This window comes from Salvelinus fontinalis, chromosome 28 (assembly GCF_029448725.1).
Source record: "Salvelinus fontinalis isolate EN_2023a chromosome 28, ASM2944872v1, whole genome shotgun sequence".
Classification (NCBI taxonomy): domain Eukaryota; kingdom Metazoa; phylum Chordata; class Actinopteri; order Salmoniformes; family Salmonidae; genus Salvelinus; species Salvelinus fontinalis.
This window is the reverse complement of record NC_074692.1, coordinates 31,073,678-31,200,053: the sequence shown is the minus strand read 5'-3', so window position 1 is coordinate 31,200,053 and position 126,376 is coordinate 31,073,678. Positions and strand designations below refer to the sequence as shown.

At 43.0% G+C, this 126,376-nt stretch overlaps 3 protein-coding genes and 1 pseudogene across 6 annotated transcripts; 2 read left to right on the top strand and 2 right to left on the bottom strand.

The window, feature by feature from the left end:
* Positions 1-58,914: 58,914 nt before the first annotated feature.
* On the bottom strand, positions 58,915-77,632 carry LOC129826589 (17-beta-hydroxysteroid dehydrogenase type 3-like). Of its 2 annotated transcripts, XM_055887493.1 has the most exons (11): positions 77,400-77,631; positions 62,187-62,233; positions 61,532-61,607; positions 61,292-61,399; positions 60,764-60,831; positions 60,574-60,618; positions 60,267-60,301; positions 60,003-60,084; positions 59,799-59,864; positions 59,305-59,454; positions 58,915-59,199 (listed from the first exon to the last, which is right to left on the bottom strand). In XM_055887493.1, the coding sequence occupies exons 1-11, from the start codon at positions 77,548-77,550 to the stop codon at positions 59,104-59,106; spliced, it is 924 nt and encodes a 307-aa protein (XP_055743468.1). In that variant the 5' UTR covers positions 77,551-77,631; the 3' UTR covers positions 58,915-59,103. The 2 variants fall into 2 exon arrangements, with proteins under 2 accessions (XP_055743468.1, XP_055743469.1); XM_055887494.1 differs by lacking the exons at positions 59,799-59,864; positions 60,003-60,084; positions 60,267-60,301 and having other exon boundaries at positions 77,400-77,632.
* A 4,985-nt stretch (positions 77,633-82,617) lies between these two features.
* Positions 82,618-84,023, bottom strand: LOC129826588 (39S ribosomal protein L41, mitochondrial-like). Of its 3 annotated transcripts, none has more exons than XM_055887490.1 (2): positions 83,917-84,023; positions 82,618-83,244 (listed from the first exon to the last, which is right to left on the bottom strand). In XM_055887490.1, the coding sequence occupies exon 2, from the start codon at positions 83,204-83,206 to the stop codon at positions 82,799-82,801; it is 408 nt and encodes a 135-aa protein (XP_055743465.1). In that variant the 5' UTR covers positions 83,207-83,244; positions 83,917-84,023; the 3' UTR covers positions 82,618-82,798. The 3 variants fall into 3 exon arrangements, with proteins under 3 accessions (XP_055743465.1, XP_055743466.1, XP_055743467.1); XM_055887491.1 differs by lacking the exon at positions 83,917-84,023 and adding an exon at positions 83,532-83,910; XM_055887492.1 differs by lacking the exon at positions 83,917-84,023 and adding an exon at positions 83,589-83,910.
* Positions 84,024-84,155: 132 nt separating this feature from the next.
* LOC129825770 (patatin-like phospholipase domain-containing protein 7) lies at positions 84,156-108,708 on the top strand (annotated as a pseudogene).
* Positions 108,709-110,771: 2,063 nt separating this feature from the next.
* LOC129826587 (coiled-coil domain-containing protein 183-like) lies at positions 110,772-125,992 on the top strand. Its single transcript, XM_055887489.1, has 12 exons — positions 110,772-111,163; positions 115,500-115,618; positions 117,282-117,449; positions 120,098-120,202; positions 120,706-120,828; positions 122,359-122,413; positions 122,673-122,773; positions 123,517-123,677; positions 123,823-123,982; positions 124,996-125,121; positions 125,445-125,532; positions 125,717-125,992. Exons 1-12 carry the CDS (start codon positions 111,064-111,066, stop codon positions 125,845-125,847), a joined length of 1,437 nt encoding a protein of 478 aa, XP_055743464.1. The 5' UTR covers positions 110,772-111,063; the 3' UTR covers positions 125,848-125,992.
* Positions 125,993-126,376: the final 384 nt, after the last annotated feature.

Below are 126,376 nucleotides of genomic sequence, written 5' to 3'. Positions count from 1 at the left end.
TTGGGACGTGCAGTCATGCAGCTCTTTGTTCCCTTGTTAAAACTCATGCTGGGCTTTAGGAGGGATTGGGGGCGTCGGGGGGTCCGGACCAGCAGCCAGATACAGTTGAAGTCGGAAGTTTACATACACTTTGGTTGGAGTCATTAAAACTTGTTATTCAACCACTCCACACATTTCTTGTTAACAAACTATAGTTTTGGCAAGTCGCTTAGGACATCTACTTTGTGTATGACACAAGTAATTTTTCCAACAATTGTTTACAGACAGATTATTTCACTTATAATTCACTGTATCACAATTCCAGTGGGTCAGAAGTTTACAAACACCAAATTGACTATGCATTTAAACAGCTTGGAAAATTCTAGAAAATGATGTCATGGCTTTAGAAGCTTCTGATAGGCTAATTGACATAATTTGAGTCAATTGGAGGTGTACCTGTTGATGTATTTCAAGGCCTACCTTCAAACTCAGTGCCTCTTTGCTTGACATCATGGGAAAACCAAAAGAAATCAGCCAAGACCTCAGAAAAATAATTGTAGACCTCCACAAGTCTGGTTCATCCAAATGCCTGAAGGTACCACGTTCATCTGTACAAACAATGGTACGCAAGTATAAACACCATGGAACCACTCAGCCGTCATACCGTTCAGGAAGGAGACACGTTCTGTCTCCTAGAGATGAACGTACTTTGGTGCGAGAAGTGCAAATCAATCCCAGAACAACAGCAAAGGACCTTGTGAAGATGCTGGAGGAAACAAGTACAAAACGATCTATATCCACAACGAGTCCTATATCGACATAACCTGAAAGGCCGCTCAGCAAGGAAGAAGCCACTGCTCCAAATCCGCCATAAAAAGCCAGACTACGGTTTGCAACTGCACATGGGGACAAAGATCGTACTTTTTGGAGAAATGTCTGATGAAACAAAAATAGAACTGTTTGACCATAATGACCATCGTTATGTTTGGAGGAGAAGGGGGGAGGCTTGAAAGCCGAAGAACACCATCCCAACCGTGAAGCACGGGGGTGGCATGATCACATTGTGGGGGGTGCTTTGCTGCAGGAGGGACTGGTGCACTTCACAAAATAGATGGCATCATGAGGTAGGAAAATTATGTGGATATATTGAAGCAACGTCTCAAGACATCAGTCAGGAAGTTAAAGCTTGGTCGCAAATGGGTCTTCCAAATGGACAATGACCCCAAGCATACTTCCAAAGTTGTGGCAAAATGGCTTAAGGACAACAAAGTCAAGGTATTGGAGTGGCCATCACAAAGCCCTGACCTCAATCCTATAGAAAATTTGTGGGCAGAACTGCAAAAGCATGTGTGAGCAAGGAGGCCTACAAACCTGATTCAGTTACACCAGCTCTGTCAGGAGGAATGGACCAAAATTCCCCCAACTTATTGTGGGAAGCTTGTGGAAGGCTACCCGAAACGTTTGACCCAAGTTAAACAATTTGAAGCGCAATGCTACCAAATACTAATTGAGTGTATGTAAACTTCTGACCCACTGGGAATGTGATGAAATAAATAAAAGCTGAAATAAATCATTCTCTCTACTCTTATTCTGATATTTCACATTCTTAAAATAAAGTGGTGTTCCTAACTGACCTAAGACAGGGAATTTTTACTAGGATTAAATGTCAGGAATTGTGAAAAACTAAGTTTAAATGTATTTGGCTAAGGTGTATGTAAACTTCCGACTTCAACTGTATTTAATTCCAATACCAAGCACTGTGCCTATACATGCCTGATGGGTTGGAAGGATGAGGATGTGGGGGGAACTGCCCAGGAGAAGAGAGAGGGAGATTTTTTTGCTTTTGTTTGCTGCAGTCTTATGCCTTTGTTGTTGGCCAGTGAATCAGCTGTTTCATGAGGCCCATGAAGGCTTTGATAGAGAGAGACTTGATCAGGGGGTAAATCTCTCTCTCTCACACACACACGCACCCACGCAAACACACACACACGCAAACACACACACACACACACAACACACACGCAAACACAAACACACACAGTCTGTTCCACTTTCTGGTTGACCTGCTTATTGCGGCTCGGGTGGAGACACAAAAGACTCCTCTATGCTGAAGCAATGTAATGAGTGGAGGGTTGGTAGAAGATACGTTGGCTCTGTAATGAGTGGATGGTTGGTAGAAGATACATTGGCAATGTAATGAGTGGACGGTTGGTAGAAGATACGTTGGCAATGTAATGAGGATTGGTAGAAGATACGTTGGCAATGTAATGAGGATTGGTAGAAGATACGTTGGCAATGTAATGAGGATTGGTAGAAGATACGTTGGCAATGTAATGAGGATTGGTAGAAGATACGTTGGCAATGTAATGAGTGGACGGTTGGTAGAAGATACGTTGGCAATGTAATGAGTGGACGGTTGGAAGAAGATACGTTGGCAATGTAATGAGGATTGGTAGAAGATACGTTGGCAATGTAATGAGTGGATGGTTGGTAGAAGATACGTTGGCAATGTAATGAGTGGACGATTGGTAGAAGATACGTTGGCAATGTAATGAGTGGATGATTGGTAGAAGATACTTTGGCTCTGTAATGAGTGGACGATTGGTAGAAGATACGTTGGCAATGTAATGAGTGGACGGTTGGTAGAAGATACGTTGGCAATGTAATGAGTGGACGGTTGGTAGAAGATACGTTGGCAATGTAATGAGTGGACGATTGGTAGAAGATACGTTGATAATGTAATGAGTGGACGGTTGGTAGAAGATACGTTGGCAATGTAATGAGGATTGGTAGAAGATACGTTGGCAATGTAATGAGTGGACGGTTGGTAGAAGATACGTTGGCAATGTAATGAGTGGATGGTTGGTAGAAGATACGTTGGCAATGTAATGAGGATTGGTAGAAGATACGTTGGCAATGCAATGAGTGGATGGTTGGTAGAAGATACGTTGGCAATGTAATGAGTGGACGATTGGTAGAAGATACGTTGGCAATGTAATGAGTGGATGATTGGTAGAAGATACGTTGGCTCTGTAATGAGTGGACGATTGGTAGAAGATACGTTGGCAATGTAATGAGTGGATGATTGGTAGAAGATACTTTGGCTCTGTAATGAGTGGACGATTGGTAGAAGATACATTGGCAATGTAATGAGTGGACGGTTGGTAGAAGATACGTTGGCAATGTAATGAGTGGACGGTTGGTAGAAGATACGTTGGCAATGTAATGAGTGGACGATTGGTAGAAGATACGTTGATAATGTAATGAGTGGACGGTTGGTAGAAGATACGTTGGCAATGTAATGAGGATTGGTAGAAGATACGTTGGCAATGTAATGAGTGGACGGTTGGTAGAAGATACGTTGGCAATGTAATGAGTGGACGATTGGTAGAAGATACGTTGGCAATGTAATGAGTGGATGATTGGTAGAAGATACTTTGGCTCTGTAATGAGTGGACGATTGGTAGAAGATACGTTGGCAATGTAATGAGTGGATGATTGGTAGAAGATACTTTGGCTCTGTAATGAGTGGACGATTGGTAGAAGATACGTTGGCAATGTAATGAGTGGACGGTTGGTAGAAGATACGTTGGCAATGTAATGAGTGGACGGTTGGTAGAAGATACGTTGGCAATGTAATGAGTGGACGATTGGTAGAAGATACGTTGATAATGTAATGAGTGGACGGTTGGTAGAAGATACGTTGGCAATGTAATGAGTGGACGATTGGTAGAAGATACGTTGGCAATGTAATGAGTGGATGGTTGGTAGAAGATACGTTGGCAGTGTAATGAGTGGACGGTTGGTAGAAGATACGTTGATTCATTGATATGGCTGTCTAGCCCCCAATCTGATTCTCAGACACGGTCAATGCTGATAGTTACGACGAGGAGGAGGATGATTGTAGTGATGATGAGGATAAGGCCTGCAGCCTATAAAACACTGAGAGCTCTGTTACTTTTAGAGAATGTTTACTGGGAGATGTTCCGAATGTTCCTTTCAAGTGTGCGTGGTTGGTTGTCGAAATTATTGCCTCCGAAAGATAGTGAGAGAAAGAGAGAGAAAGTGAGTGAGTGAGAAAGAGAGGGCGAGAGAGAGAAACTGGTTTGAATTCAAGCAGCTTGGAATCAATTCAAGTATTGTCCAACTTAATTAAGAATCATGGCAGCACCGTATTTGTCTCCAGCTTCACTGAATAGAAGCTATTTACAGTAGCAATTATTGGATTTGTTTATACTGAATATAAAGATATTCAAGACAAGATTATAGTTACCATTGAGTGACTATCAATCTCCTAATTAAGGTGAATAGAGTGTAGTTGAAAGGAACCCTGGATTATTTTGGATATCAAGAAGAGGAATGACTGTGGGTTGTTGGTATGAATTCGTCCCAATCTCAACCCCTCAAGCCCTGATGCAGCTTATGGGTTTTTCTGGGTCTGTACTTTCCCAGGTTAATAATTAAGATGTGAAATAGCTTGCAAAGTCATCCATTCACAGGTCAATTTCTGTGATATCAGTTAATCAGAAAATACAATATCAGAAGAGAAAGTTGTCTCACACATGTTGTATCCCAGAAAGCTATACCAGCCAACCATCTACAGGATATGCCAGAACAGATCCATGGAATCTTTCACACACGTTATTATGGTTCAGTTGTTAAACATCTACGGCTGCTTTCATACAATTACAATATGATGTTAGGGCTACTGCAGCTAAGTAAGGTGATGAAAGAAGAGGAGATGGGGAGAGAGAGAGAGAGGTAGACACATTCAACAAGTAGACACATTCTCACACCATTAATTACTTACAAATCTAATGAAGAGGGAATAGCAAAGGGGAAATAAAAAACATCCTCATTTTCCATTTCTGCAATCAATGGTTATGAATCTGAAACTGCCATGTTTGGCATGGCTGTAATTGGTTTTGGCCCATGTTGGGCCCAGTGATTCATGGGAGGAACACAGATAGGGTGTTTCATAAACCTCTGAGAAGTACAAATCTCCCATTCAGGTCTTAGACTCTCCTGCATCTGATTATAACCTACAACAGACGTCCGGATAATGTCCGCTCCCAACATGATGTTGAATCCAGTCCTGTTGTTGATGTAATTAAACCCTTATACTTAGGGACAGATCAACATTTACTGAGGTGTGGTCCAACTCAAGGTGTCATAAAAATAAATGCACCCCCCACAATAAAAATATTTTCACATGACACACCCCTTGTTCTGTAAAATAAATTGAATACCCTCCCCCCTCATATAATAAACTCAAAATAATGTTTACGACAAAAAAGACAACTGTTGCGACCCTGCATTTATAAACATGGATATCGACTTTGCCACTTCAGCATGCTTTTGTGGCACAGTCGATGCCACGCAGGGCTAGGGGCCAGAAGGTTTCGGATTCACCAACCACCACAGAGGAGCTCACTCTCCCTGCCTGTTTCATTACTTCACGATCAGAGCCGGCTGCAGACAATGACCAGCTAGTGGGAAATCCTATTCTCAACATTTTGATGCCATATTTATAATTATTTACAATATATGTAACAGATTTTCAGGTTTCTGTAACAATGCACCACACAACCAATAAACAAAGCATACCAACTTCAGACACTTCAATGTCATGGTTTGCGTTTTTAAACCCACAGTAAATAGACTATGTCAATCTCTACAAATACATCCCTCCCTATCAAGGCAAAAGGCGAGACCCAAATGCAGACACAGGAGGCATATGGTTGGAGTCTTACAATGTTTATTAATCCAAAGGGTAGGCAAGAGAATGGTCGTGGACAGGAAAAAAGGTCAAAACTAGATCAGAGTCAGGAGGTACAGTGGCAGACAGGCTTGTGGTCAAGGCAGGCAGAATGGTCAGGCAGGCGAGTACCAAGTCCAGAAACAGGCAAGGATCAAAACAAGGAGGACTAGAAAAAGGAGAATGCAAAAAGCACTAGAATGGGAAAACCACTGGTTGACTTGGAAACATACAAGATGAACTGGCACAGAGAGACAGGAAACACAGGGATAAATACACTGGGGGAAATAAGCGACACCTGGAGGGGGTGGAGACAATCACAAGGACAGGCTTGTAGGCTTACCCAGTATCGAAGGCTTTGCTTGAAAATCTCAGAATATCAACTTTTTCGTGTTTTGTAACAGATATCTCTTTCCATTAATTAAATTCACCGCTGCAGAGTTTGGATTTGATTGATTTACTGATTGATTAATTTTATTTGTCAGACTTTTAAAAGTGACCGGGATTTCACAATAAAATCAGGGATTCCATTGTGATCCCTATTTTTTACATAAATACATATACATTTACATAGATACAGACACATTACAAAGGTAGAGACAAAAAAATACTCAACCTCCAGAAAAGTACGAGGATGAGTACATTTCTTACGAGCTTGTTTAGCTGGTAGCTTATTCATTTAGATGTTTGGGGCTGCTGGTAAAGCATAAAATGCATGCACAATCAAAGTGGCACTGGACTAGTCCACTTCTTTCGAGTGTCTATAGCTAGCTTTCCATCCAATTGGCAACAGACTTTCATGCGAATAATCTAAAATCTTCATTAAAATAATATGCCATTTCAAGTTTATTTTAGGAAAAATTGGGACTGGACAATTTTTTTAGATTTAAAGATTTTAACACGGAAATCCATATGCATTCAGATTGTCACGTTCCTGACCGGTGTTCTGTTATTTTGTATGTGTTTGATGGTCAGGGCGTGAGTTTGGGTGGGCAGTCTATGTTATGTCACGGCTCCTCCTCTGCAGTGCAGGGGGCGGTTCCTCCTGCAGGCAGAGGAGGGTCGTTAGTGATTGGAGCCACCTGGGCTCAGGGTATAAAACTGCTTACTAATCACCTCTTTCTGTCTCTCTCTCTGCTCCTCCAGGTATGCTCATGATTTGTTTGTTCCTTTGTAGTTTTGCATAGTTTTCACTCAGTCATGTTTACACACACATATTCACGCATCAATGCACTTTACATACAGCTTACATCATGATGCTTCCACACCTCATTCCTTTTTCTTAGTTTAAGTTAATAGTTTGTTTATAATAAAGAACACTTAAATTGGCCTATACCTGTTGTTCGTGTCCCCTCATTTTTGTCACAGGCTATGAGCCGGCTTGTGACAAGTGGGGGCTCATCCGGGATTTTTTTTGTTTGAGGGGATATTTTGGTTGTGCCAATTTTGTTTAAGAGAGCGTTGAGAGCCATGTGTTCTTTTGGTTCAGTTAGCTTGGTAGTTAACCTGTTGGGGATGGGGGCGCTGTTTAGACTATTTGTGCTAATTGGGTAATTTTTGAAACGGCTTCCCACAAAATCCTTGATCGTACAATATGCATATTATTATTATTATTATTGGATAGAAAACAGTCTATAGTTTCTATAGGAGTTGAAATTTTGTCTCTAAGTGGAACAGAGCCCATTCTACAGCAATTTCCCTGACATGGAGTCAGATTTGAGAAATGTTGGCCACTCTTCTGAAGTCATTTAAAAGGGCACTGTAGTTGCTATGACTATACGGACACTTCTTACGTCTTCCCCTGGATGCCTTTACGTGATGACGATTCCAACGGGGTCGATTGCTCATTCACAGGCCCTACAAATGAAAAAACCCTGAAGCTAGTCATTCTTTGGGAGCTGCGTCATGAGCCTAGAGGACACCGGCGCGCACCTGTTCCAAGCGTTAGTTTAGCCTGTTATATTTCTCCGGTCATCTTTTCACTCGTTTTAGGAGTTAAAAACATCATAAGGTAGTTAATTTAAGGCGTTTTATAGCAATTTATATCCGTTTAGTGCGATTTTGGGACATTTATTTTTGCAACGATGTGAAAAGTTGGGCACGCTTTTCAGTTCATCCCGAACGCAGTTGACATTTCCACATGGCAAGAGGACAGCTTTCCACCAAAAGACGATTTCTCCCAAGAAAGGATCCTTTGCCCAAGATACTGATGGAAGAACAGCTCAAGGTAGGACATTTTTATTATGATAAATCGTGTTTCTGTCGAAACATTTTAGTGGCTTAGGACGCCATGTTTTTTGACGTAGCTTCGCTTGGCGCAAACTGTATTGAAAAGTAAGGTTAAATTAAAAAATGTAATAACGCAATTGTATTAAGAATTAAATTGTCTATCAATCCCTGTCCACCCTATATTTTTTAGTCACGTTTATGAGTATTTATGTATAAGAGTAGATCACTGTCTAAGTGGCGCAAGGACATTTTCTGACCAGCTGAGCTACATTTCACATTGTCTAACCATGATTTTGGTGGCTAAATATAAACATTTTCGATCAAACTCTATATGGATTGTGTAATATGATGTTACAGGAGTGTCATCTGAAGAATTCTGAGAAGGTTAGTGAAAAAATTAATATATTTTTGGCGATGTTGACGTTATCGCCCACTTTGGCTAGAATCAATGCTGGGCTGCTATGTGCTATGTGCTATGCTAATATAACGATTTATTGTGTTTTCGCTGTAAGACACTTAGAAAATCTGAAATATTGTCTGTATTCACAGGATCTGTGTCTTTCGATTCGTGTATGCTGTGTATTTTTACGAAATGTTTGATGATTAGTAGTTAGGTAAACACGTTGCTCATTGTAATTATTCTAGTCCATTTGTGATGGTGGGTGCAATTGTAAACTATGCCATCTACCTGAAATATGCACTTTTTTCTAACAAAACCTATCCCATACCATAAATATGTTATCAGACTGTCATCTAATGAGTTTTTTTGTTGGTTAGGGGCTATAAATATCTTAGTTTAGCCGAATTGGTGATGGCTACTGGTGTTGGTGGACAAATAAAAGATGGTGGATTATGCTAATGTGTTTTTAGGTAATAGATGTACATCTTTACATATTGTGTCTTCCCTGTAAAACATTTTAAAAATCGGAAATGTTGACTGGATTCACAAGATCTGTGTCTTTCATTAGCTGTATTGGACTTTAATGTGTGAAAGTTAAATATTTTAAAAAATATTTTTTTTGAATTTCGCGGCACTGGTTTTTCAGTGGGGGGGGGGGGGGGGGGGTGTGCCGCTAGCGCCACGCTGATCCTAGACAGGTTAAGCAATTTCACTGGGTTTTTCTGGGTTTTGTTCAGGTGGGAGTCCTCTCCTGTTCAGGCATATCAGCGAGTGTCAATAAGAGGCTTGTGGTGTTTTCGTTTTAGGTGGCAGTGAACGTGGGTAGAGCATCCTTTTCCCTTTTCCCCTACATCGGCTCGGGAGCACCTCCGTGGTTATGGGAGGGCTGCCAGTTTCTGGTTGTCTTTTCCACTCCACTGGTTTTGTGTGCATAAAACCCCACCACATGTGACTGCACGAAGACCAGGGCCAGTTAGTTAGTAGTTTTTGCAGGATAGTGGGGTGTGGCTCCTGTCCTTGAACCCAGACTGACTGCAGGTGAGTTGTGTTTTTTTGAGCATTTGTAATAGTTGTATTGGTTGAGGAAAATGTCTTCAATTTTGAGTAGTTTTGTTCAAGCTCCTTCAGAGGTAGCCTTAGAGTTGTGTACTAAGGAGCAGTTAATTGAAATTGCTGAACATTATCAGATTGAGATTGTTGATAAAAAAATTAAAGAGACTGTTAAAACTAGCTTAAAGCAGGGTCTTAGGGAAATGGGTGTTTTTGGTGGTCAGTCTGCTAGTAGTGAGGGTGCAAGTTCAGTCTAGCCCTTATTAACTTTTGAGCAGCAGAGGGAACTGTTGCAAATGCAATTAGAGAGAGCGATTGAGAAATGCTAATAGACCGGAAAGACTACCACAGTTTGATGTTTCACAGAATCTTCGTTTGTTGCCTAAATTTGATGAGTCAGATCCAGACACATACTTTACTTTATTTGAGCGTATTGCGGAAGCTAGAGCTTGGTCAGATTTGGACATGACTATGTTGTTGCAATGTGTACTTACAGGTAAAGCACATGAGGCTTTTGCAGCACTGAGTGTAGCTGACAGTAAAGTTTATGCTAAAGTTAAATCAGCAGTTCTGAAGGTCTACGAGCTTGTGCCAGAGGCATATCGTCAACGTTTTCGTTACAGGAAAAAGTTAGATTCACAAACCTATTCTGAGTTTGTTTGTGATTTGACTTCTGCATTTAATCGTTGGTGTACAGCTTCTGAAGTTAGTACTTTTGAGGGTCTGTCTAATTAGATTGTGTTAGAACAGTTCAAAAATTCTGTGTCTGACCAGGTTGCTACATACATGAATGAATGTAAGGATAAGTCTCCAAGTGATGCAGCCATCCTTGCAGATGAGTACAGGCTAACACATAAAAGCCATTTTGAGTCAAACGGTGACATGTACCATGAAAATAACTTTACTCCTAGGAATAGTAGGTCACCTTTTTGGGGGGCTTCTTTCCAAAGGCCTCGGCAGAAGTTTGGGTCTGGAGGACTTAAAGCACCGGTTAATGCTAATACTTGTCGCTACTGTTTAGTTGAAGGACATTGGAAGAAAGATTGTCCTCGGCTTCATTCAAAACAGTCAGGTCAAGTTAAACCTGCTATGATGGCAGCTCCTGTTACAGCCTCTGACCACCAGGGTGAGCTGTTTCAGCCACTAGTTGAGTTTGATTCTCAGTCTTCCCGCTGGGATTTTTCAGCCTTTATTTCAGATGGTGTAGTGTCCCTGGTAGATGGCAACCAGAATGTTAAAATCAAGATCCTAAGAGACACTGGAGCTTTAGATTCTTTTATCCTGGAATCTGTTTTGCCATTCTCTAAAGAGTCTGATCCTGGCCGTTGTGTAATGGTATGTGGTATGGGTTTAGTTCATTCTCTTGTCCTTTACATGAAGTTACCATAAAATGTGGTCTAGTGGAGGGTGATGTAGATGTTGGGGTTAGACCCCAGTTGCCAGTAGAGGGAGTACACATGATTTTGGGGAATGACTTGGCAGGTAGTAAGGTGTGGGCAGATGGCAAATTAAACATCTGTAAGAAGCAACCTTCAGTGTCCCCTGCAAGGGAATCTCCGGATCAGAACTGTGTGTCTCCTGAGGTATTTCCAGTTTGTGCGGTTACCCGCGCAGCCTCTCGTAAGGAGATTGAGAGTAAGCCAGAAAGTCTTGAGTTGCCAGTCAAACTCCAGACAGAACAGTTGACTAGTTCTAGAGATTCATTGATGGCTGAGCAAAAAGCCGATACTACTTTGGCTGATCTGTTTGATGAAGTGGTTCCTGATTCAGTGGTGAGGAATGGTGCTCAGTGTTATTTTCTTCTTGATGGGCTGTTGGTCAGGAAATGGGTTCCACACTATGATCAGGATCTAGGAGAACCAGTCTTTCAAATAGTTGTACCAACTACCTTGCGAAAGTGTTGCAAACTTCACATGGTGATGTGGCAGGTCATATGGGTGTTCGTAAAACTTATGATCGCATACTTCGTTATTTTTTCTGGCCACATTTAAAGCGGGATGTAGCTCAGTTTATTAAAACTTGTCATATGTGTCAGCGCACAAGTAAGCCAAACCAGGTCTTACAAGACACTCCATCACAAACCCACTTAATTGAGCATGATATAGACATCGGAGATGCTAAGCCTATCAAACAGATTTCATCGTGTATCTGAGGAGAAGAGACTGCAATTGGAAACAGATGCAGTATATGTTGGACAATGGTATTGATCTGGCAAAATGTGAGTTTGCCAAAGCTACAGTCACATACCTAGGCAAGGTTGTTGGTCAGGGATGTGTCTGTCCTGTGGAAGCCAAGGTTCAGGCTGTGAAGCAGTTCCCACAGCCCTCCACAAAGAAAGAACTGATGTGCTTCCTGGGAATGGCGGGGTCCTACCGTGCTTTTTGTAACTACTTTTCGGTAGTAGTGTCCCCCCTGACCAATCTGAAGGCCAAGGCTGAGTTTATCTGGTCCACCCAGTGTCAAGAGGCATTTGATGCAGTTAAGACTCTTTTGTGTTTGGCACCTGTGTTGGCAGCACCAAATTTTGGGAAACCTTTCAAATTGCAGGTAGACGCCAGTCAAATCGGTACTGAGGCTGTGCTTCTCCAGGAGAATGACGACAAGGTTGAGTGTCCAGTCAGTTTCTTCTCCCGAAAATTTAATAAGTATCAGAAAAACTATTCTGTAATTGAAAAGGAGGCTTTAGGTCTCATTTGGGCTTTACAGCACTTTGAGGTCTATGTTGGTTCTGGTTTGACCCCTTTAACTGTGTTCACTGACCACAACCCACTTGTTTTTCTGAGGTCCCTGCAAAATCCCAATCAGCGCCTAATGCGTTGGGCTTTGTACTTGCAACCATTCAACCTTGATATTAGGCACATTAGTGGTAAGGATAATATCATTGCTGATGCTCTGTCCCGTGCTCCTTTAACCTAGCTTGTATCTTTTCTCTGCTGACCCCTACGGGCTGTCTGCGCCTCTTTCCTCTTAAATTGCTCCTCAGGTACCAAGGCTGCTGAGTTTGAGGGGCGGACAATCAGCTGGGGGACACGGGGCTACTGCTAGGAGCCGGGATTGGTATTTTTGTTGTTTATTTGGTTTTTGGGGAAATTTGAATTCTTTTGAATATGTTGGAGGAAGTTGGGTTGAGGGTGGGACCCTCATTTTAAGGAGGGGGGTGTCACGGCTCCTCCTCTGCAGTGCAGGGGGCGGTTCCTCCTGCAGGCAGAGGAGGGTCGTTAGTGATTGGAGCCACCTGGGCTCAGGGTATAAAACTGCTTACTAATCACCTCTTTCTGTCTCTCTCTGCTCCTCCAGGTATGCTCATGATTTGTTTGTTCCTTTGTAGTTTTGCATAGTTTTCACTCAGTCATGTTTACACACACATATTCACGCATCAATGCACTTTACATACAGCTTACATCATGATGCTTCCACACCTCATTCCTTTTTCTTAGTTTAAGTTAATAGTTTGTTTATAATAAAGAACACTTTTAAATTGGCCTATACCTGTTGTTCGTGTCCCCTCATTTTTGTCACAGGCTATAAGCCGGCTTGTGACAGTTATGTGTTTCTATGTTTGTTTAAGGGTGACCTGATATGGCTCTCAATTAGAGGCAGGTGGTTTTCATTTCCTCTGATTGAGAGCCATATTAAGGTAGGTGTTTTCACATTGATTGTTGTGGGTGGTTGTCTCCTGTGTCTGTGTTTGTCGCGCCACACGGGACTGTCTCGGTTTGTTTGTACGTTCGTTTTTTTGTGTAGTCTGTTTTTCCTGTTCGTGCGTTCTTTGTTACATGTAAGTTCTTACGTTCAGGTCAGTCTACATTTGTTTTGTTATTTTGTTTAGTATCAAGTATAGTTCGTTTTTTGTCTTGTTTATAATAAATATAATGTCATTTCACAACGCTGCGTTTTGGTCGAATCCCTGCTCCTCCTCTTCGGATGAAGAGGAGGAATTCCGTTACACAGATCCAACCTGCCACAGCCATCGAAATCAATAAACAAGGGATTTTGGCCAAAGGACCCACAATTATGTGTCCTTATAAACAACTATAAAAAATTACAAAAACACTATTCCTTGTGTAGCATATGTAAAGCTTTATTTAGTTTTAAATTGGTTTTTAGGCTACTTTCCTAAAATTATAATTTTCCACCTCACGTTTCAGGTGTCAGATTTGAGTCAATGTATCAGGGTATTGCATGAGCAGCACTACAGTTAGGCGTCCACTGTATGATATGAATATTTTAATAAATTATTTCACACAATTGGGTTGAGGTCAGGTGGTTGTGGAGACCAGGTAATCTGATGCAGCACTCCATCACTCTCCTTCTTGGTCAAATAGCTGTTATACACCTTGGAGGTGTATTTTGGGTCATTGTCCTGTTGAAACGCAAATGATAGTCCCACTAAGCGCAAACCAGATGGGATGGCTTATCACGGTGGGAACCACACATCCTGATATCATCCGTTCACCTACTCTGCATCTCACAAAGACCCAAGGCAGTTGGAACCAAATCTCAAACTCATCATACCAAAGGACAGATTTCCACCGGTCTAATGTTCATTGCTTGTGTTTCTTGGCCCAAGCAAGTCTCTTATTATTGGTGTCCTTTAGTAGTGGTTTCTTTGCAGAAATTCAACCATGAAGGCCTGATTCACGCAGTCTCCTCTGAACAGTTGATATGCCAAGAGTGTGCAAAGCTGTCATCAAGGCAAAGGGTGGCTACTTTGTAGAATCTCAAATAGAAAATACATTTAATTTGTTAATTTTTGGGGGGTTAATACATGATTCCATATGTGTTTCATAGTTTTGGTGTCTTCACTATTCTACAATGTAGAAAATAGTAAAAAATAAAGAAACTCTGGGATGAGTAGGTGTGTCAACTTTTGACTGGTTCTGTATATATATATAAAGAATCTCCCTTTTCAGACTGGCAGTACATTCTAGTCTGAAAATGTCCGTATGTAGACGGAGAGTAATAAGTGTTACTTTATAAACACACCAGAAGCCAGAGAGTGGGTGGGTGAGAGAAAATACAGTTTTAAAAAAAACTGTTTGGTAAAAATGAAGAAATGTCTCTCCTTGGGTGGGTTATGGTCTGATTACCCAGAGTGAAATAACTTGTCTATCTGTTGCTAGGCAGAGCAGTCTTGTACATGTTGTAGATATAAGGTAACACTGTGGAAACTGTCGGTTGGATTGTAGTTCTAAGGTACAGCAGCCCTTTATACACTGAGTATAAGAAACATTAAGAACTCCTTCCTAATATTGAATTGTCACATTTTTCCTCAGAACAGCCTCAATTCATCAGGGCATGACTCTACAAGATCCCGAAAGCATTCCAAAGGGATGCTGGCCCATGTTGACTCCAATGCTTCATACAGTTTTGTCAAGTTGGCTGGATGTCCTTTGGGTGGTGGACCATTCTTGATTCACATGGGAAACTGATGAGTATGAAAAACTCAGCAGCGTTGCAGTTCTTGACACAAACCGATGCGCCTGGCACCTATTACAGTACCCCATTGAAAGGAACTTACGTAAATATTTTGTGTTGTCCATTCACCCTCTGATTTAACAAGTGACATAAATGAGGGATCATAGATTTGACCTGGATACACCTGGTCAGTAATGGAAAGAGGTGGTCATAATGGTTTGTACACTCAGTGTGTCTTTGTAATGTGTGTTATTGTAAGCCTGTGATGTTTCCTTTTGGGGATCAGGGTTTTTATTGCTTTAGTGCAACTTTCACAAGAATGTGGTACATTTTCACAACTCTTAGTACAAAACTCTAGCAGATCATCAAAAAGGCAGATGTTTCAAAACTCTTAGGCACATTTTCAATTGACTAAATACCCGAGGAAAAAACATGAGCACGTGCACACCCAGATAAAATAATTTTTGGAGAGGTGCTGACTAACGGCGAATAAACTACAAAAATAAAGTGAGTCTCACATTTTATATATAAACTCCCAGTAATGTATTGGGGCAATCACCACCGTTTCAGCATCACTGTGCATTCCTCAGGGTCAATTGACTGAATACACCACAAAGAAATCAGTCACTTTTTAACCAAATTTAAATTTGAATGAATAGATGAATTTCAAATTCATCTAGAAATAAACTCACCAAAAAAAGAAATATCCTCTCACTGTCATCTGTGTTTATTTTCAGCAAACTTAACATGTGTAAATATTTGTATGAACATAACAAGATTCAACAACTGAGACTGACATGTGACTAACAGAAATGGAATAATGTGTCCCTGAACAAAGGGGGGGGGGGGTCAAAATCAAAAAGTAACAGTCAGTATCTGGTGTGGCCAACAGCTGCATTAAATACAGCAGTGCATCTCCTCCTCGTGGACTGCACCAGATTTGCCAGTTCTTGCAGTGAGATGTTACCACACTCTTCCACCAAGGCACCTGCAAGTTCCCAGACATTTCTGGGGGGAATGGCCCTAGCCCTCACCCTCCAATCTAACAGGTCCCAGACGTACTCAATGGGTTTGAGATCCGGGCTCTTCGCTGGCCATAGCTGAACGCTGACATTCCTGTCTTGCAGGAAATCACGCAAAGAACGAGCAGTATGGCTGGTGGCATTGTCATATTGGAGGGTCATGTCAGGATGAGCCTGCAGGAAGGGTACAACATGAGGGAGGAGGATGTCTTCCCTGTAACAAACAACGTTGAGATTACCTGCAATGACAACAAGCTCAGTCCGATGATGCTGTGACACACCACCCCAGACACACCGCCCTGGACCCTCCACCTCCAAATCGATCCCGTTCCAGAATACAGGCCTCGGTGTAACGCTCATTCCTTCGACGATAAACGCAAATCCGACCTTCACCCCTGGTGAGACAAAACGGTGACTCGTCAGTGAAGAGCACATTTTGCCAGTCCTGTCTGGTCCAGCGACAGTGGGTTTGTGCCCATAGGCGACGTTGTTGCCGATGATGTCTGGTGAGGACCTGCCTTACAACAGACCTACAATCCCTCAGTCCAGCCTTTCTCAGCCTATTGTGAGCAGTCTGAGCACTGATGGAGGGATTGTGTGTTCCTGGTGTAACTCGGGCAGCTGTTGTTGCCGTCCTGTACCTGTCCCGCAGGTGTGATGTTCGGATGTACCGATCCTGTGCAGGTGTTGTTACATGAGGTCTGCCACTATGAGGACAATCAGCTGTCCGTCTTGTCTCCCTGTAGCGGTGTCTTAGGAGTCTCACAGTACGGACATTGCAATTTATTGCCCTGGCCACATATGCAGTCATCATGCCTCCTTGCAGCATGAATAATGCACGTTCACGCAGATGAGCAGGGACCCTGGGCATCTTTTGGTGTTTTTCAGAGTCAGTAGAAAGGCCTCTTTAGTGTCCTAAGTTTTCATAACTCTGACCTTAATTGCCTACCGTCTGTAAGCTGTTAATGTCTTAACGACCGTTCCACAGGTGCATGTTCATTAATTGTTCATTGAACAAGCATGGGAAACAGTGTTTAAACCCTTTACAATGAAGATATTTGTTGTTATCTTTGAAAGACAGGGTTCTGAAAAAGGGATTTTTTTTTTTTATGCTGTGTTTACATGTTTCACATTGCAACACATGTTCATATACTGTATAGTAATTGCCTTTCACAATGCAATGTTCACTTTCCTTTTGATACGATTGTCTTCTCTGTAAAGATGTGCGCTGAGAGTCAGGAAGCATGTTCAGGGAGTGAGTTTTAATAAATAAACAACATAAAACAAAATAAGAAGCAAGAACAAGGCACAGACATGACACAGGAACAGAAATAATAACGTCTGGGGAGGGACCCAAAGGGAGTGACATATATAAGGAAGGTAATCAGGGAAGTGATGGATTCCAGGTGAGTCTGATGACGCGCAGGTGCGCATAACGATGGGGACAGGTGTGTGCCATAACGAGCAGCCTGGTGACCTAGAAGCCGAAAGGGAGCACACGTGACGTTCTCATTGTAAAATACAAGTGCCTTTTGAACAGAGTATGGTAGTAGGTGCACCGGTTTGAGTGGGTCAAGAACTGCAATGCTGCAGGGTTTTTCCACACACAACAGTTTCCTGTGTGGGAAGCATTGGGGACAACATGGGCCAGTATTCCTGTGGAATGCTTTCAACACATAGAGTTGAGGCTGTTCTGATGGCAACATTTTGTTTTACCTTTATTTAACTTGGCAAGTCAGTTAAGAACAAATTCTTATTTACAATGACTGCTTACCATGGAACGGTGGGTTAACTGCCTTGTTTAGGGGCAGAACTACAGATTTGTACCTTGTCAGGTTGGGGATTCGATCCAGCAACCTTTTGGTTACTGGCCCAACGCTCTAACCACTAGGTTATCCTTTTGGTTACCTGCCACCCCACAAAAGGGGCTGCAACTCAATATTGTTCCTGATGTTTTGTACGCTCAGTTTGATATATTTCCACACTATGAGGCTGGAATAATACTATGAAATTGTGAAAATTATGATAATGCACTATTAGTGTTAGAGCTGTTAGAAATATCACCTGCAATTTCAGCTTGTTTGGCTGGATGGGATTTTTGGACCAGTTGGTGACAAGTTAATAGACCAATCACAAAAAATATATATATATTCCCTCCTCTCTGCCAATAACAGCTAGTTTCCCATTAGGCTCCTCCAATTAGGCCCATCTCTCAGAGCAGACATTCCTAGCAAAATTCTTGCTGGAGAAATTGCATTTAGCGAAAAAGCTATTTTTGCCAATTTTTCTACATTTTAATTGAAAACAATGGCAATTATTTGATGTTGAGATAAAAACAGCTGCATTGTACCTTGAAAATGTACTGCTATCTATTCCATTCCATTGAATTTAGTTCAATTCAACATATTGTAGTGTAGTCTAATCTGTTGCTATGCAGATCCTCTATACGCTACTTCACTTTCTCTAAAAGAAGCAGCGCAGTGCAGCACCCCAAATTAGGCCTGTCCGCCATGGTAAACTGCCATACAAAAATGTAACTTTTTGTTCCTGTTTTCTCAACACTGGGAATTAATAGGGCAGCCGCCGCAGATGTTCCCATAAAGAAAGTCCAAACACTGATGTCAAACGGTTTACATACTCCGCTAGATCTCACACACACTTGTTCTCTTGCTGAACCGCGCAAGGCAGTTCCCTGGCCTCTTTTATGATGAAACATGACGGCTGGCCTGGACACATATCACTGTGGTGGTGTTATTGAGTAACCGTTGGGAGAAAAATGGGCTGTATTTTTGGTTACCAAGGAAAAGTTCTCACTTTTGTTTCCTTTTTTATGTATACTGAACAAAAATATAAACGCAACATGAAACATATGTATTTTTTTTACTGAGTTACAGTTCATATAAGGAAATCAGCCAATTATGTAAATTCATTAGGACCTAATGAATTGGGCAGGGGAGCAGCCATGGGAGGGCCTGGGAGGGCATAGGCCCGCCTATTGGGGAGCCAGGCCCAGTCAATCAGAATGAGGTCTTCCCCACAAAAGGGCTTTATTACAGACAGAAGTACTCCTCAGTTTCATCAGCTGTCAGGGTGGCTGGTCTCAGACAATCCCCCAGGTGAAGAACACCGGATGTGGAGGTCCTGGGCTGGTGTGGTTGCACGTGGTCTGCGGTTGTGATGCTGGCCAAATTATCTAAAATGACAACCCAACGTTGAACATAAAATTCTCTAGCAACAGCTCTGGTGGACATTCCTGCAGTCAGCATGCCAATTACATGCTCCCTCAAAACTTGAGACATCTGTGTCATTGTGTTTTGTGACAAAACTGCACATTTTAGAGTGGCCTTTTATTGTCCCCAGCACAAAGTGCACCTGTGTAATGATCATGCTGTTGAATCAGCTTCTTGATATGCCACACCTGTCAGGTGGATATATAGGAGAAATGCTCCCTAACAGGGATGTAAACACCTTTGTGGCCAAAGTTTGTGTATGTGTACTGTAGATGTGTAAGAGTTACAAGATATGTGGGTGTTAGTGTGTCAGTAGGAAAATGGCTGTGGTAGTTAGTGGTGAGGTCATACACCAGGCTTTAGATGGTGTCACAGTTGGAGAGGTCTGGTTCAAAGAAAACCAAAGCAGATTGCTGTCTTACTGACTTTGTCCATAGACTGCTTACACGCTAAGGAAACTATTCCTTTATGATATAATTTATCCAATGCCCCTTACAGTCATGAGTGCATACATTTTAGGTATGGATGGTCGCAGAAATCAAACCCACTATCCTGGTTTACAAGCATCATTCTCTAACAACTGAGCTACAAAGGACACTTTAAGCATATACTTGTGATAACACATCACCAAAAGGAGGTGTTCTCAATGTGTTGTGTTAACCCTCTAGCTGCTGGACGTGCTGGAGTCCTGTATGGCCGAGGGGATGGAGTCCTGTATGGCCGAGGGGATGGAGTCCTGTATGGCCGAGGGGCTGGAGTCCTGTATGGCAGAGGGGCTGGAGTCCTGTATGGCCGAGGGGCTGGAGTCCTGTATGGCCGAGGGGCTGGAGTCCTGTATGGCCAAGGGGCTGGAGTCCTGTATGGCAGAGGGGCTGGAGTCCTGTATGGCAGAGGGGCTGGAGTCCTGTATGGCAGAGGGGCTGGAGTCCTGTATGGCAGAGGGTCTGGAGTCCTGTATGGCCGAGGGTCTGGAGTCCTGTAGGGCCGAGGGGCTGGAGTCCTGTAGGGCCGAGGGGCTGGAGTCCTGTAGGGCCGAGGGGCTGGAGTCCTGTATGGCCGAGGGGCTGGAGTCCTGTATGGCCGAGGGGCTGGAGTCCTGTATGGCCGAGGGGCTGGAGTCCTGTATGGCCGAGGGGCTGGAGTCCTGTATGGCAGAGGGGCTGGAGTCCTGTATGGCAGAGGGGCTGGAGTCCTGTATGGCCGAGGGGCTGGAGTCCTGTATGGTGTAGGGGCTGGAGTCCTGTATGGCCGAGGGGCTGGAGTCCTGTATGGCCGAGGGGCTGGAGTCCTGTATGGCCGAGGGGCTGGAGTCCTGTATGGCCGAGGGGCTGGAGTCCTGTATGGCCGAGGGGCTGGTGTCCTGTATGGCCGAGGGGCTGGAGTCCTGTATGGCCGAGGGGCTGGAGTCCTGTATGGCCGAGGGGCTGGAGCTCAGAAGACTGGACGGCAGTACCAAGTCCAGAGAGAGGCTGAAGATTGTTAAAGAGTTCAACAGCTGCCCTGATATTAATCTCTGCCTGGAGTCCACCATGTCAGTCCCACTCCCACCGCACCTCATAGCTCTGCTTAACAGAGCAACGCAATATGATTGTGTAGATGGCTACATCCCAAATAGCACCCTATTCCCTACATAGTGCACGGCCCTGGTCAAAAGTATTGCACTATATAGGGAATAGATTGCCATTTTGGACGTAGCCTGTATGTGTTTGAAATGAATGGACCACTGACTGTAGGTTCCTCTTTCTGTTTCTCCCCCATGGCAGGGGTTTTGGGCCTGAACATTGTGGGGGCCAATGTTATGATGCTGTTTGACCCAACCTGAAACCCTACCAATGACCTGCAGGCTATTGACAGGTACTGTATGCTGCAATATCCATACTAATATGCTATGTACTCACATAGAATGACATAGCAATATAACCTTATTCTATCTTTGTATACTCAATGTAAGTGTTAACAACAGTGAACTCTGTGCTGGTGTGTGACCCATAGAAAATAGTGCTATGGGGACATTCAAAATGGCCACCGTTTACCCATTATGGCATAATTGACCTTAACGGGGTCGCCCGTTCTGTTCAGTCTATTTCCATGGTGTGATCTCTCTTCAGAGTGTATCGTATAGGCCAGTGCAGGGACGTGACAGTGTGTGTGTGTGTGTATTCCTCTCAGCAGAAGGGCCGAGTGGAGGTGGGAGTAATGACGGCCTGCACACACACAGAGGAAGAGGAGGAGAGGAAGAGGGAGAGCGTGAGTAAATGCCTTTCTCAGGGAACCGTGACAGGTGCACATGTCTTTCTCATCCGTCCCTCCCTCTCCTTTCCCAGGCGGCCTTCTCATCCCTCCATTCCCACGTGAAAGAGAGGATACCTCAGACGTGGGTCTTCCTGTCTCTCCTTCACCAGCCCCCTCTCTTTTTCGCTCTCTCTCTGATACAGTGTCCAACAGATGGGCATAATTATCCCTCTATAATGGCAGGACCAGACCACACTGAAGGCTATCTGTTCTGTAGTATTTATTTACCAAGTAGTTTTGCCTCTATCCACTGTGACATTTCCCAGCTAAGACCCAACACAAATGTTCTTTTTTATAAGGCTGGGTATTTACTGGGGCCATTTAGACTTTAACAGCCATACACAATACACCAGGGTGCAGTAACAGACACACACTTACACATACTACGGAAGAGTCATCTGGTTGGCAAAAATCATAAGATTATCATCGCTGTAGGTGGTCGCACTCATTAAGGCCCTCACATAACTTCCATGCTCTAAAAGCTACAATGTATCCTTTGTTTTATATTCATGACATCATGACTCACAATATATATGTATGATTCATTGTGGCAAGCATCTTTGCATTACCAAGCACAGCTAAATGCTTTATGAATTACCAGCACTGTTCTGTAGCTTGGTGATGGAGGGAAGGAGGCGAGACCATAGTCCTGTTGCACTGTCAGAAGAAAGTGATGACATAGAGAGAGAAAGACCAAATATAAAACAAGGAATAAGGAGGAAGAGAAGGGTGTAGGAAGACAGTGACGAAGATTCACCCCCCTCTAAAGGAGGCCGACGCTCTAACACTAAAACTGCAGTTCCCAGAAGGCACCAGGTGGTGTTTGATTCGGATGAGTCTGATGATATTGACATCAAATCAAATGATATTGACGCCAAATGCGCTGTGAAATGCTTACTTACAAGACCTTAATCAACAATGCATTTTGAAGAAAATAGAGTTGAGAAAAGATTTAAAGGAAGGAGGGAGACCGGGAGAATTCTTAGTAAGAGACAGGCCAGTAACCGACCAGTAGACCAGAGCAGAGGATCCAGACAAATAGAGGACAGAGCGACTTTCACCTCCTCCAGCCAAAAGAGTTCTATTGCAGCCCCACAGAAACATAATTATGGCCCAGCAACACAGACAGACAGACATGCAGCGGTGACGTTTACCACCAGATCACACACCTCCAAGAGCATCCACCATCCCACCCGACACACCACCGTTATCATCGGAGAGACCCCCGGAACCATCTGCAGGTGAGGGGAGGGCAGATATTCCTGCTAGGGCTGGGCAGAGAGCCAAATCTAACCACCACTATAGTGTGGAGTGCCCTCAACTGGTACAAAAGGGTTCTCAGTGTGTATGATATGTGTGTGAGATCACCTGTGAGCTAACCCTCCCACCCATTTGCCTAACTTTAGCAAGTTGTGTTCAGGCTCTACGGTATTACCTTTCCCCTCCACAGCTCTCCTGACACACCCCAAAATTATTGCCTGAGGACATCCAAACACACACACACACACCCCGAATTAAGTCCGCTGTTAAATTATTTAAATCCGTGTGCACAGCATTTTAACGAATGTTGCTTTATTCATTGTTTTTCCTATGAAAGTTACAGATGGTAGCAACACCACGTAGTAAGTAATACCACCAGTGGCTGAGAAGTATTTCTGTCCCAGCTAGATGCACCTCATGCAGTATCAAGGACACATACTTAAGGCAACATTTTCCTATTTCTAGTTGTTTCTAATGTTATTTTGCAACTTTCCTGCACTCTGGGCCAAATCCTGTGTGTGTGCGCGTGTAGGTAGCAGCTGGAGGAGATGGCGTGTGTGTTTAGCATTGGTTCAGTGAAACCGTTTCCTGAAGAGGTTCTGAGGAGTACCACTGGCCAGACTGGCTCAGCTATGACAGTACTACACAGACCAGAGACTGGCTCAGCTATGACAGTACTACACAGACCAGAGACTGGCTCAGCTATGACAGTACTACACAGACCAGACACTGGCTCAGCTATGACAGTACTACACAGACCAGACACTGGCTCAGCTATGACAGTACTACACAGACCAGACACTGGCTCAGCTATGACAGTACTACACAGACCAGACACTGGCTCAGCTATGACAGTACTACACAGACCAGAGACAGGTTCAGCTATGACAGTACTACACAGACCAGAGACAGGTTCAGCTATGACAGTACTACACAGACCAGAGACAGGCTCAGCTATGACAGTACTACACAGACCAGAGACAGGCTCAGCTATGACAGTACTACACAGACCAATGACTGGCTCAGCTATGACAGTACTACACAGACCAGAGACTGGCTCAGCTATGACAGTACTACACAGACAAGGGCTCTGAGCTGCCATCCATCATCAAACACAATTTCCCAGAACCACACACAGCCCAGCCCAAACCTGACAGGACAGCCTTAAAACTTTCCTCCTCCTTTATAGCCAAACACAGACCCAGCTCAAAGGAACTCACCAGAGCGCTGTTTTAGAACCCCAGACATAGCCTAAAACCCCACATAGGTCCATTCCAGAACCCCAGAGGGATGTTCCCTCTCATGAGACAGAGGAGCAGAATGCCAAAGAAGAAGTAAAATAAAAAGAAGAAAAATAGTGTGATAGTGGAATGTGCAGAGCTGCTCAGTGCTTCAGCTCTGACCTGGCAAACAGTAAACAACAGTGCCAGTCGTCCTCTGGGACCTGGATTCTCTGGAGCTCAACTGGACCAGACATAGACCTGGTTCCTCCTCCTCTTCTTCAGCTCTCATCCATCACCATCGCTCCCAGGCTAAGCTCACAGCCAGCCCTCAGGGAGGGGGTCCTCCTCACAGAGCTACTAGAGACACCTCAGGGGCGGAATGGGACCAGAAATCAGCACTGGCATTTCTAACATAACAGCCCTTTTTTTTATTTATTTTTTTTACTTGCGGCCTCTATTATTAACCAGATAATGATAATTTTGCACAAAAAAATCCAAGTTAGACAGGCCCACTGGGCTAAAAATGGACCATCCCATTTGCCAAAAATTCCAGATGGCCAGTCCACCCCTGATATCCAGCACCAGCAACAAGTGTTGGAGGTTTGCAGTAAGTCAATTTCTGAGTCCAACAACATAGATAAAACACAAATGTTAAGATCTTAAAAAAATTAAATAACAGTAATGGCATTATGTAACAAAGCAAAATATTTATTTCAAAACAGATAGTAGTAGAAGTAGTAAAAGAGGATACCTTTCAGACCATGCTGAAAAGGCTATTACAACAAGAACACCTTTTCTTCTTACAAATGTTCAACTATTCTCTGTGTTTGGAATGTCTTTACAACCTCAAGGAAAGTATTTCCCGAAGTTTCCCAATCTGAACCCCCTTATTCCTCTTGTGATGCAGCAGTGAACTGGTGGCGTTGTGGAGAGGACAATGTAGTACAGACTAAAAAGTTGTGGGTTCAAATGGGGTCACAAAGTACAATGTTTATTCTGTCACAGTGCATGGACCAAGTACATCAAATCAATGTTTATTCTGTCACAGTGCATGGACCAAGTCAATCAAATCAATGTTTATTCTGTCACAGTGCATGGACCAAGTCAATCAAATCAAAGTTTATTCTGTCACAGTGCATGGACCAAGTCAATCAAATCAAAGTTTATTCTGTCACAGTGCATGGACCAAGTCAATCAAATCAAAGTTTATTCTGTCACTGTAACGATCTGAGTGTCGGGAGGTGCGAAGTCAGACGCAGGAACAGCAGAGCTTCAATAGGTTGAGTCTTTAATACCCAACTAACAAACGAAATGTCCAACACGGACGTACTGGGTGTCATACACAACGGTCCAATGACACGCGAAACAAACCCAGTCCACAATAATCATAAACACTCCCGAAATCCCAAAAGCTACAATGAAACAATCCCGCACAAAGAAGCGTACGGGCTGGCTGACTAATAAAGCCACACTAATTAACAATTAACTAAACACAAGTGATACAAATAAACACATAAGGAGGGGGAGGAAAAAGAGTCAGTGGCAGCTAGTAGGCCGGTGACGACGACCGCCGAGCGCCACCCGAACGAGAAGGAGAGCCTGCCTCGGTTGAAGTCGTGACAGTCACAGTGCATGGACCAAGTCAATCAAATCAAAGTTTATTTGTCACGTGCGCTGAATACAATAGGTGTAGAGCTTACAGTGAAATGCTTACTTACAGGCTCTAACCAACAGTGCAAAAAAAGGTATTAGGTGAAAAATAGGTAAGTAAAGAAATAAAATAACAGTAAAAAGACAGTGAAAAATAACAGTAGCGAGGCTATATACAGTAGTGAGGCTATATACAGTAGCGAGGCCATATACAGTAGTGAGGCTATATACAGTAGCGAGGCCATATACAGTAGCGAGGCTATATACAGTAGCAAGGCTATATACAGTAGCGAGGCTATATACAGTAGCGAGGCTATATACAGTAGCGAGTATTGATGAGGCTTATGTTCATAGTCTACGAAAGTACATATGTCACAAACTGTAGGATGTAAAGAAAACTGGAGCCACTCATCATCATCGGAAACAGTTGTCTGTGTTATGATTGCTAATTAAAGAGAGTCAGAGCGGTGGCTAATTAACTGTCAATTCCAGTATAAATGCAATTTGTAAATCAATTCCAAACTTGCCTTGAAGTCACAGGTATTTGATGCCGTGGTCAGATGGGCTTCCAAAGCAACCACAGAACAGGTAATCCAAAACTCTGATAGTGTAAAAACCAAACTTATTTTCCAAACAGAAAGTATTTTCATTGGCTATATTCCATCAATGATTAAAGTCAAAGCGATCAGATTTACACTGTAAGTAAAAGGTATAGACTAGTAGCAGCTTTCTTAGTTCTAAGTCTTAGCATAGAGTGGAGGTCAAAAAACTTGAAGGTACTGCCATACCTGAGGCCTAGTGAACCCATACTGCCAAAAACCTAAAGGGATGGTTAAAAAGGGGTGTGCCCAGGAAAGGCTCCATAATGCTTTTAAATACCGATGACAACCATAATAGAAAACCAAAAGATATGAGTTCAACAACCATACTCCATAATTCGGAGTATTATTCTAAATGTAGCAAAAACAATACATTTAGCACAAATAAAGAAAATTCGAATTTGGCTCCACCATCCAGTAAATTACTCAAATGACTTTACCTGCAAGCTTAGTAAACCTCTGGCAAAATCAGCACATATTTACAGTTCATTAGCTACTGCTCAGATAGATTTTTGCTAGAAATCATAATGTTGATGTCTGTTCCAAAAAGTTCAGAGTGTCTCCAGTTATGTTTACATTCGGCAGTTTGACATATGAACTTTCATAATGTATTAAAGCATTGAAGTTCTATTCAACTTTCTTTTTACTTCCCATTTGTTGCACCCCCTATGGGAAAATATGACTCCGCTACCCTTTACACCAGGAGCAACGGGGAGATCTGCATGGCATAGATACACTGAATATAATGAGAGAGAATACTTTTTTATTTTTTCCTCATCAAGAATCGGTTGGATAATTGTTATGTTGTTTTTGCATCATGAGCAATAATGTAACAAGAACACGCCAGATCCATGACACACACATGACACACACATCTTCTTCGGTTAAGGGCACACTTACATGCAAGTATCACAATATAGGTGATATAATTTAGGGACACCTTAACTCTCAAATAGTAAATTCATATATTGGTTTTAGAACTTCACCCGGTTAATGACAGGTTAAAACAGTTGTTAGGTTTTAAATGGCAGAGCCAGCACTACTGGGCTACTCAAGCTCACAGATTTAGCAGTAGGCTAAAATACAAGAGCGGCATGGAAAGAAAATATATAAAACCAAAAGAACCGTGGCTGCAACATGTGCAAAGATGCAATGTGTGAAGGGGCTCTGCAAAGACACAGCATATTAGTCTCCAACAAGTGTGCATTTGTATGACAAGAATTAAAACATGCAAGTGAGAACATACAAATCTAAAACTAAAATACAAAATGACTTTACAAAGTCGCTGGTAGGCCAATGTGTATATCCAGTCACTCCCACATACACATCGAAAGCCATGAATGTACACACATTCAAATATTACAACATTGTGAGTCCTGCTTCGGGTTGGATACTCGCAGATCCACAAGGATAATCTGCAAGAAAATCTATTTGTGGGAGTATGCACTGTAAACCCGCGGGTCAGGTTGCGGTCCAAATAAAACATATTGCGGGACGGGTTCAATTTTAATGATAATAAGAAAATCATTGATTTACCATATACTGTATATACACAGTTGAAGTCGGAAGTTTACATACACTTAAGTTGGAGTCATTAAAACTTGTTTTTCAACCACTCCACAAATTTCTTGTTAAACAAACTATAGTTTTGGCAAGTCGGTTAGGACTTTGTGCAGGACACAAGTAATTTTTCCAACAATTGTTTACATACAGATTATTTCACTTATAATTCACTGTATCACAATTTCAGTGTGTTAGAAGTTGACTGTTGAAGTTGACTACACTAAGTTGACTGTGCCTTTAAACAGCTTGGAAAATTCCAGAAAATGATGTCATTGCTTTAGAAGCTTCTGATAGGCTAATCATTTGAGTCAATTGGAGGTGTACCTGTGGATGTATTTCAAGGCCAACCTTCAAACTCAGTGCCTCTTTGCCTGACAACATGGGAAAATCTAAAGAAATCAGCCAAGACCTCAGAAAAAAAAATTGTAGATCTCCACAAGTCTGGTTCAACCTTGGGAGCAATTTCCAAACGCCTAAAGGTACCACATTCATCTGTACAAACAATAGTACGCAAGTATAAACACCATGGGACCACGCAGCCGTCAGACCACTCAGGTAGGAGACGCATTTCTGTCTCCTGGAGATAAACGTACTTTGGTGCGAAAAGTGCAAGTCAATCCCAGAACAACAGCAAAGGACCTTGTGAAGATGCTGGAGGAAACAAAACTATCTATATCCACAACAAGTCCTATATTGACATAACCTGAAAGTCCGCTCAGCAAGGAAGAAGCCACTGCTCCAAATCCGCCATAAAAAAAGACAGACTACGGTTTGCAATTGCACATGGGGACAAAGGTCGTACTTTTTGGAGAAATGTCCTCTGGTCAGACAAAACAAAAATAGAACTGTTTGTCCATAATGACCATCGTTATGTTTGGAGGAAAACGGGGGAGGCTTGCAAGCCCGAAGAACACCATCCCAACCATGAAGCACGGGGGTGGCAGCATCATGTTGTGGGGGTGCTTTGCTGCAGGAGGGACTGGTGAACTTCACAAAATAGATGGTATCATGAGGGAGGAAAATTATGTGGATATATTGAAGCAACATCTCAAGACATCAGTCAGGAAGTTAAAGCTTGGTCGCAAATGGGTCTTCCAAATGGACAATGACTCCAAGCATACTTCCAAAGTTCTGGCAAAATGGCTTAAGGACAACAAAGTCAAGGTATTGGTGCGGCCATCACAAAGCCCTGACCTCAATCCTATAGAAAATCTGTGGGCAGAACTGAAAAAGCAAGTGCGAGCAAGGAGGCCTACAAACCTGACTCAGTTGCACCAGCTCTATCAGGAGGAATGGGCCAAAATTCACCCAACGTATTGTGGGAAGCTTGTGGAAGGCTACCCGAAACATAAACAATTTAAAGGCAATGCGACCAAATACTAATTGAGTGTATGTAAACTTCTGACCCACAGGGAATGTGATGAAAGAAATTAAAGCTGAAATAAATCATTCTCTCTACTATTATTCTGACATTTCACATTCTTAAAATAAAGTGGTGTTCCTAACTGACCCAATTTTACTAGGATTAACTGTCAGAAATTGTGAAAAACTGAGTTTAAATGTATTTGGCTGAGGTGTATGTAAACTTCCGACTTCAACTGTGCAAAGCGAAGCACAGCCGAGAGCTGCCCAGTGACACGAGCCTACCAGACAAGCTAAATAACTTCTATGCTCGCTTCGATGCAAGTAAACCTGAAACATGCATGAGAGCATCAGCTGTTCCGGACGAATGTGTGATCACGCTCTCCACAGCCGATGTGAGTAAGATCTTTATCTTCTTCAGGATTGGTGGGTCCTCTTCTGGACGGTTGAGCTAACGTAGGCTAATGCGAACAGCATGAGGTTGTAAGTAACAAGAACATTTCCCTGGACATAGACATATCTGATATTGTTAGAAATCTTACATTCTTGTTAAACAGGTCAACATTCACAAGGCCCCAGGGCCAGATGTATTACCAGGACGTGTACTCCGAGCATGCGCTGACCAACTGCCAAGTGTCTTCACTGACATTTTCAACCTCTCCCTGTCTGAGTCTGTAATACCAACATGTTTCAAGCAGACCAGCATAGTCCCTGTGCCTAAGAACACTAAGGTAACCTGCCTAAATGACTACTGACCCATAGCACTCACGTCTGTAGCCATGAAATGCTTTGAAAGGCTGGTCATGGCTCACATCAACACCATTATCCCAGAAACCCTAGAGACACTCCAATTTGCATACCGCACCAACAGATCCACAGATGATGCAATCTCGATTGCACTCCACACTGCCCTTTCCCTCCTGGACAAAAGGAACACCTATGTGAGAATGATATTCATTGACTACAGCTCAGCGTTCAACACCATAGTGCCCTCAAAGCTCATCACTAAGCTAAGGACCCCGGGACTCCACACCTCCCTCTGCAACTGGATCCTGGACTTCCTGATGGGCCACCCCCAGGTGGAAAGGGTAGGTAACAACATATCTGCCACGCTGATCCTCAACACGGGGGTCCCTCACGGGTGCGTGCTCAGTCCCCTCCTGTACTCACTGTTCACTCATGACTGCACGGCCTGGCACGACTCCAACATCATCATTAAGTTCGCTGATGACACAACAGTGGTAGTAGGCCTGATCATCGACAACGATGAGACAGCCTATAGGGATGAGGTCAGAGACCTGACAGTGTGGTGCATGGACAACAACCTCTCCCTCAATGTGACCAAGACAAAGGAGATGATTGTTAACTACAGGAAACGGAGGGCTGAGCACGCCCCCATTCTCATCGACAGGGCTGTAGTGGAGCAGGTTGAGAGCTTCAAGTTCCTTGGTGTCCACATCACCAACAAACTTACATGTTCTAAGCACACCAAGACAGTCGTGAAGAGGGCACGACAAAACCTATTCCCCCTCAGGAGACTGAAAAGATTTGGCATGGTCAGATCCTCAAAAAGTTTTACAGCTGCACCATTGAGAGCATCCTGACGGGTTGCATCACTGCCTGGTACGGCAACTGCTCGGCCTCCGACAGCAAGGCACTACAGAGGGTAGTACGTACGGCCCAGTACATCACCGGGGCCAAGCTTCCTGCCATCCAAGACTTCTATACCAGGCGGTGTCAGAGGAAGGCCCTAAAACTTGTCAAAACACTCCAGCCACCCTAGTCATAGACTGTTCTCTCTCCTACCGCACGCCAAGCGGTTCCGGAGCACCAAGTCTAGGTCCAAGAGGCTTCTAAACAGCTTCTTCCCCCAAGCCATAAGACTCCTGAACAGCTAATGAAATGGCTACCCAGACTATTTGCATTGCCCCCCCCCCCCCCCCCCCCCACACTCTTGTACACTGCTGCTACTCTCTGTTATTATTTTTGCAAGGTCACTTTAATAACTCTACCTACATGTACATATTGCCTCAATTACCTCGACACCGGTGCCCCCACACATTGACTGTACCGGTACCCTCCTGTATATAGCCCCGCTATTGTTATTTACTGCTGATCTTTAATTATTTCTTATCTCTTACTTTTTTGGGGGGTATTTTCTTAAAACTGCATGTAAGCAAGCATTTCACTGTAAGGTCTACACCTGTTATATTCGGCGCATGTGACAAATAAAATGTGATTTGATATTTGTGTGCAGTCAGAATGCTGTTTTTTGAATGTCCTGTTCAAGTAAAAAGTAAAAAATATATATATTTTGCTAAACAGATGAGGGATAAATATAACCACTCACAAAATGGACCCGTCAAATTCATGAGATCTAAAAAATTGTTTTAACCACGTTTTGAAGCTATGCAGTGTGTTTACATTTAAATTGTTTGTTTAGAAACAACGAAGTAAAACAAGCTTATATTTTGTTTGGATGTGGTAAGACAGTTGACTTACGCTCATGAGTTATATTCTTCAATAATCAATAGCTTTATATAATTAATTTAAATGTCCAAAAATGTATGTGTCGATTTCAGATTGCCCCTTTTAAAGCTGCAATTATGTTACTTTTTAGGCGACCCGACCAAATTCACATAGAAATGTTAGTTATAGATCTATCATTCTCATTGAAAGTGAGTCTAAGAAGCGCTAGATCTGTTTTAAGTGTGCTAGTTCTATGCTTCCCGTTCGTATGTTTTGTTTTTGTGTCTTTTACTTTCGATTTTGTGCACCAGCTTCAAACAACTGAAAAATACAATATTTGTGGTTATGGAAAATATATTTCACAGCGGTCACAATGATTCTCTATTCAATGACTGCTTGTTTTGTCACAAACTAAAATTAGGCTAACTATTAGAACTTTACTAACTAGGAAATGACGGTGCGATTTCTGCATATTTCACGCTTAACAAACAGATACTTTAAGATGGTGCCACATCATCTTGCTGAGTCTACCTTCCTTTAACTTTAACTTGTGCACTTTTCCCAGCCTTTTCAAATAGGTGTGTCGATAGAGAGAGAGAGAGACCATGCCTCAGGATTACCTGGCCTGATGACTCCTGGCTGTCCCCAGTCCACCTGGTCCAGTCCACCTGCTCCAGTTTCAACTGTTCTGCCTGCGGCTATGGAACCCTGACCTGTTCACCGGACGAGCTCCCTCTCTCTCTCTCTCTCTCTCTCTACCGCACCTGCTGTCTCAACCTCTGAATGCTCGGTTATAAAAAGCCAACTGACATTTACTCCTGAGGTGCTGACCTGTTGCACCCTCTACAACCACTGTGATTATTATTATCTGACCCTGCTGGTCATCTATGAACGTTTTAATATCTTGAAGAACGATCTGGCCTTAATGGCCATGAACTCGGCCTGGCCACTTCTCAGAGCCTGGTTCCTCTCTAGGTTTATTCCTAGGTTCCTGCCTTTCTAGGGAGTTCTTCCTTGCCACCGTGCTTCTACATCTGCATTGCTTGCTGTTTGGGGTTTTAGGCTGGGTGTCTGTATGAGCACTTTGTGACATCTTCTGATGTCAAAAGGGCTTTGCAAATACATTTGATTGATTGAGAGAGAGAGAGGGAAAAGAAGTGAACCAGGTCTGACACTTGTGATTAAACAGGATTGATACTGGTATGTTTCGCCACAGGGCAGTAAGATCAGATCTAGAGATTGAATTCCATTAGAGTTTTTTTTATTAGGGCTTTGTCACCACCCCAGCACTCAATGATCACAGTAGGCTACAATGGTTTTTGCTTCATACATGCATCCTGATGGTATCAAAAACAAACAAATAGGCCTCCCGAGTGGTGCTGCAATCTAAGGCACTGCTTGAGGCATCACTACAGACCCGGGTTTGATCCCAGGCTGTGTCACAACCAGCTGTGACCGTGAGTCCCATAGGGCGGTGCAAAATTGTCCCAGCATCGCCCGGGTTAGGGGAGGGTTTGGCCGGGGGGGCTTTTACTTGGCTCTTCACACTCTAGCAACTCCTTGTGATGGTGCCGGATTCTGCAGGCTGACTTCGGTCATCAGTTGAACAGTGTTTCCTCTGACACATTGGTGCAGCTGGCTTCCGGGTTAAGTGTGCGGGTGTTAAGAAGTGTGATTTGGCGGGTCATGTTTTGGAGGATGCATGACTTGACTTTTGCCTGTCCCGAGCTTGTTGGGGAGTTGCAGCAATGAGACAAGATAAAATAAGCAGTGTGAGTCAGTCCTTTGTTCCACTGGTTTCCTTCCCTCTTTTTTTAGCTAACTTCAGCCACCGCTAATAAAAACAACTATGGGAGAAATTGGGGGGAAAAAATAAGTTCAACATTTGTGGCCAAATCAATTCAAATTAACTCTCTGACTTGGTTGGAAGTCACACGGATGTGATTTGGCCACAAATCATTTTTGTTTTGTTTATTTTGTTCCCCAATCACTCCCATAATTTTTTTCTTAGCGGTGGTTAAAGTTAGCTGAAGTTAGTAATGGCTATTTAAACAAAACTGAACCAGGTAAGGAACCATCTGACTAGAAGGTGTAAAATACTGAACTATCCCTTCAGAATAGGAAATGTGGCAGGGGAATTATACAGCACTATAGGAAGGCAAATAGTGCTGTCACAGGTGCAGACATGGAGTGTGGCTTGCCTTTTACAGAGAGAGAGAGAGAGTCAAATGCTGCAATTTATATCCCAACGTTTGCAGTTTGCATCTAAGTTGCACCTACTGTTAGGAATTCCCCTGTCAAGAGCCCTCACTCCAGCCTCACCCATCCCCTACTGGCTCAAAGGAGGCTGGGGTCACCAATAAATGGGCACATTTCATCCGAATAGTTTGCAATGTAAATATTATTACACAAACATAATAAATAATGTTCTAATGCAATGTCCTTATCCACAATTGAAATTACTGAAAAATGCAGTTCAAAATGTAAAAAAAGTGTCTCATTAAGAAAAATATAGCTTGATAAATCAAATGCTTCAAAGGGATATTGTCTATTCTCATGTGCATTCAACAGTAGCCTAATCTGCAAATGGCAACGGAAAATGCATTTACGTCTCCCTTTACTTGAAAATGAAGTCCATTCGTCTGTCCTTCAGAGTGAACCTTTTCGTGATCAAACCGATCCAAAAAAGTGTTAGATTCTTGTCTCCGGTATCCAAAACTTTCATTTTGTCACTGATAAATACACAGCAGAACCCCATTTCCTAATTTTATTCTGTAGAACACGAAAGCATGCATCAGTTTTGATGAAAATCTCCTTTGACAGCCAGGACCATACACAGATCTTTTGGGGGGAATGTGCTCCCCCAAAAAATTGTCAACACAAAATGCTTTTTCATGATTATTACATTAAAGCAAGAACAAAAAATGAAGAATCTGATGAGTAAAGTATTTTGCTAAACTATTTTAAACTGCAATAAATGCTGCACTTTTCAGCAATGACCAACAATTCCAGTCACAATAGAAGATTGGAAGAAATGTAGCTTACTATTACTATATCCAACCCAACTTGTTGACACTATGTATCCACTCTGGCTGAAACTTTGATAAAGTGGAAGAAGTATTGAGGAGCAGGGAGGTTGAAGGTCACTTCAGGAATATAGCTGCTGCTTCACACTATCCCTAAAGAAGTCAGTAATGAGAGTAAAAAAATTATAAAATAAATACCTAATTCCGTTTAGGTTTTCCCAAATTCTGTTTTCTCTGTTTTGTTTTTCCAGGTTTCAGGTTTTTGCTCTGAAAATCCCACTTTGATATGCTCCAGTACTTTAGCGACTTGACACTATATGAACTTTAAAAGTGAGATTTTCACTGGGCAGTTACTTTAAACGACATCAAGAGACCACTTTTGAGGTCTGGGAAAAATCAAAGAAAAGTACATTTTGGGGTGTAGAAACCCTTTAATTTAAGTGCCACTGGCAAGAGCCAGTGGCAAGAGCCAAGAGCCACTGGCAAGAGCCAAGAGCCTTGGTTAGGATGTTCCTGAAGCACACATCCCACTGGGCAAAAACTGGTCGAATCAATGCTGTTTCCATGTTATTTCAACCCCAAAAAATCTATGTGATGACGTTGAATCAAGGTGGAAAACTGATTGGATTTACAAAAATAAAGGGCAATTTGACTTTAAAATCAAATCCAATGACAAATTAGTTGAAAACTTTACAAAATGTAAATCAAAACTAGACATTGAACTGATTGATGTCTCTGCCCAGTGGGATGTGATTGCAGAGTTTGCTGAACAAATTACCACTGAAAAATTAGGTATAATTCTTCCAGCTAGGCATAGACTACTTTGTAGTTAACATTTAATTGAGAAGGTTTTCAGGAAAGCCTTTCCATCTACCAGAAGATGGTTGTCATTAGCCTCAATGCTAACGGCTACACATAGTTGTAGACAAACGCTCACACACAGACAAGGGCATTTCTGTGCCATTGCCTGTTCAGAACAACAAGAAAATATGATTACAACATTTTTGGGGGAAATTATACCACCACCCAAAAGAGCAATTTGGAGACTGGAAGGGCAAAGGGGTGTGTGATCTGCACAGGTAGAGCTCTATCTCTGCACGTGCCTGAGTATCATATCCAGAGGCCATCAGTAGCTGTTGTCCCTATCGGATGATTTCTGTCCCTTCCTCTGATGAAGGCCAGGAAGCACAGGTGTTGGTCTCCCACTCTGAATTACACAAAATTGTCCTTGGAAAACCCAAAATATATATATTTTGAGGTGCAGTATATTGTCCATTTGTTAGGTTGTTTTGCTAGCTAACTAGCTTCATTCAGTTCAAGGGATGCAACGCAAAATAATGTAGACAAGCCCACGTGTGCAGAACTTTCCCCAAGGTTAGCCACACAACATGTTTAGGCAATACGCATGGGCAAAACATGAAATCGTCTCAATGCAACAAATGAAGCTAGGCAAAGCAGCGAGACCTATGCTGACCCTGTCCATCAACACTGACTGGAGTCTGGAATGACCACACGGATCAACAATATGAATGGATGGGAAGGAAGGCATGCATATCCTGGCGCCTTTCCTGAGGTTTTGATACAGTTGTAGAACAATTTGAAATTTTGAGCATAAAAAACACCAGAATCATTGATAAAAAACACCAGATAACAAAAAATAATTACTTAAACATTTTTTTATCACAGGGTAAGCACTGCCTACCCTGACTGCATGTCATTGCCCCACACCGTACACACTCATATTGGAGTGATTAATCCAGCGATCAGATTTCCACCTCAAAACACATCTCTTTTCATGGTGTTAATCTAGAACCAACAAGTGCTCACAGTCGCACTGCAGAAATATACTTTTTTCCACGTTTCTCCAAACATCAAATTTCAAAGTTGCTCCAAACATCAAATGTTGACATCTTTGGGTTGAAAGTAAATTTCAAACAATTATCATACACATCAACCTACTCAGATTTGCTACACTCATAATATCTTGTCTCAATTTTCTAACATCTCTGGCATTGGCTTACAGGCAAGGGAATGAAACAAATATTGCTAGAAGATATTTCTTGAATTCTAAATATCAGACCTTTGAAAGCTCTAGTTTTGACCTTCATAATACCTCTGATGGCGGTAACTTTACAAGCACTAATTGTGGTCAATTTATACTGAGAATAGTATGGATATTTGGAGACTAAAAACCACAACCTAGTGAGATATACATGGAGAAGACTTAATCAAGCTAGTCGTCTTGACTACTTTCTTGTCTCTTTCTCTCTTGCATCAAAGGTTAAAAAAGTTTTAATAGGAGACAGAATGTGATCGGATCATCATCTAATTGGCATTCACATAACTCTCATATATTTTCCACGTGGACGGTGATATTGGAAATTTTATCAATGTTTACTGGAGGACAACTTACTTTAACTAAGACAAAATAATTTATAACTGAATTTTGCCAGTATAATATAGGCTCAGCAAATCCCCTTATTGTTTGGGATACCTTTAAATGTACCTTCAGAGGTCATTCAATTCAATATTCGTCAATAATAAAAAAGCACTTTCTGGCTAAAGAGACAAGACTAACAAGGGAAATCCATGAACTAATAGTACAGGTAGTTAGCAATAAAACGATACTACAGAGATACAAAATAAGTCAGAGGAAAAACAAAAAGAACTTGAAGACCTTATTCAAGAACGATCTAATGTAAACTTTTACAAAAATTAAGCACACTGGATGGTGTTGAATACTGAGCTATAGTCAATGAACAGCATTCTTACATAGGTATTCATATTGTCCAGATGGGTTAGGGCAGTGTGCGGTGTGATGGCGATTGCATCGTCTGTGGACCTATTGGGGCGGTAAGCAGCTTGAAGTGGGTCTAGGGTGACAGGTAAGGTGGAGGTGATATGATCCTTGACTAGTCTCTCAAAGCACTTCATGATGACAGAAGTGAGTGCTACTGGGCGATAGTCATTTAATTCTGTTACCTTTGCATTCTTGGGTACCGGAACAATGATGTCAATCTTGAAGCATGTGGGGACAGCAGACCGGGATAGGGAAAGATTGAATAAACACACCAGTCAGCTGGTCTGCGCATGCCTTGAGGACGCACCTAGGGATGCCGTCTGGGTCGGCAGACTTGCGAGGGTTAACATGTTTAAATGTCTTACTCAGTTCTTGGTAGCTGATCTCGTCAGTGGCACTGTGTTATCCTCAAAGCAGGCAAAGAACGTGTTTAGCTTGTCCGGAAGCAAGATGACGGTGTCCGCGACGTGGCTGGTTTTCCTTTTGTAGTCCGGGATTGTCTGTAGACACTGACACATACATCTCATGTCTGAGCCGTTCAATTGCGACTCCACTTTATCTATACTGACATTTTGCCTGTTTGATTGCCTTGCGGAGGGAATGACTACTTTGTTTGTATTCTGCCATATTCCCAGTCACCTTGCCATGGTTAAATGGGGTGGTTCGAGCTTTCAGTTTTACACGAATGCTGCAGTCTATCCATGGTTTCTGGTAGGTTAGGTTTTAATTTCTGGTTGGGTAGGTTTTAATAGTCACAGTGGTTACAATATCTCTTATATACTACTTGATGAAATCAGTAACCGTCTCAGTGTACACGTCAATGTTATTCTTGGAAGTTACCCAGAACATATCCCAGTCCGCGTGATCAAAGCAATCTTGAAGCGTGGATTCCGATTGGTCAGACCAGCGTTGAATAGTCCTTGGCACGGGTACTTCCTGTTTGAGTGATGCAACAGGACAACGACCCAAAACATAGAAATAAACCAACAACAGAAGAAAATACGCCTTCTGGAGTGGCCCAGTCAGAGTCCTGACCTCAACTCGATTGAGATGCTGTGGCATGACCTCAAGAGAGCAGTTCACACCAGACATCCCAAGAATATTACTGAACTGAAAGAGTTTTGTAAAGAGGAATGGTCCAAAATTCCTCCTGACCGTTGTGCAGGTCTGATCCACAACTATAGAAATCGTTTGGTTGAGGTTATTGCTGCCAAATGGGAGGTCAACCAGTTATTAAATCTAAGAGTTCACATACTTTTCCCACCCTGCACTGTGAATGCTTACACGGTGCGTTCAATAAAGACAAACGTATAATTGTTTGTGACTTATTAGTTTCAGCAGACTGTGATTGTCTATTGCTGTGACCTAGATGAAGTACAGATCAAATTTTATGACCAATTTATGCAGAAATCCAGGTATTTCCAAAGGGTTCACATATTTTTTCTTGCTGTCTTCTTTCAACGATTATTATCCCCTCACACCCTCTCTCACCTTTCCCTATTTGTTATGATGCCTCCCTTCCTCTCTCTCCAAATCTATCATTGCCACAATATTTACCCTTCTTTGTCTCCTCCATATGCTCTCTCTCCTCCTAATGTGCTCTCTCTCCTAATTTTGCTCTCTCTCCTCATGTGCTCTCTCTCTCCTCATGTGCTCTCTCTCTCCTACATATGCTCTCTCTCTCTCCTACATATGCTCTCTCTCTCTCTCCTACATATGCTCTCTCTCTCTCCTACACATGCTCTCTCTCCTCCTAAATTGCTAAAACTTTATTATTTTAAACATAAAATATTTTTAAATAACTGGGTATGCTATACCTTAGTACTTAACATAGTACATACACAGTAACACTATGTTCAATGCTTTGTGCAGTACACAGATATTCATGGGCATACAGTACATGAGAGTCCATATAGTGAGCGTATCTAAGTTTCATTAAGGCCCAAGGGGCATATTTAGGTGACTCAGCAAGCAAAGAACTCTATCGAGCGGGGGAATATCCCACAGTTGTTACAATAACTCTCAAAGGAGGTCTCTGAATGAAAAACATTCCCCCCTTTCATTTCATTAGGAAATTACACACCATTGGTCAACCATTCCTGTCTTGGTTTCCTAGGCAATCCGTTTGCTGTAATTGAGTCTAATTCCCTAGCTCCTGGGCCCTTCCTCTCTTGTTGTTCTACATGATAAAAGAGGAAGACTGGATACACACACACACACACACACACACACACACACACACACACACACACACACACACACACACACACACACACACACACACACACACACACACACACACACACACACACACACACACACACACAGGAAGGAAGGAATCATCCTCCAGTTTAGTATCTGGTTCCTATACACGCCTGGAAACAAACTGCAAGCCCACTGTCTGAATGTTAATGATCCACTGGTGAGACGACCTAAATGGGCTCAGACCTGCTCATTCTCCACACCTAGACAGAATGACTGAAATAATACATGTGGTTCTATAGTATAATATGATTTTTAATAGAAAGTCAATGTCTTCATGTTCCTCTGGATATTCCATAATGAGATGCATGTCCTCTCTGAACACCCTAATGTCGAACTGTAGAAGGTGAGACAGAGAGCGAGGGAGGTCTCTCCTTTCAAACGGGACAAAAGCAATGGAAAATTGTGCGTTTCAGTAGAGTAAATATTGAGAGTAGGGAGACATGAATGTTGAGAAGAAAGGCATTTCTGGGCCATGTCTGTGTAGCGGTGCCAAAGGGGCCTGCGTCATCTGATCCATTGTTTAGTGAACGGGGGGATCAGTAAGCAAGTGGTTCGCCGGCCCGGCCCCTCTCCCTCCTCTCTCCCCAGCTGTAGCCTCTTCTCTGTTTATGTTTGCAAGGCCCTTGCCTTGAAGTGGGACTACACAAGCAAAGCCCCACCATATGTGAGTGGAGTGGAGTGCGCTCCAACCTCTCTTGCGTGCACAATCACTTTCTCTCTCTTTCTTTCTCCCCATCTATCTCTGTAATGTGGGGTCCTCTGTCTGCCCCTCTCTCTCTACCCCTCTTTCTCTCTCTCCATTTCTCCCTCTCTCTGCCTCTCTCCCTCTTTCTTCATCTCTCTGCCTCTCTCTCACTCCATTTCTCTCTCTCCATCTCTCGTACTTTCTCTGTCTTTCCTGCTCCCCTCCTGCTTGCCGAAAGTTCACCTTTTCCTTGACAGCACGCTCTTTAGGAGGAGATGAAAGGTAGGAATTTATATTCTTGAGTTTCAAAGACCTGCATCGAAGGACAAGGAGGATGGGTGGTATTACTTTGGAGGGAAATAATTACGCTTTGAAACAAGGTGAAAATCCTTTTTGATGTTCACAAAAACAAAAGATGGAAATTATGTCACAGAACACATGTCAGAGAATGTAAATGTTCAAATATTTATTGTGGTGTATCATACTTACAAGCTCAGCACATTCCTCTGATGGAAAAATCTGACATTTGAAAGCTATTGTGAAAAACTGCAAAAATCTTGTCATGGTTCCTGTCCAGGATGTCCTAGTTCAGCTCTGATGACTATTCTGGGCCTGCTCCAGCCTGTGTGTTGAGTTGATCAGGCCTGGTCCATAACCATGCGTGTTGAGGTGGTCCGGCCTGGTCCATAACCATGCGTGTTGAGGTGGTCCGGCCTGGTCCATAACCATGCGTGTTGAGGTGGTCCGGCCTGGTCCATAACCATGCGTGTTGAGGTGGTCCGGCCTGGTCCATAACCATGCGTGTTGAGGTGGTCCGGCCTGGTCCATAACCATGCGTGTTGAGGTGGTCCGGCCTGGTCCATAACCATGCGTGTTGAGGTGGTCCGGCCTGGTCCATAATCATGCGTGTTGAGGTGGTCCGGCCTGGTCCATAAACATTTGTGTTGAGGTGGTTCGACCTGGTCCATAACCATGCATGTTGGGTGGGCCGTGGTGTCTGTGTGCTTGTTTTGGACGCTCATTGGACTCTTTCCTCTCTGTTTACTTCAAAAACAAGCACTCAGTCTTAAAAGACAGCTAGGCTTTTGTTCTGTCCTCTCGCCCACCCACACAGGACCACTATATTTCATTTTTTCATACCCTCCCCTCCTTGTGTTCATCACTGAATGGACAATACTGGATAGGTGACTCAACACATGTGCCCGGCAGGGATGCGTGCTTAGCCCCCTTCTGTACTCCCTGTTCACCCACGACTGCATGGCCAAACGACACCAACATCATCAAGTTTTTCTGATGATACCACAGTTGTAGGCCTGATCACTAACAACAATGACTCAGCCTACACGGAGGTCAGAGAACTGGCATTGTGGTGCCAGGACAGTAACCTCTCCCTCAACATCGGCAAAACAAAGGAATTGATTATCGACGTCAGGAAGCAGAGAGGTAGCCTTGCAAGCCATCTGTGCAGCGTTTCATGCAAGTTTACATGAAACGCTGCACGGATATCAATAATGTAAGCCTGGGGGATAAGGTCGCTTTGTGAGGCTAACAGAGAGGAGGACATGCCCCAATCCACATCGACGGGACTGCAGTGGAGAGAGACAGACGTTTTAAGTTCCTTAGCGTAAAATCATCTAGGACCCCACACACCCCAGCCAAAGACTGTTCACTCTCCCAAAGACTGTTCACACCCCAGCCAAAGACTGTTCACTCTCCCAAAGACTGTTCACACCCCAGCCAAAGACTGTTCACACCCCAGCCAAAGACTGTTCACTCTCCCAAAGACTGTTCACTCTCCCAAAGACTGTTCACACCCCAGCCAAAGACTGTTCACACCCCAGCCAAAGACTGTTCACTCTCCCAAAGACTGTTCACTCTCCCAAAGACTGTTCACACCCCAGCCAAAGACTGTTCACTCTCCCAAAGACTGTCCACTCTCCCAAAGACTGTTCACTCTCCCAAAGACTGTTCACTCTCCCAAAGACTGTTCACTCTCCCAAAGACTGTTCACACCCCAACCAAAGACTGTTCACTCTCCCAAAGACTGTTCACTCTCCAAAAGACTGTTCACTCTCTTACTGCTGGGCAGACGATATCGGAGCATTGGGTCTCGGACCACCATGCGCAGAGACAGTTTTTACCCACAAGCCATCAGCCTGCTGAATACTTGAACTGGGATTGAGCCTAAGCACCTTAGCACACATGCACTCACTCATTGTCACACACAAACACACACACACACGCACATTCACACTACACATGCATCACGACAGTTGCTGCTAGACTTCTATTTATTATTGCTAAAATTACAGCACAATTTAAACACTTTGCTCTCCATATTATCCTCCCCAAAACACAAGGAAATATTGTACTAAACATTTGTTGAGTGCCTCCATGCATTTGTATTTTATTTTTATTCCATTGAGCTTAAATTCTTTTGTGGCATTATTGAGAGGGAACCTGCAAGTCAGCGTTCTGCTTAGAGTCACGTTGGCACAAGCCTTTTGAGATTTGGTTGGGGAACCCTCCCACCTTTCGGGCAAAACAAATATATTTCAATTTTAAAACTAATTTCATGCAATTGTACTCCTTTTGCCAGTGGGTGGAGAGAAGCTTTTGCATGCTTGATGCACATTTTCTGTAATTCTGCACATTTTGCCATGACTTATGCCATGATCATAATGATATCTGACAGAGAGTGTCTAACAAAATCAATGGGGACCCCCTGGAGGTCAGGGCCCCTGGGCACATGCCCAAGGTTTAGATATCTGGCTAGACTACCGTACCTAGCAATCTAAAACATGTTCGCTGACATGGGCTAATTGAGTGACTGTCAGTGACTGGCATAACAAGAGAGAAACTGCTGATGCAATACCAAATTTTGAAGTTGCACCATAGGAATTATATTATTCTAACTCTCAACATTAAGCTGAGTCCCTACTGAGTTCCTAAAACACAGCGCATAACCTGGGTATAGGCAGATTACTTCATCCTACTCTCTATCTATTTCTCTCCTTCTCTCGCTCTGTCTCTCTCTTATTCTCTCACTCACCTGTTCTTGCTCTCTCCCCATCAAACATACAGTTTTAAATGCTGAACTTGCCAACGTGACAAGGCTTCAATTGACTCATCATTTGATCCATGAAAAGGCTTTGAAATAGAACACTGAAAGGTGGTATTTAACGTGTTCAAGGTCCCACCATATAATGACCCAGTACCTCAGGTGTGGAAAGTCCAATCAATGAACACAATAAACGGAACACTTTTGATTTCAGGAGAAAGTGACATTCATCCTTCAAACTGTGGGTTGGAAGGAGAACGTACAGTAGCGTGAGTTTTTTATTTTATTTTTTTATTTCACCTTTATTTAACCAGGTAGGCAAATTGAGAACACGTTCTCATTTACAATTGCGACCTGGCCAAGATAAAGCAAAGCAGTTCGACACATACAACAACACATAGTTACACATGGAGTAGAACAAACATACAGTCAATAATACAGTGAAAAATAAGTCTATATACAATGTGAGCAAGTGAGGTGAGATAAGGGAGGTGAAGGCAAATAAAATATATTAATAAATAAAAATATAAAAAAGGCCATGGTGGCGAAGTAAATACAATATAGCAAGTAAAAAAACACTGGAATGGTTGGTTTGCAGTGGAAGAAGGTGCAAAGTAGAGATAGAAATAAGGGGGTGCAAAGGAGCAAAATAAATAAATACAGTAGGTAAAGAGGTAGTTGTTTGGGCTAAATTATAGATGGGCTATGTACAGGTGCAGTAATCTATGAGCTGCTCTGACAGCTGGTGCTTAAAGCTAGTGAGGGAGATAAGTGTTTCCAGTTTCAGAGATTTTTGTAGTTCGTTCCAGTCATTGGCAGCAGAGAACTGGAAGGAGAGGAGGCCAAAGGAAGAATTGGTTTTGGGGGTTACCAGAGAGATATACCTGCTGGAGCGCGTGCTACGGGTGGGCGTTGCTATGGTGACCAGCGAGCTGAGATAAGGGGGGACTTTACCTAGCAGGGTCTTGTAGATGACCTGGAGCCAGTGGGTTTGGCGACGAGTGTGAAGCGAGGGCCAGCCAACAAGAGCGTACAGGTCGCAGTGGTGGGTAGTATATGGGGCTTTGGTGACAAAACGGATGGCACTGTGATAGACTGCATCCAATTTATTGAGTAGGGTTTTGGAGGCTATTTTGTAAATGACATCACCGAAGTCAAGGATTGGTAGGATGGTCAGTTTTAGAAGGGTATGTTTGGCAGCATGAGTGAAGGATGCTTTGTTGCGGAATAGGAAGCCGATTCTAGATTTAACTTTGGATTGGAGATGCTTGATGTGAGTCTGGAAGGAGAGTTTACAGTCTAACCAGACACCTAGGTATTTGTAGTTGTCCACATATTCTAAGTCAGAGCCGTCCAGAGTAGTGATGTTGGACAGGCGGGCAGGTGCAGGCAGCGATCGGTTGAAGAGCATGCATTTAGTTTTACTTGTATTTAAAAGCAATTGGAGGCCACGGAAGGAGAGGTGTATGGCATTGAAGCTCGCCTGGAGGGTTGTTAACACAGTGTCAAAAGAAGGGCCAGAAGTATACAGAATAGTGACGTCTGCGTAGAGGTGGATCAGAGACTCACCAGCAGCAAGAGCGACATCATTGATGAATACAGAGAAGAGAGTCGGTCCAAGAATTGAACCCTGTGGCACCCCCATAGGGACTGCCAGAGGTCCGGACAACAGACCCTCCGATTTGACACACTGAACTCGATCAGAGAAGTAGTTGGTGAACCAGGCGAGGCAATCATTAGAGAAACCAAGGCTGTCGAGTCTGCCGATGAGGATGTGGTGATTGACAGAGTCAAAAGCCTTGGCCAGGTCAATGAATATGGCTGCACAGTACTGTTTCCTATCGATAGCGGTTAAGATATCGTTTATGACCTTGAGCGTGGCTGAGGTGCACCCATGACCAGCTCTGAAACCAGATTGCATAGCGGAGAAGGTATGGTGGGATTCGAGATGGTTGGTAATCTGTTTGTTGACTTGGCTTTCGAAGACCTTAGAAAGGCAGGGTAGGATAGATATAGGTCTGTAGCTGTTTGGGTCAAGAGTGTCCCCCCCTTTGAAGAGGGGGAAGAATGTCGCAGCTGCTTTCCAATCTTTGGGAATCTCAGACGACACGAAAGAGAGGTTGAAAAGGCTGGTAATAGGGGTGGCAACAATTTCAGCAGATAGTTTTAGAAAGAAAGGGTCCAGATTATCTAGCCCGGCTGATTTGTAAGGGTCCAGATTTTGCAGCTCTTTCAGAACATCAGCTGACTGTATTTGGGAGAAAGAGAAATGGGGAAGGCGTGGGCGAGTAGCAGAGGGGAGGCCAGTGCTGTTGACCGGAGTAGGGGTAGCCAGGTGGAAAGCATGGCCAGCCGTAGAAAAATGCTTGTTGAAATTCTCAATTATAGTGGATTTGTCGGTGGTGACAGTGTTTCCTATCTTCAGTGCAGTTGGAAGCTGGTAACTACTAGTCTGTGTCAAACAGATCTGTCACTGGAAACTCCCTGTGTTTCACCAGGCAGACACTTGTGGTGTTCTCTACTGTGTGTGTGGTGCCTAATTCTTTCTAACCAGAGATGAATCTGGACTAATTGTGCCATTGGAACTGCTGTGAAAGCTGTATATTGAGTGCCCTCTAGTGGCTCTAGTTGCCATAGCACTCTGTCATCCAACCTGGTTGCTGGGTCTATCCACTTGGAATGAAACTGAACTCAAACGGGGAAGGACTGACTACATGAACTTGGCCAAGAAAAAACGCTTGTTTTCCTTTTCAATTGTGTAACATTTTACTATGTTTATGCTATGGTTTGCACTAGTGATGTACAAGTCGACTTATAACCCGCGGTCATAGTTTTATCTGGGTGGGATGAATAAACAGAAAACAACACCTTAAAAAAGACATAAATGTAAACTGTCATTCTTGTGCAATTTATATCTATAGGTTGAGGTTTTTCTTTCATTATTTTAGGCTATCTGGCATGAGTGTATAAGCCTAAGGTTGAGGACAGGGGTGTCAAACTCATTCCATGAAGGGCCTAGTGTCTGTAGGTTTGAGTTTTTTTCCTTTCAATTAAGACCTAGACAACCAAGTGAGGGGAGTTCCTTACTAATTAGAAACCTTAATTCATGAATCAAGTACAGGGAAGGAGCGAAAACCCACAGCCACTAGTTTGACACTGTGCTTTATGGCTTAACATGCTGACTAGACCGGGCAGGCACTTCTGTCTGCGTGCGCCATCTTACGCAGGTTGATTTTGTTCATCCACACCAGAGGCGATCAGGACACGTAGGTTAATTTTCTTCATCCACACCAGAGGCGATCAGGACACCTATACCCAGGTTATCTGTGGATTAATTGTCGGAGTAGAGGACTTTTTGCATTTCAGGTAAAATAACAATCCAATGTTTATATCCCAGGACAAATTAGGAAGCTAGCTAAATTGCCATGAATGTTTAATGCTTTTTGATTTGTCCCCAAATGAATATAGTTGGTTCAGAGTTAGTTTTGATATTTCAACCTGCATGTCCTGATGTGTCTTGTGTGGATGGACAAAATCAACTTGCGTATGCCCGGTCTAGTCAGCATGTAACTGTAGGCGGACCAAATACCCTACACCAAGCCAAATAGACTCGTTTTTTCCCTCTGTGTATCAAAATTAACTATGTCAGAGTTGAATTCAATAAGGGAAATTCTGCAAAATGAAGAGTTGACAATAACAAGAAGGGAGGGACAGAAAATAAATGTTTGAGAGAGATTTGCTGAAGTGGTGGAAGAGAATGATAGCAGTATGTTATGTGTGAAGATTGTGAGGTGCTATACAAATTCCACAGTCACAAGATGGGGATTTTAAATAGGCCTATGGCACCTCAAAGGAATTGTAGTCTACTGTTCAGATGGGTTAAAGCTACAATATGTAACTTTTTGGGCAACCCAACCAAATTCACATAGAAGTGTGATTTATAGATCTTTCATTCTCATTGAAAGCAAGTCAAAGAAGCGGTAGATCTGTTCTATATGCGCTATTTCTATAATTCCCATTCTTAAGTTTCGTTTTTGCCTGGTCTAACCTCTCACATAGCCTTCATATTAACTCCTGAAGAATTAGGCATTTCCCTCAGTAAAATTGTACACCAAATGTATGCAAAATGTTGGAGAAATGCAATTTCTTTCATTCAGCGTCTTGATAAAATGAGAATGAATGCACAGTTAGATGCCTTCTGTAGGGGTGCTATCTTAATCATTTTAATCAGCATCATAAAAGCTGATAGTATTTCAACCACATAAAATATGCATCCAAGCCAAACCGAAATCTTATCAGAAACATGTTGGTCATTTCACAGCTTTCTGTTTCCTTAGAACCAGTCAAACTGATGTCATTTAGAAAGGTTTTCTGTGCAAAATTTCTCTTTATTTTATTTGTTATGGCATTTTCTCCCTGGCCCCTAAACGTCTTTGCTCCCCGACAGCAGAGATGACAGAGAACTTTACCGATGTCAAATAGATTGAGGCATTCATTCTATCGATTTGTGTCATTATTCTGGTGAGCAAGGGTTTATTTGGTATTCTAGGGAAACATATTAGGGAAGAAGAGAAGCTGAATGTAGGCCTGTTTAATTATAGACATGTTGACTAACAGCCTACCAAAATGGCGGTAAATATAAGCAAAAACATATCTAAATCAGGAAAATTACGTAAAAAATGTATCGGCTGTCTCTGCCTATACTATAGCTTATTTTCTATATTAGCCGGTTAGGCTAGGGTGCATGCCTCAGTTTTCATTTCATCACAAAGTTGGGAAGATGTGGATGGGTTATTAGCAATAGAATCCCACAGTGGAGGTGTCATAAACCCATTAAACTTAGCAGTCAAACAGGGAAATGGTTCCAATAATTTTACCACCATTTTGCCCATAGGGTATTTTGGAAACATTTAAAATAAGGGCTGTGTTTTGATAGGCTTACCCTGGCAAGACCTTTTGATAAATATGTACAGTCGTGTCCAACATTTTTGAGAATGACACAAATATTAATTTCCACAAAGTTTGCTGCTTCAGTGTCTTTAGATATTTTTGTCAGATATTACTATGGAATACTGAAGTATAATTATAAGCATTTCATAAGTGTCAAAGGCTTTAATTGACAATTACATGAAGTTGATGCAAAGAGTCAATATTTGCAGTGTTGACCCTTCTTTTTCAAGACCTCTGCAATCCACCCTGGCATGCTGTCAATTAACTTCTGGGCCACATCCTGACTGATGGCAGCCCATTCTTGCATAATTAATGCTTGGAGTTTTTCAGATAATTATTATTTTTTTTGTCCACCCGCCTTTTGAGGATTGACCACAAGTTCTCAATGGGATTGAGGTCTGGGGAGTTTCCTGGCCATGGACCCAAAATATCGATGTTATGTTCCCCGAGCCACTTAGTTATCACTTTTGCCTTATGGCAAGGTGCTCCATCATGCTGGAAAAGGCATTGTTCGTCACTAAACTGTTCCTGGATGGTTGAGAGAAGTTGCTCTCGGAGGATGTGTTGGTACCATTCTTTATTCATGGCTGTGTATGTACTAAGGCAAAATTGTGAGTGAGCCCACTCCCTTGGCTGAGAAGCAACCCCACACATGAATGGTCTCAGGATGCTTTACTGTTGCCATGACAAAGGACTGATGGTAGCGCTCACCTTGTCTTCTCTGGACAAGCTTTTTTTCTGGATGCCCCAAACAATCGGAAAGAGAATTCATCAGAGAAAATGACTTTACCCCAGTCCTTAGCAGTCCAATCCCTGTACCATTTGCAGAATATCAGTTTGTCCCTGATGTTTTTCCTGGAGAGAAGTGGCTTCTTTGCTGCCCTTCTTGACACCAGGCCATCCTCCAAAAGTCTTTGCCTCACTGTGTGTGCAGATGCACTCACACCTGCCTGCTGCCATTCCTGACCAAGCTCTGTACTGGTGGTGCCCCGATACCTCAGCTGAATATACTTTAGGAGACGGTCCTGGCGCTTGCTGGACTTTCTTGGGCGCCCTGAAGCCTTCTTCACAACAATTGAATTGCTCTCCTTGAAGTTCTTGATGATGCGATAAATGGTTGATTTAGGTGCAATCTTACTGACAGCAATATCCTTGCCTGTGAAGCCCTTTTTGTGCAAAGCAATGATGACGGCATGTATTTCCGTGCAGGTAACCATGGTTGACAGAGGAAAAACAATGATTCCAAGCACCACCCTCCTATTGAAGCTTCCAGTCCGTTATTCGAAATCAATCAGCATGACAGAGTGATCTCCAGCCTTGTCCTCGTCAACACTCACACCTGTGTTAACGAGAGAATCACTGACATGATGTCAGCTGGTCCTTTTGTGGCAGGGCTGAAATGCAATGGAAATGTTTTTGGGGGATTCAGTTCATTTGCATGTCAAAGAGGGACATTGCAATTAATTGCAATTCATCGGATCACTCTTCATAACATTCTGGAGTATAAGCAAATTGCCATCATACAAACTGAGGCAGCAGACTTTGTGAAAATTCATATTTGGGATTTGGGATTTTTGGATTTCTATTTGCCATATTTTTGTGTTATTCAAAACTTTTGGCCACGACTGTACATACTTTTTTTTCCAAATATACCTTTATTCTCCTCAAACCATACCACCCCTCCCCCAATTGGAGTAAACAAATAAACAATAACACTTGCACGGAACCCAAACCGGCTGCGCGCGTGCGCCATCGTGCAAAATTTATTTTGTCCCCCTACACCAAGCGCGATCACGACATGCAGGTTAAAATATCAAAACAAACTCTGAACCAATTACATTATTATGGGGACAGGTCGAAAAGCACTAAACATGTATGGCCTTTTAAATAAAACTCTGTTTTTATTCCATGTTAAGGTGCGGTGAGAAGAAACTGGCTCACGTCAAATGCAACAGACCAAGAAGTCTTAACTCAAATAAATATAGTGTGTCATGATTTAGTTTACTGTAGGAATAGGCCTGTGTTCAAACTGGAGCCAATAGCACAGTTCAGTTTACAGGCGTAAGCTGTCTGGATATCTTTACAACTGCTTGAGGTCTATAATTTCCATCCTGTTGTGCGTTTCCCGAAACAAAAGTGTTTCCAGCAATTCTGAGCGACGGGGAGGACAAAATAAATAAACAGTGGTACTTACAGATAGAGAATGTTTCAGGTCAGTGTAAACTACCTAGATTATAGAGCCTAGAATCAATCAGACCAAGTGGTTACCGGTGATAGCCGACACCCGCATAGCTGATGTTTGGCGGTTTCGGAGGTGTAACTGTATTGGAGCTGTCAAATCAGTGAGCAGCTGCTCTTGATCATTGCTGCGAAGCCACAGCATCCCATTTGCATTAGAAGTTGAGCATGTGTAGGATGTATAGAATAATGACGCTCAAATTAAAAAGCATTAAACGAAGTAATGAGGATTTCTATCAACCTAATCGAGGTGTAGATTACATCTCACATTCCAGTGTTCCAACTTGTAAACAGGGCTGCATGGGATTTCTCTTAATGTGATTCCGTGCAGCCAATTTGACAGCTCTAACGCAGTTCAACCTCCTCCACTGCCAAAAGAACCACTATGCAGATGTCGACTAAAGGGGATCTGATTGAATTGAGCCCTTGTTCAAGCAAACCGCTATCCCTTTTCTCTCACACACACACTTGCTGACAATGTGAGCGATACACTTTTTTGTAGTCAGAGCTAGGGAAAGATTTTGCAGTGTGTTCTTCTATCCTGGTGTCCACCTAAAATTGATTTCCATTCAAAATCTTATTTCCCTAACCTTAACCCAAATCCTACACCTAACCACTTACCATAACCCTCATTGTAACTCTAAACCTAACCCCCAAGCTTAAAATAGCCTTTGTCTTCATGGGGACATGGGAAATGTCCCCACGGGGGAGAATTTCTTGTTTTACTATCCTTGTGGGGACTTTCAGGGATTTTAGGTCCCCACAAAGATAGAACATAACGTGTTTGTCTTGTGTATTGAGCACTTCAATAATTTTCTTCAGTGATGTCTTTTGCTTTCGGAATTATAAAAAATAAATAAAAATCACCTTTATTTAACCAGCTAGGCTAGTTGAGAACAAGTTCTCATTTACAACTGTGACCTGGCCAAGATAAAGCAAAGCAGTTTGACACATACAACAACACAGAGTTACACATGGAATAAACAAGCATACAGTCAATAATACAGTAGAAAAAACAGTGTGTGCAAATGACGTAGGATAAGGGAGGTAAAGGCAATAAAATAGGCCATAGTGGAGAGGTAATTACAATATAGCAATTAAACACTGGAGTGATAGATGTGCAGAAGATGAATGTGCAAGTAGAGATACTGGGGTGCAAAGGAGCAAAATAAATAAATAAATACAGTATGGGGATGAGGTATTTGGATGGGCTATTTACAGATGTGCTATGTACAGGTGCAATGATCTGTGAGCTGCTCTGACAGCTGGTGCTTGAAGTTAGTGAGGGAGATATGAGTCTCCAGCTTCAGCGATTTTTGCAGTTTGTTCCAGTCACTGGCAGCAGAGAACTGGAAGGAAAGGTGGCCAAAGGAGGTTTTGGCTTTGGAGGTGACCAGTGAAATATACAAAATCAAATCAAATGTATTTCTCACATACACATGGTTAGCAGATGTTAATGCAAGTGTAGCGAAATGCTTGTGCTTCTAGTTCCGACCATGCAGTAATATCTAACAAGTAATCTAACCTAACAATTCCACAACAACTACCTTATACACACAAGTGTAAAGGAATGAATACGAATATGTACATACAAATATATAAATGAGTGATGGCCGAACGGCATTGGCAAGATGCAGTAGATGGTATAGAGTACAGTATATACATATGAGATGAGTAATGTAGGGTATGAAAACATTATATGAAGTGGCATTGTTTAAAGTGGCTAGTGATACATTACATCAAGATGGCAAGATGCAGTAGATGGTATAGCGTACAGTATATACATTTGAGACAAGTAATGTAGGGTATGAGAACATTATATAAAGAGACTAGTGATAAATTGATTACATACATTTTTCCATTATTAAAGTGGCTGGAGTTGAGTCAATATGTTGGCAGCAGCCACTCAATGTTAGTGATGGCTGTTTAACAGTCTGATGGCCTTGAGATAGAAGCTGTTTTTGAGTCTCTCGGTCCCCGCTTTGATGCACCTGTACTGACCTCCTGTGACATCGGGTGGTGACGGTGTCCTGGAGGGCAGGTAGTTTGCACCCGGTGATGCGTTGTGCAGACCTCACTACCCTCTGGAGAGCCTTCCGGTTATGGGCGGAGCAGCTGCCGTACCAGGCGGTGATACAGCCCGACAGGATGCTCTCGATTGTGCATCTGTAAAGGTTTGTGAGTGTTTTTGGTGACAAGCCGAATTTCTTCAGCCTCCTGAGGTTGAGGAGGCGCTGCTGCGCCTTCTTCACCACGCTGTGCGTGTGGGTGTACCATTTCAGTTTGTCCGTGATGTGTATGCAGAGGAACTTAAAACTCTCCATCTTCTCCACTACTGTCCCGTCAATGTAGATAGGCGGCTGTTCCCTCTGCTGTTTCCTGAAGTCCACGATCATCTCCTTTGTTTTGTTGACATTGAGTGTGAGGTTATTTTCCTGACACCACACTCCGAGGGGCCTCATCTCCTCCCTGTAGGCCGTCTCGTCGTTGTTGGTAATCAAGCCTTATAAAGCGAGGGCCAGCCAACGAAAGCATACAGGTCGCAGTGGTGGGTAGTATATGGGGCTTTGGTGACAAAACGGATGGCACTGTGATAGACTGCATCCAATTTGTTGAGTAGAGTGTTGGAGGCTATTTTGTAAATGACATTGCCAAAGTCAAGGATCGGTAGGATAGTCAGTTTTACGAGGGTATGTTTGGCAGCATGGGTGAAGGATGCTTTGTTGCAAAATAGGAAGCCAATTCTAGATTTCATTTTGGATTGGAGATGCGTAATGTGGGTCTGGAAGGAGAGTTTACAGGCTAACCAGACACCTAGGTATTTGTAGTTGTCCACATATTCTTGGTCAGAACCGTCCAGAGTAGTGATGCTGGATGGGCGGGCAGGTGCGGGCAGCGATCGGTTGAAGAGCATGCATTTAGTTTTACTTGCATTTAAGAGCAGTTGGAGGCCATGGAAGGACAGTTGAATGGCATTGAAGCTCGTCTGGAGGTTAGTTAGCACAGTGTCCAAAGAAGGGCCACAGGTATACAGAATGGTGTCGTCTGTGTAGAGGTGGATCAGAGAATCACCAGCAGCAAGAGCGACATCATTGATGTATACAGAGAAGAGAGTCGGCCCGAGAATTGAACCCTGTGGCACCCCCTTAAAGACTGCCAGAGGTCCGCACAAAAGGCCCTCCGATTTGACACACTGAACCCTATCAGAGAAGTAGTTGGTGAACCAGGCGAGGCAATCATTTGAGAAACCAAGGCTGTTGAGTCTGCCAAAAAGAATGTGGTGATTGACAGAGTCGAAAGCCTTGGTCAGGTTGATGAAGACGGATGCACAGTATTGTCTCTTATTGATGGAAGTTATATCGTTTAGGACCTTGAGCGTGGCTGAGGTGCACCCATGACCAGCTCGGAAGCCAGATTGCATAGCGGAGAAGGTTAGGTGGGATTAGAAATGGTCGGTAATCTGTTTGTTAACTTGGCTTTTGAAGACCTTAGAAAGGCAGGGAAGGATAGATGTAGGTCTGTAGCAGTTTGGGTCTAGAGTGTCTCCCCCTTTGAAGAGGGGGAAGAATGCGGCAGCTTTCCAATCTTTGGAATCTCAGACGATACGAAAGAGAGGTTGAACAGGCTAGTAATGTCTTCTTTGTATAGCTGTAATTATGTCTCACGTGTGTACAGGTCACTTAATTCAGGGGAAGCTCTGGCCCAATGAAGGTGAAGAATTTGGCCCAATGAAGAATTTGCTGTCCCAAATGAGGCTTTCTAATGGAAGATGTCTGGTTTTAATCTAGGGAACCATTGTTGAATTGCTGGCTGACATGCGGTTACACATTGGGTCATCTCTGGCTGGCTTAAGGCACCCGTATCTAGGCCACTTCAGGACCGTAATTCCATACCAAATGTGGACCGGAAGAAGGTGGTCATTGAGGGCCAGGTCCATCTCTGATACATTTTGTTATCTTGGTAGGGTTTGGCTCAGGGCTATGACTAGCTTTAAGGTCACGGCTGTACAATGTATTACCATTTTAGGCTTAGGGTTAGCACTGTTATCCTACCCCTCTTTGGAGCCAAGGTGCGGGAATTAGGCTTTGGGCATCTCTGGATCAATTTGGGCAGCGGTCTAAGGCACTGCATCTCAGTGCAAGAGGCATCACTACAGTCCCTGGTTTGATTCCAGGCTGTATCACATCCGGCCGTGATTGGGAGTCCCATAGGGTGGAGCACAATTGTCCCAGTGTCGTCTGGGTTTGGCCGTCGCTTGTGATGACGATAGACTGCCACTAGATAGTGACACAGACTAAAAACAATACATGTTACATTCTTTGAAATAATGTTAGCCATCCTAATATGCTCCCATTACTGTGGTTTATCAGTGAGACACACACGACATACTGGACAATGTGGGTGTGTGTGTGTGTGTGCTTGCCTGCCTTCTTTTGCGAGTGTGTGCATATGTGTGTGTATGTCTGTCTGTCTCCCCTGTGTCTTGCTGTGTGCTGATAATGAGAGTGACAGACTGTTTGTTTCCCTCCTCTAGCTCAATCTCTTTCTCTCTCTGTCTCGGTCTTGAAGGGACTCCGACAGTAATATGCAGAACGAGGGAAGATATTGGTCTCGGTCAATCTAACCTCTTCCCTCTCAACATCTATCATCTCTCCTTCTCATCTCTCCCTTTCTTCCTCTATCTACTGTATATTCTCTGACTCTATTCCCATCTTTCTCCCTCTAATTCATCATGTCCAATCACTCCAGTCACACTGTGCTTAGCCAGTCAACCTGCTCTGACAAGCTGGAACAACATCAGCTACCGGTAAGTGGGGTGGAAAGTTATATTTGCTTCTTATTCTTATGAGTGGCCTTGTTAATTAGCTGTTGTTCACATCATCCCACAGTTGAGGTTTATATTTTTTAAAGCTTATATATTAATATTTTTTGTGATTTACTAAAGAGTGTAGACAGACAGACTGGCTGTCTGGTCATTCAATCGCCATCCTGTCTCGCAGCCTGGATGAGACTACACTGATACGAGTTACAGACACACTGTGTGTGTTAGTGGAGATATGGCTCCAGTCTCACGTCTTCACTCTGTTCTTCAATGAAAATTATTAGGAGTGTTCTTTACAACCAGGTCACACGTGATACATGTCAGTATTCCACGTAGGGACTTTCTCTGAGGATGTTGGGCGATGATGTGAAAACCTGCCACTAGGGGCAAAAGTGAGCACTGTTACCTTCAAGTAGGTTTCAGTTTTCAAATCGAATTGTATTTGTCACATGCACCAAATACAACAGATGTAGACCTTACAGTGAAATGCTAACCTGTGCCCCCGCATATTGACTCTGTACCGGTACTTACTGTATATAGCCTCGCTACAGTTATTTGAATGCTGATCTTTTAATTATTTTTAAATGTTGTACCTATTTTTTTACTTCACTTTTTTCTTAAACAATCTCAGTTGCTCTCCACACTTTCCTCACCCACCTAGATAAGAGGAATACCTATGTGAGAACTCTGTTAATTGACTACAGCTCAGAGTTCAACACCATTGTCCCCTCTAAGTTTGTCACCAAGCTTAGGATTCTGGGTCTGAACACCTCCCTTGCAACTGGATCCTGTACTGTACCTGTACTGTACCTATCAATCCCTGTCCACCCTATATTTTTTAGTCACGTTTATGAGTATTTATGTATAAGAGTAGATCACTGTCTAATATGGCGCACGGACATTTTCTCACCAGCTGGGCTACATTTCACATTGTCTAACCATGATTTTGGTGGCTAAATATAAACATTTGCGATCAAACTCTATATGGATTGTGTAATATGATGTTACAGGAGTGTCATCTGAAGAATTCTGAGAAGGTTAGTGAAAAAATTAATATATTTTGGCGATGTTGACTTTTATCGCTCACTTTGGCTAGAATCAATGCTGGGCTGCTATGTGCTATGTGCTATGCTAATATAACGATTTATTGTGTTTTCGCTGTAAGACACTTAGAAAATCTGAAATATTGTCTGTATTCACAGGATCTGTGTCTTTCGATTAGTGTATGCTGTGTATTTTTACGAAATGTTTGATGATTAGTAAGTAGGTAAACACGTTGCTCTATGTATTTTTTCTAGTCCATTTGTGACGGTGGGTGCAATTGTAACCTATGCCATCTACCTGAAATATGCACTTTTTTCTAACAAAACCTATCCCATACCATAAATATGTTATCAGACTGTCATCTGATGAGTTTTTTTCTTGGTTAGGGGCTATAAATATCTTAGTTTAGCCGAATTGGTGATAGCTACTGGTGTTGGTGGACAAATAAAAGATGGTGGATTATGCTAATGTGTTTTTAGGTAATAGATGTACATCTTTACATATTGTGTCTTCCCTGTAAAACATTTTAAAAATCGGACATGTTGGCTGGATTCACAAGATCTGTGTCTTTCATTAGCTGTATTGGACTTTAATGTGTGAAAGTTAAATATTAAAAAAATATATATTTTTTGAATTTCGCGGCACTGGTTTTTCAGTGGGGGTGGGGGGGGAGTGCCGCTAGCGGCACCCTCATCCTAGACAGGTTAATATCTCTGGTACTTGTAATGTTTTTTTAATGTTGTATTTAGATATTAATGCATTTGATTCATCCACTGTCTTAATGATCATTTGATTTCCAGTCAATAATTTTTTCCCCCCAAACGATTTTTGAGAGAAATACAGTCGAACCCATTGGGTATCTCATCACACCCTCATATGCCATATCTTGAAATATGCACATACTGGATGCATGTTTTCAAATATTTTTTATTCTATACAGGCTTCCTTATTTTCACTCTGTCAGTATTGTGGAGTAACTGCAATGTGGTTGGTCCATCCTCAGTTTTCTCCAATCACAGCCATTAAACTCTAACTGTTTTAAAGTCACCAGTGGCCTCATGGTGAATACCCTGAGTGGTTTCCTTCCTCTCCGGCAACTAAGTTACAAAGGACACCTGTATCTTTGCAGTGACTGGGTGTAAGTGGCTAGGCATCCCGCTAGCGGAACAACTTCCAGTGAAACTGGAGGGCGCGCACTTCAAATAAATAATCATAAAAATCATGGATATTAAACATTTAGGTACATATGTGTCTTCTATCGGTTGAAAGCTTAAATTCTTGTTAATCTAACTGCACTCTCCGATTTACAGTAGCTATTACAGCGAAAGCATGCCATGCGATTGTTTGAGCACGGCGCCCCACATCAAAATATTTTTTCACCAGCACAGGTTTCATAAATTCACAAATAGCGAATAAATAATCACTTACTTTCTGAAAATCTTCCTCTGATTTGTCATCCAAAGGGTCCCAGCTATAACATGTAGTGTCCTTTTGTTAGATAAAATCCTTCTTTATATCCCAAAAAGTCAGTTTAGTTGGCTCCATCAATTTGAGTAATTCACTCGTTCAACATGCAGAGAAAGGAATCTGAAAATCTACCCCTAAACTTTTTTTCAATAAGTCAAAATAAGTTTCTATTTACCCCTCAGATACGCTAAAATGTAATCAAACTGTAATATTTCTTACGGAAAGAAGTATGTTCAATAGGAAACCGATTTTATCAGGTGCGTCCTGTCTTCATGGCGCGCAAACACGAATTTCCAAGACTATGTCCCTGTACTAAAACTGATATTTCTTCTTCATGTTTTAAGTTACAAGCCTGACACCTTGAACATAGACTACTGACACTATGTGGAAGCCATAGGAATTGCATCCAGGGAGCTAATTTTCTAAATGATCTTGTACTTCCCATTCTAAGAGGATGGTCTCTCAAAACAAAGACATTTATGGTTGGTTTTTCTTTGGATTTTCTCCTACCATATCTATTGTGTTGTATTCTCCTACATTAATTTTTACATTTCTACAAACTTCAAAGTGTTTTCTTTCCAATGGTACCAATTATATGCATATCCTGGCTTCAGGGCCTGAGCAACAGGCAGTTAACTTTGGGCACATCATTCAGATGGAAATTGAGAAAAAAGGTGCCTAGCCCTAAGAAGTTTTAATTTGAAGTGACAAAGTGTAATTAATAACTTCAGCATGCTCAAAGGGATATTCAATATCTGCTTTCTTATTTTTAGCCATCGACAATAGGTGCCCTTCTTTGCGAGGCATTGGAAAGCCTCCCTGGTCTTTGTGGTTGAATCTGTGTTTTGAAATTCACTGCTCAACCGAACCTTACAGACAATTTTATGTGTGGGGTACAGAGATGGGGTAGTTATTCAAAAATCATGTTAAACACTATTATTGAGCACAGAGTTTGTCCATGCAACTTATGTGACTTGTTAAGGACATTTCTACTCCTGAACTTATTTAGGCTTGCCATAACAAAGGGGTTGAATACCTATTGACTCAAGAAATTTCAGATTTTAATTTTTATTCATTTGTAAAAATGTCTAAAAACATTATGGGCCATTTACACAATCTCAATTTAATCAATTTCAGGCCGTAACACAACAAAATGTGGAAAAGGTCAAGGGGTGTGAATACTTTCTGAAAGCACAGTATATGATGATAAAATGGTGTATGTGTTGCAAGTGATCTATCACCTATTTCCCCAGTCTTTTCTTCACATATTCCAGTAGACTGTCCTGCATGCTCTCACTATGGAGGATCTGCTTGGGAACAGTCTTTACCATCCAACCCTGTAGGAGGGAGAGAGGCAAGTGGCATGGTTTCAGTGATGGCTCTGACTATACACTGTAAATACTTCTCCTTTCCAAATCTGTAAATGTTCTCATGTGTTTTACCAGTACTGTGTGACAGATGCTGCCGTAGGTCTTGTCCCCGGCTAGGAGGTACTCCAGGGACGACCTGACAAAGTCCTCCGCTGTCAGGGTCACCATGTTGGGCTTCTGGTAGCCCGTCATGGGGGTGGACACGCCAAATGGAGCCACTGCCTGTGACACAGAGATACAGGAAAGATAAATAGAGTAAATTGACAAATAGAGCAGACAAAGTCAGAGGTCAGTTCCATTTAAATTCAGTCAAGTGGGGAAGTGAATTCAACTTCCAATTGAAAAGTGCCATTTATTTCCCTTGAGTACTTTTTTAAATGATTGATTTAGCTAGAATTTCAATTCACCTGCTAAACTGACGGAATTTCTATAGAATTCACCCCAGCTCTGATAGCAGATCCCCAGTACACAGTCAGTGCACATACGGATCATTTGAGCACCCTTCCCCCATTCATATGAATGTAAAATAAATGCATGCACACTGATGCTTAGATGTATCACTGCACCTGTATCATGACTCCTTTAGCTTTATATTCAGCCTGCAGACCTTGAGAGAACCTCTCCACAAACACCTGGACAAAGACCGCCAATTAGTAGTTTGTGTAACAAATAATCAGAATAATTTTTCAACAACTTACTGATCATCCTGTACTTAAATGAAGCTAAGTGAAGCGATTTCAAAGTGAAAGACAGAGCAGATCTGTACTAGCCTTTGATGCGCAGTACATTGTGTATATGGGGGAAGGAACACTGGCCACACCAGAGGAGATGTTCACGATCATTCCCTTCCCTCTGTAAGAGAATATACATCCAAATACATGGCTCTGGTCAGGACTACTCAAGCTCTACTCCTAACATTCATCAACATATGTTCATCAAGCAATTAACAGACAATTTCAGTAAACTGGACTTTTGATTGATTGACAGTGTGAATTCTCAATATTATATTGAGGAAAACCTCTCTCCAAAAACACCTCATCTCCATCCCTGGCAGGACTATTTGGCACATCTGTGGGATAAAGTATAAGACAAGTCAGTTAAAAACAAGAAGACACCTAAAGTGATACCCATAGACTTCCACTCATTGTGCTAACGCTACTTAGCATTGGCCCGCGAAACAACCTATAACTTCCCTCATACAGGACACAGAGACATAAAAATGGTATCCAAGAGTTCATCTGACTCTGGGGAAGTAGATAAAGGGCGTCATTGCCAACATCCTGAGATATACCTTTTAAGCATAAACACCTGATGTAATTCAATAGCAGTAGGTCTACCCACCTTGACCAAGGCTTTCACATTGCAGTTGATCACTTTAGTAATTTTCTGGAAGGAAAACAAATACAATAATGAAGTGTGTTTCCCTTTCTTTGTCATCCGTCTCCCACCAGGTAACATCAATGTAGGTGAGAGGACATGTGAGGTACGAGGTCAGGCTAATAGATAACCAATAGTGTCTGTCTCCTCTCACCTGTTCCAGGTCTTTAGTCTGCAGGAACTTGCAGGGAATATGACTGGGTAGAATCCCCACGTTATTCACTGTGTGGATTGGATAAGATGTTAACTTTCATTGGCATTAGGTAGACCATTTTTGGAGATCATTATTTCTCCTTGTCTTATTTATAATACTATACTTAAGCAATAAGTCCCGAGGAGGTGTGGTATATGGCCAATGTACCACGGCTTAGGGCTGTTCTGAATGCACAACGCAACACGGAATACCTGGATACAGCCGTTAGCTGTGGTATATTGGCCATATACCACAAACCCGTATTGTGCCTTATTGCTATTAAAAACTTGTTACCAACGTAATTAGAACCTTAAAAATATAGATATTTTTTGTCATAGCCGTGGAATATAGTCTGATATACCATGACTTTCAGCCAATCATCATTCAGAGCTCAAACCACCCCATTTATAATCAAATTTTTAACATTTCCAATAAATACGACTGAATGACACGACTTACTGCACTTACAAAAATCTGAAAACCACGTACCTAATACACCAATATTTAAGCCTTTCAGCTTCCCTTCAATGCACTCGTACATGTCATCCTCAGTGAAGTCGGCTACGATCACTTTCACTTTCTGACCCGTGGTTTCTTCTGTGAAAGAGCAATGTCACGGAATGAAGATCAATAGATACATTATTGATCCCATTGACCTAACATCTAAACAGTCCCCAATGACAATGTTGCTCATCCCAGAAGAAGAAGAAGGATGTCAGTTCCTCCCACCTATCTCCAGTGCCACCCGATCCAGTTTGTCCTTGGTTCTGCTCAGGATCACCACGTTCAGCCCACGTCCTGCCAGCTGCACAAGTGGGATTGAACCACAGGAGTTAGTGATGGAACGTCAGGTAGGGTTGAACCACAGGAGTTAGTGATGGAACGTCAGGTAGGGTTGAACCACAGGAGTTAGTGATGGAACGTCAGGTAGGGTTGAACCACAGGAGTTAGTGATGGAACGTCAGGTAGGGTTGAACCACAGGAGTTAGTGATGGAACGTCAGGTAGGTTTGAACCACAGGAGTTAGTGATGGAACGTCAGGTAGGGTTGAACCACAGGAGTTAGTGATGGAACGTCAGGTAGGGTTGAACCACAGGAGTTAGTGATGGAACGTCAGGTAGGTTTGAACCACAGGAGTTAGTGATGGACAGACAGGTAGAGTTGAACCACAGGAGTTAGTGATGGACGTCAGGTAGAATTGAACCACAGGAGTTAGTGATGGACAGACAGGTAGAGTTGAACCACAGGAGTTAGTGATGGAACGACAGGTAGGGTTGAACCACAGGAGTTATTGATGGTAAGACAGGTAGCATTGAACCGTAGGAGATAGTGATGGACAGGTGGGATGTCACAGGCATATTCAGAAACAACAATGGGAACTTACTTCAAAGGCATATGCCCTCCCTATTCCGTCTGACCCACCAGTGACCACTGCAACAGAGGAAGATGGGATAGGATGTGACTGGAAAATCTCTTTCCACATAGCTGATAGAAGTAACCAGGCAGTAACATTTCCCACCACTACAGGCTTCATTCACCACAGCATGGGTGTACTGCTCCACTTAGAACTTCCCTTTCCTTTTCCCTCTCCTCTCCTGCAGACAATAAAAATAGCAATTTTCTTCTGTGTTTGTTTGCATATGCTATCTTGTCCTGACACAGTGTACTCATATACATACAGTGTGTTCCTCAGTTCTGATAAAAGGACCGCAAGGACAGAGAACCAACAGGAGATCAGTCTCTGTGTGTTTAATTTGACCTTTGTCCTGATGAGTCTGATTTCTGTTCACGCACACACACGCAGTATGTCCTCATTCTAGAACTGTGTGTGTTTTATACACTGTCAGATGTTTGACATTATACAATGGGTGGGTCTAATCCTGAATGCTGATTGGTTAAAACTGCATTCCAGCTGGTGCCTATTCCACAAGTTACCACCGGGTAAATCTACAACGTTAAATGCCTATTTACTCTGTTCCATCAGACTGCGCAATCCACTGTCTCATCAGCCCAGCCAGGCACCTTATAAACTTGATCTCCACTATAAAAAAAATCTAGACATTATCTCACATTTCTTTTCGACTAACATTTAGTTTTCAACAGCGGAGATTCCTTGCTTTCTGTCTCTCTGACACTTAATAAAACATTGTTTCAATATTTAAATTCGATCTCCAGCTGTCCCATAGTAATGAACATGTCGGGTTGGGACGAGAGAGGCAGGCAGAGTTTCTCAGCCAGTCGAAATCATAAATCAGCTGGCATCATTTTTATGGATATATACAAAGAAATGTCCATTGAAAAAAGGTCAAACGAAACAAAGTGCAGCTAGTTAGCAGTCTTTCCAGCTTCAGTATGAGGTTATTGTGTTAGCTGTGTTGTTGGCTAGCTCCTCTGAACAACAGTGTCCTAATGAGAGAGCACAGGCGAAATCGTGCTTCATTAGCACATTGTTATGGATGTATCCAAAAAATGTCACTAGAAAACAGCTTCAAATATTATTCTGGCAGCACTGTTTGACGTGTCTGTAAATTAGCCATAGTTGGCTATCTACCAAGAAAGGGATGAGAACGTTGTCAGCCAGTATGGCAATGGAACATTTAGAATGAACGTCTGGGTTGCGTCCATAGGTAAAGAACAAAAAGATTGAACAACTGGGTTGCATCTCTGGCAACCGAACGATAGAACAAACGACCAGCTGGCTTGGGTAGCAACCCTAGATTTGTGTCGGAAATATATATATTTGGAAATATTAAATAGTATGGATAAAATAATCAAAATATTGGTAACCCGTTGTATAAATGTGATAATGCCCTCGAAGCCGGTGTTTGGTGAATATATTGGCACGGTTTGCCGGCCCGAGACTAAGTTTTGCCAGCTTCTCAGGCATTATCACTTAAGTAGAACTAACTCCAGATATAATTCAGGGTGAATTGTATTGGGCAACTAAGAAAAACACTACAATTTTAGATTTGGACTATTCATTTTTATACAGTGTCATGCTAGCAGTGTCATGCTAGCAAAAGAGATACATTACTTTCATAAACTGCAGAATTAATTTGGAGAGTTTTCAATATTGCTGCGGTATTTGCAGTCCAGTGTTTATTTCTCTGTGGTCCCAGTAACAAACTCATCCATACTTTCTGACCATGAGGCAGTGCCTGGCTTGAAGAGCGAACAAAAACTAAAAATGTTTGTCTTCACCATGCCTTGGTAAACCAACAGGGCAGAAGAATCTTGTTGTTTGTGTTTGACTAATGCAATTCACTAATTGTATATGCTTGGGAACAAACACATACAGTGATAGTGAACATAAAAGTTCAGAATAACAACTCCAGCCTTCGAGAACCTTCGAACCAAACTCTACCAAAGAAGCCCTGGTATGTTCCACTCTGAGGGGAAGGGAGGGATGTTAAGGGAGCATTGGTTATTGACCTTAATATAACAAAGGCAGCAGTATCTTAACAGAACTGAGTGGTCTTAGGGCTGTCCAAGCTAGCCTGCGTGTCTTTCTCCCTCAGTAGCTAGCTGAAGTATATTCAGTCTCCTCTGAATGTACAATGTCAGACTGTCTGTTTTCCTCCTCTTGACTCCTGTCTTCTCCTGCATTGCTTCAGGGCAGAGAGATGAAGCAAGAACACACACAAAGCACATCTTGACGCACCAGAAACTTCCCACAGAGGAAGAATTAGAAACAACACGGTATGGGACACTGAAGGCTACACAAACACAAACAACACAAAGACACACATTGAAGGCTACACAAGCAAACGCATACACACAGACACAGACTGAAGGCTACACAAACACACACGCACACACTCTAACCAAACATGTCACGAACACTCAAAAAGGCTTGATAGTTAAAGGAAACAGAGAAAGAGAAAACAAACGTATGTTCATTTGATTTCAAATGAGCTTGAGAGACTCTTCCAGGTTAAGGGGAAGGAAGAGGATAATACGCTCCAGAACATACTGTTCTATTTGCTTTTCCCCCCCCTGCGCTGGATTGGAATTGAATAGAAGCAGAGCTTGGGAAAAGGGAGGTGGTCAGGCTACGTATTGTTGGTCCTTTATGGGGAAAGAGAACACCACAGTTTACAGCACTGTGGGAGGCAGAACACACTCAAAGGAGGAGAAGAGGACCCAGTAACACCAGTTGACTGCTCCCTCAGGACCACAGGACTAGTTGTGTGTGTCCCTGTGTGTTTCAGTTTGTGTGTGGGCGTGTATGTATTTTGATTGCGTAGCTCTCAGTGTCCCATACCGTGTGGTATAATATTAGGTCAGTCAGTATATGATCTTTTAGGAAACTGCCTCGGAGACTTTCAGCTACTCCCATAGAGGGCCTGATAAGTCTGACTATATAAGTCTGACTATATACACTGCCTTCAGAAAGTATTCCATCCTTTCCACATTTTGTTGTGTTACAGCCTGATTTAAAAAAAAATGATTACATTTAGATCACGGGCCTACACACAATACCCATGATGTCAAAGTGAAATTATGTTTTTCAAAATCAATCAAAAATGAAAGCTGAAATATCTTGAATCAATAAGTATACAACCCTTTTGTTATGACAAGCCTAAATATATTCAGTAGTAAAAATTTGCTTAACAAGTCACATAATACGTTTCATTGACTCACTCTGTGTGCAATAGTGTTTAACATGATTTTGGTGTTTAACATTATTTTAAAATGATCTCATCTACAGTTGACGTTGGAAGTTTACATACACCTTAGCCAAATACATTAAACTCAGTTTTTCACAATTCCTGACATTTAATCCTAGTAAAAAGTCCCTGTTTTAAGTCAGTTAGGATCACCACTTTATTTAAAGAATGTGAAATGTCAGAATAGTAGAGAGAATGATTTATTTCAGCTTTTATTTCTTTCATCATATTCCCAGTTGGTCAGAAGTTTACATACACTCAATTAGTATTTGGTAGCATTGCCTTTCAATTGTTTAACTTGGGTCAAACGCTTCGGGTAGCCTTCCACAAGCTTCTCACAATAAGTTGGGTGAAATTTGGCCCAATCCTCCTGACAGAGCTGATGTAACTGAGTCAGGTTTGTAGGCCTCCTTGTTCGCACCCGCTATTTCAGTTCTGCCCACAAATCTTCTATAGGATGAGGTCAGGGCTTTGTGATGGCCACTCCAATACCTTGACTTTGTTGTCCTTAAGCCATTTTGCACAACTTTGGAAGTATGCTTGGGGTCATTGTCCATTTGGAAGACCCATTTGCGACCAAGCTTTAACTTCCTGACTGATGTCTTGAGATGTTGCTTCAAAATATCCACATAATTTTCTTCCCTCATGATGCCATCTATTTTGTGAAGTGCACCAGCCCCTCCTGCAACAAAGCACCCCCACAACATGATGCTGCCACCCCCGTGCTTCATGGTTGGGATGGTGTTCTTCGGCTCTCAAGCCTCCCCCTTTCTCCTCCAAACATAATGATGGTCATTATGGCAAAACAGTTCTATTTTTGTTTCATCTGACCAGAGAATGATTCTCCAAAAAGTATCATCTTTGTCCCCATGTGCAATTACAAATCGTAGTCTGGCTTTTTTATGGCGGTTTTGGAGCAGTGGCCTCTTCCTTGCTGAGCGGCCTTTCAGGTTATGTTGATATAGGACTCATTTTACTTTGGATATAGATACTTTTGTACCTGTTTCCTTCAGCATCTTCACAAGGTCCTTTGGTGCGAAAAGTGTAAATCAATCCCAGAACAACAGGAAAGTACGTTCATCTCTAGGAGACAGAAGGAGTTGTCACGATCGTTATAAGGAGTGGACCAAGATGCAGCGTGGTATGTTTCCTACCCTATCATTTGGAAGAGAAACTTAAAGAACAAAAACAATAAAGTGGACAAACGAAACGTGAAGCTCAGCGTAGTGCTCACAGGCAACTATACCTAGACAAGATCCCACAAAGCACAATGGGGAAATGGCTACCTGAATTTGATCCCCAATCAGAGACAACAATAAACAGCTGCCTCTGATTGGGAACCATACCAGGCCAACATAGACATATAATTCCCCTAGATAACCCACCCATAATCACACCCCGACCTAACCAACATAGAGAATAAACAGCTCTCTATGGTCAGGGCGTGACAGTACCCCCCCCCACCCCCCCCCCCCCCAAAGGTGCGGACTCCGACCGCAAAACTTGACTCAATAGGGGAGGTTCCGGGTGGGCATCTACCGTCGGGGGCGGCTCCGGTACGGGGGCGAAGTACCCACTCCGCTCGTGGATTCATCGGAGGAACCGGACCGTGGCTCGTCGCCGGAAGAACCGGACCGTGAGTCGTCGCCGGAGGAACCGGACCGTGAATCGTCGCCAGATGCTACGGACCGTGGATCGTCGCTGGGGGCTCCGGGCCGTGGATCGTCGCCGAAAGAACGGGAGCGTGGATCGTCGCCGAAAGAACCGGACCGTGGTTCGTTGCCGGAGGAACGGGAGCGTAGATCGTCGCTGGGGACTCCGGACCGTGGTTCGTCGCCGGGGACTCCGGACTGGGAACCCCCGCTGGAGGCTCTGGACCGCAGACCGTCGCTGGAGGCTCTGGACCGCAGACCGTCGCTGCAGGCTCCGGACCGCAGACCGTCGCAGGAGGCTCCGGACCGCAGACCGTCGCAGGAGGCTCCGGACCGCAGACCGTCGCAGGAGGCTCCGGACCGCAGACCGTCGCAGGAGGCTCCGGACCGCAGACCGTCGCAGGAGGCTCCGGACCGCAGACCGTCGCAGGAGGCTCCGGACCGCAGACCGTCGCAGGAGGCTCCGGACCGCAGACCGTCGCAGGAGGCTCCGGACCGCAGACCGTCGCAGGAGGCTCCGGACCGCAGACCGTCGCAGGAGGCTCCGGACCGCAGACCGTCGCAGGAGGCTCCGGACCGCAGACCGTCGCAGGAGGCTCCGGACCGCAGACCGTCGCAGGAGGCTCCGGACCGCAGACCGTCGCAGGAGGCTCCGGACCGCAGACCGTCGCAGGAGGCTCCGGACCGCAGACCGTCGCAGGAGGCTCCGGACCGCAGACCGTCGCAGGAGGCTCCGGACCGCAGACCGTCGCAGGAGGCTCCGGACCGCAGACCGTCGCAGGAGGCTCCGGACCGCAGACCGTCGCAGGAGGCTCCGGACCGCAGACCGTCGCAGGAGGCTCCGGATCGCAGACCGTCGCTGGAGGCTCCGGAACGCAGACCGTCGCTGGAGGCTCCGGAACGCTGGAGGTTCCGGACTGTGAAACGTCGCCGGAAGCTCTGGACTGGGAACTGTCGCCGGAAGCTCTGGACTGGGAACTGTCGCCGGAAGCTCTGGACTGGGAACTGTCGCCGGAAGCTCTGGACTGGGAACTGTCGCCGGAAGCTCTGGACTGGGAACTGTCGCCGGAAGCTCTGGACTGGGAACTGTCGCCGGAAGCTCTGGACTGGGAACTGTCGCCAGAAGCTCTGGACTGGGAACTGTCGCCGGAAGCTCTGGACTGGGAACTGTCGCCGGAAGCTTTGGACTGGGAACTGTCGCCAGAAGCTCTGGACTGGGAACTGTCGCCGGAAGCTCTGGACTGGGAACTGTCACCGGAAGCTTGGTGCGTGGTGCCGGCACTGGTGGTACTGGGCTGGTGACACGCACCTCAGGACGAGCGCGAGGAGCAGGCACAGGACGTACTGGACTGTGGAGGTGCACTTGAGGCCTGATGCGTGGGACCGGTACAGATGGCACCGGGCTGGTGACACGCACCTCAGGGCGAGTGCGGGGAGGAGACACAGGACGTACTGGACTGTGGAGGCGCACTGGAGGCCTGATGCGTGGGACCGATACAGCTGGCACTGGGCTGATGACACGCACCTCAGGGCGAGTGCGGGGAGGCGGCACAGGACGCACTGAGCTGTGAAGGCGCATTGGAGACACAGTACGTATGGCCGGCACAGGATATCCTGGACCGAGGAGGCGTACTGGAGACCAGGAGCGCTGAGCCGGCACAACTGTCCTGGCTGGATGCTTACTTTCGCACGGCAAGTGCGAGGAGCTGGCACAGAACGCACCGGGCTGTGGATGCGCACTGGAGACACATTGCGTATCTCCGCAAAACAGGGGGCCTGACTTGTCCCACGCTCCTCACTGCGACTGTCTTGCTCCAGATACCAAACCATCCACTCTACCTCATCAATCCCCACAACTATCTCACAATACTCCTCGCTCAGTCTATCCCAATATTCCTCTTCGCTCTCAGACTCGCTCCTCGGCTTCGCCGACCAACACGTGTACACCTCCCCCAAAACTTTGGGGGCTGCCTCTCGGGCTTCCGTCGTGGTCGAGAACTTCGGAGTCACCGTTGATCCTCCTTTCTCTCCCGGGCCCAGGATGTCTGCTCCTTCTGGCCATGCTGCTTGGTCCTTTGGTGGTGGGATCTTCTGTCACGATCGTTATAAGGAGAGGACCAAGATGCAGTGTGGTATGTTTCCATCCTTTTATTTGGAAGATAAACTTAAAGAACAAAAACAATAAAGCGAACAAACGAAACGTGAAGCTCAGAGTAGTGGTCACAGGCAACTATACCTAGACAAGATCCCACAAAGCACAATGGGAAAATGGCTACCTAAATATGATCCCCGATCAGAGACAACGATAAACAGCTGCCTCTGATTGGGAACCATACCAGGCCAACATAGACATATAATTCCCCTAGATAACCCACCCTTAATCAAACCCCAACCTAACCAACATAGAGAATAAACATGCTCAGGGCGTGACACGAGTCTCCTTCCTGAGTGATATGACGGCATCGTGGTCCCATGGTGTTTATACTTTCGTACTATTGTTTGTACAGATGAACGTGGTACCTTCAGGTGTTTGGAAATTGCTCCCAGAGATGAACCAGACTTGTGGAGGTCTACAATTTTTTTTCTGAGGTCTTAGCTGATTTCTTTTGATTTTCCCATGATGTCAAGCAAATAGGCACTGATTTTGAATGTAGGCCTTGAAATACATCCACAGGTACACCTCCAATTGACTCAAATTATGTCAATTAGCCTATCAGAAGCTTCGAAAGCCATGATATCATTTTCTGGAATTTTCCAAGCTGTTTAAAGGCACAGTCAACTTAGTGTATGTAAACATCTGACCCACTGGAATTGTGATACAGTGAGTTATATGAGAAATAATCTGTCTTTAACCTTTCACGAGTATCTTCCCCGGGTCCGGGATCACCCCCCCCCCCCCCCCCACACTGAGTAGCATAGCCTAGCATAGCGTCACAATTAAATAGTAGCATCTAAATATCATTAAATCACAAGTCCAAGACACCTAATGAAAGATACAGATCTTGTGAATAAAGCCACCATTTCAGATTTTTAAAATGTTTTACAGGGAAGACAAAATATGAAAATCTATTAGCTAACCACGTTAGCAAAAGACACCACTTTTCTAACTCCATCAGTTTCTTACTCCATCAGGTGCTATCACCAATTCGGCTAAACTAAGATATTGATAGCCACTAACCAAGAAAAAAACTCATCAGATGACAGTCTGATAACATATTTATGGTATAGGATAGGTTTTGTTAGAAAAATGTGCATATTTCAGGTAGATGTCATAGTTTACAATTGCACCCACCGTCACAAATGGACTAGAATAAATATATAGAGCAACGTGTTTACCTAATTACTAATCATCAAACATTTCGTAAAAATACACAGCATACACTAATCGAAAGACACAGATCCTGTGAATACAGACAATATTTCAGATTTTCTAAGTGTCTTACAGCGAAAACACAATAAATCGTTATATTAGCATACCACATATGCAAACGTTACCAGAGCATTGATTCTAGCCAAAGAGAGCGATAACGTAAACATCGCCAAAATATATAAATTTTTTCACTAACCTTCTCAGAATTCTTCAGATGACACTCCTGTAACATCACATTACAACATACATATACAGTTTGTTCGAAAATGTGCATATTTAGCCACCAAAATCATGGTTAGACAATGACAAAAGTTGCCCAGCTGGTCAGACAATGTCGTGCGCCATATTAGACAGTGATCTAGTCGTATACATAAATACTCATAAACGTGACTAAAAAATATAGGGTGGACAGCGATTGATAGACAATTTAATTCTTAATACAATCGTTGATTTACATTTTTTAAATTATCCTTACTTTTCAATACAGTTTGCACCAAGCGAAGCTACGTCTAGCAAGATGGCGTCATAAGCGATTAACATTTCTCGACAGAAACACGATTTATCATAATAAATTGTTCCTACTTTGAGCTGTTCTTCCATCAGAATCTTGGGCAAAGAATCCTTTCTTGGGTCCAATCGTCTTTTGGTCGAAAGCTGTCCTCTTGCCATGTAGAAATGCCCATTGCGTTCGGCATGAACTGGAACCGTGCCCAGAGATTCACAGTGTCTCAGAAATAAATGTCCCAAAATCGCACTAAACGGATATAAATTGCTATAAAACGGTTTAAATTAACTACCTTATGATGTTTTTAACTCCTATAACGAGTAGAAACATGACCGGAGAAATATAACTGGCTACACTAATGCTTGGAAAAAGAACGGGTCGGTATCCACCGTGCGTCCGACGCAGCTGGAAAGGAGTGCCTACCTACACGTGTTTTTGTTTTATAGGGGCTGTGATTGCGCAATCGATACCATTCAAATCGTCATCACGTAAAGGCATCCAGGGGAAGACGTAAGCAGTGTCCGTATCCTGATAGCGTTCACAGTGGCCTTTAAACTGACTCCAGATCAGGTGCCAAAATGTGTGAAATCTGACTCCATGTCAGGGAAATTGCTGTAGAATGAGTTCTGTTCCACTCAGAGACAAAATTCCAACGCCTATAGAAACTAGAGACTGTTTTCTATCCAATAATAGTAATAATATGCATATTGTACGATAAAGAATTTAGTAGGAAGCCGTTTAATCTGTAATGCAATTATGCTAATGAGAAAACAGCAACCCCTGTAGTCGCAAGAATTAAACAAATGTTCGATTTTTTTTTTTTTTTTTTTTTTTTTTTTTGGGGGGGGGTGGATCAGCTTAATATTGCGGAAAGAATGTTGCTTCCAATGTAATTGTCTGCATCATTTCCAATCCCCCATATTTTTGGGGGTAAATATATATATCCATTCACGTATGATTACATATTTATTTTTTTATTTTTTTTATTTCACCTTTATTTAACCAGCTAGGCTAGTTGAGAACAAGTTCTCATTTGCAACTGCGACCTGGCCAAGATAAAGCATAGCAGTGTGAACAGACAACAACACAGAGTTACACATGGAGTAAACAATAAACAAGTCAATAACATGGTAGAAAAAAGAGAATCTATATACAATGTGTGCAAAAGGCATGAGGTAGGCAATAAATCGAATAATTACAATTTAGCAGATTAACACTGGAGTGATAAATCATCAGATGATCATGTGCAAGAAGAGATACTGGTGTGCAAAAGAGCAGAAAAGTAAATAAATAAAAGCAGTATGGGGGGTGAGGTAGGTAAATTGGGTGGGTAGTTTACAGATGGACTATGTACAGCTGCAGCGATCGGTTAGCTGCTCGGATAGCAGATTTTTAAAGTTGTTGAGGGAGATAAAAGTCTGTAAAAGTCTGTAAGTCTGTAAAAGTCTGTAAGTCTGTAAAAGTCTGTATATATACACATATATACATACACATACCTACATAGACATACATACTTTTTTAAAGAGTATACCTTTATTATTATTCCCCGCAAACCCTACCACCGATCCCCCAATTGGAGTAAACTGATAAACATTTCTGTTTTTACCTTCAATTTATACATCTTATACACATTTTACAGACACAGTCTACTTTATAATAGTTCTCTCTTGTTTGTTCTTAGTCCTTCCTCTATTTCTGTTGTCCATCCAGTTTGATTTCCACTTGTAACTGTGCTATTTCACAATAGCTCCGCACCTATACACATTTCACAGATCCGTGTGCCCTACATTGTTTATCTTGTTATTAGTCCCACCCTTCAGCTCCACTCAACCTTTCCCATCTATCTTCCAACATCATCCATTTCGGATTTTTATTTGCCATATATTTTTCAACTGTGCTGTGATGCTTCACAAAAAATTTGAATCTTCCTATTCTCATAGCTTCCACGGATTGTAAACTAAAAATATATTTTTTTGCTAAAATAATTATTATATTATTGATTGATTGACTATAGCTTTTCAAATCCCCCAGTATTGCTATCTGTAGCGTTAGTTCTACGCAAATGTTGCAATTCTTCAACCATTCCTGGACCTGTGACCAAAAACGAGCTACATGCGGACAATACCAAAATAAATGGTCTAATGACTCTGCCTCCTCACAGCAGAATCTACAGAGCTGGGAAGATTGTATCCCCCATATATATAACATTCTATTAGTTGCAAGAATTTTGTACAATAATTTAAATTGAAAAATTTGAAGTTTTGAATCCGGCGTTGTTTTGCGTATCAATTCATAAACCATGTGCCATGGAATGGGTACATCGAAAATCTCTTCCCAACTATTTTGCAATTTATATGGCACAGCTGTAAGTTTTTTGGTCCTTAAATGAAATTGGTATATGTTTTTATTTATCACACTTTTCTTTAACCATTTATGTTCTTTAATATAAGGCCGACATACAAGTTCCTTACTTACTGGAAAAATTACTTGTGTCATGGACAAAGAAGATGTCCTAAATGACTTGCCAAAACTATAGTTTGTTAACAAGAAATTTGTGGAGTGGTTGAAAAACGAGTTTTAATGACTCCAACCTAAGTGTATGTAAAATTCCGACTTCAACTGTGTCAGATATGGGCAGAAAGCTTAAATTCTTGTTAATCTAACTTCACTGTCCAATTTACAGTAGCTATTACAGTGAACGATTACCATGCTATTGTTTGAGGAGAGTGTACTCCACAATACAAACCTAATTGACAGAGTGAAAAGAAGGAAGCCTGTACAGACTACACATATTAAAAAACATGCACTAAAGTAATACTGCAAAACGTGTGGCAAAGAAATTCACTTTTTAATTAAGCGTTATGTTTGGGGAAATACAACACAACACATCACTAAGTACCACTGTACGCTTGAAATATATGGCAAGACTTGAAAATGGCTGTCAAGCAATGATCAACAACCAACCTGACAGAGCATGAAGAATTTAAAAAATAATCATTAAATATTGTACAATCCAGGTGTGCAAAACTCTTAGAGATTTACCCAGAAAAACTCACAGCTGTAATCTCTGCCAAATGTTATTCTAACATGTATTGACTCACAGCGTTGAACACTTATCTAATCAGGATAGTGTTTTATTATTAATATTTATTTTTACAAATGTTAGATTTTTTCTTCCACTTTGACATTACAGAGTAGTTTGTGTAGATTGTTGACAAAAAATTACAATTAAATCCATTTTAATCCCACTTTGTAACACAACAAAATGTTGAAAAATTGAAAGGGTGTAAAAACGTTCTGAAGGCACTGTAAGTCTGACTATGTAAGTCTAAAAGGAAAAGTGGTGCGTGCATATGTATTCACCCCCTTTGCTATGAAACCCCTACATAAGATCGAGTGCAACCAATTACCTTCAGAAGTCACATAATTAGTTAAATAAAGTCCACCTGTGTGCAATCTAAGGGTCACAGGATCTGTCAGATGATCTCAGTATATATACACCTGTTCTGAAAGGCCCCAGAGTCTGCAACACCACTAAGCAAGGGGCACCACCAGGCAAGTGACACAATGAAGACCAAGGAGCTCTCCAAACAGGTCAAGGACGAAGTTGTGGAGAAGTACAGATCAGGGTTGGTTATAAAAAAAAATATATCCGAAACTTTGAACATCCCACGGAGCACCATTAAATCCATTATTTAAAAATTGAAAGAATATGGCACCATAACAAACCTGCCAGGAGAGGGCCGCCCTCCAAAACTCAGAGACCAGGCAAGGAGGGCATTAATCAGAGAGGTAACAAAGAGACCAAAGATAACCCTGAAGGAGATGCAAAGCCCCACAGCGGAGATTGTAGTATCTGTCCATAGGAGCACTTTAAGCTGTACACTCCACAGAGCTAAGCTCTAGGAAAGAGTGGCCAGAAAAAAGCCATTGCTTAAAGAGAAAAACAAGCAAGTGTAACGGATGTGAAATGGCTAGCTAGTTAGCGGGTACGCGCTAGTAGCATTTCAATCAGTTACGTCACTTGCTCTGAGACTTTAAGTAGGGTTGCCCCTTGCTCTGCAAGGGCCGTGGCCTTTGTGGAGCGATGGGTAACGACGCTTCGTGGGTGTCAGTTGTTGATGTGTGCAGAGGGTCCCTGGTTCGCGCCCGGGTCGGGGCGAGGGGACGTACTAAAGTTATACTGTAACATTGATGCTGTTGACCCGGATCACTGGTTGCTGCGGAAAAGGAGGAGGTTGAAAGGGGGGTGAGTGTAACGGATGTGAAATGGCTAGCTAGTTAGCGGTTACGCGCTAGTAGCATTTCAATCAGTTACGTCACTTGCTCTGAGACTTTAAGTAGGGTTGCCCTTTGCTCTGCAAGGGCCGCGGCTTTTGTGGAGCGATGGGTAACGACGCTTCGTGGGCAACCGTTGTTGATGTGTGCAGAGGTTCCCAGGTTCGCGCCCGTGAGGGGACGACGTAAAGTTTATACTGTTACACAAACACGTTTAGTGTTTGCCAAAAGGCATGTGGGAGACTCCCCCAAACATATGGAAGAAGGTACTCTGGTCAGATGAGACTAAAATTGAGCTTTTTGGCCATCAACGAAAACTCTGTCTGGTGCAAAACCAACCCCTCTCATCACCCCGAGAACACCATCCCCACAGTGAAGCATGGTGGTGGCAGCATCATGCTGCCATCGGCATCTCAATCCAATTGAGAATCTGTGGTAAGATTGCTGTACACCAGCAGAACCAATCCAACTTGAAGGAGCTGGAGCAGTTTTGCCTTAAAGAATGGGTAAAAATCCTAGCGGTTAGATGTGCCAAGCTTAAAGAGACATACCCCAAGAGACTTGCAGTTGTAATTGCTGCAAAATATGGTTCTACAGAGTATTGACTTTGGGGGGGTGAATAGTTATGCACGCTCAAGTTTTCAGTTTTTTTGTGTTATTTCTTCTTTGTTTCACAATAAAAAATATTTTGCATCTTCAAAGTGGTATGCATGTTGTGTAAATCAAATGATACAAACCCCCCAAAAATCTGTTTTATTTCCAGTTTATAAGGCAACAAAATAGGAAAAAGGCCAAGGGGGTGAATACTTTTGCAAGTCACTGTAACAGTCCCTGATTTGCAGTGGAACTGCTTTGAGGTCCAGAGTTGAGTTTGAGGGCTATGGGGTCTAAGAAAGAAAAATACCCATACATTATATACACTTAGTTTAGGTGTGAAGCATGGAAACAGTGTTCAAATATCATGCTTTCCTTTTCTGGACTATCAATGATGTCAGCCAGTCCAATAATATTACCAGATAATACAATGTGTCAACATGACATCAATGTGACATTAAAATGGCGTTGATACCTGTGTCATGACATTGATAGTTATGGCATGACATTGATAGTTATGGCATGACATTGATAGTTGTGTTAAAAACAACTTTAATTCACTCACCAAAACTCCCCTCTATTCTTTAAAGGGACAATCAGCAGTAGAAACAACAACAAAGCATAATCCCCGCCCCCTGTTTCAGTAAAAAGCTGATGGAAAAAATCAAAATCAAATCAAATTTTATTAGTCACATGCGCCAAATAAAACAGTGAAGAAACTTTACACCTTACAGCTGACCTTACAGCTGGAGAAATGTAACCACTTTCAAATTCATGGACAGAGCTATGGATGCAAGGACTGACCATCCATGATATCAACATTTTAGCTTTAACCATGTTTTGAGGCTATATAGTGTTTGTTTACGTTTACTTTGTTTACAAACGTTGGGTTATAAAAAACATATCTTTTAGGTTCTGATGGGGTTTGACCGTTGAACTAAACTCATGAGGCATTTAGAAGTTATATTCTTCAAGAATCAATGGGTGCATATGATTAATTTATAATATAAGTCCAAAAATTGATACAGCGACTGCTGATTGCCCCTTTAAAATCGAAGTGAACCACTGGGCTGTGAATGACCTTACAGGGTGTTCCCCAGGCACCCAGACATTTAAAGATCTAGACGAAAAATTAATGGGTTTAATCTGGGTCCAGATGGAACTCGTTGTCCTTCAGTATAATTTGCACAGTGAGATCACACTGTGACCACAAGATGCCACACTTCTTTACATCCAGTGCAATACCTTAGAGCCAGCTAGTCAGAGGTTTGATGCCACAAGGTGTTACAGGGAAAGGCATTCAAGTATAACATTTTCATATAAATGTTTAACCACTTCATGAGACTTTACTTCCAGATGATCCTTCCAAATGACTTACTTATACAATAACTTATTTTCGCCTCCAATGGCAATATTCAGTGAACACACACACACACACACACACACACACACACACACACACAAACAGTCCCCACAAGTATAGTTAAACATGTCAACACACACACATAAACACACACTCAGAGCTCACCTGCCCACTCTCCCATGGATGTAAAGAAGGACTCTGGCTGCGGGAACCAAACTCTGGGATGAAACATCTTAGCGAAGCGGACCATTTTCACTCCATAAAATACAATGACTGCAGTGCCAAGAGAGACAAAAAACACCTCCATGAAATCCATAGCACTGTCTGCCTGCCACAACAAACTCTGACTCAGTCTGCTTTGACCACACTACAGCTCCTCAGCCAGAAATACCCACTGGGGAATGACCGGGGAATAGCCAATCCATAGCCCCTCCTCCTCCTCCTCCTCCACACACACACACACACACACACACACACACACACACACACACACACACACACACACACACACACTTGCAACACAACCACACTTGCAACACAACCACACACACACACACCTGCAACACAACCACACACACACACTTGCAACACAACCACACACACACACACTTGCAACACAACCACACACACACACACCTGCAACACAACCACACACACACACACACACACACCTGCAACACAACCACACACACACACACCTGCAACACAACCACACACACGCACACACACACATACACACACACACACACACACAGAGAGAAGGCCACACAAAAACATACACCAAATTAAATCCAATCAGATCAAGCTACAGCTTCCATTTCAGTGAAGGACAAAACAGAGAAGTTGTCAGATGTAGCCTCTACTTCTCTGTATCAAATTCTGAATGATTAATGACTTAATGTAGAAATGCTCTCATGCATTTCCTCACAGCTAAATCAAGACGACTTACTTTTGTAGTGTTTGAAAATACATACAGGCTTTCTTCAGAACAAGGAGATCGTTCCAGATTGACGTTGAAATTGGATGTCCTGAAGATGTCGGGAAATACCTTCAAAACCGGCCACTAGAGGTGAGAGGGAGCTCTATTGCCATAAAATAAGCTTGGGTTTTGCTAAAGTGTTGTGTACAGGGCTGCTGAATGGCTGTAATTACATGAAATGGAACGATTCAAAACAGCAGGATGTTTTGGTGATTAAACCAATGTACTTATTATAGTTTACAGTAAACGTCTACGTAAATGTCTACAAACAAAATGGATGCACAATGAAAGGTTTTGAATGTAAAACTGTCTGCGTTACAAGTGTTACCAGTTTGGAGTTCTGTACTAAGAGTTTTGAAAATTCACCACATAGTTGTGAAAATAGTACAATAGCGATTAAAATAAACAGTATAGTGTAGTGTACAAGGCAATGCTGAAATACCTGGGTTGTATATAACAATATATTCCATTCATTATCTGAATTTCATTGATACACTGTAAGCTGATGAATTTCAAGCAGAGACAGGCGATACTGTATCAGTTGACAAGTCACATAGAAAAGGTGATCTTGTACAATGTTGCATATAAAAGGTATACAACACCTTGCTAAGTTTTTACAGTAGTCAACTGCTTTACAATACCCCTACTTCTGATTGTGTCTTATGTATGTACTGTATAAGGACAATAAAACTGTAAGGCTGACATATTTCTCAACTTGCTCACAACCTGCCATTGGACACTTTTTTTTTTTAAAGTCAAGTTATAGTCAAATACTGTATGGAAAATGATATTTACCACCTACTATTCTTTCCATTCAGCACTTTAAAAAGAACAGATTTGAAATGTGTATCTTTAATCTTTTGCTATTGTATTAAATGGTAGTTAAAATGACTAAATGGTGAGCCTATCATTATCTGGTGTATTGGTGACTAAACAAAATGTGCTCATGATATTTCACGGAAAACTTTGATTTTACGTGAATGACTCAGGTGTGAAAGATGTGTGCACAATTAAAAGTTCTGAACATAAGATAGGGGCATTACAAGTGTTATCACCTTAGAGTTGTTTTACTTGAATACTGTACATCTGAAAAATGTGCCAAAGTGATTGAAAAAAACTGTTAGGGAAATGTGCAATACGTCTGGAAAGTAGAAACAAAAGGTATTTTATGTACTCAAATGTACTACTATGATGAGGACTTGTGATTTTACTTCACAGTAAGTTTTATACAAATCTGATATTGACAAGATCAGAGATGTGCTGTATGCAACAAATCAAATCAAAGTTTATTGGTCACGTACACAGATTAGCAGATGTTACAGCAGGTGCAGTGAAATGCTATTGTTTGTAGCTCCTACAGTGCAGTTATACAATATCAATACAATACCAATATGCAAATAATCCAGAAAGTCCAAAACAGAAATACATCCCCATGAGTGTACCACCCTCCCTCAGGCCATGGATGAAGCATGCAATGATTTCAATCCAGACCAACAGTAAACAACTCTGGAACGTTTTACTGCAGCAGGCTGTAAATTATGGTTAATTCTGGGAACATTGCTGTTTTTCAAATGGTACTGCAATTCATCCCCACAGAATAGTGTACTATACAGTATCTTTGGAGTTCCAAAAACCTTTTGACCACTAGTGGGTGCATTGCATTGTTGTTTCTGGTACATTAACATATTTTGAGGTGTATACATTTGTTTTTATTAAAAATATTTTCCTTCTTTATTATTTTTCCCTAACCCTATCACCCCTCCCCTAATTGGAGTAAAGTAATGGACAACAATACTTAGGGTTTTATATACTATATACATTTTATGGACATGGTATATTTTACATTAGTTATATTTTTTCTGTTCAGCTACCCTCAACCCCTCTCATCTATCTCTGAAAACCATCCAGTTTTGATTTCTAATTGCCATATAATTTTCAACTGTGCTGTGATGTTTCACAAAAGTGCTGAACCTTTCTATTCTCAAAGTGTCTAAGATTGTAAATTAATGATAAACATTTTTGCTGAGTATTATTATATTATTGATCGATTGACTATGACTTTTCAAATCACCCAGCTAAACATTGTTTCTTTACTTTCTTTAATTTATTACATTGTGAAATATGTCTTCAATGATCACATCTCTGATCACACAATTTTAATGGGTAGTGCAAATGTATTGCCTAATGTGAAAACAGTAATGTACAGTAATTTACAGTACTGCAGCATAATAACAATAACAATTTTAAAACATGGATCTTAAATGTTTTGCTATTGGATTAACTGGTTTTTAAAATTATTAAATTGTTGTATTTTGGTGATTAAACCAATGGACTTATTATGTTTCACAGTAAACATATTTTGGATCTATGGTTGTGTGGTGAAAGATCTCTACAAACAAAATGAATGCACAATGAAAGGTTTTGAATGTAAAACTGGCTTCGTTACAAGTGTTGCCAGTTTGGAGTTATGAAAATTCACGACATACTTGTGAAAAAGAAACTAACATCTGGAAATAATCTATTCTGAGTAAAACATATGCAAACACACACACACCCAACATTCTCACACAGATTACATCACATGACAGCTGATTGTCAAATATTTTGATATTTTCTTGTGAACCTATTTAATCATGGGATAACGGTCAATATTGTGGCATTTTGTCACCCTCTACTGGACCACACAGTTCATAAAAAGGCACAGAGATCACAACAGCAGAGTATATGGTACGCACTTTCACCTCACCTTCGAGCAAAGTGTGGGAACTGGGGCTAGACAGTGGCATGATGTGCACATGAAAACTTACCCCTTTACCACAACTACAATGTCTGATTGATTTTTAAAGGGGCATTCCAACAAAAAGGTTTAGTAAAGTACTATAGAATTGTAAGAGCGGGTAATGTTTTGTCATTGTGTCAAATCGGTATTTTTCACTTCCTCTAGATGTGGGCAGAGGAGTGTGTTCCGTCTTAGCTTCCTACATGCTCGACAACTCCCTGGCCTATAGAGCTGACTGGTCGTGCCTGTTCCTGGATGAGCCTCCCCCTGGAGACCACAGAGCAACAGTTCCATACAGGAAGACACCTAAGGATTCAGTATGAATCTCCCACTGCCAACTTCAATAAGATGACACAGGATGTCGTGTTTATGTACCTGAGAGCTTATCCCCACCACCTGCTAGCTCTGTGGCATGCCCACTTCCCTGTCCCAACCCTTCTAAGACCGCGTTCTGCATGTGTGGCACTGTGACTGGACCCCACAGGTCACTTGCACTGTGAAAGCCCAAGGTGGATAGGGAGATGGTTGCCAGGCTGGAGCACCAGCAAAGTAGAAGTTGAGAGTCGTTTTAGTCTCATTGGTGAAACCCATGAAATCAGGAGGCAGAGACAGACGAATGCAAATATTTCACCTGTGAGGAACATACCTGTATCGCCTACTTGAATGTTCAAACAAAACAACCAGCACAGGTTAAATTATCATTTTTTAATAAAAAAATCTAATCTTGAAGATAGAGCGCTTACAGTAAAATGCAAAAACTGTGATACAAAACACTGTCACACAATTAGATTTTTTTTTACTGAAAGTGCTATATGTTGAAAACTTTACTGCTGATGTATAATTTTGGGGAGCATATAACAGTGGACTAATGAACATTATACAATGTTTTTTGAGTGAACTATCACAAAAGTATGCTTGCTTCCCTGACAAGTGCATCATGGACTTGTTACAACTGTGTTGAGAAATGTTCCAAGAAAAGCACTTCTTCCATGTATATATTACTGAACAACAAATGTCAAAGAATGTAAACATTCTGTGCAACAAATTTGAGAGAAATAAGCATGAAAGTATGGAACATTTCTGGGATCTTGTATTTAAGATAATGAAACACGGGCCACTTTACATGTTGCATTTATTTCTATGCATATCATCTATGCATAGTTACTTTAATAACTCTAACTACATGTACATATTACCTCAACTAACCCAGTGCCACCACACATTGACTTTGTACTGGTATCCCCCTGTATATAGTCTCACTATTGTTATTTTACTGATGCGCTTTAATTACTTGTTATTTATTTCTTATCTGTATTTTTTTTAACCGGTATTGTTGGTTAAGGGCTCGTAAGTAAGCATTTCACTGTAAGGTCTACACCTGTTGTATTCGGCACGCAACTAATAACATTTGACACACACACACTTTACAATACAAATACTGTATTTGGATACCCAGGTTTCTCTGTGTGTGTGAGACTTGGTGGACATCTAAGCTTAGTTGGATATAATCATGTATTATGATCAATTGACCGTTTTGATTTTGCTTAGTGCAAACCTCAACTACATTCAAATAACCTGTAGCCAACATGCATATTGAGGTCTAAAAAATATAAACGACCAAAACATAATATACATGTTTTAATAAGAAGTGCACATACTAGTACTTTCAGCAAGCACATTCACAATACACCAGTGTCCAGTAAAACAACCTCTTGACCTCCCAACACACATCTCCCAACACAAACAAAATAAGTCAATGATCCTTAACACTCAAGAGTTCCAGGTGGATAATATTTGGTGGACTACTTATCGTATAAAGTTCTTGGGGTAGAGTTTGAATAACTTTCCTTCCTGTGTGGGTTCAAACCCGTATTTCTCCAGCTGTTCCTTATCAAAGGAGCCTTCCTCAAAGTCTTTCTGGATCTGTGGGGCCACAGTCTCAGAGAACAGACCCTCAGGGGTGACAGCGGGCTCCGTTCCAGCCGGGGTGCGGTACGACACGTAGGGCTTGAGTTTGAATCCCTCCAAGTTTGGCACCACAAACTGAGGGATCATTGCCTGTACTGGAACAAATTTTCTGCTGGAGGTCAGTACTCCCGTTGGCTGTGCCCCTCTGCCTTTGTAGTGAGTCCTTGAGCCACGCTTGCTGGTGAATTCAGCCATACGATCCGCTCCTCTCACAAGGCCCCTTCGAAGAGCATTCAATACACCCATCGCATCGAAGAGTTTTAGTCTCGAGCTGGAGGACAAATCTGTATGGAGTCAATGAAATGGGTGAGATTACAACTGATAGTTTAAACCTACTCTGGAAACAATATTAAGCAGCCAACTCAATCACTGCAGCTAGCTCCTCACTGTGGTGAACCTAGGTACCTTTATGGTGTCAGTTCTTTCACATTAGTTTAAATTAAGTAAATGAGACTAAGATGAAGAATGAGAAATCAATTGGTATATTCTTGACTTCAGTTTCCTTCCCTGTGCAAATTAGTCAATTGTTGAGCAACTACGGCTTCTTTCTCGCTAGCTACTAGTAACTAACCTTAACGGTCGATGTTATCATGCTTGTACCGTTAACGTTAGGCACGACTCTAATTACCACATGTTCCATGTTGTGATTCTTCCCGAAGAGATGGCTAATAATTGAAAACGTCTGAACATTGTCCTCTGTCCATAGTTTCGTTGCTGGCTGTTATAACTAGCTACCTTGTATGTTGATAGCACGAGTTAACTAGCTATTGTAGCTCGCAAAACACATGGCATGGGTTAACAACACACTCTCGGTTTCTAAACAGCTGTAGTGCGGACATTAATTATTGAAGTAGCTAGCTAGATCAACATTTGGATAAAACGCACGATAGTTACTAGCTACATGACTTCGATTAATCTCACTTTAGCGATAATACGTGGAAATTCTACACACTCACCTTGAACAGCGCCCACCGGAAGATAGAGCGCACACGAAGACACCGACCTCAGAATAAAACGTTTTGTTATTGGTTGGATTCAGTCAGTGGTAGCCAATTGGAATTCCAGATACTGGCAGTGATTTAACAAGGGCATGAAAATACATCTGTACAAGACTTTGACAGTGGAGAATAAAGTGGAACGTTTGGTAATACGAGCCAGTAAGTGAACATATTTTCATTTAACCATATAGTGTGGTGCAATTCCTTTGTGTTTATTTGACTGCATGGAAAATAAACTGCATAGCGGGACTTCATATGTTTGTCTGTCAGTCCATTGAGCTCTGCGTGACAGTTGTTACCCAAATTGCCATATAGCCGACCGAGGTAAAGTTGGTTTTATATTCACACATTCGGACATTCAGACATTCGCCAAAATCAATTTAAAAAATCAATAAAGAATTCACCATTTGTCACAAAATCATCAAACTAGATATGATTTATTCTATAAATGTCTAGCATACTGTAATGAAACAGCAGGGAGCAGGTCTCGAACCCTCGACCTTCTAGCCCGAGGTCCGGCGCGCTATCGACTGGGTCGCAAAAGCATGCTCGTGTGGCAGTTTTGATTTCCGCGATTATAAACCCAGGGTCGTTACAATACTTTTACAATCTGTTTTGAGTAGAAATTCCAGTTTTGATTTAATAGAAATACATCACATCTATCAAATGCCATTAAAAGCCGTATAAATCAATAACGAATTCACTGTTTGTCACAGAAACATCAAACCATGTATGATTTATTCTATAAATGTCTAGCATACTTTTACAACCTTTGCTTTGAGTAGAAATTCCAGTTTTGATTTGATTGAAATACATAAAATCTCAAATATTGCATTTAAAGATGAAGAAATTAATAACTAATTCAGTGATTGTCGCAGAAAAAAGTTAAAATATGCATTTATTTGCAATAACTTTAAAGAAATGTTAATTTCAAGTGCAATTTGTTCTACATGAAGTTACACAATGTTTGCAAATAGTTATTTCTGCAAGGAATGTGAATTGAAAGGGATATGGTAATACCTAATACCTTCACAGAACAGCGCAAACTGGCTCTAACCAGAATAGAAAGAGGAGTGGGAGGCCCCGGTGCACAACTGAGCAAGAGGACAAGCACATAGAGTGTCTAGTTTGAGAAACAGATGCCTCACAAGTCCTCAACTGGCATCTTCATTAAATAGTACCCGCAAAACACCAGTCTCAATGTCAACAGTGAAGAGGCAACTCCGGGATGCTGGCCTTCTAGGCAGAGTTGCAAAGAAAAAGCCATATTATCTTTGTCCAGTAGACACTGGTCTGTTGAATGTCTAAAACCAACTTTACCTCGGTAAATAGCCGTCCACTGACTGGACCTATGAGCACCAATTTAATATCTGGGATTAAATGTAATTGATTGGAAATAGTCTTATTCTTCCATATTTCTTCAATAGATACATTAAGGCAAGGGAAACGTTCGTAGAGTGGTATGCCTGTGTTTTGTCAGTTTGTTGATCAAGCACAGCTAGGCAAAAAGTCCAGTTCTTGAAAACAATCCTGCAGTGCACCTGTTCAGTATTTTATGAACTTCGTTAGATCAGGCAAATTTGATATTTGATATACTCAGGTCTTATACAGGCCTTATTTGATTTGACTTTAAACCATTGTTATGCCTGTCATGAACAATCTGTTTACTTTGTGTAGTGTAGCCTCCTTGTTTGGGTGAGTCTATTCAAGTATGCAAGTGCAGTGGCCAGAGGGTGTCTGGTTACAGAGTGCAGCAGAAAGACACACTGTGGCAGTTCTGTGACTACAGCCAGTGAGTGATCCAGTGTTCTCATTTCTAATCTGTTTTGTTAGGGGAAGTTGCCTTAATTACTTTTTAGGAGTTCAATAATTCACACAATGCACCTTTAACCCCATTCCCTTCTGATTAGGCCTATCACTGTATGGAATGATTGAAGTGTGGGAGAAAGACTTGACATATTCTACAGTCTCTTCCACTGTGACCTTGTTTTGTTGTTGCCAGGAATGGATGACAAGGTGGATGACAAAGATGACAGCTGCAGTACATACCCAGTAATAAACCAAGTTATATGTCTCCTACCCACTCTGAGGCAATAGTCTACCCTGTCTAATATGCAGTCTTTGATTCCATTCCTCTATCTAACCTCCTAAATGCTTGGTCATGAATACACATCAGATGAATGTTGGTTTCCTTTTGTAGAGCCTGGTGCCTCCAGAATGCAACATTGGGTGGAGGACAGAACAGAGACTGCTATGCCATTGTCAGGTAGCTACCCAACACTTTCTTCTCCAGCACTTACTCTGCAAAAAATGCTTTTGTGGCTGTTCTTAGATCAGTGTAATGGATGTGAAATGGCTAGCTAGTTAGCGGGTACGCGCTAATAGCATTTCAATCGGTTACGTCACTTGCTCTGAGACCTGAAGTAGGGTTTCCCCTTGCTCTGCAAGGGCCGCGGCCTTTGTGGAGCGATGGGTAACGACGCTTCGTGGGTGTTTGTTGATGTGTGCAGAGGATCCCTGGTTCGCGCCCGTGTCTCCACATGCTATATCTATCTGGTGCTGGAGACAATGTTATTTCACCTCAATGAATAGGAAAATGACGAAGGTATTTGCAGTGATTGAAAGGAAATTGTATTCCATCTTTGACAAACATTTCGCCCGAACGTCATGAGGTGAAGTGATCTCCGCCATTACGATGCGTTTACAACTACATGTATTATGTATGTAAAATTTGTCAGTCAAATGAAAATGAAATGTATTTTGTTATAGGATGGGACAGATGTGGTTGTGAAGGAGGTGTTGCCAGGAGACACTGTCCATAGTCTGCTCAGTATCCTGGATGTCATCACTGTACGTTACGCTTTCCACTCTGTCATTTACCCTTTGACTCAACTAGTGCATGTTTTAATATCCGCTCCACTCTGATAAGTACCGAAGACACAGGAGGCTGGTGAGGGGCAAACGACTCATAGTAATGGCCGGAATGGAAAACCATGTGCTTGATGTATTTTATACCATTCCATTTATTCCATTCCAGCCATTACAAGGAGCCCGTCCTCTGGTTTAAAGTGACACCAGCCACCACTGAACTAAGCTAGAATGAATTCCTCTCGTCCTCTACCACCTTATGCATCCCAGGGTCACTCAGCCCCCTACAAGACTATCTGCCAGAGCTGCAGCCCCTTCTACCATACTGCGTCTTCCAGCTGCTGCCTTCCAGTGTGTGTTTGAGAAATACCCAGAGACTCTGGTCCGCGTTATCCAGGTACTGTTACTATCAATGACAGACTGTGTGCGTCCCACTACTTTTCCTAGGGTGTCCTAGGGTGTGTCCCACTACTTTTGACCAGGGCCCATCTGATTCAGTGCCATTTTGGATGTGATCTGTAGATCGGGAAATCAGCGATTATGTAATATCACTCAAATACTGGAGATTACACCCCTGACTGGTTTGTATGCAACTGAAACATTATTCTGTAGCTACACAGTTAACCGCAAGATACAAAAATCGCTGAGTATTTAGTATTTTCAGGGACACAGCCTGGCTGTACTCTGTTCTGCTCTCCCAAAGCAGTGGGGCCATTGTTACTTTTTGTTGTCCTTTCTAGATCATCATGGTGTGCCTGCAGAGAGTGACCTTCCTAGCCCTTCACAACTACCTAGGTCTCACCACCGAGCTCTTCAATGCAGTATGAGACACACACACATACATACATAGAGACCTCAATAATTGTCAAGTTGTCTAGGTGTTGAGCGCCGGATGCCATTTGTTTAATATGTTGAAACAGTATATTTGTTGAATAGAGTAGTTGAATGACAGAGGAATAAGGAATAGGAATAGGTTGATAACCACTTGAGCGCCGGACAATGTTCTCCAAAAAAGTGTTCCGAGGTGCCACCGAACCTCTTTTTCCCCCATGCATTCTGTGGTCAGAAAATATCCACAAAAAAAGAAGTCACCACTCCTACCAGAGTTAAACATGTAAATTGTGCTAAGCACTGGATGCAACATAATAAATAATTCCAAACATTACATACCAGTTGCGTCTTTAGGGTTGAACAATGAGCTGTTTGTATGTCGAGGACCCAAGCAAAGCTAAGCCCAAACATTTTATACCCATGCTTATCTGCCAGGTGTGCATGTAAAAGTAGTCCCTCCAGAAATCCTGGCTCAATTTTTTAGTTCCACCTTTGTTTTTGAGTTATCTGCCCTCTTGAGGCCTGGAGTTCTTTAAAGGAAGAGCTGCCATTGTGCTCATGTTTTGAGTGTTCTGTTTTTTTTGCAACAATAATGAAAGATGATCCGTGACTGGGTAATCTCGTGGGCAGACTACGTAAACATACATTGTATCATAGATCTGACAGACAGACACTGTATTTATACTATGGCTGCCGATAGCTAACGAGCAGCAATAGGTCTGGTGCTTGGGTTTTTCGACACTTGTTATTTGGACAAATTATGTTTTCGCAGGTTTTAGCATATTTTGAATTCTCAGAAGGGGTCGGGACATTCAGCCCATAGACTTTCCCATAACTTGCAAAGAGAGAGGGTGGAGCGCCTCGTTCTAGTTCCACTCCTCATTCTAGCATCTCTTAATCTCTTCTTTTAACATGTATGGACCCAGCAGCTGACCAATTACTCAAGACTTTAGTTCTGGGTTAACCTGAGATTAATGACTGGGTATTTCATCTTTGAAGGGAATGCATAAACCTGATGGTTCTCTGTGTGTGTTGTGTTTCAGGAGAGCCAGGCAGTCCCCTTGGTGGCAGTGTGATAGGTGAAGCCAACCCTGACAGGGGTCTACACAGACAGCACTCCCGGTCTGAAGAGGCTGGGCCTGAGAGAGGGGGTTCTCATAGACAGACTCAGTCTGAAGAGTCTGGCCATGAGAAGGGGCCTAGTGACACAGGTCAGTTATTATGGGATGGTCATCTCACTGGTCAGTCTCAGCATCATTGCATTGAATGATCATTTATCCTTTGGTTTTGCATATGTAATGCTTGTCGCCTGGAGGAGAAGAAGAGGACCAAGGTGCAGCGTGGTAAGTGTTCATATCATTTAATAAAATATTCAACACTAAACCAAACACGACAAATGCACAGTCCTGAAAGGTGACACAAACACTAAACCGGATACAACCACCCACAAACACAGGTGGGAACAGGCTACCTAAATATGATTCTCAATCAGAGACAATGAATGACAGCTGCCTCTGATTGAGAACCATATCAGGCCAGACATAGAAATACAACACAAGGACAACATAGAACACCAGACATAGAATGCCCAGCCAAACTCACGCCCTGACCAACCAAAACAGAGACATAAAAAGGATCTCTAAGGTCAGGACGTGACAGCATAGGGTTCCATAATTCAGGTAACTTTCTCTCCAAAAAACAAATCCCAGTTGAAAGATTCCTGAAATCAGGAGGGTATAAGCAGAAAATCTGGGAATCCTCCAACTGGGGTTTCTGGGAAAACGTGGCAATTTTGGGAAAGCTACTGGAAATGTGAAACTAGTCTGGATTATGTCTGGATTACATTTGGAACACTTTATCATGTAAATATTGATCCAGATGGATGAATGTGGAGGCTGTTATGTTATGTCACTATGAACAATGGTGGCTTTCTGGAAACACATACTCATGGTGTTGCTGTATACTCATGGTGTTGCTGTATGGTGTTTCAGATAATGGGGAGAGGAAGTGCTGTCTTTTAGATAGCAGCCCCACCACTAAAGGAAAGAGGTCTCACTCTCAGTCCACTCCTGTGGCAGTGTCAAGTAAGCATCCATTACCTCATGCACACACATACACACACACACACCTGTACTGTACAAGCCCTGCTCCGTGTGTTTGAATGCTCTCTCCTCACACTCTCAGGTGTCATGTCTGCTGACCTCAACATGACGTATCAGCGAGCCAGAATACGAGAAGCAGCAGCTAAAGCAGAGACACCACCAGAAATGATGTCATAATGTCAGGCATGCACTCTCTTATCTGCTTTAGCACATTAGTGTCAAGATCAATTCATTGTCATAGTTGATGAAAACACAAACACATCCCACCTCTCCTCTATAGTGTGCATGAGTACCGTCTGTCCAGTTGGCTGGGGCAGCAGGAGGACATCCACCGCATCGTTCTCTACCAATCAGACGATACCCTAACCCCCTGGACCCAGCGCTGCATCCGTCAGGCCGACTGCATCATCATTGTGGGACTAGCAGAGGCTGAGCCCACTGTGGGCGAGGTGCAAAACGCACAGCCTTTAAAAAAAAAAAATCTTTAACCTTTATTTAACTGGGAAGTCCCATTCAGAAGACCTCTTTTACAAGGGGAACCTGATGAAGGGCAGCTGAATAAAGAATCAACATATAAAACCTTATCTGCCTAATTGGAATTAGGATAGTCAAGGGACTACTTTGTTTAAAGCAATATCTTATCAAGGGGAATTACTGGTAAAGAGTAATGAGTGTGTTTGTGTGTGTGTGGATTAGTGAAGTGTAAAGGGATTCTTAATTAGTTTTTTTAGGTTTAACCCCTATTAAAGTAAGTCTGTTAATTAGGGGTTGAATGACTGATGCTCTAGCTTAATGAGGAAGGAGATTAACAAAGCTTGTCTCTTTTACCCTTTAGAGACAGACTTTACGGTATGTTGCCTGTAAAATAAACAATCTGGCAATATTTTTTAGAACCCAATTCATACAGTCCCATTTTGACCACATTCTCGCCAGGGTAAGCCTTTATGTCTCCTGTGCACATGCCGGCATGTTTAGGAGTATGAGTAGACGTGGGCCGATGTGGTCAGACATCTATTTTAATAAATCAACTGAATATACACCATCAAAAGAAATACATTATTCATTTGTTTTAAGAAACATTAGAAGAAAAATGAGATGCATTTTCAAAATAACAGAATGGCATATTTTGAGCTCAATTATGTTAAGGTTCTGTGCAGCCATGACGGCATCATCCAAATGAAATGTTATTTTGTTCATTTAAACAAACAAAACACACCTACCCTGATTACAGTCAACACCCATATATTTTATAGTAAGAATATAATGGAATATAACGGAATAAAATACAAAGAATATTTTTTCCACACACAACTGTCATATAAAAAAAAGAGGTGATATTTTGAAACTGAGCTCAAGGCAAGCTCATGATTTTTTAAATCCACGTATCGTGTCTTTTCTACCCTCACTCTGCTTTGTTAAGGAGCAGGCATACGGTCTTACATTGAGTCTCTTCATCATGATACCCATAGAAAAGAATAGCTTGTGATCATATTTCACAACCTCCACAGGCTTTTGGACTATTTAATTATCTGCTGTCTGATTGCTATGAAGGGATAATATTGATGGGCACCCAATCCCTCTTAAACAGTGTACTTCTTATAAAGCTACTACTGAATGTTTGAACACATATGGATCTGGTACAATAGTTTATTATTACATGATGGATAGGACATCGTGTGAGATGCAGCTTGTGACAGAAGACTTTAGAGTTTCACAGCTATTTGTATTTCCAGATAACATTTCCACCCAGCTGTCAGTGACATCATGACTTGGGATGTGTTCCAGATGGCTATGGGGCTCTGGTCCAAAGTAATGGCCTATATAGGAAATAGGGTGCCATTTGGAATACACGCTTAACTCCACTGTGGGTATGACCCTGTTGTCCCTGTGCTGTGGCCTCTGTCCCCTAGTTGGAGCGGATGCTGGAGGGCAGTGCTGTGCGGGCACAGAAGCAGCTGGTTCTGCTGCACAGGGAGGATGGTCCCCCGCCCTAGGGCACTGTTGACTAGCTCAACATGAGGAGCTGGATCTCCAAACACCTGCACCTCTCCTGTCCACACAGGGTCTTCTCCAAGAGGAGCCTGCCTAAACTGGTACTATATATATATATATATATATATATATATATGTGTGTGTGTGTGTGTGTGTGTGTGTGTGTATATATATATATATATATATATACACACACACACACCTACAAACAGGCACAGAGACACACAGGCAGGCACAGGCAACGCAAGCACACGCACACACACACTTTTCCAAGAGCATTGTGTCCAAGCTGGTACACACACACCTCAGCCAGAATAATCCCAGCTCCTCTCACTAGGGAATATTCAACCTACTTCTTGGTCTTGGTTCACTCTGCTTCACTGCTCATATGATGTAGGTCTTAGAAAGAAGCCTTTAAAGGACAGCCTAACCTAGTCTGCTTCCCAAATAGCACCCTGTTTCCTCTATAGAGTACTACATAGCACTCAAAAGTAGTGTACTAGGGAATAGGGTGCCAATTGGGATGAATCACTAATTTGCAGACTCTTCCCCTCTACCCCTGGTCTTGTGTTCCTGCTGTGGTCCTGTGTGGTCATCCCCAGAGAGAGATGTACGAGCGTGCTTTCCAGAAGCCTCCGGACCGCCACTCTGACTTCAGCGGTCTGGCCAGAGTACTGACAGGCAACACCATCACCCTGGTGCTGGGGGGAGGGGGTGCTAGGTACTGCTACTCTCTCTTTACCTCAGACTCCAGTGTAACATGCATGAACATGCAGCACCATCAGTAGGACTTTTGAAGCTGATTAGATATGTAATCTGCAGTAGTCATATTATGATTTCCATGCTGCATATTGTTACAACTCTGCAATTATATAAAGACCATTATTTAGTGATTTTAGTCACATGTAATGGTTTTTCCACATTTTTGCCTAACTTTACATTTATAGTATAGTGCTCTTAGCCTGTTTGCTCTGCATTACTCTCTCCTCTGTCTACCTTGCTGTGTTTCTGTGAGGCCTGTCTTTTGATTATGGCCTTTCTGTCTGTCTTGTCTACTTTCTGCTTCTCTTTCTTTTCTGCTCTGGCATGTCCAGGAGCTGGGTCAAGGTGGGTACTACTCACTCTAGTCCCCTAAATACTGCTCTACTTGAATGTCCACTAAAGGCTTCTTAGGCTGAACATCCCCCCCCTTTCCCCTTCTTTTACTCACACACTGACTGTGCTTATTGTACAGTGTTATTTTTTTGGAATCTGTAACCTAACCGTGGTCTGTGTTCCTCTATCCAGGGGCTGCTCTCAAGTTGGCATCCTGCGGGCGATCAACGAGGCAGGAATCCCTGTGGACATGGTGGGTGGAACCTCCATCGGCTCCCTGATGGGGGCGCTGTACGCTGAGGAGAAGAGCAGCAGCCGTATGAGGGTTCACGCTCGCGAGTGGGCCATGGTGAGTAGGTACAGGACCACAATGAAAATAAGTCAGTAGACTTTGTGTTTAGCATTTTTGATGATTTTTGATGTATGTATTGTTGTACTCCAGTGGCTGAGACAACTCTATATTTTAAATATGTCAAATAAAATTCAAGGAACTGTATTAAATGCATTAAAGAAGTTTACTGTATCTCTCTCCCCTCTCCATCCCTTGGACATGGGGTCCATCTTCAAGAATGTGTTCGACTTGACGTACCCTGTGACCTCCATGTTCTCTGGGGCTTCCTTCAACAGCATAAGCTCTGTCTTTAAGGACAAACAGATTGAGGTGAGACTGAGTAGGTTATACTGTAGTCCACTCCCAATGACAGGATTCCATGTCTAATAGTGACTGGTTAAAGAATAAGCCTCGTGCTGGTTTTTTTTGTGGTTAATATGACCACATGTCCTGAATTGTGCGGGACAGTCCTGCATTTTGGCCCTTTGTCCCATTTTATCAACAAATTCATACACCACTAATTTAGATGGGTTGATTTGTCCTGCATTTCAGTCAGACATTCCAACTTGTCTCTTGCATTCACATTGCACATATGAAAAGATATACAGTTCCTTCAGAAAGTATTCATAGCCCTTGATGTATTCCACATTTTGTTGCGTTACAGCCTGAATTCAAAATTGATTCAAACATTTTCTCACCCATCTACACACAATATCGCATAATGACAAAGTGAAAACATGTTTTTAGGAATTTTTGCAAATGTATTAAATTAAATACAGGAGTATCTAATTTACATAAGTATTCACACCCCTGAGTCAATACATGTTAGAATTACCTTTGGCAGTGATTACAGCTGGGAGTCTTTCTGGGTAAGTCTCTAAGAGCTTTGCACACCTGGATTCTACAATTTTTGCACATTATTCTTTAAAAAGTATTCATGTTCTGTCAAGTTAGTCATTGCTAGACAGCCATTTTCAAGTCCTGCCGTAGATTTTCAGTCAAAACTGTAACTAGGCCACTATTTATTATTAAATTTAAAGGAACATTTCAGTTTTTCTATTTCATATTCATCTCCAGCACCACCCCAACATCAACATGTGAAAATGGTGCATTTTTCTTGTAGTTAAATGTAGGGAACATTCAATGTTATCTTGGTAAGAAACTCCAGTGCATATTTGGCCTTGTCTTTAGGTTATTGTCCTGCTGAAAGTTGAATTTGTCTCCCAGTGTCTGTTGGAAACCAAACTGAACCAAGTTTTCCTCTGGGATTTTGCCTGTGCTTAGCTCTATTCCGTTTATTTTAATTTAAAAAAAAACTCCATAGTCCTTGTCGATGACAAGCATACCCATAACATGATGCAGGCACCACCATGCTTGAAAATATGAAGAGTTGTACTCAGTGATGTGCTGTGTTGGATTTGCCCCAAACATAACACGTTGTATTCAGGACATAAAGTTAAATTCTTTGCCACATTTTTTGCAATTTTACTTTAGTGTCTTATTGCCAACAGGATTCATGTTTTTGGAATATTTGTATTCTGTACAGGCTTCCTTCTTTTAGTTCCCCAGAGCTTAGACAGTTTGTTTATAAATAGTACAACGGGATAAAGTGGGAGCAGGTGAGTTCAGCTGTGTATTGACAGGGGTCGCATTTCATATTGAAAGTCAAGTGTTTTTTTGCTTCAATAGAGTGATCAGGGACATGCAACTATAGTTTTCCTTCAAAGAAAACGAATTAGTGCAACACATTTGGCCAAAAAATAGCTTAATTTTCATCAGATGACAAGTAAAATGAGCTTTCAATGAAAAAGCAAGGTATTTTTTGCGAAAACAATTCATGTCCATCATATTTCTAGAGCGTTGTCTGCTGATAGAATGCCATTTCATGAATTCTCATCCAAGTGGAAAAGTGCAGTTGAAGCACAAAATGAGTCTGATGCTGACCAGAAATTCCAATAAGAAGCATTTTAGATCTGTTTTTACAAAACACAGCAAGATATTCTATACTTCTGTGTTAACGCGACCTCTTGACTTGCTAGTTATCTAAGTAAGCAGCTGAATTAATAAGGTTACAGAGCATCATATTGTGTTAGCTTTCTGCCGTGTTTAAGAAGTCAAAACCCTTGAAACCATCAAATCCTCCTCTCCACCCTCTCAGGGTGTTACGAGTCCCGCCGAGGATGGTGCCTCTTCCCGTTCGGGCGGCGCTCGGCGGTCGTCGTCTCCGGTCTACTAGCTGCCACCGATCCCCTTTTCTGTTATCCTTTTAGTTTGTCTAATTTGTTTCACCTGTTGTATGTTTAGATTAGGGGTTATTTAAACCCAGTTTGCCCGCTCCCTTTTGTGCGGGCTTGATTTTCTGTTTCGTGTTTGTGGTGTGTATTTTGTGGATTTCGTCATTCTATTGATGTTGGACATTTTTTCTTTACGCGCCCAGTGTTTAAAGTGGCGTCACCGTTTTGTAGGTGATTACGTGAAGGAAATAAATTCCACCTTTTGTAAGAGATTCCTGCTCTCTGCACCTGACTCTTGTTTCCACCACTGGAATTGTTACAGAAGCCCGCAAAAAAAGGAATGGAGTCAGCAGAAGCAGCAACCACCCCTCTCCCATCGATGGAGGAGCGTGTCCAGCATCACACCGCCGTTCTCCATCGAATAGGGACAGCAATGGACATGATGATGGAGAGGATGGAACGATGGGAGAGGAGTGGTATCCCGACTACAACCCCAGCTCCTTCCCAGACGGGGCAACCTTCCCCATCAACGTCAGCATCAGGTTCGGGTGCATTGCGTCTTGCGCTCCCAAGGGAGTACGATGGAGCGGTGGCTGGGTGCCAGGGGTTTTTGCTCCAGTTGGAGCTCTACTTGGCCACTGTTCGTCCGACTCCCTCTGGAGAGGAGAGTGTTAGCCTCCTCATCTCCTGTCTGACTGGTAGAGCCCTGGAATGGGCTAATGCGGTCTGGAACGGCCCAGACTCTGTTCGGGACAACTACCCAGAGTTCACTCGCCGCTTTCGGGCCGTATTTGACCACCCTCAGGAGGGCCGAGCGGTGGGTGAGAGACTGTTTCACCTCAGACAGGAGACGAGGAGTGCGCAAGACTTCGCTTTGGAGTTCCGGACCTTGGCTGCTGGCGCGGGGTGGAATGACAGGGCCCTGATGGACCATTATCGATGTAGCCTTCGGGAGGACGTCCGTCGGGAGCTAGCTTGTCGAGACACTACGCTCTCTCTTGATGAGTTAATTGACATGTCTATTCGACTGGACAACCTGCTAGCTGCCCGCGGGCGTTCAGAGGGGGTCCTGTCCGTTCCACCTCCCAGTCCTCCCACTTCAACCCCGATGGAGTTGGGAGGGGCTGCATCTAGGGGGGCCAGAGGAGGTAGCTACTCTTGCACCTATTGTGGCAGGAGAGGACACACTTCAGACCGGTGTTGGAGGAGCGCCTCTGGGAATGGAGATGGCAGGCGGAATACTCCTCGATCACCCCAGGTGAGTAGGCACAAGACTCACCCAGAGCTTCCTGTCGGTCACATGTTTTTGATTATTTTCTTCCCTGCGTTTTTCCCTTCTCTTCAGCATAAGGCGCTCGTAGACTCAGGCGCAGCTGGGAGTTTTATGGATCGCGGTCTAGCCCGTAAGTTGGGTATTCCGTTGGTACAGATAGACCCTCCTTTCCCTGTGCACTCCTTAGATAGCCGACCGCTAGGGTCAGGGCTGGTCAGGGAGGCCACGATTCCGCTGGACATGGTAACACAGGGGGATCATAGGGAGCAGATTAGTTTCTACCTTATTGATTCACCTGGGTTTCCAGTGGTGTTGGGGGTTCCTTGGCTAGCCATTCACAATCCCCTCATTTCCTGGAGACAGGGAGCTCTTCAGGGGTGGTCAGAGGAGTGTTCAGGTAGGTGTGTGGGAGTTTCCATCGGTGCCACCTCGGTGGAGAGTCCAGACCAGTTTTCCACTGTGCGCATTCCCCCAGAATATGCCGATTTGGCTATCGCTTTTAGTAAAAAGAAAGCGACTAAATTACCACCTCATCGACGGTGGGATTGTGTGATAAACCTCCAGGTGAACGCTGCACTTCCCAGGAGTCATGTGTACCCCTTGTCACAGGAGGAGACGTTGGCTATGGAGACATATGTCACGGAAGCTCTGAGACAGGGGTTCATTCGGCCCTCCATGTCACCCGTCTCCTCGAGTTTCTTTTTTGTGAGAAAAAAGGAGGGAGGACTGCGTCCGTGCATTGATTATCGAGGTCTAAATTCAATCACAGTGGGATTTAGTTATCCGCTACCTCTCATCGCTACGGCGGTGGAATCATTCCACGGAGCACGTTTTTTCACAAAACTGGATCTTAGGAGCGCGTATAATTTGGTGCGTATTCGGGAGGGAGACGAGTGGAAAACAGCGTTTAGTACCACATCAGGCCACTATGAGTACCTCGTCATGCCGTATGGGTTAAAGAATGCTCCAGCCGTTTTCCAATCCTTTGTAGATGAGATTCTCAGGGACCTGCACGGGCAGGGTGTGGTAGTGTATATTGATGACATCCTGATCTATTCTGCTACACGCGCCGCGCATGTTTCCCTGGTGCGCAGGGTTCTTGGGAGGCTGCTGGAGCATGACCTATACGTCAAGGCTGAGAAATGTGTGTTTTCCAAACAAGCCGTTTCCTTCCTGGGTTATCGCATTTCCATGTCAGGGGTGGTTATGGAGTGTGATCGCGTTAACGCCGTGCGTAATTGGCCGACTCCAGCCACGGTAAAGGAGGTGCAGCGGTTTTTAGGGTTTGCCAATTACTACCGGAGGTTTATCCGGGGTTTTGGCCAAGTGGCGGCCCCCATTACCTCACTGCTAAAGGGAGGGCCGGTGCGTCTACAGTGGTCGGCCGAGGCTGAGAGAGCTTTTAACCAGTTGAAGGCACGTTTCACTGAGGCTCCCGTGTTGGCGCATCCGGACCCTTCATTAGCGTTCATAGTGGAGGTGGATGCGTCCGAGGCTGGTGTTGGAGCCGTGCTATCACAGCGCTCGGGCACGCCACCGAAGCTCCGTCCCTGTGCTTTCTTTTCTAAGAAGTTGAGTCCGGCGGAGCGGAACTATGATGTGGGGGACAGGGAGTTACTAGCTATGGTAAAAGCCCTGAAGGTGTGGAGACACTGGCTTGAGGGGGCTAAGTACCCTTTTCTCATCTGGACTGACCATCGCAATCTGGAGTATATCCGAGAGGCGAGGAGATTGAATCCGCGTCAGGCGAGGTGGGCCATGTTTTTTACTCGTTTTAGATTTACGATCTCTTACCGACCAGGTTCCCTCAACACAAAGGCCGACGCGCTGTCTCGTCTCTATGACACGGATGACCGGCCCATCGATCCGACTCCCATCCTTCCCGCCTCATGTCTGGTGGCTCCGGTGGTATGGGAGGTGGACGCGGACATCGAGCGGGCGTTGAGGGTAGAACCTGCGCCGTCCCAGTGTCCGACGGGCCGTAGGTACGTACCGCTTGGTGTTCGTGATCGATTGATTCGGTGGGCTCACTCAATACCTGCTTCGGGTCATCCGGGGGTGGAGAGGACAGTGCGTGGTCTTAGAGGGAAATACTGGTGGCCCACCTTGGCTAAGGACGTGAGACTCTATGTCTCCTCCTGCTCGGTATGCGCTCAGAGTAAGGCTCCTAGGCACCTACCAAGGGGGAAGTTACAACCCCTTCCGGTTCCACAACGGCCATGGTCTCATCTATCAGTAGATTTTTTGACGGATCTTCCTCCGTCTCAGGGGAACACTACCATTTTGGTCGTTGTGGATCGGTTCTCTAAGTCCTGTCGTCTCCTCCCATTGCCTGGTCTCCCTACGGCCCTACAGACTGCGGAGGCTCTATTTACCCACGTCTTCCGGCATTATGGGGTGCCGGAGGATATCGTATCTGATCGAGGTCCCCAGTTCACGTCCCGGGTATGGAGGGCGTTTATGGAGCGTCTGGGGGTCTCGGTCAGCCTTACCTCTGGGTATCACCCCGAAAGTAATGGGCAGGTGGAGAGAGTGAACCAGGAGGTGGGTAGGTTTCTGAGGTCGTATTGCCAGGACCGGCCAGGAGAATGGGCGAGGTACGTCCCGTGGGCGGAGTTGGCCCAGAACTCACTCCGCCACTCATCTACGAACATGTCGCCTTTCGAGTGTGTACTGGGGTACCAGCCGGTCCTGGCTCCGTGGCACCAGAGCCAGACTGAGGCTCCTGCGGTGGAGGAATGGGTACAGCGCTCTAGAGAGACCTGGCGAGCGGTCCAGGACTCTCTTAAGCAGGCCAGTGAACGGCAGAAGAGGAGCGCTGACCGCCACCGCAGTGAGGCCCCTGTGTTTGCACCAGGGGACAGGGTCTGGCTCTCGGCCCGAAACCTGCCCCTCCGCCTGCCCTGCCGGAAGCTGGGGCCGCAGTGTGTGGGGCCATTTAAAGTCCTGAGGAGGATAAACGAGGTGTGTTATAGGTTACAACTTCCCTCTTACTATCGTATTAACCCCTCGTTTCATGTGTCTCTCCTCAGGCCGGTGGTAGCTGGTCCCCTGCAGGAAGGTGAGGTGCCGGAGGTCCCTCCTCCCCCTCTCGACATCGAGGGGTCCCCGGCGTATAGGATCAGAACTATTCTGGACTCAAGACGCCGGGTGAGGGGCCTGCAGTACCTCGTGGACTGGGAGGGGTACGGTCCGGAGGAGAGATGCTGGGTACCGGTGGGGGACATCTTGGATCCGTCCCTGTTGAGGGACTTTCACCGCCTCCATCCGGAGCGCCCTGCTCCTCGTCCTCCGGGTCGTCCTCGAGGCCGGAGTCGGCGCGCTGCGGGAGCCGCGCGTCGGGAGGGGGGTACTGTTACGAGTCCCGCCGAGGATGGTGCCTCTTCCCGTTCGGGCGGCGCTCGGCGGTCGTCGTCTCCGGTCTACTAGCTGCCACCGATCCCCTTTTCTGTTATCCTTTTAGTTTGTCTAATTTGTTTCACCTGTTGTATGTTTAGATTAGGGGTTATTTAAACCCAGTTTGCCCGCTCCCTTTTGTGCGGGCTTGATTTTCTGTTTCGTGTTTGTGGTGTGTATTTTGTGGATTTCGTCATTCTATTGATGTTGGACATTTTTTCTTTACGCGCCCAGTGTTTAAAGTGGCGTCACCGTTTTGTAGGTGATTACGTGAAGGAAATAAATTCCACCTTTTGTAAGAGATTCCTGCTCTCTGCACCTGACTCTTGTTTCCACCACTGGAATTGTTACACAGGGTTGGCCGTCTTAGGCTCTGCACACTCCTGGATTGCATCCTACCTGGCAGGTCGCTCCTACCAGGTGGTGTGGAGAGGATCTGTGTCTGCACCACGTACTCTCACTACTGGTGTCCCCCAGGGCTCGATTGTAGGCCCTCTGCTCTTTTCTTTTTACACCAAGTCACTTGGCTCCGTCATATCCTCACATGGTTTCTTCTATCATTGCTATGCGGACAACACTCAACTTCTCCTTCCCCCCTTCTGACACCAAGGTGGCAGATATCTCAGCTTTAGGGCTGACCCTATTTAGTCGAGTGGTCGATTGTTTGGTCAATAGGCTGGTGGTCGACAGATTTCTTTAGTTGAGCAGTTGCATTTTTTTTTTTTTTTTTATCATGGCACACGAGACACCTGTCTGATTCGTGCCCATCTCAGTGGACTGACTAATCCATTGCGGAGGCCACGGGGATGGCAAAGTCATCACTCTAAGACAGGCATTGGCAATGTAAGGCATGCGTGCTACGAGGGTATTTGCCTCTGCACACCTATAAATGTTATAAAATTGAGAAAATAAGTGAAATTGCATTTGTTTCAATTGCATTGGTTCTCCATAAATGGCTACTGCTTTGGACATGATACCGTTTGTGAGAGAGTATTCCTTAAGCCTACGGTATGTGTGAAGATAATGTGTCTTGGGTGTAATTTTCAAATGTTGAGTCAAGGAGGGCTTTGATGCACAAGGCACATCTCTCTCCAGAATGCACTCTTTCCGCCAATTTGTGTGCATTCCTTGTTTCATAACTGCATTGTGTGAACTGTTTTCCCTTTGATTGTTAGTTTGATTGTCTATCAATTCACCATTACATATGTCGTGACGTGACTATCATTAATGTGTTGATGGTTATTTTATCAATTCAATTAACTAGGTTTAACTATTACGTGATTAAATTAATCATGTAACAATTAACTCATTAGCAATCTTGGGGCACCACAGAAGTTTGTTTAATGAGTTACCATTTCCCAAATTAACTCAAGCATATATCGGAATATCGTTATCATACCAGTCATTCATCAATCATTTATTACCTCATATCAGTCTCATTCTGAACGTCATTGATTTCAAATCTGCACGAACCCTAGTCTAAATGATGACTCAGCGATACACAAATTGGCGTAATTATTTATTTCTTTACTAACTAACTGATCACACAGAATTACATAAACACACACACAGGATAGATCATATGTTGAACTGATTACTAACATAATACAATGAAAAGTCCCTAGTGGACTAACCCGATATGACAGCTTCTTAAACAATAGAGAGGGGGTGGGGACAGAAAGAGCGGGAAAGAAATCATACATACAGCTGGAAACCTATGCTCGAGATTATGAACACTTTGCACATGAACGACCGCTCATTCAAAAATAATTTTAATGTATATATATACACTTGTATGTCTTTGTTGTCTGTTGAAACCACTCGATCCGTCTACAGCGAGTAGTTCGATGCAAGTCTCTGGTTGTTCACCAGAGGTCACAATGTCCTTAGTAGTTGTAGAAGGCTTTCTTTGTCTCTGAGTGTTCGTTAGACTGGATACATCAAAGGTACATACACGGTGGTCCTCAGTCGAGTTTACTAGGCTACCGGTGTTTAAACAGCTGCAGACTGAATGTTCCGGTATATTCCCTATCCTCTTCACTCGCAAGTTCCAGAGGGTCCCACCATTTTCTGGTCTTGTAGTTTTAAACCATTTGTCACATATTCAGCTCATGCTGCACGTATGCTGGTCTGGTAGTTTTAAACCATTTTACACGCCAGTAGCAACCCGACAATGTACTGGTCTAGTGGTTGACTATTCAGGGTACAGATAGAACCACTTTACACACCGGCAGCAACCCGGCATGTTTTGGTCTGATATGTTAATTCTTTATGAGTCCTTTACAAGCACTCTGGCAAAATGGACGTTCCATCCTTTTGGCATAATGTCTGTGCTCACGTGGGTGTCGTTACTGACTGGGTAAAACTTCATTTGAAAAACAATTATCTAATTTAGAAGGCTAAAATCACATTTCATCTTCTCACAAATAGATTTATATTTAATCATATAAAGTTTTTCAACATTTTAGATGTAACTGACAAATATATTGTGAAAACTCAAAGTTAATGTTTCTGTTATAATGTCTTTAATGATATCACAAAACAATGAATTATCTGACATGATTGTTCTTTAAGTCCCTCCCGACCATTTCCCATATTCTTTGTATTAGAAATATTGTTTATTATCCACTTTTGGATGTTGGGAGTTTTGGCGGGAAGAATCGATTTGTAACAAAATAGTTATTTCCCCTCAATTCTGCATGGCAAGGGAGAGAAAGTTCCTGCAAGGAGAGGGGGGGTCTTGAAACCTTTGATCTCCACCCAGGAGGGCAAGTCATGACACATCACCAGTAGGCCTAGTACATTTACCGTTAATTCCCATCATTTCTCATCTACAATGTTTGTTTGGTTATGATAACTTCTGTTAATGCATTCAATATACAGTATTATTATTATTATTATAACAGTTGTTTACCGTTCTCATTGTCGGAGTGGACACGTTTGTTGGTGGGGCTCACGACTTATGCTACACTTGTGAGAAACAAGTTTTGGTTTATTTCATTCTATTTACGAGTTTTGTAAATGTATTCCTTATATTCTGTTTGGAGCACTCCTGTCAATGTTGAGTCAGGGCGCACACCTGATTACGCAGAAGTAGGCCTATAGACTACCGGGCCTGTGCGCAAATGAATAAATCTGCCCATTTGGGGATTTCTGATTCTTAACTCACCACCACTAATGAGCTGTGGAGCTTGGTAAAGTATTCTTTCTCCTCCTCAAACAGCAAGTAAACAAAGTCTGTCTTTATATCCATTGAGAATGACAATACGTCCTCAATGTATTTGAAAAACATTTCCAGCTCGCTCTTTCAAAAACCAATGAGCCTCAGTGTGAAAGGGAAAAATGTAATTCTCTGATCCAGTGGAAACTTAATCAAATACCTGGTTACTTCTTATCCCTTGCGCAAATACAGCCATGTCTGTCTAGAGCTCACCTGCTCAGGACACTCTGAGGGCCCAGAATAGTTTATACAATGTTGCAAGTTTGCTAGTGGATGCTGCTGGGCCTTATCCAGTTGATACAATGTTGCATGTTCGTAGCAGACAGGCTAGAGAGAGTAGAGATAAATGTATGGAGTAAAAAGTATATACTTTTCTTTAAGAATGTAGTGAAGTAAAAGTTGTCAAAAATATAAATAGTAAAGTACAGATACCCCAAAAATTACTTAATTAGCACTTTATAGTATTTTTATTTAAGTACTTTACACCACTGATAGAATATTTATTTATATCAGGATATTCTACCTGAAATGTTTTTATTGGTTGGCTTTATGTAGGCAATTTTAGTTGGCAAGAGAACAAAAACATGTTATTATAATTGCATAATGACAGAATCTGCAAAGGCCAACAGGAGCGGGAGGAAGGGGCGGGTCGGGAACAGTTTTTTTTTCTGGTTAGGCTATCTTGATCTCTGGCTCCCTTTTGAGTAATATGTGTCTTAATTATTTATTCAAACAGTGTGCTTAAAGTATCAGACAAGCCCAGTGCATTGTTGGTATGTCTACAGTGCATTCAAAAACTATTCAGACCCCTTGACTTTTTCCACATGTTGTTACGTTACAGCCTTATTCTAAAATTGATTAAATGTTTTTTCCCTCATCAATCAACACACAATAACCCATGCCCCCTTTAATAAACCATCTCCTTTTTTTCTGCCATTTTTAACCGACTCAAGCTTACCCTCTTCCTCTCTGTCTCTCTTCTTCCCTCCATTCCTCCTCTGTATTTATTCCAAGCATACATATACTTATGATAATACTGCACTTCTCCTGACATACATCTTGTTCTTGCCTTCTCAAGGGATGTCATTTAACCGGCTGTCACAATCTCTGTACAATCTGCACAAACCCCTCGGGATGTAGCACTCAACAGTGCATCCCACTTGTAAAGCAGCTGTTTCGTCTTGATGTTCTTATTTATCAATAGCTACCGCGACACTTTTCCATTTCGACAGTTGCTATCCATTGGAGTGCTGCGATTTAGATTATCACAATTCTGGGGCGGGGCTTAGCGAAGGGTCAATTGGAGGCCGCATTTTATGCATTTCTATAATGATATTCAATAGGCTACATCTGTCGGTACAAACTTAGGATGTCAGTTACATTTTTATTGTGCTCTTACCCTATTCAAATTTACATAAGGTCAAACAAGATAAGGTGAAATCCTCTGTGTGGTGGTTTTAGATGATCCTCTCTTAATTTCCCTTTCCCCCTCTTGCTTCTCCTACTGTCCTAGGACCTGTGGATCCCCTAACTCAACGGATATCACTGCTTCATCCATGAGGTTTCACACTGACGGTCTGTCTGGGTTTACTCTCTGTCTATGTCCCTATGTAGTATACTACTTTTGACCAGGTCCCTTAGGGTTCTGGTTAAAAGTAGTTCACTATCAAATCTTATTTTATTTGTCACATGCGCCGAATACAACAGGTGTAGGTAGACCTTACTGTAAAATGCTTACTTACAAGCCCTTAACCAACAATGCAGTTCTAAGAAAATAGAGTTAAGAAAATATTTACTAAATAAACTAAACTAAAGTATAGTGAATAACTTGCATGTGATGTACAGTACACAGTAGATGCCATGGTTATTGGTCAGTCTTTACCTCTGTCTCGCTCTCTGTATATAGCTGACGTAGCTCGCTCCATGGGGACCAAAGTAGTGATTGCCATCGACATGGGCAGCCAGGACGAGACTAACCTCACCAACTACGGCGACTCGCTGTCTGGCTGGTGGCTACTATGGAAACGCTTCAATCCCCTGTCAGAGAAAGTCCAGGTGAGTAAGGGGGCTGCTAGATAGCCCAGTATACTTCAGGGTTATTTAGTTGACAATGAGTAATCTCTCGGTTGTTGATCACAACAGATCTATCTAGACTGTTTTGAGTGCTCCCTCCTGTTTACCAGGTATTAGTCCGTTTTTGGACATTTTTCTGGGTAAGCCCTGTAATTGGATTCCTGTCATTGTTGTTTGGAGACCCCTGCTACTTTCCTTTGCTTGCGTAAGCGTGGAGGCCTACCTGCACTCCCATGTATTTGTGTGCTCTAATTCACTATAAAGATCCTGAACATGGCTGAGATCCAGTCCAGGTTGGCTTATGTCTGCTGCGTTCGTCAGCTGGAGTTGGTTAAAGACAGTGAGTACTGCGAGTGCATCCGGCCGCCCATCGATCACTATGGCACCTTGGAGATTGGCAAGTTCGACGAGATCGCTGTGATTAGCCCTGTTTCTCACTGGCGGCATCCCAAATGGCACCCTATTCCCTATATAGTGCGCTGCTTTTGACCAGAGCCCATAAAGTAGTGCACTATGTAGAGAATAGGGTGCCAGTTGGGACATAGACACCTTAGCTGTGTCATCATGATCTCACCTAATCCCCCTTTCTCTGTCTCTGTGTCAGGAGGTGGGCTACCAGCACGATAAGACAATGTTTGACATGGGGAGTCGTAGTGGAGTTGTGGATAAGATGATGAAAGACAGACATCAAGAGGAATTTCACAAGACCAAGAGCTGCAATGTGAGTTAGCAAGTTACACAGACAGCTTCCTGACTGCACCACATCTAGTTTCTATTTCAGATGTGTTGCACCAGCTTTTCCAACCCTTACTCCGACCCTTGCGCACCTCTGGCTCATGTTGTTTTGATATGGTTTTTACTGTCATTTCTGACTGATTGCTTCCAACACTCGCTGTTAGGAACCTGTTATGAACTGGAGTGTAGCAGTTTTCTCATTTACAGTAGCAACGGTCATCAAAATTGTTAAAAGATTTTGAAAACAATTCTAATAAATGCAACAGTTGGACAATGGATGTAGATTCTCCAAACTTTTTGAATTTTTATAATCCATCAGATATTGACAAAGATTCTAAGAACACATGATGAGATGTTACTATCCTTTGTGCAAGCACTTCCAAGAACAGTGAACAGTGAGACTGGTGAAATTTGGGGAACGCATCGTCAGTAGTGTACCTTTGGTTCCTAGGGTGTTTCGGCCTTTCACACTATACACCCTCCCCAAAGGCGGCCAGCGACAGGGTGATCAATCCTACGCTTGCGTCCCATTCCCAATTAGTCATAGGAGTTGTCTTGTTGTTGATAGCCAACATCCCATGGGACTATGCATGGCAGGGGCGTCTTCCTCCCTGAGTCAAGCATTGTTGACCGCATACCTCCTGGCCCTCTCACTTTGGGGCCCAGCTGGGGTCTTTCTAATAAATTCTAATTCTAATAAATGCAACAGTTGGACAATGGATGTAGATTCTCCAAACTTTTTGAATTTTTATAATCCATCAGATATTGACAAACATTGTATTGGCACAGACAAATAATGAATGGAGTTCAGGGATTTTGGTGGGAATTCAGGTATTACATTTGTCAAATTTCACTTTTTTTCTTAGAATGCACTCACATATAAATTGTCTTATTGTATCAGGTATTTTTTTTAAATATTGTGGGTTAAAATAAAGAAAATGATATGTACCTAATTTGCATGAATAAACAGGCTGTATTTACACATATTAATACGTTAACATAAAGAAGTGGAACATGGCTGCAACCACCATATCACTATAATCGTTGCTAATTTACAGTCGCCAATAAATGTTCCTTTGGACTTCTTTGACTTAGCCTAGGTCCCAGCCTGTTTCTGCTCTCTTGCCAATTCCCTATTGAATTGTCATGCCAATTGTTTGCCGTGACAAGGAGTTGGTAAGATGGCAGAAACAGATTTGAGACCAGGCTATTATTGACTGCCTTTTGTGATCCTCGGTCTGTGTGTCTCTCAGGTGGTCACATGTCCCAATGCCTCCTTCACTGACCTGGCAGAGATTGTCTCTCGAATTGAGCATGTCAAACCAGTCCTGGTGAGAGGGACGGACACACACACCTAATGTACCTTTCTGATTCCTGTGTTTTTCGCTCTCCGTCCCTCAGTTATCAGACGATTACCAGATGGACTCGGATGATTACCAGACGGACTATGATGATTACCAGACGGACTATGATGAGGAGGCCAGAGAAAGTGCTCTCTCTGACTTTGACATGTCTAATCCCAACAGTGGAGTGGAACACACAGAGGGGGAGGAGACTGCAGACACAGCTGACACAGTATGTACAAGTTTGAGTTCCAATTGGTCCCCTATTCCCATTCGGAATGCACACGTAGACCCACTGAAGCAGGATCCAGTATTACCTTTACTAAAGTTATGCTAACTGCTAAATAAACAAAGAACCAAGGAATTCTCAAGAAGAAAAAAATAAAGTCAAGAGATCAGTTTTACAGAAACATTGTTTTCCTTTTTTAATCTCCTACAACTACTCACCTCTTTTCATTCTGTTTCATGTTATCTCTCCATCTTCCTATCGCAGGATGAAGAGATTCAGATCAGGGTCCGACATCACCAAACCAAACGACCACCAAACCGCTCAGTGTTGATGATGCATAACATCCATCATATTCATGATGTACTGTTTCTCTGTCCGGTTGACAGTGGTCCTTAATGCCAGTCTAGACATTATTATTATTATGTTAGGATGTTTATCATTTTTCAGCTGTTATGTTAAGGTTAGGTTGTATTATGATCAAGGTCATAACATTTACATTTCATTCATAATACTTTTGGTTGCATGAAACTATATGAAGAGAAGTTGTACAATGCAATGTTTTACTCAATTTATTTTTGTTGCCATGTGTGTCTTTCACATTCATGGTGGTAACAGAACAGCTCCTTTCTGATTCATCGATTGATAGTGATTGATTGTAGCCAGTACCAATAATTTATTAATGGAGCTGGAAGCCTGACCTGGGGGCAACTATGATAAAGGAAATATTAAATCTTATTAGATTGGGTTGCAAAACAATCTTATCATTCTTCTAGTATTAACATTATACATGGTATTGTTGTTTTACAGTGAATGTATTACTTTAATTATGTAGAATATGTATTGTTATTTACATTGTTAGAAAGGACACTGTTGAGTGCCATATTATCAGGGATTTGGTGTGTGATACCTAACAGTAGTTGTATTTTTTTTCTCCTTCCCTTTCTTTAGATTACTAGAACGTTTTAGTCGGGGTTATGTAACATCTGTAGTACACTACTAACAATAAAAGGTGGAAGAGTAGCAGAAAATAGTTCATACTTTGATATGATTTTGCAAACACTATGGTTTTGTCCTTTATGATTTGAAAACGGATGATTTAACCCATAAGAGTCTAAGCCCAGTCTAAGGGAGGTTGTACTAAGCTATATGGAATTGTTTTAATGAGGTCATACCATCATTTAGCTATTCGATGTGGAATTATAAGATGCCTGGAAGTATAAAAAAAAAAATATAAACAAATGATTGTGGGCCTTACTGCTATTAGCCCATATAAACACATTGAATAACAGATTCACTACATGGAACAGATAGTACCCTAAAAAATGAAAAGGAAGTTTGTTCTGAAGTGTCTGTCCTATATCTGAGAGGTATACAGTATTAGAAAGATGTCCCAAAAAAAAGAAAAAAAAAGTTTTCTATGCCTGTAACCCCTTATTTTTTTGTCACTAAACAGTCTTCATACAGTGCCTTTGGAAAGTATTCAGACCCCTTGACTTTTCCCACAATTTGTTACGTTACAGGCTTATTATAAAATGGATGCAATTGTTTTTTCTTCCCTCATCAATCTACACACAATACCCCATAATGACAAAGCCAAAACAGGTTTAGACATGTTTGCTAATTTATAAAACACATAGGTATTCAGACCCTTTACTCAGTACTTTGTTGAAGCACCTTTGGCAGCGATTACAGTATTGAGTCTTCTTGGGTATTACGCTACAAGCTTGGCACACCTGTATTTGGGGAGTTTCTCCCATTGTCTGTAGAGCCTCTCAAGCTCTGTCAGGTTAGATGGGGAGTGCTGCTGCACAGCTATTTTTATGTCTCCAGAGATGTTCGTTCGGGTTCTAGTCTGGGCTCTGGCTGGGCCACTCAAGGACATTCAGAGACTTGTCCCGAAGCCACTCCTGCGTTGTCCTGTTGGAAGGTGAACGTTCGCCCCAGCCTGAGGTCCTGAGCGCTCTGGAGCAGGTTTTCATCAAGGATCTCTCTACTTTGCTCCGTTCATCTTTGCCTCAATCCTGACTAGTCTCACAGTCCCTGCAGCTGTAAAACATCTCCACAGCATGATGCTGCCACCACCATGCGTCACATTAGAGATGGTGCCAGGTTTCCTCCAGATGTGACGCTTGGCATTCAAGCCAAAGAGTTCAAACTTGGTTTCATCAGAACCAGGGAACCAGTCAGGCATTAAGTGCTCAAACCACCTGGTTTATAATTAAGCAATAAGGCCCAAGGAGGTGTGGTTTGTGGCCAATATACCACGGCTAATGGCTGTTCTTATGTACGACGCAACACGGAGTGCCTGGATACAGCCATTAGCCGTGGTATATTGACCATATACCACTAACCCCTGAGGTGCCTTATTGTTATTAACTATTATTAACTGGTTACTAAGGAAATTAGGGCTCCCGAGTGGCGTAGATGTCTAAGGCACTGCATCTCACTGCTAGAGGCGTCACTACAGACCTTGGTTCGATTCCAGGCTGTATCACAACCGGCCGTGATTGGGAGTCACATAGGGTGGCCCACAATTGGCCCAGCGTCGTTGGGGTTAGGTCGTCATTGTAAATAAGAATTTGTTCTAAACTTACTTGCCTAGAAGGTTAATAAAAATATATATATAATAAATTGAACTGATTTATGTTGATCAATAATAGCATAGCATTTGATGATAGTTTACATAGCTTTGTAAACTCAACTCCGTCCAGAGATCTAAACCAGAGCTACTGTTTACATTACATTAGCCCAGGGGTTCTTCAACTTTTTTAGCTCGAGACCCATTGGGCTGCCCCAAATCGTCCTCCAATGACACAAATGAATAAGTGTACTTTCGTAAATTGTTTCCAGTGTGTCAGAGTGGGTTTTGGGTTGTTCGTAAATTCAAAGCGTTGTCAGATTGACTGTTCGTAAATTCGAAGCGTTCGGCAGGTTGATCAGAGCGTTCTGACCTCACAATGGCAGTGTAGCACCCAAACTATCGAAACGTTGGCTTGCTTGCTAGCTACTTCCAGACACAAATGCGAGAACACCTCACTGACCATTTTCCTCGCCCTAGCAGAGCTGGTTTGGATGTTTTCATGTTATATAGAGCGACTGTAAATGTGTTGATGGCAACAATTGAACTACGTTTTTTTGCCCACGTTTACTGCGCGTTTGTAAATGCATGAGTTATTCTGCGCCCTGGCACTCAGACGAGTGTTCTGAAATCGGAGTAGATAGTTAGTGAATTTACGAACGCACCTAGTGTGGCTACCTCACGTGCCTGTTATCAAACACGTATTTATGTTTTATTATGACATCTCAATAGAATGATATAGATCACTACAGGATATTGTCATACGCGTGGCAGAAACCTATTGAAAAGCGACGATAAAACACAAATGTCGTACAGCAAAAGACAGGGCAGTATGCAGTCAGCGGATACAGAGCAGCCAACGATGCTGACTCTGCAAGAACAGCGACTCCGCATACAACAATTAGGTAAAAGTTATTTGTCCACGGGTAGGCCTATTTCTGAGGGAAAATACATGCATGTTTAGTGTAAACATTCAAAAGATAACTAAGTGAAGTTCTAAACCACTGTAGCCTAGATAGATATCGAATGCCTGGCTATCAGTGACACCTTGACACAATTATTGATTCCGTGTTTGCCATGAGGTCGCATCGTCAAAGAGCTCCTGTACATTTTGTAAATATTTCTATAAATAATACATTTTGGGCATTTTTCCTCTGCAAACATTGTTTTAAAAATCTCCATATATAGCGAATTAATATCAGAATCCACCACGGAGTTTCAAAACTGAAGTTGGCAAGCTAGCTAATGTGATAGCTGGCAATTGTTTTCATTTGAATGCCAGCCATCTGTCCGGAGGTTTAGGATGGAGAAACGCCCGAAAGCAAGACGGCTGATGTATTCACTGTAGTAAAGACTAAGTAACAAGGCTACTATTGAATTGTTAATGAAATGTGGCGTGCTTTCTGGCGTAGCCCCACCCAAGTATGTGCTTAATTTTGGTAGTAGTGAAGCCGAGCTAGTTTTCCACACCTACAACGGAGCCCATGAACTGCAGTTGCTGAGCTAAAACTTCATCAGTCCTACTATATGGAGACGCCAAACAGACGACGAGGCACCTTAATGGCTGCCTGCCACTTGACTTGCTCCAGAGACCATTGCGCTCCCCCTCCACCCTCCGATGTTGCATGATCACTCAAGTCATGAACTTTCCGACGGTCTCATTAGCCTAAACAATGCAGCCGGCAATACAATCGTATCCCCGTGGACCGGTTCATACCGCATAGTTTTTCATCCTTAACTAGATTTAATGGCGGGAAAATAGCAATACTTTCTTTAGAAAAACACAATTTTCCACAACAATGCTAATGCTACTTCCTGATGACTTGCACCCTTGCATTCAGCCAGGAGTAAACAACAGACTGCTGCAACTGTATTGGCTGAACGCAACATGGGACAAGCGTTCCTAGGCATGAGCTACTTTAGCATGGTGGTGGGAAAAATGGTTTCATAAAGAAAGTACACATATTTCCGTTTTCCCCCCACCATCTCGCCATTAAATTGACTTAAAGAGGAAGTCAACGTTTTTACTGACTGTATAGAGAATGTTTTATGTACGAACCGGTCCACGGATGATACAGTGTATGTGTTTTTTTCATGCTGCATACGATGCGTTTGGACGCAGATGGAAACGACTCAATATCACTATCTGCCTGTCTTTGAACTGTTATGAACATCCATCTCATGAATGATGTTTTCTAAATTGCTTGTCTTTTTAGTGTTGCTTTAAAGTGCTTTGATATTCTTTATGTAATGAATAGCGCTATAAAAGTTGAATAAATTATTCTTAAAATACTTTTATTGCAAAATATATGATAGGCTACATAAAATGTACTCAATTTTTTATTTAACATTTATTTAACCAGGTAGGCTAGTTGAGAACAAGGTCTCATTTGCAACTTTGACCTGGCCAAGATAGAGCAAAGCAGTTGGACACATACAACAACACAGAGTTACACAAGGAATAAACAAACATACAGTCAATAATACAGTAGAAAAAGTCTATATACAGCATGTGCAAATGAGGTAGGATAAGGGAGGTAAAGGCAATAAATAGGCCATGGTGGTGAAGTAATTACAATATAGCAATTAAACACTGGAATGGTAGATGTGTAGAAGATGAATGTGCAAGTAGAGATACTGGGGTGCAAAGGAGCAAGATAAATAAATACAGTATGAAGATGAGGTAGTTGGATGGGCTATTTACAGATGGGCTATGTACAGGTGCAGTGATCTTTGAGCTGCTCTGACAGCTGGTGCTTAAAGCTAGTGAGGGAGATATGAGTCTCCAGCTTCAGTGATTTTTGCAGTTCGTTCCAGTCATTGGCAGCAGAGACCTGGAAGGAAATGCGGCCAAAGGAAGAATTGGCTTTGGGGGTGACCAGTGAGATATACCTGCTGAAGCATGTGCTACGGGTGGGTGCTGCTATGGTGACCAGTGAGCTGAGATAAGGCGGGGCTTTACCTAGCAGAGACTTGTAGATGACCTGGAGGCAGTGGGTTTGGCGACGAGTATGAAGCGAGAGCCAGCCAACGAGAGTGTACTGGTCGCAGTGGTGGGTAGTATATGGGGCTTTGGTGACAAAACGGATGGCACTGTGATAGACTGCATCCAATTTGTTGAGTAGAGTGTTGGAGGCTATTTTGTAAATGACATTGCTGAAGTCGAGGATCGGTAGGATGGTCAGTTTCACGAGGGTATGTTTGACAGCATGAGTGAAGGATGCTTTGTTGCGAAGTAGGAAGCCGCTTCTAGATGTAATTTTGGATTGGAGATGCTTAATGTAAGTCGAAGGAGATTTACAATCTAACCAGACACCTAGGTATTTGTAGTTGTCCACATAATCTAAGTCAGATCCGTCCAGAGTAGTGATGCTGGACGGGCGGGCAGCTGCGGGCAGCGATCGTTTGAAGAGCATGCATTTAGTTTTACTTGCATTTTTGAGCAGTTGGAGGTCACAGAAGGAGAGTTGTATGGCATTGAAGCTCATCTGGAGGTTAGTTAACACAGTGTCCAAAGAAGGGCCAGAGGTATACAGAATGGTGTCGTCTGCATAGAGGTGGATCAGAGAATCACCAGCAGCAAGAGTGTCATCATTGATGTATACAGAGAAGAGAGTCGGCCCGAGAATTGAACCCTGTGGCAAGAGGTCCGGACAACAGGCCCTCCGATTTGACTCACGGAACTCTATCAGAGAAGTAGTTGGCGAACCAGGCGAGGCAATCATTTGAGAAACCAAGGCTGTTGAGTCTGCCGATAAGAATGTGGTGATTGACAGAGTCGAAAGCCTTGACCAGGTCTATGAATATGGCTGCACAGTAATGTCTCTTATCGATGGCGGTTATGATATCGTTTAGGACCTTGAGCGTGGCTGAGGTGCACCCATGACCAGCTCTGAAACCAGATTGCATAGCGGAGAAGGTACGGTGGGATTCGAAATGGTCAGTAATCTGTTTGTTAACTTGGCTTTCGAAGACCTTAGAAAGGCAGGGTAGGATAGATATAGTTCTGTAGCAGTTTGGGTCTAGAGTGTCTCCCCATTTAAAGAGGGGGATGACCGCGGCAGCTTTCCAATCAATGGAAATCTCAGATGATACAAAAGAGAGGTTGAACAGGCTGGTAATAGGAGTTGCAACAATTTTAGAAAGATAGGGTCCAGATTGTCTAGCCCGGCTGATTTGTAGGGGTCCAGATTTTGTAGCTCTTTCAGAACATCAGCTATCTGGATTTGGGTGAAGGAGAAATGGGGGAGGCTTGGGCAAGTTGCTGTGGAGGGTAGGGGTAGCCAGGTGGAAAGCATGGCCAGCCGTAGAAAAATGCTTATTGAAATTCTCAATTATAGTGGATTTATCGGTGGAGACAGTGTTTCCTAGCCTCAGTGCAGTGGGCAGCTGGGAGGAGGTGCTCTTATTCTCCATGGACTTCAGTGTCCCAGAACTTTTTTGGAGTTTGTGCTACAAGATGCAAATTTCTGCTTGAAAAAGCTAGCCTTAGCTTTCCTAACTGCCTGTGTATATTTGTTCCTAATTTCCCCGAAAAGTTGCATATCACGGGGGCTATTCGATGCTAATGCAGAATGCCACAGAATGTTTTTGTGCTGGTCAATGGCAGTCAGGTCTGGAGAGAACCATGGTCTATATCTGTTCCTGGTTCTACATTTTTGAATGGTGCATGCTTATTTAAGATTGTCACGATCGTTGTATGGTGGAAGAGAGGAGGACCAAGGCGCACCGTGAAATGAATACATATATAATTAACGAAGACGAAGAACACTTGACAAACTATACAAAACAACAAACGAACGTGAAGCTATATAACAAATAGTGCTGACACTAAACACTACACATAGACAATCACCCACGAACTACCTAATGAATATGGCTGCCTAAATATGGTTCCCAATCAGAGACAATGATAGACAGCTGTCTCTAATTGAGAACCAATCTAGGCAACCATAGACATACATACACCTAGACTAGACACTTTAACCAACTAAGCCACAGCACCCATAAACATACAAAAACACCTAGACAGTACAAAACACATACATCCCCCATGTCACACCCTGACCTAACTAAAATAATAAAGAAAACTAAGGCCAGGGCGTGACAAAGATGGTGAGGAAGGCACTTTTAAAGAATAACCAGGCATCCTCTACTGCCAATCAAATGCTCTATAGATTGCAATTATTTTATTCATCACCCCTCTCTCATTGACTTCTGTTCCCTGTATATGATGTTCAGAGCGGCAGGCCCAGGCAGAGTACAGTGCTGCCAATGAGATTTTAGAGAATGATCAGAAAGCCCCACGAGGTGGAAGGACCCTGAGCAGGTCACTGCCCAAGCCAGGACTGTCAATGGAGGTACATATACACTGGACAAAAATATAAACGCAACATGTAAAGTTTTGGACCCATGTTTCATGAGCTGAAATAAAAGATCCCAGAAATGTTCCATAAGCACAAAAAGCTTATTTGTCTCAAATATTATTTTTTTGGCACACATTTGTTTACATCCATATTAGTAAGCATTTCTCCTTTGCAAATATAATCCACCCACCTGATAGATGTGGCATATCAAGAAGCTGATTAAACAGCATGATCATTACACTGGTACACCTTGTGCTGGGTACAATAAAACGGCCACTCTAAAATGTGCAGTTTTGTCACACAACACAAAGCCACAGATGTCTCAAGTTTTTATGGAGTATGCAATTGGCATGCTGACTGCAGGAATGTCCACCAGAGCTGTTGCCAGAGAATGTAATGTTCATTTCCCTACTATAAGCCATCTCCAATGTCATTTTAGAGAATTTGGCAGTAAGCCCAATAGCCTCAAAACCACAGACCACATGTAACAATGCCAGCTCAGGACCTCCACATCTGGCTTCTTCACCTGCGGTATCATCTGAGACCAACTACCCAGACTGCTGATGAAACGGTGGTTTTGCACAACTGATTATTTTCTGCACAAAACTGTCAGAAACGTCTCAGGGAAGCTCTTCTGCGTGCTCGTCGTCCTCACCAGGTTCATGACCTGACTGCAGTTTGGTGTCGTAACCGACTTCATTGGGCAAATGCTGACCTTCGATGGCCACTGGCACCCTGGAGAAGTGTGATCTTCATGGAGGAATTCCTGTTTCAACTGTACCGGTCAGAGAGCGTGTATGGCATCGTGTGGGCGAGCGGTTTGCTGATGTCAACGTTGTGAACAGAGTGCCACATGGTGGCGATGGGATTATGGTATGGGCAGACATAAACTACGGACAACGAACACAGTTGCATTTTAACGATGGCAATTTTAATGCACAGATACCGTGACGAGATCCTAAGGCCCATTGTCGTGCCATTCATCCGCCGCCATCAGTTCATGTTTCAGCATGATAATGCACAGCCTTATGTCGCAAGGATCTTCACACAATTCCAGGAACTGAAAATATCCCAGTTATTCCATGACCTGCATACTCACCAGACATGTCACCCATTGAGCAAGTTTGGGATGCTCTGTGTCGATGTGTACGACAGCATGTTCCAGTTCCCGCCAATATCCAGCAACTTCGCACTGCCATTAAAGAGGAGTGGGACAACATTCCATAGGCCACATTCAACAGCCTGATCAACTCTATGGAAAGGAGATGTGTTGCGCTGCATGAGGCAAATGGTGGTCACACCAGATACTGACTGGTTTTCTGATCCCCGCCCCTACTTTAAAAAAAAGGAGATATCTATGACCAACAGATGCGTATTTGTATTCCCAGTCATGTGAAATCCATAGATTATGGCCTAATGAATGTGTTAAATTGACTGAATTCCTTATATGAACTGTAACTGTAATATTTTTGCATGTTGTGTTTATATTTTTGTTCAGTTTAACTTCAACTCAGGCAGAGAGAGAGAGGTGGCAAGCTTGTAATGACCTGTGCGTGCGTAGACAATATTAGCTTTGTATGAAGGCATTACATTTTTGGAAGAGCCCAGTTGTATATGCCAGCTTGTACATAATATGCTTGCATATCTCTGTGCGTAGAGCATTGTGGAGCGGGAGAAGCGTAGGCGGTGTACTCTGATAGAGCAGCACAACGGGTTGCAGTGTTCCGTGAGGGCCAAGGGTTCTCAGCTGCTGGAGATGGAGCAGGCCATGAAAGCCCTGGAGCTGGACTCCAATGCGGATGGAGACGAGCAGCACTACGACCAGGTGACACTATATAGTGGAAAGGGTGTCATTTGACAGACTCAATTGTCCCCAAAAACGTAGAAGAAAGCACATGTCAAGGTTTAGCACCATGGACAGCACCACTCACACAGTTCTTACTGTTCAGTTTAGTTTATTAGGATCCACATTAGCTGCTGCGCATGCAGTAGCTACTCATCCTGGGGTCCACATAAAACGTACAAATACAGTTGAAGTCGGAAGTTTGCATACACTTAGGTTGGAATCATTAAAACTCATTTTTTCAACCACTCCACAAATTTCTTGTTAACAAACTATAGTTTTGGAAAGTCGGTTAGGACATCTACTTTGTGCATGACGCAAGCAATTTTTCCAACAATTGTTTACAGACAGATTATTTGACTTATAATTCACTGTATCACAATTTCAGTGGGTCAGAAGTTTACATACACTAAGTTGACTGTGCTTTTAAACAGCTTGGAGAATTCCAGAAAATTATGTCATGGCTTTAGAAACTTCTGATAAGCTAATTGACATCATTTGAGTCAATTGGTGGTGTACCTGTGGATGTTTTCCAAGACATACCTTCAAACTCAGTGCCTCTTTGCTTGACATGGGAAAATCGAAAGAAATCAGCCAAGACCTCAGAAAAAAATAGACCTCCACAAGTCTGGTTCATCCTTGGGAGCAATTTCCAAATGCCTGAAGGTACAACGCCTGTACAAACAATAGTACGCAAGTATAAACACCATGGGACCACGCAGCCGTCATACCGCTCTGGAAGGAGACGTGTTCTGTCTCCTAGAGATGAACGTATTTTGGTGCGAAAAGTGCAAATCAATCCCAGAACAACAGCAAAGGACCTTGTGAAGATGCTGGAGGAAACAGGTACAAAAGTATTTATATCCATAGTAAAACGAGTCATATATCGACATAACTTGAAAGGAAGCCACTGCTCCAAAACTGCCATAAAAAGGCCAGACTACGGTTTGCAACTACACAAGGGGACAAATATCGTACTTTTTGGAGAAATGTCCTCTGGTCTGATGAAACAAAAATAGAACTGTTTGGCCATAATGACAATCGTTATGTTTGGAGGAAAAAGGGGGAGGCTTTCAAGCCGAAGAACACCGTCCCAACCGTGAAGCGCGGGGGTGGCAGCATCATGTTGTGGGGGTGCTTTGCTGCAGGAGGGACTGATGCACTTCACAAAATAGACGGCATCATGAGGAAGAAAAATGATGTGGATATATTGAAGCAACATCTCAAGACATCAGTCAGGAAGTTAAAGCTTGGTCGCAAATGGCTCTTCCAAATGGACAATGACCCCAAGCATACTTCCAATGTTGTGGCAAAATGGCTTAAGCACAGCAAAGTCAAGGTATTGGTGTGGCCATCACAAAGCCCTGACCTCAGTCCCATAGAACATTTGTGGGCAGAACTGAAAAAGCATGTGCAAGCAAGGAGGCCTACAAACCTGACTCAGTTACACCAGCTCTGTCAGGAGGAATGGGCCAAAACTCACCCAACTTATTGTGGGAAGCGTGTGGAAGGCTACCCGAAACGTTTGACCCAAGTTAACCAATTTAAAGGCAATGCTACCAAATTCTAATTGAGTGTATGTGTAACAGTATAACTTTAAACCGTCCCCTCGCCCCGACACGGGCGCGAACCAGGGACCCTCTGCACACATCAACAACGGTCGCCCACGAAGCACGGTCGTTACCCATCGCTCCACAAAGGCCGCGGCCCTTGCAGAGCAAGGGGCAACCCTACTTAAAGTCTCAGAGCAAGTGACGTAACTGATTGAAATGCTACTAGCGCGTACCCGCTAACTAGCTAGCCATTTCACATCCGTTACACTCACCCCCCTTTCAACCTCCTCCTTTTCCGCAGCAACCAGTGATCCGGGTCAACAGCATCAATGTAACAGTATAACTTTACGTCGTCCCCTCGCCGGGCGCGAACCAGGGACCCTCTGCACACATCGACAACAGTCACCCACGAAGCGTCATTACCCATCGCTCCACAAAAGCCGCGGCCCTTGCAGAGCAAGGGGCAACCCTACTTAAAGTCTCAGAGCAAGTGACGTAACTGATTGAAATGCTACTAGCGCGTACCCGCTAACTAGCTAGCCATTTCACATCCGTTACATATGTAAACTTCTGACCCATTGGGAATGTGATGAAAGAAATAAAAGCTGAAATAAATAATTCTCTACAATTATTCTGACATTTCACATTCTTAAAATAAAGTGGTGATCCTAACTGACCTAAGACAGGGAATTTTTACTAGGATCAAATGTCAGGAATTGTGAAATAATGAGTTTAAATGTATTTGGCTAAGGTGTATGTAAAGTTACAACTTCAACTGTACATGACAAAGTACAGAACAGTAATTGACAACAAAAAATAAAATAAGTTATATGTACCAAGAGACAACAAAAATAGTATTTCCACACTTCATATATACAGGACAATTTAATTAAATCTTTAGAAAGAGGAGAGGCACTGTGGAGTTGGTGTGTGAATGACCTTGTGCAAGTTGACATTGAGTGACCATGACTTGTTATGATACCCACGTGAATGATGTCTAGGATCCAAGTATTTATTCTGCACAGTAATTGGCTTGATATGTTTTTTTATTGTTGACATTTCCATCTTCCATGGCAGCGTGTGAGAGAGCTGGAGAACAGTCTAGAAAAGATGACCATCAAAATCACAGAGGCTGAGAGGATCCAAAAAACCTACCTGCGAGTCTGTGACCACCTACATCAGGTCGTAACACTATCACATTCACAAATATCAGCCTTTCTTTGTGGACATTGAATTAAATAAAATTGTTAACATTGAATTCAAGTCTCCCTTGGGAGATATTCTCCAGTCAGTGTAATCCCGATAAACAGACCAGTGTGACTAGATAGGACTGGAAAAGTGGCTCAAATGGCATCCTATTTTCTATACAGTGCACTGCTCTTGACAAAAGCCTTATGGGCCATGGCCAAAAGTAGTGCACTACAGAGCATTGGGCCAATGTATTTTTTGGATTATGATGCATTTACATGACACTTCAACGTTCTATGGCAGCCATGTTAGCGCCCCATTAACATTACATATGGAATATTTAAACAATGCTACAACTGAATGTCTAGAATTAGATCAATATTCAACATTCAAAATATATGGCTCTGGTGCACAATGTAGGGAATAGGTGCCATTTGGGACGCTGACAAATCTAGCTCCAATGTAACCTGGGGTTGGGTTGTTTGTTCCTGGTTCAGGAGGTGCGTGAGATGCCCATGGCTCTGGATCAGCTGCAGAACTCAGTGGTCAGCGGGCAGACAGAGCTGGGAAAGGTGGCCCACATGTCTCACACCGCAGTGGCTGCTGTGGACTGCACTAAGGTAAGGCAAATCGGGGATCCAGTAACCTTTAGCCCCCACTTGCCTATTTTGGGATGTTTACATTTGAATAACATAACATTGCCTTCGGTTACATGTCTTTGTATGATTGGGAAAAAATAAGAGAAAAAAGGTAAGGCTCGTTTGAATACCGGCCAGGATGTGTGCATGTCTTTTCACACTACATTAGTAGGATGTGTGTATGTCTGTCTGTCTTTCGCCTCGAGTCAGCTGGTTCAGATGGAGAGGCAGCTAATGGTGGAACGCAGGATGATGGAGAAGGAGTTGAGTGAAAGGAGGGGAGTGAAAGAGAAGGAGGTGGAGGGTCGGCTGGAGAGAGAGAGGGAGGGAGAGCGACGAAGCAGCAAAGGAGCTCAGAAGTTGAAAGAGCAGGTGAGAGAGAAAGAGACAGAGGGAGAGAGAGCGGGCTAGACCTGTGGGGAACAGAGAGGGAGAGAGAGGGATGGAGCTGTGGGGAACAGAGAGCGAGAAAGAGAGGGAGGGAGGGAGGTAGGGAGAGGAATGGGCCTGTGGGGAACAGAGAGGGAGAAAGAGAGAGAGGGAGGGAGGTAGGGAGAGGGATGGGCCTGTGGGGAACAGAGAGGGAGAAAGAGAGAGCGAGAGGGATGGGGAACAGAGAGTGAGAAAGAGACAGAGGGAAAGAAAAAGGGAGAGAGGGAGACAGAGGGATGGACCTGTGGGGGAGAGAAAGAGGGAGGGAGGGATGGGTCTGTGGGGAACAGAGAGAACAAGAGGGAGTGAGGGACCTGTGGGGAACAGAGAGCTAGAAAAAGAAAGAGCGATTGAAAGGGAATATTGAAAGTGAAAGAACACATTAGTCAAGAGCTGGAATGGGCAACTATGGTGCCACAAAAAATCTGAACTCATCATGAGGTGCCACAGTGACTCACGGGTCTGCATACCCACACATGCAGTCTGAGCCGGACCTAAGCAACATTTTATTGGGGATACCTTGCAAGAATTTATTGTTTTGTGGCCCGCACTTGACAGAGGAGAGGAAAAAAAAATGTTTTAGAGCTAATTTCCTGCAATTCTACACATTCTGCCATGTGAGAAGATTTTTTCAATTTTATCATTCATTTCATTCAATTCTACACATTTTGCCATGGGGCGGAGAGAAAAAGTAGCAGTTTTTAATATAATATCTGAGTGAGTGGCTAACAAAATCAATGGAGTCCCCCGGTCAGTAATTCAATCATGATTACTACTGGCAGCTAGACTAACTTACCAAACTAAAAAATGTTAGCTGACATGAGCTACTTGAGTGACTGTCAGTGACTGACATGAGAAAAACTGCTGATGCACAACCAATTTTCGAAATTGTAACTTGTGTACTATTCTAACTCTCAACAGTAAGTTAAGACCCCGACAGAGTAAAACAATTAAATAAATAAATAAAAATCACAATTGATCCGCAGGCTTACAAAAGAGGGGTGCCCCACAGGCCGCCTGTTGCCCATCTCTGGTCAAGAAGGATGTCTATTGCAGTCAATGAGCGTTGTTGTTTTGCAGGTTCGAAGAGGGACTATCAGAGAGGGACTGGCTGAAGAGACAGCTCATATCAGAGGTACTATGACAGGGGATCTTTCACCACAGACACTTATGTATTCAAATAAATACAGTGAATACTACTCATCAGATCACCCATGTTCAGATAGTACTCTAGCTTGAAGGCAATAATATTCTGAATCATACATTTTGCATGAGAAAAGGCAATATGCGTACATACAACAATATCAATTTTTCATGTGCTCACATTTTATTTTCCATGTAGAGCAGGGAGATGATGAAATGATGCGTGTCTGTGTTGTGTTCTCCTCCTGCAGCCCAGCAGACCGCCCCTGTCTCCACTACTCCCCAGTCCATATTCAAACTGGTGGAGGATATTGATGCTCTGAGAGAAGCTCTCAGCTGCACTGATCTGCAGGTATGGTGGCCCACGTGGATCATTTAGCCCTATTATATGCAGTATCTAATAAGCACTAATAAGCAATGCATTACCTATTATTCATCTTACCTTTTTATGCAAGCCACTGTTGCAAACAGCACTTTATGTCCCGTGACACATTGATGTAGGTGTTTCATTTTGTTGAGTTATATTGCAGTCAGAGGAGCCTAGTGAGGGGGGACGGCTCATAATAATGAATGGAATAGAGTAATTGGAATGGTATTAAACACATGGAAACTTTGATGTGATGTTTAATGTGTTTGAGACCTTATGTGAAAACCACATGAATTTCACGTGAACATGTGAAGTGTTCCAAAAACACGTTCTCATGTGATCACGTGATCTTATGTGAAGTTAATGAGATAACGTGACAACATATGATAGCATGAAACTACACATATGAAAACGTGATCACTTGTTACAGAAAAAACAAAGGTAGTGAAACAAACCCCAAGACTGGTAACTTGCCTGATAGTCTCTGAACAAAAATGTAATCCACACTGGTATAAGGCTTCAAAAGTGTTTAACAGGACAATGTTTCTCCCCCAAACTGGGTCTTTGTCAGGGCTAATTGCTCACCAAGTACCACTGTATATACAAGGACTTCCTGGGCTGCCGAACTTGAGTTGGTCATCCTGTCAACATGGCAGTCAGGTGCTTGGAAGTCTCTTTGAGCTGACTATGTGTCCACCTCTTCACCTGTTTCTCTGTCCACTGTGTAGGAGCTGGAAACACGGCTGGTCTCTCAGAAGGCCATCAGGGAGCAGCTGCACAACCAAATGACCCAGTGTGAGGAGCAGGTCAGGCAGAGCATGGATACCTTGGCTGCCTTGGAGCTCCAGTACGCCCAGCTCAAGTTCAGCGCTGGGCCCAGCTCTGACAGGTACAGTAGAGCTACACAGAAGAGTGGTACTCCTGTGTCATCCATGGAAAAAGAGGAAAAGATCTGAAGAGACTTCAGATCTCGAGCCTCAGAACTTGTGGAGGAGAGAGGAAATACAATTGAGACTCACCCTGTTTATCTAAAGGTTTGAGCAGCTGAAGGAGGAAATGCAGGCGGAGCTTGAGCAGGAAGAGGAGCGTTGCAGCCATTGGAAGGACAAGCTTGGAAAGGCCCAATCAGTGCTGCATGGGGTGGAGAAGGGTGTCAACAACCTGTTCTTCAGGATGAGCTGCGTGCAAGTGAAGGTAGCCATTTTATCCCTTTCTTTATATACAGTGCATTCGGAAAGTATTCAGACCCCTTGACTTGTTCCACATTTTGTTACTTTACAGCTTTATTCTAAAATTGATTAAATCCTTTTTTCCCACTCATCAATCTACACACAATACTCCATAATGACAAAGCAACAACAGTTATTGTTTTTAGATTTTTGCAAATGTATAAAAATAAATAAATGGAAATATCACATTTACATAAGTATTCAGACCCTTTACTCAGTACTTTGTTGAAGCACCTTTGGCAGTGATTACAGCCTTGAGTCTTCTTGGGTATGACGCTACAAGCTTAGCACATCTGTATTTGGGGAGTTTCTCCCATTCTTCTCAGCAGATCCTCTCAAGCTCTGTGCTCTGTCAGGTTGGATGGGGAGCGTCTCTGCACAGCTATTTTCAGGTCTCTCCAGAGTTGTTTGATCGTGTTCAAGTCCAGGCTCTGGCTGGGCCACTCAAGAACATTCAGAGACTTCTCCCTAAGCCACTCCTGCGTTGTCTTGGCTGTGTGCTTAGGGTCGTTGTCCTGTTAGAAGGTGAACCTTTGCCCCAATCTGAGGTCCTGAGTGCTCTGGAGCAGGTTTTCATTAAAGATCTCTCTGTACTTTGCTCCGTTCATCTTTCCCTTGATCCTGACTAGTCTGTGCCTCGACACAATCCTGTCTCGGAGCTCTACAGACAATTCCTTCGACCTCATGGCTTGGTTTTTGCTCTGACATGCACTGTCACCTGTGGGACCTTATGTGTGCCTTTCCAAATCATGTCCAATCAATTGAATTAACCACAGTTGGACTCCAATCAAGTTGTAGATGGACAGTTCAGTCTCATCTGGCCCTTTCTTGGTCACCATGAAAAACAAAATCCCTGGTCACCTATCAGCCAGAGGCTCTGTTCTTTACCACTACAGTTCTCATTATACATGCCAGCCCATGGTGATCTTAATCAGGAATAGAGAGGATTCTAAACCAAATGTCTCTGTCTTGTTGTAGGACTCTCCCAGGGAGTTGGGGGGTCTGGATGTAATAGAGAAGCTGAGGGAAATCGGCGCCCGTCTGCCCACACTGCAGACCACAGCTTCAGAGAAGACTGAGGAAAACACAGCTGATCATGAGAAGGTGAAACACTGGTTTACTTTCTTTCCTCAGCCCTCATCTCTCTCTACCTCTTTTCTCTGAGCCTGAATCTCTCCCCTCTGATCTCACCCCTCTCCCCTCTGATCTCACTCCTCTCCCCTCACCCCTTTCATCTCACATCTCACCCCTCTCATCAGTCATCTCACCCCTCTCATCAGTCATCTCACCCCTCTCATCAGTCATCTCACCCCTCTCATCAGTCATCTCACCCCTCATCTCACCCCTCTCATCAGTCATCTCACCCCTCTCCCTTCCCCTCTCACCCCTCTCCCTTCCCCTCTCACCCCTCTCCCTTCCCCTCTCAGGTGTGGAGCTTCCTGGAGCAGAGCACCATGATGGAGCCCAGGAACTACAAGAGGGCCAGCAGCCCTGTGTATGACAGTACCTCAGAAGGTATGCTTTTTTGGGGGTGTATGGTTATGCATGGTTTTTCAGTATATTGTAAACAAAATCTTATTATTAACAGCAGGAAGTCATTGCTGTACATTTTCATAATGGCTGTTGAGTGCTTGGCTAATGGTGTTTGCTTATTGTGTCTAATACCTCCGGTTCCACCTGCTCCTCTCCTCCCTCTCAGATACATTCCAGTTCCGCAGTCAGGAGGAGGACTGCTCCATGTCCCGCGAGGAGATTAAGCGTCGCAGCATCCAGCTGATCGAGGTGCACCAGCCAAAGAAGAAAGCCCAGAGGAGCAACACAAAGAGCTAGAGACAAGCTCCAGCTGTGGCCCTCTATTTCCTACAGGGAGTAAAGCTGAGGAAATAATAAACAGGCTCATAGTATGATTTTACTTTTTTTGTTGTCTACTTTATACCTGAGTTTGTTACTGCTATGATTAAAGTGGAACTGACAGCGTTTTAGCTACATGAAATCCTATTATAATCTGTTCATATACATCTCCAGGAAGAATGACATCTTTCGTGAAATACAAATGGTAGTTATAGTCTTGTCCCATCACTGCAACTCCCAACTTCAGAGAGGTGAAGGTCGAGAGTCAAACGTCCTCCGAAACACAACCTTGCCAAGCCGCACTGCTTTTTGACACACTGCTCGCTTAACCCGGAAGCCAGCCGCACCAATGTGTTGGAGGAAACCCCGTACAGCTGGCGACAGAAGCCAGCGTGCATGCGTCCGGCCGCCACAAGGAGTCGATAGAGTGCGATGGGACAAAGACATCCCAGCCGGCCAAATCTTCCCCTTACCCGGACGACGCTGGGCCAATTGTGCGCCGCCTCAT

What these genes read in the sequence shown, in the direction of transcription:
- LOC129826589 (XM_055887493.1), bottom strand. Translation starts at nt 77,550, where the DNA reads ATGGATTTCATGGAGGTGTTTTTTGTCTCTCTTGGCACTGCAGTCATT. An exon ending in CTTAAATATTGGTGTATTAG is followed by an intron (nt 60,832 to 61,291) that starts GTACGTGGTTTT and finishes CAATCCACACAG; the next exon opens with TGAATAACGTGGGGATTCTA. An exon ending in GCATCTGTCACACAGTACTG is followed by an intron (nt 59,200 to 59,304) that starts GTAAAACACATG and finishes TCCCTCCTACAG; the next exon opens with GGTTGGATGGTAAAGACTGT.
- LOC129826587 (XM_055887489.1), top strand. Translation starts at nt 111,064, where the DNA reads ATGTCGTACAGCAAAAGACAGGGCAGTATGCAGTCAGCGGATACAGAG. An exon ending in TCAGCTGCACTGATCTGCAG is followed by an intron (nt 122,774 to 123,516) that starts GTATGGTGGCCC and finishes TCCACTGTGTAG; the next exon opens with GAGCTGGAAACACGGCTGGT. An exon ending in GTATGACAGTACCTCAGAAG is followed by an intron (nt 125,533 to 125,716) that starts GTATGCTTTTTT and finishes CCTCCCTCTCAG; the next exon opens with ATACATTCCAGTTCCGCAGT.
- LOC129826588 (XM_055887490.1), bottom strand. Translation starts at nt 83,206, where the DNA reads ATGGGTGTATTGAATGCTCTTCGAAGGGGCCTTGTGAGAGGAGCGGAT.